This window comes from Hyaena hyaena, unplaced genomic scaffold (genome assembly GCF_003009895.1).
Source record: "Hyaena hyaena isolate Hyena2069 unplaced genomic scaffold, ASM300989v1 scaffold_382, whole genome shotgun sequence".
Taxonomy (NCBI): domain Eukaryota; kingdom Metazoa; phylum Chordata; class Mammalia; order Carnivora; family Hyaenidae; genus Hyaena; species Hyaena hyaena.
Window position 1 is genome coordinate 1,015,305 of NW_024081015.1, and position 112,782 is coordinate 1,128,086.

Genomic DNA, 112,782 nt, shown 5'->3' on the forward strand with positions numbered 1-112,782 from the left:
GCCTGGTATCAAGAAACCTGGGCGGATTAATTGTCAGTCAGAAAGGTTCTAGGTAGGCGCACCTGCGGTTGAATGTCCAACTCAGTTTCAGCTCATGTCATGATCTCACAGTTCCTGGGTTCGAGCCCCACGTCAGATTCTGTGCTGACAGTGTGGAACCTGCTTGGTATTGTCTCTCCTTCTCTCTCTCTGCCCCTTCCCTGCTCTGTCTTCCTCTCTCAAAATAAACAAACTTAAAAAAATGGTTCTAGGTAAAGGTAGAATCAGAAAAAAAAGGAAGCAGAGGAATATTTCACCATGCTCACAGTGAAGCTTTATGAATGGAGCAGATTCTGCTGGTTGCCTAATTAACATCTATTCCCCTCCTCTCTTCCTAAAAGCACCAGACTTTAAGGAGGCATCCACCTTCCTCCACAACACCATATGCTTTACTAAACCAGTTATGTTTATCTCACATCCATTGGCAGGGATGGCTCTTGGAACAAAATTATGACTCAATTCAGACTTCATAAATTTTGAAGAAAAGTATCCCAAGGGACTTCTAGAAAATAATTCTCAAAAAGAAAAAAGACCTGTTGGGAGAGATAAGGTAAGTAATTCTTCTTCTGGATGTCACTGTATCTGAATGTGATGCTTGGAATGGCCGTTGCTATCGTGCTATCAGCATAGGGGAAAGCTCAGACAGCTGAAGGGAAGTCAAGACAGAAGCAAAGCTGGAGCCGTGTGGTCCTGGGGTACAGACCCTGCCTGAACTTTTCTTATTATTTAAGCTGGCTGAGTTGGGGTTTCCTGATATAAAACATAGTACCCTAAATGACTTAATGCCTGTCTCACAATGATATACCTTTTTGATGGCGGTAATACTGGGCCCATCTGAAAGATGCTGAAAAAAAGTGAAATATTTTTATTCTTTGGATTTTCTTTTTATAATTGCTGTGCACCCCACTCCTCAGCATTTTTGTTAGTTTATTTTTGTTTGGGTTTAAATTCCAGTCTTACCCCTGATGTTACAGGCATTTATAATTTTAATGTTGTCAAACTTATTACTTGTTCCCTTTGAGGGTTTGTGATTTTATATCTTCTTTAAGAAGTCTTTCCCTTCCTGGATCAGGAAGACCTTTGTGATCTCCTTGAAGGCTTTCCTCCAATCACCTTGTGTTCCATGTGAATGGCGCCCCCTGGCGCACAAAGTGCATGGCATCTCTTCCTTAAGTTGTGCAAAGCAGTTCTTTAGGATCATTAGGGTAGGTCCCTATCTATATTCTCTTCTGAAAGTTGTCAACTTTTGCTCTTCTTAATTAAACCTTTAATCAATCTATAATTTATTTTTGTATCTTATATGGAACTGGGAACCAATTTTATTTGGTCCCATGGCCACTGCTGGGTTAGTCTATCCTTTCTTTCACTGACTTGTAGTCACTTCTGTATGGTGTCCATATATGTTTGTGTCTATCTCCGAACTCCCTATTTGTACTCTGTCTTTACCACCAATCCCTCACAGACTTAGTTACTATACATTTATAATAATTCTTGGTATCTAGTAGAGTAAAACTTCCTTCTTGTTCTTCTACTTCAAAATTGTCTTGACTGTTGTTAATCCTTTATTCTTGAAATAAAGAATTTTTTAAAATGTTTTTATTTTTTATTTATCTTTGAGAGAGAGAGAGAGAGGGACACAGCAGGAGCAGGGGAGGGACAGAGAGAGAGAGAGAGAGAGACAGAATCTGAAGCAGGCTCCTGGCTCTGAGCTGTCAGCACAGAGTCCCAACACAGGGCTCAAACTTGTGAACTGAGCCATGAGATCATGACCTGAGCCAAAGTCACATGCTTAACTGATTGAGCCACCCCGGAGCCCCTATTCTTGAATTTTAATATAACCTTATTAAAATACTTGAGAAACTGTGGGATTTTGATTGGAATTATACTGAATTTATTGATTAATATCTGCAAAATTGATATCTTTATAATACTGAGTCTTCCCATACATGAATACTTTATTTAATGCCTATCAATAAAGTTTTATCATTTTTTTCACAAAAGTTTGTACATTTTTGTTAAATCTGTGCTTAGGTATATATTTCATGTAAACATTTTTTATTACTATTATGAATGGGTTTTTAAATTTTTATTTATTTTTAATGTTTATTTAGTTTTCAGAGAGTGAGAGAGAGAAAGAGAGCTAGCAGAGAAGGGGCAGAGAGAGAGAGAGAGAGAGAGAGAGAGAGAGACAGAGGATCCAAAGAGGGTTCTGTGCTGACAGCAGAGAGCCTGTTACGGGGTTCAAATTCACGAACCATGAGATCATTACTTGAGCCAAATCAGACCAACTTAACCGACTGAGTCACCCAGGCACCCCATGAATGGGTTTTTTAAAATTACAGCTTCAAACTCCAGATATATACCTGAAGTTTTTTATTGGTCCTAAAGCTTGTCTGTTGGTTTTCTATGTAATCATATAGTCTATAATAATACTTTTTAATTTCTGTAAAAATTCTTTTACATATTCTTTTTTGCTGCTAACGCTAGAACTTCTAGCATACTGGTTGAGGAAAAATAGTGATAGAGCGCATACTTTAAATAAATATTTTATTATTAAGCATAATGCGATTTACTCTGTGCTTTTGGTAAATATATTTTATTAGGTTGAAGAAGTTTCTTTCTCTACTTAGATTAAGTATTTGTTGTTATTGTTTTGTGAAGGGATATTGATTTATATCATTGATTTTTCTGTATCTAATCAAATGGATCAAATGGTTTCCCTTATTTGTTCTACCATGATGAATTACATTAAAAGACCTTTTTACTGTAAAATTATGCTTGCATTCCTGAGATAAATTCAATTAAAAATAAGGGGGTGGGGAAGAAGGGAAAATGGGTGATGGGCATTGAGGCGGGCACTTGTTAGAATGAGTAGTGGGTGTTGTTTATAAGCGACGAATCACAGGAATCTACCCCCAAAACCAAGAGCACACTGTATACACTGTATGTTAGCCAATTTAACAATAAATTATGTTTAAAAAATAATAAATGTATACATATATGCATGTACATGTTCATGTATGTGTAACTGGCTTTCTAAATTTTGGTTTTGTTTAATATTTTTATTTTTGAAAACTTAAGTGAGGCTGAGCTTTCATTTGCTGTTTTGTTTGGTTTTATTATTCAGGTTGGTTTTATTATTCAGGTTATCCTAGCTCGGAGAAGCTATTTGTCTCCTTTGTTTCTCTCTCTGGAATAATTTGCATATAATTTATGCATAATAATTGCATATTGGAATTATCTGTTTCTTAATTTTTTTGATAGAATTCACCTGTAAAATCATTTGGGCCTGATTGTTTATTTGTATGGTGGATTCAATTTCATTAATTGTCATAAATCTACTCATTGAATCACTTCTGGTAAATTATATTTTTCCAGGAAACTGCCACTTATCTTTTCTTAATTCATTGGCATAAGTTGCTCATAATATTCTTTTATTAAAAAATTAAAGGGGCGGGGCGCCTGGGTGGCTTAGTCGGTTAAGCGTCCGACTTTCGCTTCATGATCTCGCGGTTCGTGGGTTCGAGCCCCGCGTCGGGCTCTGTGCTGACTGCCAGCTCAGAGCCTGGAGCCAATTTCAGAGTCTGTATCTCCCTCTCTCTCTGACCCTCCCCTGCTCACGCTGTCTCTCTCTCTCCTAGAAATAAATAAAAAAATATTTAAAAAATAAAAATAAAAAATTAAAGGGGCACCTGGGTGGCTCAGTCAGTTAAGCGACCGACTTCAGCTTAGGTCATGATCTCACGGTTCATGGGTTTGAGCCCTGCGTCAGGCTCTGTGCTGATAGCTAGCTCAGAGCCTGGAACCTGCTTCAGATTCTGTATTTCCCTCTCTCTCTAACCCTCCCCTGCTCACGCTGTCTCTCTCTCAGAAATAAATAAAAGATTAAAAAAAATATTTTTAAAAAGAAAAAATTAAAAACATTTTTTAAATTTTAATTTCCTTTCTTCTTTCTTTCTTTCTTTCTTTCTTTCTTTCTTTCTTTCTTTTTTTACTGTTTTATTTATCTTTGAGAGACAGAGAGATAAAGCATGAGTCGGGGAGGTACAGAGTGAGAGGGAGACAGAATCCGAAGCAGGCTCCAGGCTCTGAGCTGTCAGCACAGAGCCTGATATGGGACTTGAACTCATGAACCGTAAGATCATGGCCTGAGCCAAAGTCAGATGCTCAACTGACTGAGCCGTCCAGGTGCCCCAATACTCTTTTATTTTTAAAATCACTGCTGTATCTGCTGTGTTCTTTTTTTTATCTCTCATTCCTAATATTGATTTTTTCTTTTTCCTTAATCTAATATGTCCAAAGACTTAAGTGTTACTTAAGAACCAGATTTTGGTGTATGGATGCTCTCTTTTTTCTTTTCTTTGTTGATTTCTATATTTCTCCCTTCAAATTTCCCTAGGTTTACTCTGTTGTTCCTTTATTAAGTTCTTGATTAGATATTGAGCTACTCATTTTCTAATCTTTTCTAATATAAACATTTAAGCTTACATTTTTTTCCTTAAGGTACTGTGAAAAGTTTAACCCACAAATTTTGATATACATTTCCAAGATAATTCCCTTTTAAATATTTTCCACTTTCTATTTATGCCTATCAACTTCCTTTTGCCCCTCGTGACCCATGTACTTCCTCCTTTCTCTACCCTGCTCTCTGGCACACAGGCTGCCTGTATAGACATGAGTGGGCTGGTGTGCCCTCTTGTCTTCTTGTTGGGTTCTGCCAGTGGGGACTCTCATCTCTACAGGAGATGAGAGAGGGGGAGCGCAAGGTCAGGATATTTATTTCCTTGGTCTCTTCTCCGAAATTGCCTCAGGCTGGTTACAACACTTGATAGATCACTTCTTCATAAAAGGTGGCCTACTCTCCAAATGTGATTCTCTGTCCTTTGGGATTCTAGGAAGTCTTCTCTCATCCCATTGGACCCAGAGGTTGTGACTAGTCTGCTGTTGCAAGTTGCAGATCCTCCACTGTGCCTTGATTCCTGCATATCCCACCCACACCTTTAACATTTGTTCCTTTATAAATCATTTGAACGACATCTGTTATCTGTTGGTACCCTGGATGGTACACCATTTTTATTTCGTCTTTGGTTCACGAGTTATTTATAAGTTTGCTTTTAAACTTTCTAAGTATATGAGTTTAAGTTATTCTTTTTTTAAAAATATTTTTATTTATTTTTGAGAGAGAGATAGAGACAGCATGAGCAGGGGAGGGTCAGAGAGAGAGGGAGACACAGAATCCGAAGCAGGCTCCAGGCTCTGAGCTAGCTGTCATCACAGAGCCCGATGCGGGGCTCGAACCCACAAACTGTGAGATCATGACCTGAGCTGAAGTCTGACGCTTAATCGACTGAGCCACCCAGGTGCCCCTAAGTTATGCTTTTAAAACTACTTTTTTTTTAAGTTTATTCATTTAAGCGATCTCTACACCCAATGCGGGCAACCCTGAGATCAGGAGCCACATGCTCTACTGACTGAGCAAGCCAGGTGCCCCTTTTAAAACTAATTTCTAGTTTAACTGATATGTATTTATTTATTTATTTATTATTTTTAATTGGTATGTATTTAGAGGACATGTTCTATATTATGATGGTTCTTTGACATTTGTTGAGACTTACATGTTGTCAATTTTTATTTTGTGCAACATATATTTGAATAGAATAGTATTTTCTATAGCTTTACTACGCTTGCCTGAGAGAAAGGGGTTGTATAATTGCATATTTGCCAAATTTCTTCTTTAAACATTAACTTTTTTTATATGCCCTTGAGATCATGTTATTGGGTGCATACAGATTTAGAATTATTTTATCTCTCTGGTTGTGATTTTTTTTTGCTTTTTTTTTTTGTCATTATGTACTGGTCCTCTTTATCTCTAATGATACATTTTGCTTTGAAATCTACTCCAGCTTTCATTTCCTTGATACTGCTTCTGATTGTCTTTTTTACTTTTCCCTTCAACATTTATCCTTATGTTTTAGGTATGCCTTGTGTCAACAGTTGGATTTTTAGAAGCTATCTAATATAATTATCTGGTTTAAAAATATATTTTTTTGTAATGTTTATTTTTGAGAGAGACAGACAGAGTAAGAGCGGGGGAGGGACAGAAAGTGGGGGAGGGGCAGAAAGCGAGGGAGACACAGAATCCAAAGTAGGCTCCAGGCTCTGAGCTCTCAGCACAGAGCCAAATGCAGGGCTCTAACCCATGAACCATGAGGTCATAACCTGAGCCAAAGTCAGATGCTTAACTGACTGGGCCATCCAGACTCCTGTAATTATCTGTTTTTTTAAACAAAAGAAATATTGCCATTTAAAATCAAAGTATAGCACATTTGTCTAGGATTCAAGAGATTTGGATTCTAGGCTCCACCCTACCATTTTATAACCTTGAACAACTCAAACTCTGAATCTCAGGAGGGTTATGATAAAAGCCAAGTGTTGAATCAGATTATTTTGACTGTACCTTCTAGTTCATTTACTCTGTCATTTCAATAAATTACAGTAACATGTTACAAATTGTTTTGAGACAGGAAGTCTTAAAACCAGACCTAAAATTAAAAACAAATCCTAGTGTAATTTGGTGAAATAATTAAAATAAACTGATGTTTAGCTTAGTGATATTTACTCTTTGTCATCTAAAATTTTAATTTTTCGTTATTTAATAAATAGTATTTTTGCAGTTTCTTCTCTGAGGATAGCCCATTTTTTAAAACATATTTTCCATGATTTGAGGAATGTAGTTAAATATATTTTCTTATGATTCTAAAGATCTTTCATATTTGTTAATAATTCAAAGTATCTTTTTAAATATAGTTTATTTATTTTGAGAGAGCCCGAGTGAAGGAGGGACAGAGTGAGAGGGAGAGAGAGAATCCCAAGCAGACTCCAAGCTCAGTGCAGAGCCCGACCTGGGGCTCAATTACACAATAACGGTGAGGTCATTACCTGAGCCAAAATCAAGATTTAGATGCTTAACCATTTAACTAACTGAGCCACCCAGGTTCCCTGAAACAGGCTTTTCAAAGTTGTATTATTAATCTCCTGCCTCATTTTCTTTTATTTTTTAATCTCTACAAAATTTTCTAGAGTTGTGGAAAGCATAATCTTTACCCTTTTTCACCAGATTAACCTAAAAATCACATCACTATATCTGAATTCTAAGACCTTGGAAATAAATCTACAGATCTTATTGTGCCTCTCCACTATCAGCACAGACTCTGACTCGGGGCTCGATCTCATGAACCAGGAGATAATGTCCTGAGACAAAATCAGGAGTCAGGTGGTTAACTGGCTGAGCCACCCAGGCACTTCAGGAGTCTGTTTTTTGATATCACATCAGTCATATCTTTAGTCATATCAGTCATATCTTCCTGAAGCTATAACCTGATAGTTATCTTAATTTGACTTATTTCTTTTTTAAATGTTTATTTATTTGGGGGCACCTGGGTGGCTCAGTTGGTTAAACATACGAGTTCAGCTCAGGTCATGATCTCACAGGGTTAGTGTATTCAAGCCCCACATCAGGCTCTGTGCTAGCAGCTCAGAGTCTGGAACCTGCTTTGGATTCTGTGTGTCTCTCTCTCTGTCCCTCCCCTCTCTGTCTCCCTCTCAAAAATAAACATTAAAAATTTTATTTTATTTTATTTTCCTATGTCGATGTGGGTGGGAGGTTAGAACCTAAAAATAAGTCTCCTTAATTTTATTCTCATAAATAAAGGGTGGGATAATCAGAGCTGCGTGCACCCATATAATTATTTGAAAAATATAAGTAATATACTGTTATCTTTGTTTGAAAACAAAGGATAAAAAGCCCTCAAAGTCTCCTATTGCCATCCCCTCTATATTGCTCCCTTCTCCAGGGGTAACCAGTAACGTTTTGTGTACAACTTTACAGCGCCCTTTCCAGTGCCTTTTCTGTACATATAGTGTATATATATGCATACGTTTTCTTTTTACACAAATGACACCTCCTCGTTTTATAGGCCAGGAAACAGTGAGATCTTGAGGGGAGACATAGGTTGGCGAATTTATTGAAGGAAAGTGGACTGGACAATCATTTATTTAAATCTATATGTTCAGTGCTTTATTGGCACGAAGGGTTCTGGGATTTTACGTCTGTTGGATGGATCGTAGCACCAGTTTAGCTAAACAGTTTAAAGGTTGGAGAGTAGGTGCGAGAAAGTCGCTTCAGGGCGATGAGGTAGGATTTGTATTTTGATAGGAGCTACAAGAAACCTAGCAGTGGGCTGTAGAGCTGCAAAAAAAGGAAAAACTGTCAACGGCCGTTGGGTCTGTCAATAAACCTCGTGAAACTGAAAAGGGAAGAGCCTACTACCTGCCGAGCCCGAAGTTTATTTCTGAAACCAGAAACATATATAGCATATGTGACACCGGCCTTAGAGCTTGGAAAGGAAAGCACCAGAGGTTGCAAGGAAGGATGCAGCCGGCAGGCAGCAACCGGGCAGCCAACCGGGAGAGCAGAGAGCGCTCCCGGACCGGCCTGGAAATGCGCCTGCGCTGACCCCCTCAGGGGGGCGGGGCGGGAGGGGCGGAGTTTGGGGGCGGTCAATGAGCCTGCGCAAACCGCGCGGCGAGGTGGGGGAGGGCGGTCCGTGTGTGTCTGTGTTGTTGTTCGGCGGCAGCGGCGGCGGCGGTAAGATGGCTGCCCACGGGGGCTCCGCGGCGTCCTCGGCGCTGAAGGGGTTAATTCAGCAGTTCACCGCCATCACCGGTAAGAGACGCGGTTACCGGAAGGTGGAGAGTGGGGTCTGGAGCGGACGCCCGTTCCGCCCTGGGCTTCCCCTTACCTTCATGCATTTCTCCCTCGGGCTTTACCCATAGCTCCCGTCCTCCCTTCTGAGGAAGAAGCGACGACGGCGTCGGGTCTCCGGGTTCAGGCGGGAGACAGCCCCCCCCCCCCGCGTACCCCATGCCTCGTTCTCCGTCTCCTTGCAGTGTGGAGGGAGACACCCCCACCCGCCCTGGTACCCCTCTTGTCAGCTAAGACCCGGGGAATGGGCAGATCCCATCCGCCCCCGCCGGTCCGGGGACCTGGGGGCGGGAGAGGTGGGGGGCCGCACCCGGGCCACCGCCCTCCTCCTTCTTCATCATCTTCTCTTCTCTGTGCAGCCCTGGGGTGCAGTGCATCTTCTCACCTCCTTTTTCCATTCTTCTTTGGTCAGGTCATTCTCCCTTAGTCCCTGGCCTGCCCTTCCCCTTTCTGGGCCCCTCAGAGCCATCGCCGTGGCCCTGGCGTGCTCGGGCCCTCCCGCCTTAACGGCGAGGCTGGTGGGTTCGGGAGCGCCTTTACGGATCCTGGGGGATAGGCCGCTAGAAAGAGGGGTGCTGAGAAGTACCTTCAAGACAGGGGTTTTAAGAAAAGAATGAGGGGGAGTCCCCCCAACCTTAAGAGGGAAGGCATGGAGGAATCCTGGGTGGCGTTTCCCACCTCCCCATAATAAAATCATAAAGACTGGGACGATGGCGCCGGATCCTCCTGCCGATAAAATAGGGATGGCGGCAGAAACTTATTTGAGAGAAAGTCAGTTTCTGGGTGTCAGTATCCCCCAAACCCTCGGTTATTCTTTTCCTTTGGACCCCTGCGAAGGGCACACGCAGATCCTCTTACCGCCTGGAGAAAAGGCCCTAAGCCATTCTGTGAATTCTCTATGCCTTGTTTCTCTCTGATGGTGCTGAACTTTTTTTGCATGAGTTATTAGAGGGCGGAGCAAATGATGAAGTTCTCTGTGGAGTGATTTGAGAGAAGAGTACTCCATGTGCCTGAGTGTAATTTTGCCGTTCTAGTTTGTCATTTTGGAAGAGGGTTAGAATGTTAGTTCCCTCCCTGAGCAGGTCTATACTTTATCTGGTTATTTGTTGGGTGCAGAGAATGTTTCTACTGTTAATGTACCTAGAGTTTGACGTATAAGATCTGGTTAAGTACAATATTATATTGTTCTAACCAGACAGGTTGTATGCAAGTTGCCGTTTTACAGTTTAAAGCTAGTTTTATCTTTTGCTCTGCAATGACAACTAGACGCTTCATGCATTATCTAGCTGGTGGGCATGAAACGTTACATCAAAATTGGCAAAGTAAGATTTGTAATAAAATTGGGATGAGGAATGGAATGATCATCTTTTCTTAATGTTTTAAAACTTTTGTGATTGGACTGTTAAAGATGTAATACATTTCGCAATGTCTAAGCATATCACAGTTATTGGGAAAATTAGAAAATTATTGTGTATATAAGTTAATGTTGCAGCATTATGTTTTCATAGAAAAATCTTCATAGTGAGTCAGATATGGAGGTGATTATTATTAATCTTTAGATTTTTATAGAGTTGATTTAAGATCCCACCTATTAAATGTCAGGTTTTTTATGCTAATTATCACCACTTCAGGAACTCACTGTTTTTATACCAACAACCACCCACTGGGGAACTCAGAACCTCACACTATTTCTTCTAATGGAACTTTTTTGTTAGATATGGACAGAACCCAAAGTGTGGTGAGATAAAATGGCTCACTTACTTTAAATCTGTTTGTCTGTTTGCTAGCCTACATGGCTTATTTCTTGGTCACAGGCCTTTCTATTCCTGAATTATGTTGTGGAGATTCTTAGTAAACAATGGTATCTGGAAATCTGCAAAAGAGAAAATACCTTAGATTGTTCTTGATGTATTATGAATTTCTATTAATAATTTTAGGGATTTTTTTTAATAAGAGTGATTAACTTAGAAACACATGATTGACCCCTTTAGTCTTTTTCACATTTTTATTTTATTTTATTTTGTTTTGTTTTATTTTATTTTATTATTATTTTTTAGTGAGCTCTACCCATAATCTGAGATCAAGCATTGCATGCTCTACCGACTGAACCAGCCATGTGCCCTCTTTTTGATATATTTTAAAAAGACAGTTTCAGGTTCTGTTCATATATATTTTAAATTGTAGTATTTATGATAAGAGGGTATTTGATATTTATTCATTGCTGAATGAATTAAACTGACCTTAAGATCTTATGCTCTGATTTCAGAAATATATTACTTACCTGGAAGCTCAACATTCTGGTTAAAATAATGCATTTTCAAAAATGTGAGCCTTACCTTTTCTGTGGCATTTAGAAATAGAACAGAAGGGGCTCCTGGGTGGCTCAGTTGGTTGAACACCTGACTTTGGTTCGGGTCATGATCTTGTGGTTCAGAGTTCGAGGCCCTGCATTGGGCTCCTCTGCTGTCAGCATGGAGCCTGCTTCGGATCCTCTCTACTCTTCTCTCTCTGCCCCTCCCTTACTGTGCTCGCTCTCTCATTCTCAAAAATAAAATAAACATTAAAAAATAAAAAAAAAGAAATAGGACAGAACTGAAAGAATTTTAAGTCTTATTTCTTACTAAGAAGAACAAATGTTTATGAGTATGAAGTAATGACTGATTTTTTTTTTTTCTCGAGTATAGTTGAGATATAATAGCATCGGGTGTAATGACTCTGGTTTTTATTTTTTTATTAAAACTTTTTTTAAATGTTTTATTTACTTCTGAGAGAGAGAGAGAGAGAGACAGCGTGAGTAGGGGAGGGTCAGAGAGGGAGACACAGAATCCGAAGCAGGCTCCAGGCTCTGAGCTAGCTGCCAGCACAGAGCCTAACGTGGGGCTCGAACCCATGAACCATGAGTTCATGACCTGAGCCGAAGTCCGATGCTTAACCGACTGAGCCACCCAGACGCCCCTATTTATTTTTAAATAGGTTCCATGACCAACGTGGGGCTTGAGTTCATGACCTTGAGATTAAGGGTCAAATGCTTTACCAACTGAGCCTGCCAAGCACTCTGACTCTGATTTTTTTTTTTTTAATTATTTTAAAAAATCACATACACAGGGTACCTGAGTGGCTTAGTCAGGTAAATGTCCGATTTCAGCTCAGGTCGAGCCCCATGTTGGACTCTGTGCTGACAGTGTGGGGCCTGGATCCTGCTTTGGATTCTGTGTCTTCCTCTTTTTCTGCCCCTCCCCTGCTAGTGCTCTGTCTGTCTGTCTCTTTCTCTCTCTCAAAAACACAATAAAAAAATTCAAAAACACACACAAAAAATCACAACACGAAATGAATTATTTTTAAACATTTATTTATTTTTGAGAGAGAGAGTGAGACAGAGCACAAGTAGAGGAGCGGCAGAGAGAGAGTGGGGACACAGAATCTGAAGTAGGCTCTAGGCTCTGAGCTGTCCGCACAGAGCCTGATGCAGGTCTCGAACTCATGGACTGCAAGATCATGACCTGATCTGAAGTCAAGATGCTTAACCAGCTGAGTCACCCAGGTGCCCCCATGAAATGATTGTTTTTGTTTTGTTTTTTACATTTATTTTTGAGAGACAGAGTGAGACAGTGCAAGCGGAGGAGGGGCAGAGAGAGAAGGAGACACAGAATCTGAAGCAGGCTCCAGGCTCTGAGCAAATGTTCAGCATAAAGCCCGATGCGGGGCTTGAACGCACGAACCAGGAGATCATGACCTGAGCCGAAGTCAGACGCCCAACGGACTGAGCCACCCGGGCGTCCCGAAATGATTTTGAAAGAAGTTAAAGCTAATCTCTCAGAGCAGCAATATTATTTATTTTACATATTATATTCCAAATCTTGTTTGTATACTTTTATTTTTACTTTTTCTTAATTTTATATTGTGGACCATAGTATACATAATTTAGAATTCTAAGATTTTCAGTTAACATTACATCATAAACATATTTTCTGTGATCAAACTCTGATAACCGAGTAGCCGAGGGAAGTGATAGTCTTTGAAAATAATCACATTGGGAAACTATATGCCTTTACCATTGATAATGTTGGAATCATTTGAAGCTGCATAGAAAACCAGTTCTGTTACTTTATAGTCCACTACATTTTGCAGTACTACTTAGTTTGATCTCTTTTGATATTCATCATACTTGGGTTTGAATGGCTGCTGACTGCTTTCAAAAGTCATATAAGTTCTTAAAACATGAAAGAATGTGCTGCTAGATCTGAAGGTAATTCTAAAAGAACAATAAAAGAAATTAAGTAATTTCTATACCCAACATGCCCCCCACCCCACATGCCCTCCAAAAGAACAACTTCTAAAAATGTTTTGAATTTGGGTGCCTGGCTGGCCTAGTCAGAAGAGTACGTGACTCTTGATCTTAGTATCATGAGTTCAAGCCCTATGTTGGGTGTAGAGATTACTTAAATGAATAAATAAAAACTTCGTTTTAAAAAGAACTAAAATTTAAATAAATATTTAAAAACTGTTTTGAACCATGGCAGTATCCCATTAACACCAACTTGGGCTAACATTCAGGTACAAATAGACAAAATGCACAGATGTAATCAGAATACTTTCTTTAGATGAAAGATATGTAGATGCTATAGAATTGGCGAAAAAATAAGCAGGCAAAAGAAGGTAAGGACAAATTGTGAGGGAATAGAAAGTGGAGCCTGTTGTTAAGAATTCCATAAAGTTTTGTGCATAGTAGGCATTCACATACTTAATGAAATTTATAGACTTTTATTTTTTTTATTTTAGAGAGAGAGAGTGCATGTGGAGGGAGAAGGGGAGAGAGAGAGAGAGAGAGAGAGAGAGAATCTTAAGCAGGTTCCATGCTCAGCACAAAGCCTGACAGGGGTAAGGGGGAGGGGGTGCTTTGGGAAGAGGGGGGTTGATAGCGCTCTGTCCCACAACTCTGAGATCATGACCCGAGCTGAAATCAAGAGTTGGATGCTCAACCAGCTGAGCCACCCTTGTGCCCCATTTAATGAAACTGTAGACTCTCTGTTATAGAAGAGACCTTAGTTTAATCTCTCTAAAATTGTTGAATGAATGCATATTAGTTATAGGAATTAGAAACTGATGTGTGTAATATTTGGCTTTGTGGCTACTTTCTGGACATACTCTTTTGTACTATTTATTTCTCTTTGATTAGTATAAAATGGTTAGTATAAAATTTTCCAGACATTTTCTCTGTCAGGAAAAATGGTTTTAAGTGTTCTAGATATCAAGAGGCAACTCTTGAAAATTTAAGAACTATTTGAGAAGGTGGTTATGTTTGAGCAGAATTTAGAGAGGTAATAAATTTTGAGTTGTGAATGGAATCTTACTAATAAATTTAATATTGATAGATTGCTGTGTGCCAGGCATGGTTCAGATCCAGGGGATGCTACTGTGAGCAAGACAAGGTGTCTGTGCTCAAAAAGCATAAAAGTTAATGAGAATATAGACACAAATAGGTGTTATAGTACAGTGGGAGAACCGTAGGGAGCTATTATGGGAGCACAGAAGATGGAGGTAAAGAAAGGCTTCCCGGAAGAAATAATTTTTTAGCTAAACCTAGATGAGAGATGTTTCTGGCAGGAGGAAAATGTGCAAAGGCCTGAAGGAGGGAGGGACAGATATATACACATACAGAGACAAGAAAGGAGAGACAGTAGGTTGAGGGAATTGATGATAATTCTAAATGAATAGGGCATATAGCTAGTGGGAGATGCAGTAAATTGAGCTGAAGAGATAAGAGGGTGGGTGCCAGATTAGGAAAGGCCTATAACCCATATTAAGAAATCTTGGCTGGGGGTGCCTGGGTGGATCAGTCGGTTAAGCGGCCGACTTCAGCTCAGGTCATGATCTCACAGTACATGGGTTCGAGCCCCGCATTGGGCTCTGTGCTGACAGCTAGCTGAGAGCCTGGAGCCTGCTTTGGATTCTGTGTCTCCCTCTCTCTCTGACCCTCCCCCGCTCACACTCTCTCTCAAAAAACTAAATAAACATTAAAAAATTAAAAAAAAATTTTGGCTGTATTCCAACTGTAGTGGGGAGTCCATGATAATTTAAGAGGAGTTTTCTAAAAACCAGATTAGGTTTCTAGAAAGAGCTACTTGCCTGTAGTGGAGAAGGAGTAGGCATAGAGATCAGTAGAAGACTGTTGCATTAATCTAAGAAAGACACTGGTGTCTTGAAATAATGTTGTGGCACAGAAGTGGAAGATAAGGGAAGAAAGGTAAAAAGTCACAGGAATCAGAATGAAGCTTAGGATTCTGCTTCAGACATCTAGCTATATAAAGGTGCTATTTGTGAAGGTTATGGGATAGTAGGAGAGATTTGGGGAGAAGATGATTAGTTCAGTTTTAGATAGACTTCTAAGAGCTGTTCAATAAGCAAGTGAGTATTGGTCTAGAAAGAGGAGTGACATCTGAGGAGTCATAGTAGATGGCAGTTGAAGCTGTAAGAGTAGAGAGCTTCTTTTTTTTTTTTTTTAATTTTTTTAATGTTTTATTTATTTCTGAGAGAGAGAGGGAGAGAGAGAGAGAAACAGCGTAGCAGGGGAGGGTCAGAGAGGGAGACACAGAATCTGAAACAGGCTCCAGGCTCTGAGCTAGCTGTCAGCACAGAGCCCGACATGGGGCTCGAACCCACGAACTGCGAGATCATGACCTGAGCCGAAGCCGGACGCTTAACTGACTGAGCCACCCAGGTGCCCCAAAAGTAGAGAGCTTCTTGCAGGGGAGAGTATACTGTGAAAAAACAATAGGCTCAAGGACATAAAGTTGAAGGAGCACTAACATCTGACACACTGCAAAGAAAAAAGTACAGAGAAGACTCCAAAGCAACCAAAGGTATGGAAGGAAAACTAGGAGAATGTGATGGTACTTCCAACATTAGGAGTATAGCAGTAACTCATATTATGTAGGCATTTGAGGAAACCAGGAATCATTTAACATTCATAGTTCTATTGTTGTGTTGTTGTTGTTTTGATTGGGGCTGGAAGATACATTAAAAGCCATGTTGACCCATTTCTGAGTTAATCAAATAAAAGTAAAGTGACTTGGGTTATATATGTCTAGGTCAGGGCTCCTCAAACTTATTTGGAGGAAAGGACCTTTTTTTAAAAAAAAATTTCCAGTCTTTGTGGACCAGTACTTCTACAAAACACAATAAAAATTGCTTCAAAAATGAAATAAAAATAAAAACACATACAAAATATAAGCTCAGATTCTTTTTAAAATTTAGGTGCAATTTCATGCAGTACAGTCTGCCTTTTTTAGTGTATAATTATAAGTTTTGATAAGTATGTACAATTCTGTAACCACAGTGAAGATGCAAAACTATTCTGTCATCCTCAGAAAATTTATTTTGCTCCTGTGTAGTCAACCCCTCCCCCCACCTGTAGCCTAATCTTTTTGTCTATTGTTTTTCTTTTCTAGAATGTCACATAAATGGAATCACAGTATGTATATGTAGCCTTTTGAGTCTGGCTTCTTTTCCCTCAGCATACTGCATTTGAAAAATTCATTCATATTATGGTATGAATAGTTCCTGCCTTTTTATTGGTGAATAGTATACCATTGAATGGATATACTACAATTTGTTTATCTGTACATTAAGTAAATGGGTAATTGTGTCGTTTCCAGTTTGGGAGATTATAAATAAAGCCACTAAAAACATTAGTGTACAATGTGTGAATGTAAGTTTTTGTTTCTCTTGGATAAATACCTAGAGTGGGATTATTGGATTATGTGATAGGTGTATAACTTTAAGAAATTGCCAAACTGTTTTCTAAGGTCATGATTACAGTTTTGCATTCCCATTAGTAATGTATGAGAGTTCAGCTACCCATTTGGTATTTTTAATTTTTTTTAGTCATTTTAATAGGTGTATAATGGTATATAGTATTGTGGTTTTAATTTTAATTTCCCTAGTGACAATGATACTGGGCATTTTTTTCATATAATAATTTGCCATCCATAAACCTTTCAAGCCTGAACTTTTTTTTTAAGTTTTTTTTTTTTAATGTTTTATTTATTTCTCAGAGAGAGAGAGAGAGAGACTGCGAGCAGGGGAGGGTCAGAGAGAGAGGGAGACACAGAATCCGAAACAGGCTCCAGGCTCTGAGCTGGCAGTCAGCACAGAGCCCGACATGGGGCTCGAACCCATGAACCGTGAGACCATGACCTGAGTCGAAGTCAGACGCTCAACTGACTGAGCCACCCAGGCGCCCCTCAAGCCTGAACTTTTAATTCCACAGACATAAAATTGCTCTATCAAATTGTCATAAAAGTTTCTAAATGCTTGCACTGGAATTTCTGTTTTAATCTTGTCATGGACTAGAGATAGCTGGTCTGAGGACCAAACTTTGAGTAGCACTGGTCTTAGATAATGGTGGAAAAGGGAAATCTGGTGTCTTTACTCCTAGGCCCATGAATTTTTCATCATATCACTACTACTCACCTCACTTTAGTTTCCTTTTTGTTGGTCCAACAAAACTTATCTTTGTTTATTTGTCCCCTAACTTAATCATTTCATTACGGTTTTTGGGTATAACATTTTTTGTTTGTTTGTTTTCTATTCCAGAATGTTTAAAAACTTCAGGATGGGATACTGATGAGGCCAAGTTACACCTTATTTTTTTCAACTATCACTTATTCCTGCTAATGGAATAAGTGGACAGTCTAACTTATTTTGTTGTCATTTCTTGGGGAAATGTAGACCCTGAAAGGAGTCTCTTTGTGTCTCTGTCATTTCTGTTCTCTGTCCTTCTGGGATAAAAAGGGCTCTATAGAGGGATTCTTTTCTTTCTTTTTATCAGTCTGTCTCTGTAACTGTTATGCTTTGATTCCTTGATAATAGTGGAGGGACTCATTTTTTTGGCACTGGAAAGTAATGTTGAGTATAGGCGTAAGGGACCACTATAGTTCGGAGAATCTCTTGACTCTTTCAGCTCTAATGGAGATATGGACTGCATTACAGGTTTTGGGCTGTTTCCCACACCACATCATTAATGGAGAGAATGTGAACTAAGAGGCTGCAGCAAAGAAATGGGCACTGGTAAATTGTGTATCACAGACTGGGTTAAATAATATACTTTGGTGCCATTAGCAAGCGTAAAACAGATGGCAGGAAGAAAAGGTAGGGGTAAATTAAAAAGAGTGAGAAAGAGTAAAGTGAGGCTCTTGCCATAGATTATAGATTGAATTTTTGTGTTCCCCTGCATCCCAACATTTCATATATTGATATCCTAAACCCTCAGTGTGATAGTATCAGGATGTGGGGGCCTTTGGAAAGTGATTAGGTCCTGAGGACGGAGCTGTCATGAGTAGGACTAGTATCCTTAAAAAAAGAGACCCCAGGAGGGGCGCCCGGGTGGCTCAGTTGGTGAAACGTCTGACTTTGGCACAAGTAATCATCTCACATATCATGGGTTTGAACTTCTGTGTTGGGCTCTGTGCTGACAGCTCAAAGCCTGGAGCCTGCTTCAGATTCTGTGTCTCCCTCTCCCTCTGTTCCTCCCCCCTTGTGATCTGTCTCTCTTTCTCAAAATAAACATTAAAAGAGAGAGAGAGAGAGAGAGACCCTAGGAAGCCTTCTTGCCCCTACTGTGAGAACACAGTAAGGAGACAGCAGTTTTTGTTTTTTGATTTTATGTATATATTTTCTAAAAATTTATTTTAAATATTTATTTTGAGAGAGCGAGAGTGCCAGTGTGCAAGGTGGGCAGAGAGAGGGAGAGAGAGAAGCCCAACCAGGCTGTGTGCCATCAGTGCAGAGCCTGATACAGGGCTCAATTCCACAAACTGAGATCATGAGCCAAGGCAAAATGAAGAGTCAGACGCTTAACTACCTAAGCCACTCAGTTGCCTCCATTCTTAAAAAAATTTTTTTAAGTTATCTTAACACCCATTATGGAGCTCAAACTCACAACCCTAAGATCAAGAGTCACATGCTCTACTAACTGAGCCAGTCGGGCACCTTAAGATAGCTGTCTTTGAACCAGGAAGCGGGCCTGTACCACACACCAAATCTTCTGGGCCTTCATCTTGGACTTCCCAGCCTCCAGAACTGTGAGACATAAATGTTTTTTGTGATTAATGTTGTGTATGATAGATTAAGCTATCCTGTTGCTACCTATAATACTGAGACTTCAAAATAAGCCTATTTAAACAAGTATTCAGATCATTTAAATCTGCAGACTTGTGGGGTGCCTGGGTGGCTCAGTCAGTTAAATGTCTGACTTTTGATTTCAGCTCAGGTCATGATCTCGTGGTTTGTGAGGTTGAGCTGGGTGTTGGGCTCTGTGCTGACAGCAGGCAGTCTGCTTGGGATTCTCTCTCTCTCTCTCTCTCTCTCTCTCTCTCTCTGTCTCAAAATAAATAAACTTATGAAAAATTAATCTGCAAATGTGTGTTATTAGTTTCCTCTCCCTTTAAAAAAGGTATGCTTTTATTCTGAATGTAATAAGGTTCAAATTTTTTATAGCTGACACATCAAAAATAGTTATTATCTCTGGTAAAACTGGCAACTTGTTAAACTTGTTGATCACTGTTCTTTTCCCCTATGTATCATTTAGTCCTCCATACTTTTCCTCTGCCTTCTCAGTTAACTTTTACTTCTTCATATTCTTCTGTTTAATTCAGTGGGAGTGTTACTGGCATTTTGGCTGGGGCAGTTTTTTATTGTATAGGATTGTTCCATCTGTGGCAGAAGATTTAGCGCTTGTATTTGTTTCCAATGACTGCTATAACAAATTACCACAAACTGCATGGCTTAACACACATTTATTCTCTTACAGTTCTGGAGGTGGTTAAGTCTGAAATGAAGATGTGAGCAGTCTTTGGGGAAGAGGAGGCATTTTTCAATGTGCTATAACATCCCTGGCTTCTCTCCACTAAATGCCAGTAGTGCTCACCCAGCCCCCAGTCCTGAAACACCAAAAATGGTCTCTCACATTACTAAATGCCTCTACTACTTCCCAACAAAAAGAACTACTGGAACCTGTAATTATCTCTCTGTTGTCTTCTGTTTCTAAAATGATACACTAAATGATACAAGTGATACACTAAGAATGATTATACAAGCTAGATGACTCAGATAATTTGGCTTTATTTAAGAAAGTGAATGGTGTACTTTGTTTCATTGGTCCTTCTCTTATATGCCTTCTTCAGTCTTGCAAGGATTTAGCATGTATTTACTTTAAAAAAATAAATATTCATAGATAGAGGCCCCTCTTTTTTTTTTTTTAAACACTCTTACAGGTCACTATCTTGACAAGCTCCAGTGATGCAGGTTATCCTGTCAGATTGTTAACAGAGATATGATAGGGCCATCTCTGGGATATGCTATCTGTAGCTTAGATTCTAACATCAAATGATTAAGTAAGGATTATAAGTAGGATGGCAAGTCTAGACCTCCAATGTTGGAACCATCTGCCCCCAAAATATCACAGTTATATTTCCTTTATTGGGGGTTCATTTTTGTGTCTTAAAGTCATTCCTTTTAAGAATGACTTTAAAGAATTCCCTTTAGAATCCCTTTTAATAAAGTTTAATAAACCTATGGACCTGGGAGATTTTGGAATACTTACCTATACTTTTATTAAGTTTTTTAGTACCTCTGCATCAGCTCCTGATGCTTCTCAGTCATACTGGAATACTGCTCATTAGTTATAAATTTCTTTAAAGCAGATCTCTTTTAGTATTGTTTCATTTTTTATAACATTCACTTTTTTCTAGAGTGATAGTTCTTACTTTACTCCTGCTTTAAAAAAATGAGTGTTTGACATGAGTGAAGTACATGTTCATACATCAAATGAGTGAGGGAAAGAAAGCTGTGAAATGTCTTACTCTGCCTGCCTGTTTGCCAGTAAGGAGCTGTGCTAAGTTCTTTAATGTGAATTTTCTTTCTTTTTTTTTTTTTTTTAATGTTTTTATTTATTTTTTGAGAGAGAAAGAGAGCATAAGCAGAGGAGGGACAGAGAAAGAGGAGGACAGAGGATCTGAAGCAGGCTCTGCGCTGACGGGCTGACAGCAGCAAGTCCACATGGGGCTCAAACTCATGAACCATGAGATCATGACCTGAGCTAAAGTCAAATGTTCAACTGACTGAGCCACCCAGGTGCCCTACCATGAATTTTCTTAATCTACACAAGCATTTCATGAAATTGATAATATCCCCCATTTTATAACCAAGGAAACAGAGCTAGAGAAATTAGTAACTAGATCAAAGTCACATAACTAATGAGTGAAAGAACTAGAAGTCAAACTCAGGTTTATCTGAATAGTAGCTAGGCTCTTAATATCTATACTATACTCCCTAGCCTGAGAACTGAAGGGAACATGAAAAATGTTATTCTCAGGGTACCTGGGCGACTTGGTTGGGTGTCCAACTCTTGATTTTGGCTAAGGTCATGATCTTGTGGTTTGTGGGATCAAGCCCCACATCGGGCTCCATGCTGGCAGCACAGAGCCTGCTTAGGATTCTCTCTCTCTCTCTCTCTCTCTCTCTCTGTCCTCTTTTTCTGTCCTTTCCCTGTATGCATGTATGTGCATGTGTGTTCTCTCTCTCTCTCTCAAGATAAAAAAAAAAAAAAAAAAGTTGTCTTCTTATGATGTATAGGATTGGCCAGAGGAAAAATTTTCATAACTGTTTGGTATCTCTGTCCCCAGGTACCCAGTATCCTTTTCATGCTTTAAGGTACTTCCCACCTCTATGTAGCACTTTAGGTAGGCCTTTCTTAGCTCTCCTCCAAAAGGTACCTGGGATGCTAAAGCTACTTATATCTCTTTTTTTCCTGACCCAGCTTCCTAAATCTCATATCTTAACCTTCATCTCTTGGTGAGTTTTAAGGAGACGCAATATGATTGAATTAATTCACATTGTGAAATAACTGATACATTCTTAATTGTTCAGTAAATGTTTATCATTTTCAAAAGCATGTTTGTTGACCTAAATTAATCTCTTAGGTGGTTAGGCAGCATAATAAAGTAAAAAATAAAATTTAGGCGGTTATGAAAAGACTTTTAGGATACACAGACCATATTGTTGACAAGCTAGCTTCTTTGAGGATTGGCTTTACAAGTTCCCAGTTTTAATAGCATCTTTTATTTTACTTCAGAGCCCACAAATTCCCCATAGGGTTCCCATGTCATTGGCATTAGAGTTCTGATAGCTGGAGGGTGGTGGAGAGGATGACAACTATTTGTATGCAGTGGTCATTTTTAAGTTGAATTTCCATATGAACACATTTCAGAAGGGGTGAAAGCAGCTAGCATTGATTGGTATTATGGCAGAGGAAGTTTCACTCCCCCACCAGCAGTTCTTTGTGCTTTTCATGGTACTTTAGTGCGATGTGAGCACCTAGAAAGACAAGAGCCAAAAATGATATGAACTCAGCCATTTAGTTCTCTGAAAAGGAAAAGGTTAGTAGATAATGTAACAGTTCATGCATCTCTTTGCTAGAATAAGCAGCCAGAAGAGTCTACCTATTGGAACCTTTTAACTTTCAGAAATTGCTATGTAGGTAAGTAAATTAAAACGGAGTACAATAGACATTGAACTTACAGATTAGCATTTAAGAAGCATAATACAACACACTATATAACTGGACATAATAGAAGAATATTAGGAAGACACTAAAACAGAGCCTTATGTTTTATAAGAAATAATATGGAAGCATATGAGTCTTGAAATTGTTCATCAGATTGTGCTGGGTTTGCCCTGAGATTAGCTAACGTAAGGTTGGCTATTGGGATATTTGAATTCTTCCTTCCCCTCAAAAAGTTGCATTTGTTTGTGTTTTGCAATTTCACTTTTTAAAAGTGTGTTTATTAATGGTGAGAAAGTAAATTTGTACATACTAGAACTGGATAATTGGGAATTTAGGGGGAGATAACTGGTATGAGAAAAGTGAGAACTGGGTAAGTTCAGTGAGTTTTTAAAGTTTGCAAGATAGGAAAGCTACCAGAGACAAGGATAGAGATTGAGACTGAATGGAAAAGTGTATATTTATTCTTGTATCTACTTCTGGGTGAGAAGGGGAGAGTTGGGTCTAAAGCTTATCAGAAAGGTGGTTATTTGGTGTGTTGTTAAGAAAAATGAAGGGACTGATTTGATGATAGCACTATCCACGTTATGCAAAGAAAAGTACCACCAAGGACTCTGCCTAGATAGCATATACCTGTGTGGCTGGAGAGAATAGTATAGGGTGAGATGAGAGCAGAGGGGTATCATTTGAGAGCAGTAAATAAGGGTCAAATCTTTTTTTTTTTTAAGTTTATTTATTTTGAGAGAGAGAATATCAGGAGGGGAGGGGCATTGAGACAGGGAGAAGAGAATCCCAAGCAGGCTCCACATTGTCAGTGCAGACCCTGACACAGGGCTCAAAGTCATGAACTATGAGATCATGACCTGAGCCAAAACCAAGAGTCAGATACTTAACAGACTGAGCACCCAGGCACTCCAAAAGGGCCAGATCTTAATGGCAGTTTGAGAGAGATGAAAACTTCCATTCAGCAATGTAGAACTGTTGATAGAGGAAGACAAATAAATTTACATTATTTTGCAGTGTAGAAATGTATCGAAGGGAGAATGACCAAGAGCAGAGAGATGCACTAGTTCACATAAGAGGTGAAAGATTATAGCAATGGACATAGAGTGAACAGAATAGTCAGGAGTGGTATCAATTAGATGGAAACTGTAGGGATGTTTGGTTGACTGATGGGATGTTTGCAGTTGAAGGAGAGAGAAGGGTTGGAAATTTCTTAAGTTTGAATAATATATGAAGCCTTTTTAAAGAAAAAAGCCTCCCTGCTTCTGTATAACTAAAATGACCATATATATATACCCAAATATATGGCAAACCCCAAGTGAAAGGCTGTTCTCTATTTGTCCAATTTCAAGAGAGGTTTGTTGCTAATATAACTATGTAAATTTCTGGAGCTAAGTGAAATGAGATTTTTTTTTGTAATCTTTTTACTGATTTAACATTAAATCATAATATTATGTATTCACGGTTTCTTCACTTGTGTTTCGTGAAATTTTTTTTTTTTTCAAATCTTACTGGTTTTTTTTTTTTTTTTTCCCAGTAAACTCTACCCCCAACCTGGGGCTTGAACTTACGACCCCGAGATCAAGAGTCACATGCTCTACCTACTGAGCCAGCCACGAACCCTTTATGAAATAATTTTGTTCAGTGTTTTTCACTGGCATCTTAGATCTATGTCTTTGTAAGCTGTCTGACAAAGTTGTATCTACTCTATCATGTGACAGATTTTTGGAGCATGTGATTTTCACTTTACATTGTTTGAGGTTGACCAGTTTTAAAATTTGCAGGTAGGGGCGCCTGGGTGGCTCAGTCGGCTAAGCATCCGACTTTGGCTCATGATCTCACGGTTCGTCGGTTCGAGCCCTCCATTGGGCTCTGTGCTGACAGCTAGCTCAGAACCTGGAGCCTGCTTCGGATTCTGTATCTCCCTCTCTCTCTGACTCTCCCCTGCTCACGCTGTGTCTCTCTCAGAAATAGATAAAACATTAAAAAAATTTTTTTTAAATTTTTGCATGTAATGCTCTCACTGGAAATTTAATCTTAAGAACATGTATCTTATGTACCCATTTGCTGTTTGTGATTTGCACAGTGTAACCATATTGCTTAATAAATGAAAGTTAAAGCATAAACATATGCACACAGTATAAAATTCAAAGGGTAGGGAAGCACTGTTTTGACTGAAAGAAGCCTGACCTTTCTTTCTCTGGTGTATTAACTGGTGAGCTGAAGTACTGTGAGATGGCTCTGAGTCAATTTATTAGATATTGATCATATGGAAGCAAACACAGTGCTAGGTGCTGGGGATACCAAGAGAGAAGTCAGTCCCTGTGTTCAAGAAGCCTCTACACTTTCTCAGGAGCCAGAAAGTAAACCAACATTGACTGCTGAGTAGGATATTCAGGTACACAATAGAAGAGTGTCATAGAGATGGGAGTGGGGAAGTAGTGTAGAGAATGCTTAGCACACAAATAGGCAAATTAACACTTAGCGTGATTCTTGAACATGGATGAACTAAATGAAAGAGAAATGAGGGTAAGGACATTTCAAGCATGTAATTCTGTATGACTGTACTGAATTGTGTAGGATAGGGAAGAGGAGAGGCAACACCAGAGAGATGAGCTGAGGTTTGATCAGAAAGACTTTCCAGATCATGAGGGCTTTGTAATTTATACTGTATACTGTAGTGTCAGAGAGCCATTAAAGAGTTTTAAATCAGGGTGTGTGTATGAGGTGGTGAGGGTGGGAGGAGGGAAAAGGAGAGGAAGAATAAGAATTAGACTTATATTTTGGAGCATAAGCTTAGCAGCAATGAGGAAGACAGAATGATGATCAATTAGGAGTCTATTATAGTAAACCAGGTAAGAAGTATTATGTGCTTGATTTAAAGCCTTAGAGATAATAGTGGAGAAGAGAAAACAAATGAAAGATAATAAGAAGTAGAGTCAGTACTTCTTTTTCGGGGCAGTAGGGGTAAACTAGAGAGAGATTATGAATAACCCTCTTGCTGAGAAAAATCCTAAATGAAATGAGTATTTAAAATTTTTTTTTTCAAAATACATCATTGGGTTGGTGAGAGAGTAAGGAATCCTCTGAGGCTAAGAGTGAAATGAAATTGGGAATGAAGGTGTTAGCTAGATTTAAAGCAAGCCTTCACCCTAGTGGAATCTGTCCAAATTGACTGGCTTTAAACTTCTCTTTTGATAGCCTCTTAGGCTGCAGGAAATGGGAAACGAAGCCTGTGACCTTCCTAAGGAAAGGAGTCTGAAAGGAGACCCTTCCCTTCAATGAAGTTGAGACTTTGTTTCAACCTTGGCAGTTGGAGAATGGCAAGAGACATTGTTACTGAGAATTTATAACAAGGGTCTTTTTATAGGGTCACATTTTCCATGTGGTCTTACCCAACTTAAGAATGTATCCAGGGGCACCTGGGTGGCTCAGTCAGTTAAGCACCTGACTTCAGTTCAGGTCAGGTTCTCGCTGTTTGTGGGTTCAAGCCCTGCGTCAGGCTCTGCACTGACAGCTCAGAACCTGAAGCCTGCGTCTGTTTCTGTGTCTCCCTCTCTCTCTGCACCCCCCCCCCAACTCGTGCTCTCTCACTCTCAAAAATAATAAACATTAACCAAAAATAAAAAGAAGGTATTTAAAGCGGTCTTTGGTAATGCCTACAGGTGCCTTAAAAAACCTATCAAATCATAGAATTCCCTTTCAACCCAGCAATTGCACTATTGCACTAGTAGGAATTTATCCAAAGGATTCAGGAATGCTGATTCAAAGGGGCAGTGCACCCCAATGTTTTTGGCAGCACTATCAACAATAGCCAAATTATGGAAAGAGCCCAAATGTCCATCAACTGATGAGTGGATAAAGAAAATGTGGTGTATATATATATATATATATATACACACACACACACACACACGACGTAATAATACTCAGCGAAGAATGCCATTTGCAGCAACAGGGATGGAAATTGGAGGGTATTATACTAAGTGAAATAAGTCACTCAGAGAAAGATACATGATTTCACTCACATGTGGAATTTGAGAAACTTAACAGATGACCTTAGAGGAAGGGAAAGAAAAATTAGATACAGAGAGGGAGACAAACCTTAAGAGACTCATACATACAGAGAACAAACTGAGGGTTAATGGGGGTGGGGAAAATGGGTGATAGGCATTGAGGAGGGTACTTGTTGGGATGAGCACTGGGTGTTGTATATAAGTGATGAATCACAGGAATCTACTGAAGCCAAGACTACACTGTATGTTGGCTAACTTGACAACAAAACAAAACAACAAAAAAACCCACTACTAAATCACATCTTCTTAGGAGGAATTTACCTTCAACCACTGCTTTAAAAATCTACAGAATTAAAATCCAAGGCATAAGAGATCACAGGGGAAAAAAACCCCACAGAATACACAAAAACCATGGCATAAGACAAGAGCCACAAGAAACAAACAAGAGCTAGCCAGAACGAGATGATGTCCCCTACAGACTGCAGAAAGTTGTTTGGTTTTTTTTTGTTTTGTTTTGATTTTGTTTTTTTAGTAATTCCAATTACTTTGATCAACATGTTTGAAGAAGTAAAAAGATTGAAATACGAATACGAAGGGTCTCTGAAACGGCCAGGTGTATTAGGAAAGAAACAAAAACAGAACTTCTAATTATAAAAAATTAACTGAAATTAAAAATCCAGTGAACAGATTAAAAAAAAAACAGACTGGCACAGCATAGAGTGAAGAGTTCTAGTATATATCTGATTGGAGTTTCAGAAAGAAATAAGGGTGAATGGAAGAGTATGATCATTGTTAAATAGAAGTAGCTGAGAATTTTTAGAATTGATAAAAGATAACGTTCCTTACATGGTAGAAGTGCAGTGAATCCCAAGGAGAAAAATAAAAGCAGCCATGACAGACTAGAATGAAACTTCAGAAGACCAAAGACAGATAAAAAATTTAAAAGCCAACTAGAGAGGAACAACTGATTGCTATAAAAATGGTTTTCTCTGGTCCAGCAACTGATTTCCCAGCAGCAACAACAGAAGCTGGAGGACATTGGAATGCTGTCTTTACTGAGAGAAAAAAGCTGTCAGCCTGAAAATAGAATATCCAAATAAAACTGTCGTTTAGGAATGACAGCAAAATAAAGACATTTTCAGACTCAACACACATATACACACCCCCTAGAAGGAAATTATAAGGGACATGATTCTGGTAGAAGGAAAGTCATCCCAGATGGAAAACCTGAGATGCCTTTTCTTTTTCAATGTTTGTTTATTATGAGAGAGAGAGAGAACACGGGAGAGGCAGAGAGAGATGGAGAGGGAGAATCCTAAGCAGGCAACATGCTGTCAGCCCAGAGCACGGCCCAGGGCTTGATCTCCTGAACCTCGAGGTCATGACCTGAGCCGAAATCAAAAGTCAGATGCTTAACCAACTGAGACACCTTACCATCCCCTGAGATGCTAATTTAATGGTCACGAAATGTTCCAGCAAATAAATTCTACAATTTAGACTCTAGTATATTGGATAGTTCTGTTGCCAATTTTTCAATATGAACCGAAACAATACTAGACATGTATATGGTCATGTTTGTGCATGTAGTAGTTGATGTGGAATAAATAAAAGAGTAAGTACATTTTTGACTAGAAAACCCAAATTACTGGGTCTAAAAGGAGGGAGTACTTTTTGGTACATCTTGTAAAATTGTTTTTGTAAAGGACTTTTCCAATTTATATTGCATTTAAGAAACTATGCTGGCTTTACCAATGAATAAATGTGTGATAGGGCCAGTTTTAAATAATGAAGATTGACATTTTTTACCACATTTTGACTTGATTATATTACTGACAAAAATGTCCCATCTCACTTCTTTCCATTGTTATTAAAAAATGCTTTTTTTTTTAACGGAAACAAATGCTAACTGACTAAAATGCATTCTAACAAATATTTCTCATTTTCTAGAATGTACTCTTTCATTTTGCTTTCTTTTTTTTTTCAGTTTAAAAAACAAATATGTGGTTGGTCCATTTAAAGACATGCTTTATTTAGTTTGGCTTTATTATGAAGGAAGACCACTATTTTAATGCTGTTAGTTTCTTTTCTAGCTTTGTATATTTACTAATTAGCCAATATTATAAAAGTAAATAAACAGGGTGTTTTTGTTTTTGTTTTTTTATTAATTAAGTTATTCATCCTAAACAGAAAAAGTACTATTAGTTTGCTTGGGAATTCTGTATTCTAACATGAACTAAATATAAGAAGATGTCTTTTTTTTTTTTTTAACTTTTTCCCTTTTTGCTGTTTCAGGTGCAAGTGAAAGTGTAGGGAAACATATGCTCGAAGCCTGCAACAATAATCTGGAGATGGCAGTCACTATGTTTTTGGATGGTGGAGGAATTGCTGAAGAGCCCAGTACCAGTTCAGCAAGTGTCTCCACAGTGAGACCACACACAGAGTATGAATTTATTATTTATTGTTAGGAGCTACCCCTTGCCTAAATTGAGCAGTTGCCTTTTTATCAGTTAGGCTAATTCTTTGGTTTTGAAAAAATTAAAAGGTGAAAGCATCTGAAAAAGTGTCATGTGAAAATTTTTATACTTATATACCTTAAATTCTCTAGAGCACAGTCATGTCTATTATTTAATCTTCAAAAGAACCCAATAGGGTGACATTATTATCCACATATCTACATTTTACAGATGAGAAAGCAGAGGCATAGCCAATTTCCTTAACTACACAGTAATTACTTAGATATGGATGGAAATAGCCCACTAAAGCTCAGATTTTTTCAATTCTAGATTTACTTACATTGTCCCAGGAGAGTTTTGAGTTGCCATGAAATATTTTTGAAAAATGATTATAGTCCTTTATACCTTAAAGATAGTTACATGTAGTTAATCATTAGAAGCACCTTTAGCATATAGAACTGTACTCTGTAGAGACTGATAATTAATGGTGAACAGATTTGGATGTTTTTTGCCCTTTACATTTGATACCAATGAGCATTTGAAATGAATACCTTATAGGCAAAATTCCCAGTCTTCGGAAAATATTAGAGATGAATGCTACTCAAGGAAAACCATTGATTTTTGGAAACAAAATTATGCAGATTGTTAAATAAGAGTTTAATACTTAGAGCTCTTTATAACTCTCAGTGTTACAACAAGAGACACCAGACAAGCAGAATGCTCTATTTAAGGGAATAGACTAAAGGCATGGATGGATATTATTTCTAAATTGGAGATAGATTTAAGAAGCCAGATAACATTCAAGACAGAGTTGCCTCTGGCTCTAGATTCTGGAGTAATAATTATTTCCACATGAATAGTGAACTTTAGGGATATTATTAATACTTCATAAAGTTTTTTCCTGGCAATGTTGGCTGTGTATTTCAGATGTTGATATCACATTCTCTCCCAACATAGCTCAGATTTTTCATGAAAATCAATATGAAAACATGATTTAGTTTACAGAAACTTGAGTAACAGATATTCCAAGCTCATTTGGGAGAATATAACTGTTCTCACTGTACAAAGCATGTTTTCTTAATTGTGTTTAAAAGTAGTTTGATATGGGGCGCCTGGTTGGCTCAGTCAATAGAGCATTCAGCTCTTGGTCTCAGGGCAATCGTTCAAGCCTCACATTGGGCATGGAGCCTTACCTAAAACATACATACATACATACATACATACGTACATTAATTAATTAATTAAAAATAAAACTAGTTTTGGGGCACCTGGGTGGCTTAGTCGGTTGGGCGTCCGACTTTCGCTTGGGTCATGATCTCGCTGTTCGTGGGTTCGAGCCCCGCGTCGGGCTCTGTGTTGACTGCCAGCTCAGAGCCTGGAGCCTGTTTCGGAGTCTGTGGCTCTCTCTCTCTCTGACCCTCCCCTGCTCATGCTGTCTCTCTCTCTCCTAGAAATAAATAAAAAAAAAATTAAAAAAAAATAAAAATAAAACTAATTTTGATAGATGAATGCTTTTTCCTATTAATTACATTATAATTTGACTTAGATTATTTATATTGCTAATTGATTAAGACTTGATAATGGCTCCTAATTTCTAAACTATAATTTTCACTCTATACAGTTTACCTTTTTCTATTCCATTCTTTCATTTTGTTAGGTAGCTAACAATCTTGGGACGTATACACTTAAACATGTAGTAACCGAGTTTTCCTGTATAGGGACTACTAGTTAATCCATCCCCTATTTGATGTATTTCATCAGATTAAGGTTTGTTTTCTGAGTAATTAAACTGTCTTAGATTGAGATAATTTTATATATGCTGTAAAATGAGGTATAGCAATCATGGAAAGATTTATTTAGGTAGAAGAGGTCCTCTAAATTCTTAATTTTCTTAAGATAATAGACTAATTCTCTTTGAAAGAGGACTAACAGAGCTTCCTCTTCCTCTTATAGATGCATTGTCTATTCCTTCAGATTATTTAAATTTTGTGTGTGAGCAGTGACTGATGTACTTAACATAATTTTGAATTGCCCTTTATCCTTCATCATTTGGCTTGTTGTATTTGTCCAGCTTATTCTTTTTGTTGTTGTTGTTGGATGTTTTTGTTGACAAATGATTTCATAAAGTATGTTTTAGAGTTCCAGCTCTTTGATATCAAAAGCAGGGCCTTAAGCTCAGTTATTACTATTGGAAACACCTGAATGAAAAACATTATAAACAGGACAGTAATAAATTTGGAACTCACTCTTCTTTTCTGTGAACATAATAAATAGAGATTAATATTTGAGTTTAAACTATAAAATAGTTAAACATATATAAAAGAGTATACACCATTTTTACAGTATTTCTAAGTGAGTATTTTTTACTGGAAGAGATGGATTATTAGTAAACTCTTTGGAGATAAACTTTGAAGAGTTTATAGGCCTTTAGAAGATGAATAATTACTTTCTCTGTTCTCTATATATGACGTCCATTTAATAAATAATCCAAGATAATACCTATATTAACCATCTTCATAACATAAAATTCACTGTTTATTTAAGCTTATTTTAATATATCTGCGATTTAATGATACATTGTTTGATGTAATAGTAATGTAATACTGCTTTTATTATGCCTATATTTTTCCATTAGCTTTTTTTTTTTTTAATGTTTGTTTTGAGAGCACGTATGCTCAGGTGGGCAGGGGGGGAAAGGGCAGAGAAAGATGTAGAGAGAGAATCCCAAGCAGGCTCCGTACTGTCAGCACAGAGCCCAATGTGGGCTTGATGTCGTGAACCATGATATCATTACCTGAGCTGAAATTAAGAGTTGGATGCTTAAGGGGCTCTGGGGTGGCTCAGTCGGTTAAGCATCCGACTTCAGCTCAGGTCATGATCTCACAGTTCGTGGGTTCCAGCCCCGTGTTGGGCTCTGTGCTGACAGCTAGCTCAGAGCTTAGAGCCTGTTTCAGATTCTGTATCTCCCTCTCTCTCTGACCCTCCCCTGCTCATGCTTCTCTCTCTTTCAGAAATAAATAAAACATTTAAAAAATTTAAATTAAACAAAAAAGAGTTGGATGCTTAACTGACTGAGCCAACCAGGTGCTCCTCCATTAATTCTTTGTCTGATTTTCTGTTTTGTTTTTGGTAAGCTCCCTTTTTTCTTCTGAAAAGAATCTAGGATAAAAATCTTAAGAGAAAAGGGGCAATTTTTTTTCTTTTTCTGTTCTCTTTTTTTTAATTTAATTTTTAAAACTTATTTATTATTTATTTTTGAGAGAGAGAGAGCATAACTGAGGGAAGGGGCAGAGAGAGAGGGAAGGAGAGAATCCTAGGTAGGCTCCACTCTGCCAGCACAGAACCAGTGCAGGGCTCGAACTCACAAATTGTGAGATCATGACCTGAGCTGAAATCAAGAGTCAGACGCTTAACTGACTGAGCCACCAAGAAGACACCCTTGTTCTCTTTTTTTAAGAAATCATTTGAGCCATCTGTGCCAGGTACTTTATTCTAGTTGACCTCCATATGGGAACCATCTACAGTCATTTAACACCATGGTTCCTAAAAGTCACTAAGTTTGATGTTCGTGTTAGTTGTTAATTTGAATGTATTCACAATATTTATAGAGAGAACATGTAGCAGAAAACAGTTTTCCTTTTGATATTTTCCTACTTCTTTTGATAGAGAAGAAGTTCGTGCCCCAATTCCTCAAAAACAGGAAATATTGGTGGAGCCAGAACCTTTGTTTGGTGGTAAGTTCACCTTTTTTCCTTAGTTTTGTTGGACTCTGTTGTTATCTTTAGAGATTTAATGAAGCTATCAAACAATGTGAAGTTTTGCTCAGAGATTATTACTTCAAGTTTAGAGTCAATTCTTACATAATTCTGTACTCCCTTCAGGAAAATTGCAGATTTGGTTCTTTCCAAGGAGAAAACCAGATTAAAAAGTTGATATTTGCTGTAGAAGGCCAAACAGTGGAAAATTAGCAAAAAGAACTACTACCTTATAATGGAAACAAATCTATCATTTAAAGACTGATTATTTTTTGTTTTTGGGGGGACTTACTTGACTGCCGTATCTTTAGTGTCTTGATATGCCTTATCTTCACTCATTCTTAATTTCCAGAAGTGCTATTCCTGTTTTGAGCAAAGGAGAAAGTAATACCTAATCCATGCAAAAAATTGTGATATCAGTCTGGGTGAATAGAGAGACTATAGAAAATGGGACATTTAATTAGATTTAAAGAAAATTTATAGTTTTAGTTTAATAAGCACTGACCTTTTGCAAGCTATTTTAGGCATTAATAGGTGTATTAAAAAATGGTAACAAAGTTATAATCTGGGCAGGCAAAGTCATAGAAATGTATATTGTACACACTGAGAACAGTGATGCAGAGAAATAAGCCTATAAAAAGTTTTGTAGGTAAACTAGAATAAAGGAGAAGAAATAAATGATAAGAAAAGGATGAACAACATGATATAAACCTTTATGTTTTGATTTGAAAAAACACCTTAGTTGGAGTTTTTTTAAAGCAACTTTGACTTGGCAGCTTTGGAGTTTACTATAGTAAGAGATAACAGAATATACTGTCTAGATTCAGAAATAAAGATGGGAGGAAGAAAACTGTAAGAACTGAATATTGAAGTATAATATGGGCTTTCTGGACTTTGATTCAGCCAGTCATTGTGCTGTTAATATACAGAAGTAATAAAATATTGTTCATGATTTTTTTTCATATGAATGTTATGAATGGATTTTGGAATTGAGGGGTGATGCCCTTGGAAGCTTTATCTTTTCTTTATTGCAAAGAATAAGGCAGGATTTCTCAGTGGTGTCGAGTACAGGAAATAAATTCTGTGCTGTTTTACTGTTGTAAAGAGGCCAAAGAGTTCCTATTTGAAATCCTTTCCTTTGACCTCAGGTTTGATATATAGCAAAGAGGGAGATGAGAATGACTATATAGTTACAAAGTCAGTCCTAACTTGCATATTAGATCTTATTATAACTTGATAAAGGTCTTTGGAATACCATTTTCTTCTTAGGACAGTTTTGATGTAAAGTGTGGTCTGGGTGTGAATAACTTCATAAGTTATTTGCCTTTTTTACATTATTGACATTTGGACTGATGGTTCAAAAGCAATAATGAATCAAACTGCTGCATCTTAATTGAAACAGGGCAGTGGCACCAAACTATAAAGTCTTCACTGCTATACACTCACAATAAAAAAAAAAGCCCATTTTATTTAATAATGTTCTTGATGAAGTAGGATAAATTAATTTCATTCAATCTTGACCCTTGAGTACACATTTTTAAACTATTCTCTTTTATGAAATAAGGTATGCATGAAGCACTTCTGCATACTGAAGCACTGTGGTCACTTTAAGGATAGGCACTTGTACAGTTGTTTGAGTTGTGAGCTAAACTAGTTGCTTTTGTTATGGAACATTATTTTCACTTGAAAAATTCCTGACAAACTATGGTTATTTAGACTTAGGCGTTTGGCAGACATTTTCTTGAATATGAACAAAGGCCTATTACTGCTTTAAGACAAACAACTGACATTATTTGTTACCAGTTATTTAAAAAAAAGTTTCAGGCAGAAATTAGAATTTTAGCAAGTTGATATCCACAATTATGAGCTTGATAAGCTTCCCAATACTTAAAGCCTTTCTGATAAGATTAGTGGTGGCGTTAACAGATGGCGATTTCTAAATTATCATTGTATAGTGAAGTGCTTGGTGTTTGGAATGTTTGCAGGGAAACAAGTGTTTTGTTTTTCTTTTTTTGTTTGGTGCAAAAAGGGTGGTTTTATTAAAACACAGGGACAGGACCCATGGGCAGAAAGAGCTATGACAAATATATTCAAATGACCAGTGTACCATATTACAAAAATTATGCATAGGTAAAAGATCTATTCAGACAGTAAGATGGATTGCACATATAAATAAATATGTATGTATATATGTGTGTGTGTGTGTATTAGTTATCTGTTGATGTATAACAAATTGCTCCAAAATTTAGCTTCCTGAAATAACAAACCTTTGTTATCTCATAGTTTCTATGGTCCAGGAATCCAAGAGTGGCTTAGCTGGGTATCTTTGGTTAGACTTTTCTCACAAGGGTATAATCAAAGTGTCAGCCAGAGCTATAATCATCTCAAAACTTGAATAGAGGAGGATCTCCTAAGCTTACTCATGTGGCTGTTGGTTGGCTGGAGACATCAGATCCTTACCACAGAGCAAATGAGAGAGCAATAGAAGGCAGCCCCGTATGGAAACCACTATCTTTTTGTAATCTAATCTTAGAAGTGATATCCCATCATATCACCTCTGCCACATTCTGCAGGGCATTGATCCTGTCCATGTTTAAGATATTCACACACAGGTTATAAATATCGAAGACTAGGATAATTGGAAGCCATCCTAGAGACTGCCCAGCACATAGACCAGTGGATTTTAATGGAACAAAATCAGTGCCATTTTACACTGATTATAACACACAAATTATAACATGATAAGGAGAAAGTTTTAGTGTCAGGATCGAAGATTAAATGAGCTACAACATTCCCTTAAGCCAAAGTCTAATCCAGAGCAAGGCCCTAATTCTCTACACTTCTATGAAGGCTGAGAGGTGAGAAAGGTATAGAAGAAAAATACGAAGCTAGCAGAGGTTGGTTCATAAGGTTTAAGGGAAGAAGCCATCTCCATAACATAAAAATGCAAAATGAAACAGCAAGTGCTGATATCGAAGCTATAGCAGGGTATCCAGAAGATCTAGTTTGGATAATTAACGGAGGTGGCTACACTAAGCAGCAAGTTTTCAGTGTTGACAAAACAGCCTTCTATTGGAAGAAGATGCTATGTAGGACTTCCATATGTAGAGAGGAGAAGTCAGTGCTTCAGATCTTCAAAGGAGAGGCTGGCTCTGTTGTTCAGGGCTAATGCCGCTGGTGACTTGAAGTTGAAGCCAGTGCTCATTTACCATTCTGAAAATCCTAAGGCCCTTAAGCATTATGCTAAATCTGCTCTTCGTGAGCTCTGTAATTGGAAAAACAATGCCTGGATGACAGTGCATCTGTTTACAATGTGGTATATCAAATATTTAAGCCCACTGTTGAGACCTGCTCAGAAAAAAAGATTTCTTTTCAAAATATGACTGCTCGGTGACAACACACCTGGTCAGTCTAAGAGCTCTGATGGTAACGTCCAACAAGATTAATGTTGTCATCTTGCTTGCTAACACAACATCTGTTCTGCAGCCCCTGGATTAAGGAGTAATTTTACTTTCAAGTCTTATTATTTAAAAACTCTATATATCTTATAAGGCTGTAGACAGTGATTCTTCTGATCGATCTGGGCAATGTACATTGAAAACCTTATAGAAAGGATTTACCATTCATTCTAGATGCCACTAAGAACATTCATGATTCATAGAAAGTGGTCAAAATAACATTAACAAGAATTTGGAAGCATTTGATTCTAACCCCTCATGGTTGGTTTGGGACTTCAAGACTCCAGTGGAGGAAGTAACTGCAGATGCAGTAGAAATAGCAAGAGAACTAGAATTAGAAGTAGAGCCTGCAGATATATGTTGCAATCTCATGATAAAACTTGAATGGATGAAGAGTTGCTTCTTAGGGATAAGCAAAGAAAATGGTTTCTTGAGATGGAAGCTACTCCTGGTAAAGATACTATGAAGATTGTTGAGATGATAACAAAAGATTTAGAGTATTACATAAACTTAGTTGATAAAGTAGTGGCAGGGTTTGAGAGGGTCAGCTCCAGTTCTTAAAAAAGTATTAATTGGGGTGCCTAGGTGGTTCAGTTGGTTAAGCCTCCAACTCAGGTCATGATATCATGGATCTCAGAGCCTGGAGCCTGTTTCAAATTCTGTGTCTCCCACTCTCTGACCCTCCCCTGCTCACGCTGTCTCTCTCTCTCTCTCAGAAATAAATAAAACATTTTAAAAAATTAAAAAAAAATTTTTAAGTATTAATTAATTTTTTAAAATAATCCTTGCACCCAATGTGGGGCTCAAACTCATGACCGTGAGATCAAGAGTTGTATACACTACTGACTGAGCCAGGCGCCCCTTTATTCACTCCCAATTTTGAAAGAAGTTCCTCTCAAATGCTGTCAGACAACATTGTATGCTGCAGAAAAATCATTTGTCAAAATGAGCCAATTTATGCAGGAAACTTTATTATCTTAAGAAGTTGTCACAGCTACCCCAACTTCAGCAACCACTGCGGTCACTCAGCAGCCATCAACATAGAGGCAAGACCCCCCACCAGCAAAATAAAAATTACAACTTGATGAAAGTTCCAACAATGATTAGCATTTTTTAGCAGTAAGTTATTTTTTTAAATTGTATTTTAGAGATAGCACGAGTGGGGTATAGGGGGAAGAGAACGAGAGAATCCTAAGCAGGCTCCATGCCTAGTGCAGAGCTTGATGCCTACATCAAGATCTAGATCCCATGGCCCTGGGATCATGACCTGAGCTGAAATCAAGAGTTGAACACCCAACTGATTGAACCACCCAGGTGCCGCAGCAAGAAACGTTTTTTAAATTAATGTGTACATTTTAAGAAACATAGTGCTATTGCACATGTAATGGACTATACAGTATACAGTTGTCCCTTGAACAACTCAAGGGTTAGGGGAGCAGACTCCCAAGCAGTTGAAAATCTGCATATAACTTTGACTCTCCCCAAATTTAATAGCCTGTAGTTGGCTAGAAGCCTTACCAATAACATAAACAGTTGATTAACACATATTTTGTATGTTATATATATCATATCCTGTATTCTTAACAGAAAAGTAAGCTGGAGAAAAAATGTTATAAATTGTAAGAGAAGAACTGTATTGTATTTGTTGAAATATCTGCATATAAGTAGAGCCTTGTAGTTCAAATCTGTATTATTCAGTGGTCTACTTTAGTGTAAACATAACTTTTATATGTACTGGGAAGTCAAAAATTTATTTGACTCATTTTAATGCGATATTTCCTTTATTGTAGTAGTCTGAAACCGAACTTAACATTATCTCTGAGGCTAGAGGTATGTTGTGTATGGACTGAAGAGAGGTTCTTTGGTCCGTTTTATGGGGTTTTTTTTTTAAGAGAGAGAATGAGCAGGGGAGAGGAGAGAAGGGGGAGGAGAGAGAGAGAATCTTAACTAGGCACCATGCTCAGTGCAGAGCCCAATGCAGGGCTCAATCTCATAACAGTGAGAGCATGACCTCAGCCTAAACCAAGAGTCAGACACTTAACTGATTGAGCCACCCAGGCACCCCTTTTATTATTTTTTTTCTGAAGAGAGATTCTAGGTTAGACTTGGCATAAATGAGGAGGAAACAAATGGGAGCAGATAATGAGCCCAAGCAATAAAAGAGGTCGGGTCCAAGGCTAGCAAAAGAGGAAGTAGGAGACATCAGGTTCCTAATAGAGAAGGGCTAAAGTGGGAAGAGAGTGGGTATGTGTGTGTGAAATAAAGTAGAATATTGAGTGGCCTGCCTTTGGCAGCTTTAAAAGTAGAAGAAAACTATCTTTTATATGCTACTTCCACAATCATAATATGCTCTTTTTAGGCAGCCATTCTATGCCTTATCCTCTCATACCCTTACTTTCTTAATTGTTATGGTTAAAAAGTGTCTGATAATGAGTTTTAAGAAGGCATTATTTGAGAAGCCATATTATTCTTGCCAGAAGCATACATTTGAAATAGGAACTCTTGATTAAAAATAGTTCCAAGAGAAGTAACATTCCCTGCTGCTTGAAGGGAGGAGAAAATGCTACACTACTCAAATTATAAAATTTTCAATTAAAAAACATTCAATATAAGTAAAATTCAATACAGAACTGAAACATGGAAGTTTCTTTCTCTTTTTCTTAATCAAATCTCTTTTCCTAGAGATAATATTGTGATTCTTTAATATAAATACACAAAGTACATAAATTATATATAGACAGATAGTACTTTAAACAAAAACAAGTTTTTTCGGGGCGCCTGGGTGGCTTAGTCGGTTAAGCGTCCGACTTTCGCTTAGGTCATGACCTCGCGGTTCGTGGGTTCGAGCCCCGCCTCGGGCTCTGTGCTGACTGCCAGCTCGGAGCCTGGAGCCTGTTTCAGTCTGTGACTCCCTCTCTCTCTGACCCTCCCCTGCTCATGCTGTCTCTCTCTCTCTCCTAGAAANAGTCTGTGACTCCCTCTCTCTCTGACCCTCCCCTGCTCATGCTGTCTCTCTCTCTCTCCTAGAAATAAATAAAACATTAAAAAATTAAAACAACAACAACAACAACAAAAACAAGTTTTTAAAATATATGGTTCTGCATTTTGCTTTTTATTCCGTTGTTCTTAGAAAGAATTATATAATGACATACACAGACTTTTGGGAAAGATGCTTTGACATGGGGTGGAGGACTTTTATACTTTGTATCTAATCTTACTGGCCAGTTTATCATTTATTAACATGAAGCATTGTTCTGTTTACATGCTGGCCAGGCATGCCATAAGCCAATTTAATAATTATTACCCATATTTTAAGAATTGTTAAGTATCCTTGTTTATTAAAATATATTTAAGTGATCTGGCAAATGATCTGAACAAATACATATAGGAAGATAACGTTTTTATTATTGCTTTCTAAACTTCATCTATAAAATACTTAAGGATTGGGTAATAGGCACTATACTGAGTATCAGAAGCCCTTGGTTCTGTTCACTTTTCTCTCATGAAACCATTGTGTAATTGGAAAAAGATTTTTTTCCAAATTTAAAAATGTTTTTGGTGTTTATAATTCTACCTGTGTATCCACTCACAAAGAATATATAATATTATGGTTTAGAAGCTAGGTGCTTACTCAGGTGTCACTCCAAAGCATAATCCGATTCCTTAGGCTAACCTAAATTTGATATTTGCAGTATGTATGTAGCTTCATCACCAGGGGGAGTCATCCTCAAATTCTTCTTTCTTCCTGTCTTTTATGTAAGTTTGGTTAAGTCTTGTAACTGGGCCTTAATTTTCTTATTTGAAAAACAAAATGGGCTGAAGATGGTTGAGTTTTTGTATATGAATGACTTAAAGGTTTTTAAATATTTTATTTTTTGAAGAGGGCACCTTTACAAATCAATGAGTGTTTTAAAACATACAGATAAGGAAGCTTTTAGAGTTGTTTCAAAATTAAGATTTAAATTTCTGTATCAATTCTATTTTTTTTTCCCCTAAAGCACCTAAAAGACGACGGCCTGCACGTTCAATATTTGATGGTTTTCGAGATTTTCAAACTGAAACTAGTAGGTATCTTGGGCCAGTTTATTATTTCTCTCTTCCTTCTCTTCTTCTCTTCCCTCACTCTCCCACGTAGAAAACCACAAGTTGGTAAAGCACCATACACTCTGTTACATGTCAACACCCTTGTTTGTTTTATATAGGTTTTTTTTTTTTTTTTTAAGGAAAAGAAGATTAAGGAGTCACCTTATTCTATTTATTTTTAAAATTATTTTAAAGGGGCGCCTGGGTGGCTTACTTGGTTAAGCATCCGGCTTTCGCTTAGGTCATGATTTCGCAGTTCGTGGGTTCGGGCCCCGCGTCGGGCTCTATGCTGACTGCCAGCTCAGAGCCTGGAGCCTGTTTCAGTCTGTGACTCCCTCTCTCTCTGACCCTCCCCTGCTCACGCTGTCTCTCTCTCTCTCTCCTAGAAATAAATAAAAAACATTTAAAAAAAATAAAATTATTTTAGAGAGAGAGTGCATGTGAGTTGGGGATAGAGGCAGAGAGAGAGAGAAAGAAAGAAAGAATCTCAATCAGCCTCCATGCTTAGCACAGACCCCAAAGTGGACCTTGATCCCATGACCCCTGGATCATGACCTGAGCTGAAATCAAGAGCTGGACACTCAACTGACTAAGCCACCCAGGCACCTCACAAATCACCTTAAATTAAAAACAAATTTTATTTCATATTATTATTATTATTATTATTTTAGAGAGAGTGCGTGAGCGACAGAGAAGGAGAGAGTCCCAGGCATGTGCTGTGCCTGAGCACAGAGCCAGACTTGAGGCTCAATTTCATGACCATGAGACCTGAGCCGAAATGAAGAGTTGGATGCTCAGCTGACTAAACCACCCAGGCACCTCAGGAATCACCTTATTTTATTTTATATTATTTTATTTCATTTCAATTCTATTTATTACATTTATTTTTTTCTTTATTTTGAGAGAAAGAGAGCAAGTAGGGGAGGGTCAGAGAGAGCAGGAGACAGAATTCTAAGTAGACTGTGCTGGCAGCACAAAGCCCAACACAGGGCTTGAACTCATGAACTGTGAGAACATGACCTGAGCTGAAATCAGGAGTTGGATGCCCAACTGATTGAGCCACCCAGGCACCCTTGAATCACCTTATTTTAAAAGGAAATTATGAATTCAGTCTGTGATTGTTACTAACTTCTCCTTGAGCTGAATTGTTCCATATGCTAACCTAACTAGTGATAGAATAATAAGACTGATGGAGAAATATAAGAAATCTGGTAATTTACAAAGTTAATCAGCTTTTGTAAAATTTTTTTTTAATGTTTTATTTATTTCTAGGAGAGAGAGAGAGACAGCGTGAGCAGGGGAGGGTCAGAGAGAGAGGAAGTCACAGACTGAAACAGGCTCCAGGCTCTGAGCTGGCCGTCAGCACAGAGCCCGACGCGGGGCTCGAACCCACGAACCGCGAGATCATGACCTACGCGAAAGTCGGACGCTTAACTGACTAAGCCACCCAGGCGCCCCAACCAAGTTAATCAGCTTTTGAATGAGCACTTAAATGTTGACTATAATAAAAGAAAAATATGGTTTCCCATAAGGTCTTGATGTCTCACCTCACCTCCTCACCTCATAATGGATAGTACCAGGTAGACAAGAAATAAGAAGTGTTGGCAATGATGTAGAGAATAGGGAACCCTTGTGCACTGTTGATAGGATTGCAGATTGGTGCAGCATATGGAAATGAATATGGAGGTTCTCAAAAAATTAAAAAGAGCAATACCATATGACTCAATAATTACAATTCTTGGTATTTGTCCTCAGAAAACAAGAAATTTGTGCCCCTGTGTTTATTGCAACATTATTTTCGGTAGCCAAGATATGGAAGCAACCTAAGTGCCCATCAGTAGATGAATGGATAGAAAAGATATGGAATAACACAATGGAATATCATTCAATCACAAAAAAGAATGAAACCAGGGCGCCTGGGTGGCTTAGTTGTTTGGGAGTCCGACCTTGGCTCAGGTCATGATCTCAAGGTTTGTGCTGACAGCTCAGAGCCTGGAGCCTGCTTCAGATTCTCTCCCTCTTTCTCTGCCCCTCCCCCACTCATGCTCTCTCTCTCTCTCTCTCTCTCTCTCTCCTTCAGAAATAAACATTAAAAGAAAAAATGAAACCTTACCATTCATAGCAACATGTTTGGACCTTGAGGATATTATGCTAAGTGAAATAAGTCAAAGAAAGAGGAATACCGTATGATTTCACTTACATGTGGAATCTAAAAAAACATGAACCAACAAGCAAAAAGAGACTCCTCTGTGCAGGGAATAAATTGGTAGTTGCCAAAAGGCAGTGAAAGGATAGGTGAAATAGATGAAGAGGATTAAGAGGTTCAACCTTCTAGTTATAAGGGGAGCCTAGGTGGCTTAGTCGGTTAAGCATCTGACTTGATTTCGGCTCAGGTCATAATCGCAGGATGGTGAGATCAAGCCCCATGTCAAGCTGTGCTGGGTGTGGAGTCTACTTAAGATTCTCCATCTCCGTCTGATCCTCCCTCCCCCCCAACACACCACTTGCATTCATGCATGTGGGTCTTTCCTCTTTCTCTCTCTTTCTCAAAAAAAGAGAAAAAGTTATGGTATGAAAACTACAACATTGGGAATATAGTCAGTTAATACTGTAATAATTTGGTGACAAAGGTAACTACATTGACAGTGATAAGCATTTTGTAATGTATATTAATTGTTGAATCACTATATTATACACCTTAAAAGTAAAAGAATATTGTGTCACCTATATTTTAACTTAAAACAGTAATTGAATAATTGGCAAAAAAAAAAGATCCTGATAGCTGTCAGTTTAAAGGAACAACCATAATAAAAATGGATTATTGTAGTGTATTGAAAAACAGAACAGGAAAAACCCACACCACCCAAAGCAGCCACTATTAACATTTTGGCTACAGTTGTTTAGAATAGGTTTATATCTTTCTGTGGAGTATGTCAGAATTATATTCTTGGCTTTATTCTTTTAGAGGATTTAGTACTGAGTCAGCAATGGAATCTTAAAGAAAAGGAAAATTGTTTAGAGAATATATGGAAAACTGTTTGACCATGCTTGATTTTGTAGTTGATTTATAATGAGCTCACTGAAGCACAGATAGGTCTTGTAACTTTGGAGAGAGTTGAAGGAGAACCCAGACTAACTCCAGCCATCCAGGGAAGCCTGTGTACTTCTAGGAGAAGGTGACAACAGTGTGGTGGTGTTCTCTTACTGCCAGAATCTTTAAAGATTGGGAATGTAGCTAGAAACCGCAGATACATTAGGATCACTGAACTTCATAAATGGAGATGGAGTTTTCCCTCTGCTAAAGTTGGTTTAGAATTTGAAAAGGAAATATTTTCATTTGGTGACTCTATTATAATTTTCAGCTTTTATTGTTCATTACATTTGGATTGAGAACATCACTAAGTCTTAAGACTCCGTCCCCACTTTGCTTTGTTTTTGTTTTTGTTTTTGTTTTGTTTCAGAATCAGCATTAGATATTTGCATTTGGGGTCAGCCATGTTGTTAGTAATTCTTGCAATTAATGCATGTTTTTTTAATTTCTAGATTCATGACTTTTATTTTCTGGCTAACTGAAAGTTCCTTATCATCCTGTGTTGCAGTTCGGCAAGAACAGGAATTAAGAAATGGAGGAGCAATAGATAAGAAACTAACTACCCTTGCAGATCTATTCCGGCCACCCATTGATTTGATGCATAAAGGCAGCTTTGAAACAGTAAGTTGTTGGAAATTTTAAGCCTTAGGTATGAATCCTTTTGCATTTTCAATGCCATTTTTTTCTTTCTAAGAACAGAAGTTTCCAGCATATAGAGAATTGGCATCTTAATAAGTATGACACAAGTATGAGATACTAAAAGGGTTACATTGATTTATATTTCTGCCAGCAGTATATGAGATGATTTGATAAAATCCTTATTACCCTTGTGTGGTATCACTTTAGAATCTGCCATTTTGGTAGCTTTTGGGAAAAAAAAAATCTTAATTTTTTTTGGTTTGTATGTATATTTGATTACTACTGAGACTAGTGTGCCTGTGTTTATTGGCCATTTGTGAATTATAGGTATCTTTTGCCCATATTTCTATGGGGATCTTATTGTATTTTAAAAGAGTATCTCTGTAGTTGTAGAATATATTCTCCTTCAGTTCTTGGTTTTAATTTGGCTAAAGCCAAAGAAAACCTTTCCAAAGCAAGCTTATTTGATTGCCTGCTAAATTATAAGCTTAATGAGGGCAGGGACAACATGTTTCTTTTTATTTTGGTAATCATTGGAAACCAGTTTATGGTATTTTATAGAAACATAATATTTGTTAAACAAATGAGCTTAGTTAGGATTTTATTTATTTGTTTGTTTATTTATTTTAGTCAAATATTCAGTAGCTTTTATTTTTTAATTTTTTAATAGTTTATTGTCAAGTTGGCTTCAGTATAACACCCAGTGCTCATCCCCACAAGTGCCCTTCTCCATGCCCATCATCCCCCGTCCCCTCCACCCCACCCCCAAGTTAGGATTTTAAATATCCTTCTCTTGAAGTGTTCAGACGGCTCCTTGTGTGTGTTGATTAGCATGTTAATGCTGTTTTGAATCAGAATAGCATTTCCATAGATGTAAATCGCTTAAATTTTAGGTAAGTCTTATCTGTTAGGATAAAGTGGGCCAAACAGTAATCACAAAAATGAAGTTTGTAGCTACATATTTGGAAGTGAGTTATGATTGATTTTTTTTTTTTTTTTTTACAAATAGTTTATTGTCAAGTTGGTTTCCATATAACACCCAGTGCTCATCCCCAAAAGTGCCCTCCTCCATGCCCATCTCCCCCCTCTCCCCCCACACCCATCAGTCCTCATTTTCTTCTCAGCATTCAAGAGTCTCTCATAGTTTGCCTCTCTCCCTCTCCCCCACTATTTCCCCGCTTCTTCTCCCGCATGGTCCTCTGTTAAGTTCCTCCTAATCCTCCTATACGTGCAAACATATGATACTTGTCCTTCTCTGCCTGACTTACTTCACTCAGCATAACACCCTCAAGGTCCAATGATTGATTTTTTTAAAAGATTTTGTACTTTGACATATTCCAATAGTAGCCTAAATGAAATACTGAGGATTAAACATTTAACTGTAAGCCTGATCTTCAGTTTTAATTTTCTGAATTGTAAAACCTCAAAGTGTTTGGCGGCAAGTAACAGAAAATCCAAATGGTGGTGATTTGACCAACAAGCATTTCTTTTTGTCATGTAAGTTAGACTAGAATTGAGGGAGTTTTTGGTGTTCATTAGTCAGCTCAAAGATGTTTTCTTTCATTGCCTGGTGATCTTAATATGGTAGCTGCCTATCCTCTCTACTGTTCTGGTGATAATTCAGCCATTGAGAGAGAATAGCAGCAATATGAACAACAAAAAGGATCAGAGTTTGTTTTGCCATGTTTCCCATTTTTGATAGCTTCTGAGTTGCTCAGGGCTGAATGAAATACTCTGAGCTTGATTTCATTTGATCACTTTGGGCTCATAAAAGCAGTTACTTTGCTGTTGGTTCGTTGAGGGAAAATGTGAATCTTTTTCATCTTGTCCTCTAAGTTTGATTCACTTTAAGTTATATGACCTGATTATTCACAGGAAAATATCTTTTATTTACTGATAATACTAATCTTTATTGTTTACAAGTCTTTATGACATAAACACTCCCACAAAAGGTAGGCATTTAATTATGGCTAGTGATAAATTCATTAGTTTATAAAAATTAGGGAGGTAATATGCAAAAGTCACTGAAGATTAAGGAGATGAAATGTTAAAAAGTTAGAGGGACACTCTGGCAGCTCAGGCAGAAGCCATAGGTTTGGGCACCATTTTAGATCTAGATTTGAGCTAGAGTTTTACAGGTTTAAAACTGGGCTTTCTTAGTGTAACTAGAGGTGGAGTATGTTCAAGTGTTCTGGTTCATGCTAACCAAATGAGAGACTGACTGATTCACTTGTTCACACAGTAACTACTTATCTTACAGTTATACCTTCTGTTATAAGGTCTTGTTGTAGGTAATGGGGATTATATTTGTTGGGTTAAAGATTTGACGACATATGAGAAAGACTAGGAAGAAAAACAGCTTAAACAAGGTACAAGTCCAGATTGTTAGTGGTTCTGCTGTATGAAGTTATTAGGAGTGGAATTTTTTTCTGTATTTCACTGTTGTTCCCTAGGTCTTGCTTGCTTCTGTTCATAGGATTCAAGATGTCTCACCACCTTGTTTGCTTTCCAACCAATAATGAAGGGGGGAGGGGCACACTTTTCTCTTTAAAGGCACAACCTAAAAGTTGTACATATCACTTCTGTTCACATCCTATTAAGCAGAACTCAACAACATAGCCACACCTAGCTGCAGAGGACACTAGGAAATCCAAATGCTTAGCAAAAATTGGATGGAGGTTCTGTTGGAGGGAGAAGGGGGAAATGGGTATTTGGTACCCATAAGCAGTTTCTGCCATAGGAAGATAGTGATAAACAAATTTATAGAAAGTTCTTGCCATCAAAGAGTTTATAATCTAGGGGGAGAAACAGACTATAAACAAATAAAAAACAAATACTATATAATCTATATTTAGTGTATATATATTTTATATGTATATTTGATATGTATATATAGAAAGAGAGAGGCAGAAGGGGAGGGAAAGAGGAAGAAAAATTTCAGGTTATAGTAGTTGCTGAGAGAAAGAAAAATAGAATAAGGGAAGGAGGGAGGGCTATTTTTTTTTTTTAATGTTATTTTTGAGAGTGCAAGAGAGGGGCAGGGAGAGAGGATCCCAGCAGGCTCAGCACTGTCAGTGCCTGAGTGGCTCAGTTGGTTAAGTGTCCAACTCCTGATTTCGGCTTAGGCCCTGATCCGACAATTCGTGGGATCAAGCCCTGCATCGGGCTCTGTGTTGACCATGCAGAGCCTGCTTGGGATTCTCTCTCTCTCTCTCTCTCTCTCTCTCTCAAAATAAATAAATAAACTTTTTTTTTTAAAGGTACAAGTGTTCTTAATGGAAATTAAAAGCAAGGTTAATTTCACATACATGTTTCACATATATGTCTATAATTGTGATAGGACAGAACTGTGATAGAACAGAACTTTTAGATAGTAAGATCAGGGAAGATTATGAAAGGATGAGATTTGATAGAAACCTGAACAGAGTGAAGGGCTATGAATCGTAGGAAAGGTACTGATAGTGGAAAAACTTAGGCCTGTTTCTGATACAGCCAAGAAAACCAGTGTAGCTAGAGCTAAGTGAGCATAGCACTTAGGATGAATGATCTGACCTGGGCAACGAAACATTTCTTAGGTTTTCTTATTTCTCCACTAGCCCATGAGTTCCATGAACACAGGGACTTTGTTTTATTTACTGTTCCACAGTGGCTGGGAGAGTTTCTGGCACATGGTTGGCCCTCATTAAATCTTTGTTAATGATTGAATGGCATAATCTGGAGTACATTGTATAGAAAGAGTCAGAACAATTTCCCTGATATTCCTTATTTTAATAAAAAATGCATATTTGTTAAAGTTGCCATTCAGTTACACATGCACCTAGTCCTAATTACTAAGAGGAATTTAAAAAGTACTTGCTAGAAATGTGGACAAAAATAATTAACATTTCCATAAAAAGGTACTGTGTATATTTTAACATTTCCTTCTTAGCATTCATTTTTTATATATATATCATTTATTATTGAAACAAATTATTTTTCCTCTATATCCTTATTTTTCATACTTTCCTGATCTGTCTGGGACTGAGAGAGAGAGGTTAGTCTTTACTGTTTCCCCCTTGTCTTGATAAATCCCATCACATACCTCTCTGTTTGGTATAACCATATTTACCTTGCATCTCCCTGTAATGGCTTTTAAATATTGACTCAACAGCCTAACAGATTCCAAGAGAGAAGATTCATCATTGTCCCATGGTCCACTTATACCTCTAGCCCTTGACTCATATAATTTGTATACTAAGTGAGATTGTGTTAAGACTCTCTTATAGTTAGTCCAGACATTGTTGCTTTGCATGAAGTTTGTATCTTCTGTGGCTCCTTTCTTATAGCAGTAGTTTCTTAATAGATCTTCAGGTGTTTTGCTGTTATAAGGTTTTGCCCCAATGTAAGCTTCATGAAGGCAAGGGTTTTGTGTTTTGGTAACTGCTATAACCCAGCATCCATAACTGTACCTGAAACATAATAAATACTCAAATACTTGATGAATGAATGAATCTGATCAATGAAAGCATAAATGTGAATAAATGAATTTTTAAAAAAAACAAATCAAATGACTCTGCATCATTTTTAAACTCTGAACTTTTTAAAATTTATTTTTGAGGGGACGCCTGGGTGGCTCAGTCAGTTAAGTGTGGCTCAGGTCATGATCTCACGGTTCACAAGTTCGAACCCCACATCCGACTCTGTGCTGACAGGCTGACAGCAGCCTGGAGCCTGCTTCGGATTCTGTGTCTCCCTCTCTCTCTCTGTTCCTTCCCTTCTCTCTCTCTGTCTCAAAAAGAAAGAAAGATTTAAAAAATAAAATAAAACTTATTTTGACAGAGAGAGAGCACACAAGCTGAGGAGGGGCAGAGAGAGACAGAGGATCCAAAGCGGGTCTCTGCACTTAAAGCAGAGAGCTGACGTGGGCTCAAACCCATGAACCGTGCTGTCATGACCAGACCTGAGATCCGACGCTTAAATGTCTGGCCACCTGGGCTCCCCTGGACTTGTATTATTTTTTATTTTATACATTTTTTTCCTTGTCAAGTGTTAAAGTTGAGGCAGATGTAAATTTACCCTGTGTGTTAATTTTTTCTTTATTCTCAAATAGTTTTTTTCCATTAAGGGTATAATTACTTATTATTTATTAAATCTGTATGCATGCTATAGGTGAGAAAGTAAGTAGGGCACTACTGCCTCCTAGAAGCAAGGAGTTATTATATTTGTATGCTTTAAAATAAGTCTATGGCCAGTTAAATACAGCTTCCTGGATCAAATACATTGATACTTCTTTTTAGAACTTGGGTTTTCACTTATAGATTCAGTAGTGAATATTAAAAAATGATTTTCTCTGGAGGATTCATATAAAAAAATAGGATAACAGTATTTTCAAGACGTGTAAATCTTAAAACAGAAGGTATTCTTAGTTTTGCATTCTGTGATACTTCTAAGATATTATATGCTTTCTAATTGTTATTCATCTGAGTTAACTGATTCTTAAGATTTTCCCATGTCAAATTGATTAGGAAGAGAATATTATTCTAGGACAAAACTATTCAAAACTATGGCTTTCATTTCAGTACTTGTGCAGAGGTTTGAGGTAGCATTTGCTCATTTGCTTTTCTGCCATTCTTTTCCTGTTCATCAACATATCTTAGGTCTTTGTGGTGATGAGGAACTGTGAGGCAAAAAGTACTCACTCATAATTGATATTTGTACTATACACTGGGGAGTCTTGGAGATCATTCTGAAATAGTCTGTGATCCTGTGATCTCTTTTTTTTTGAAATCCGCTCTTCAGAATAATAACCCCAAGGGAAGAAACCCTCAGCAGCTTTTACTGAAATGTTTAGGGTAATTCTATAAAATAGCAATAGATGCTTACAGCTTACATTTGTTTAAAAGGAGAGAGATTTGTGGATAGGGATTGGAAGAGATAATATGATAGAATTACATGACTTGTCAACCTTGTTTGTGGAATCTTTTTTAGGTAAAGATGTTTAAATGTACAAAAGAAATCTAGCCATTAGAACAATAACACTGTAGAAATGAAAAGCAGTTCATTTAAATTTGAAAAAATGGACTTATAATTCTATACATGTGCTCAAATTAATGTGTAGATACTGAAAACTCTAGATGTCATATTTGAGAAAAAATTTAGTATTTATATGAAGACAGCTTCTGAATTCTAATACATATCAGTTACCAAGTAGAAAATGTTTCTAACAAATGTTGTATAACTTTACTCTTACAGGCCAAAGAATGTGGCCAGATGCAAAATAAGTGGCTAATGATAAACATTCAAAATGTACAAGACTTTGCATGCCAGTGCCTCAACCGTGATGTATGGAGCAATGAAGCTGTAAAGAATATTATCCGGGAACATTTCATTTTCTGGCAGGTAAGGAGAGTGAATCAAAATTTTTGTAGTATTTTACTTTTGTAGTATGAGATGTTGGGGAAGAGGCATTAGGTAATAAAATGGGGGGAAAATTAACAGTTAAGTTTTGATATATGAAAAAGTAAAACCACCCATAGTGGCTGAAATGGAAAGGACAAGTGAAAATAAGGTCAGCAATGAAGAACTTCTAAGGGAAGGAGGAAAAAGAACCAAGCCGTGTAAGCCATGGAATATTCATATCTCAGAAGAGTTGATATATTTTGATAGAATGTATAACTATAGTATTCAGTAAAAATACAATGTGAGCTACATAATTTTTCTAGTAGCCACATTTAAAAAGGTCAAAAGAAATAAGTGGAATTAATTTAAATATATATTTAAAATTACTTTCTCTCATGAAATTAATATTAAAATATGAAGGGGTTTTGTTTGGTTCTTGGTGTTAAATCTTTAAGATCTGGTGTGTATTTTATACTTAACCAGTATTGGACTAGCCACATTTCAAGTACTTCAATGCCCCATGTTCTAGAGGCTACTGTAATTGACAGTACAAATATAGAAGTTCTTGGAGTAATGGAAAAACTTTTGACTAAGGCCTGGATTTCAGCTTGAGCTTGATATGCCCATTTGTGTGTCCTTACACTTTTCACTTAGGGTCTTCCTGGTTCTAGTTTCTTTTTATATAAATTACCAAGCTAATCTTGCTCTGGTTTTTTATTTTATGAAAAGTAAATTGAAAATAAAAACTTCTGAATGAACTTAATTCTTTTCCCAATGCAAGATACTGACTTGCCTGTTTTCATGTGTTAAAGGCCCCTAAATTCAATATTATTTTTCTGAATGGTTACCTTTTTATTCAGCACCTGTTGATTATCTCTTTGCCTAGCATTATGCCCAGACAGTTGAACCATATAATATATACATTGTGACTTAATAAGATTGTGTATTTTTGAAAGTCAGGAATGACCTAGATGGATAGATAACTAGAACAGGAAGGGCAGTACCTCTTCTGAACTGGGAAGAGAGAAAGAACAGAGTGATATGTTTCTAAAAGTTTCCAGAGGCATTGAGGGCCGGAAGTTGAAGGAATTCACATCAGATGACTTTCATTTTCTAAGATACGAGTAAAAATCTAACATATACCAAAGGTGTGTTGGATAATTAATTACTGTTGGTATATTTAACAAAGATATAGTTGACACTTTTTTGTAATATCAATGACTTAACAGGTTTATCACGACAGTGAAGAAGGTCAGAGATACATACAGTTTTACAAGCTAGGGGATTTTCCTTATGTTTCTATCTTGGATCCACGGACAGGTAAGATTTATGTCAGCTTAACAGCCTTTAACTTATTTATCTTTCACTTATCTAAATAATTGACCTTTAATATTTGACTTGGATCTAGTTTCAGAATTATTTGTGTTTTTAAAAAATATTTATTGAGGCGCCTGGGTAGCTCAGTCAGTTGAGCGTCCTGCTTTGGCTCAGGTCATGATCTCACAGTTCGTGGGTTCAAGCCCCACATCGGGCTCTGTGCTAACAACTAGCTCAGATCCTGGAGCCTGCTTCAGATTCTGCATCTCCCTCTCTCTGACCCTCCTCTGCTCACACTGTCTCTCTCTCTCTAAAAAATAAATAAAATGTTAAAATTAAAAAAATTTTTTTTCATTTATTTTGAGAGAGAGAGAGAGCATGAGCAGGGGAAGGGCAGAGAGAGAGAAAGAATCCCAAGCAGGCTCTGCACTATCAGTGCACTATCAGACGCAGGGCTGGATCACTAGACCATGAGATCATGACCTGAGCTGAAATCAAGTGTTGGATGCTTAACCGACTGAGCCACCCAGGCATCCCTAGAATTATTTGTAATAGTTTAGATGAAGGGTTTTTGTTCATGTCCTTGAGATATATTTAAATATCTGTGAAGTGTATATTTAGGAGTTTGTTTCTGATAACTTTGGGAGATGGTAGTATTTTTATATTTTTGTACAGTTTGGTCCTTTGAAAGAATAACTGTTTTTCTTTCTTGTCATTTTATAAGGAATCTCCTTAGGTTTTCTATCATTAAAATATTCAGATTGTTCAATGGCTAGTTGTAATCCCATCAGAGAAGCAGAGGGTAGAGTTAATTTTATTATTGAATTTCATACAGATAATGCTTTGTCTGAATCTCTTCTTAAATGGTAGTTAATGATATCAGCGGTAAAGTAGCTGCTCTGTCATGATAGCCAGGAATCTCTTCGGTTGATTATAATTAATGTATCCTCTCGTTTATGAACATACTATGTAAGGGGTGGGGGCTGTGTTCCCAGTAAATTTTAATTATGCATATGCCAAAAGAAATATTTAATGAGAATATTTGTAAAGTGTATTGATTTTATTATATATCCTGGTTTTTAATTTTTAGGTCAGAAGCTAGTAGAGTGGCACCAGTTAGATGTATCTTCTTTCTTGGACCAAGTGACAGGATTTCTGGGTGAACATGGGCAACTGGATGGACTTTCTAGCAGTCCCCCCAAAAAATGTGCCCGTTCAGTAAGTATGACTGAGGAGTGGTGATGGACAATTAAGTGTAATTGCATATAAATATCTTGTGTAAAATGTTTGAGTAAAGATAATAATATAAGTATTGGACAGTTAAGTTTGTGGCTGCACATCTTAGACACTCTCCTTATATTTTGATAATTTCCCACATAAGTGTTCTATCTTCTCAGTGAGATTATAAGATTCATATTCACAGTCTCCTTAGCAGTTAGGGTAAGGGCATGTGACTGGACCTGGATTTAGAAGTAAACAATGTGAATGTGTACCAATAGGCAGGAAGACTGATATGGCAAGCCCAGTGACAGAGGAATCCACTTCTTCAGGGGCAACGTGTCATGCCTTTTGTATCTAAGTTTAAACAGCAGTGGAAATGGTATTTTTCCTAGACAGCTTTCATGGTGTAGCTGGACATTAGTACTGGTTATATAGCTTTGGGGCCTGGCTCCCTGGCCCACCCAGAGATTATTTCTGTACTTCATTTCTATAATATGCTGTTATGAGGGAGACCTGTTTGATAATTGAAATCAAGATTAATGATGAGTAAGAGACGTTCAAAGATACGGGAGTCTCATTTGGTAGTAGGAGCTATTTGGGTTTGGTGGCAGAATAAAATTAGTTTTAGAGGATATGACTTTATTTGTCTATATCATGCAGTTATGAAACCGTTCTTTAAGTTTATTACCTAGAGTAAAGTACCCACAGGCACAGCATGGTATGGGTGCTTGCCAAGAGGTGGTGTAGAATTCTTTTTTTCCCCTTAGAGTTTTATTGAGGTAGATACAGTAGTACAAAACTAAAACATTGTTTCAACTTTTTTTGTTTGTTTTTTTCATTATTCAGAGAAGTTTTGCTTAGGTAGAATTCTTTTTTAAGGCAAATGAAACCCAGAGAGTCTTAATAATTGCCCTAAGAGAGTTTCTTATCTTTTGCAGTCATACCTAAGGCTGATATTTTCAAAAACCAGAGCCTGAGCTTATGAGTTGCTGAATTACAACAACATGAATTAACAATTTCACCAGGTCTCTTATCAAAAGTAAGGCGTTTAGTGGGAAAGAATGGGACCATTATATTGGACGAATACACAGATATGGTTTGGGTGACCAGCACCTCAGACCCCACTTTTGGCACCAAATTCTCTGAATGTTACAAATATTGATCAACTGTGTACAAAAAAACAGAAACAAAAACAAAAAAACCCAAAAAACCACCAGCAGATAATGACTTAAACAAGGAAGATACTACTTTGCTCAAAAAGAAGTTGAGGCAGACAGTCTAGAATGTGACTCCTGTGGATGTCATCAAGAAACCAGATTCCTCCTTTTCCTCCCACCCAACCCCCATCCTTAGTATTGGCTTTTGTTCTTATGGTCACAGTATAGAACGTCTGCTCCCAAGTATATCCAAGCATGGACAAGGAAGATGGGGGTAGTGCCTCTATACAAAATTAAACAGCTACAGATAAGACTTCTGCTTATTTTAGCTGGTCGTATTTTCTAGCACAAATGCAATTGAGGTTCTGTTAAGGAAGCAAAGAAGACTGGATGTGAGATAGGAAACTAGTAGTGTCTGTTATAGTGCCATTCTTTAAAATCAAGCTACATGGTACAGAATGTTGTTATCTACAGTCCATCTAAGCCATTGCATGTCATCTGGGCATATCTGTTTGCTTTTATGTGTGTGGTAAGTTAGCCTTAGGTTTATTTTATTTTTAAAAAGTTATAGCTATTTAAAAAAAAAAGATTTTAGGGGCGCCTGGGTAGCTCAGTCAGTTAAGCGTCCAACTTCAGCTTAGTTCATGATCTCACAGTTCATGGGCTCGAGCCCTGTGTCGGGCTCTGTGCTGAGAGCTAGCTCAGAGCCTGGAGCCTGTTTCGGATTCTGTATCTCCCTCTCTGACCATCCCCTGCTCACGCTGTCTCTGCTTCTCTCTCAAAAATAAATAAAACATTAAAAAAATAAAATAAATTTAAAGAAAGATTTTATTCTTAAGTAATCTCTACACCAAACCTGGGGCTCAAAGTTACAACCCTGAGATCAAGAGTCACATGCTCTACCAATTGAGCCAGCCAGGTGTAAAAAAAGTTACAGCTTAAAAAAAATTTTTTTTAATGTTTTTATTTATTTTTGAGGGAGAGAGACAGAGCATTAGCGGAGGAGGGGCAGAGAGCGAGGGAGACAGAATCTGAAGCAGGCTCCGGGTTCTGAGCTGTCAGCACAGAGGCCAATGTGGGGCTTGAATTCATGAACGTGAGAACATAACCTGAGTCAAAGTTGGATGCTCAACTGACTGAGCCATCCAGGTGCCCCAGCTTTTTTTTTTTTTTTTTTTAAGTTTATTTTTATTAGAGAGAGGAAGAGTGTGAGCGGGAGAGGGGCAAAGAGAGAGGAGGACTGAGGTATGAAGTGGGCTCTGTGTTGACAGTGGTGAGCCTGGTGTGGGGCTTGAACCCGTCAACTATGAGATCATGACCTGAGCCACCCAGGTGCCCCATAAAAAAAGTTAACAGCTTTATTGAAGTGCAGTTAATGTGCAATATTTAAAATGTATAATTTGCATATTTAAAAATGTATAATTTGCAGTTTTTGATATGAGCACCTTTTCAGATGCTTTTATGCTAGCTATTCAGATCTCTGGCTCATGTTTTTTATTGGGTTATATGTGTCTTAGTGGGTTGCAGGAATTCCTTAGGTAAGCGTTTGTTGGGTATGTGGTTTCTTACAGTCTGTTGCTTACTTACTCATTTCATTATAGTGTTTTGAAGAGCAAATTTAAAAAAAAATTTTTTTTAATTTTTATTTTTGAGAGAGAGAAAGAGAGAGTGCGTGCAAGCGAGTGGAGGAGGGGCAGAGAGAGGGAGACACAAAAACTGAAGCAGGCTCCAGGCACTGAGCTGTCAGCACAGAGCCCGACGTGGGTCTTGAACCCATGAACTGCAACATCATGACCTGAGCCATAGTCAGATGCTTAACCGACTGAGCCACCCAGGTGCCCCTTGAAGAGCAAATTTTAAATTTTTCATGAAATCCAGTTTATCAACTTTTATACTTTGTGCTTTTTGTCTCTTTATCTAAGAAATCTTAGCCTAACCCAAGATTTTATCCCATTTTTAAAAATATTTTAGCTCTTAAGTTAGTGATCCATTTTGAATGAAGTTTTGTATATGATGTCAGGATAGGGTTGAGTTGGGGCTTTTTGTCTGTCTGCATATGGCTGTACACTTGTTCCAGCACCATTTGTTGAAAACATTATCCTTTCTCCATTGAATGGCCCTTTGTACCTTTGTCAAAAAATGATAATATATGTGGGTTTATGGACTCTTATTCCAGTGATTGAGATGTCTGTCTTTATACCAACATTTGCCGTCTTAGTGATACTATAGCTTTGTAAGTCTCAAAATTGCATGGTTAGTTGTTTGGTTATTTCAGACCCTTTGTGTTAATTTTTTGAGGAACCTCCATACTGTTCCAGAGTGGGGTGCACCAGTTTGCATTCCCACCAATAGTGTAAAAGTGTTCCCCTTTCTCTGCATCCTCGCCAACATCTGTTGTTTCCTGAGTTGTTAATTTTCGCCACTCTGACGGGTATGAGGTCGTACCTCATTGTGATTTTGATTTACATTTCCCTGATGATGAGAGATGTTGAGCATCTTTTCATGTGTCTGTTAGCCATCTAGATGTCTTCTTTGGAAAAGTTTCGATTCATGTCTTCTGCCCATTTCTTTACTGGATTATTTGTTTTTTGGGTGTTGAGTTTGTTATGTTCTTTATAGATTTTGAATACTAACCCTTTATTCAGTATGTCATTTGCAAATATCTTCTCCCATTCCATCGGTTGCCTTTTAGCAAGGGAAGCTGCTGGGAATTTGATTGGATTTGCATTGGCTTTATGGATCATTTTGGAGAGAATTGACCTCTTGACAATATTGAGTATTCAGATCCATGAACATGTATCTCTATTTAAGTCTTAAATTTCTCTCAACAATATTTTACAGTTTTTGTATATTGACCTTGTAGCCTGAAGCCTTGCTAAATTTACTTACTAGTTCTAGTAGCTTTTCTGTAGATCCCTTAGAATTTTCTATATAGATGGTCGTGTTGCCAGCAAATAAAGACTTATTTTACTTTCTCTTTCCAATCTCGATGCCTTTTCTTTTTCTTAGCTAGACATCCGTACCTTGCTTCTGATGATGGGGTGAATGTATTCACTTTTTCACCATTAACTTTGAGGTTAGCTGTATGTTTGTAATGAATACAGTTGATTTGCTAAAATTCTGTCAAGAATTCTTGGGACTGTATGTTCATAAGGAATATTGGTTTGTAGTTTCTTTGTCATTTGTTTTGTTTTCCTTGTAATGTCTTCTTTTGGTTTTGGTATTAGGTTAATGCTGGCCTTACAGTGAATTGGGAAGTGTTTTTTCTGCTTCTGTTTTCAGGAAGAATTTGTGTAAAACTGATAATTTCTTCCTTAGTGTTTGATGACATTCACCAGTAAAGCTGCCTGGGTCCAGAGCTTTCTTTGTGGGAAGTTTTAAACTACAGATTCAGTTTATTAATAGATGTAGGACTACTCAAGTATCTACTTCGTCTTTAATGAACTTATTTTTAGTAGGTTTTGTCTTTCTAGGGCTTTGTCCATTTTACTTGAGGGTTTGAATATATTGACATAAAATTGTCCATTATATTTCCTTGTTATTCCCTTTAATGACTGTAGTCTGTGGTGACTGTTATTCATCCTTAACAATCCTGTTAATCCTGTTATTGGTAATTTGTAGCTTCTTTTTCCTGACCATCTGGTTAGAGGCTTATCAGTTTCGTCGGTTTTAAACAACGTGCTTTTGGTTTTAATGATTTTTCTTTTGTTTTCTGGGTTGTTGATTTCTGTCCTTTCTCTTTCCTTCTCTGCAGTTTCAATTTAATTTCATTTTCTTTTTCTGTGTGGGTACTTTTTTTAATTTAAGATGGAAACTTAGTCATTAATTTCAGACTTTTCTATGACATGTGTTGAGTTCTGTAATTTCTCTGTAAGTGCTTCTTTAGCTCCATATCAATTTTTTAGCTGGATGTGTTTTCTTTTATAGACATGATTAGGATTCTGTAAGTAAGGAAACAGAATGGATATTGGATAGGAAGTCACTAGGGCATGCCAAGTAGACAGGCTTTAAAATCAAACTGGCCTGTTGTGCAAAGTCATTATTATGAACCTACAATCCCCTTAAAAGGCATTGCAGGTCACATACTTGCCCTTTTTTGGTGGTAGATTGCCTTAAATTTATTTAACATTTTTTCCTTAATTTCTTTGCTATATGATACAAAAGCCAAAATGAGGTTCCTTTAGTTTTTTGTTAGTGACCCCATATATTTTTTACCTTTTTATTTTGGAAAATTTTAAGCATATTCATAAGTAGGATTTATTGAGCCTGTATGTATCCATTTACTAATTTCAGTAATTCTTGCATGTGGCCAGTCTTGTTTCATTTCTAGTCCATCCTATTCACATTATTTTGAAACAAATCTCAGAGTTCATTGTTTATTCATTAATGCTTTGGCATGTATCTTTAAAAGATAAAGGCTCTATTCTTTTTGAAACACAATCACAATACCAGTAACACATTGTTAGAAACTTAACAGCAATTCCTTAATATCATGAGATGTCTACTGTTCAACTTAAAAAATTTACAAAATTTTCATACCTTATAATTTTTTTTTTTTAATGATTTGAGTTAGAGTCTAAGTAAGTTCCATTCAGACAACCCGTATTTTGTGACTCAATCTGTTTAGTGATATTTGTGACAGAACTTTTACAAAACTAGGGGGAAACTGTTGAAATTTGCATTTCTCATGATCACAGTGAAAACCATTATAAATGAGCTTGGGAAAATATCGTTGTTTTTCCCTATTTATTATATGTTGTTTTATTTTGGTTCAAATGTTACAGATCTGTTAGTTTTTTTTTTTTTACAAAATGATGATTACTGAGTTATTGTTATCCTCTCTTTGTCAAAGCAGTGCTAGTTGAAGAATATAGTAATGAGCAAGGTAGACATCCTTTTCTGTATTGAATATTTTTAAAAAAAATTTTTTTTAATGTTTATTTTTGAGAGAGAGACAGAGCATGAGCAGGGGAGGGGCAGAGAGAGGAGACAGAATCTGAAGCAGGCTCCAGGCTCTGAGCTGTCAGCACAGAGCCTGATGCAGGGCTCACACTCACGAACTGTGAGATTATGACCTAGGCTGAAGTCAGACACTTAACCAACTGAGCCACCCAGGTGCCCCATGTATTGAATATTTCAAAAACTAGTGTTTTGGCCTTATATTTAAAACCTTAATTCTTGTATTTTTCTGGGCCAGGAATAAATCCTTTTCTTGATTTTATTAATTTTGTTTGTTTGTTTTTTATTTTTTTTATTTTTTTTGACATTTATAAGTTTTATTATTAAATAGGACAAATCATCCCACCTTATTCTTTTTTTTTTAGAATATGAATGGTAATTTATTTATTTATTTTTTTATTTTTTTACAAATAGTTTATTGTCAAATTAGTTTCCACATAACACTCAGTGCTCATCCCCACAAGTGTCCTCCTCCATGCCCATCCCTCCTCCCCCCCACATCCATCAGTCCTCAGTTTTTGTCAGCATTCAAGATTGATTTTATTAATTTTGATGTGAACAAAACTTGTGCTTGCAACACCATTGTGCCAGGTTGTGGGACAGTTTTTATTTTTGTTTTTAAAATATACATTCCCAATCTGGAAATAGGCCAACAGAAATTTATCAACCTGAAACACAAAGAGAAAAAAATGAAAAAGAAAAGAAAAACAGAATAAAACATTTAAGAACTGTAGGACACTAACAAAAGTTACAATATAGCTGAATGTGATGGGGTCCACCTTAGACTTTCAAGCAATAGAATGTTTTGCAATAGAATAAAATTTTGATGACTTTAAGAAAAATATATACATTCCCTCTTGACTATGTAAGACAGAGTTGTTGCACTTAAATAGCTTAAAATTTAGTAAAGAGAAATATTCAGAAAATAATATTGGCAAGCTGTTACATTTCTTGTGTTCTGTTTGACTTTATCTATTGTTGGGTTTAACTGTTTTCTTTTTCTTTCCACCCATGTTTTATGACTGCAACTTGCAGGAGAGCCTTATAGATGCAAGTGAAGACAGCCAGCTAGAAGCTGCCATCAGAGCCTCCTTGCAAGAGACACACTTTGATTCAACACAGACAAAACAGGATAGCCGTTCAGATGAAGAATCTGAATCTGAACTTTTTTCTGGCAGTGAGGAGTTCATATCCGTTTGTGGCTCTGATGAAGAAGAGGAGATAGAGAATCTTGCTAAGTCCAGAAAATCTCCCCATAAAGATTTGGGGCATAGAAAAGAGGAGAATAGAAGGCCGCTGACTGAGACCCCAGCCAGAACTGAGCCAGGAACAGCCACAAACCACCAAGGATTGCCAGCTGTGGATTCAGAAATACTGGAGATGTCACCGGAAAAATCAGATGGAATAGTGGAGGGCATAGATGTAAATGGTGAGTTACGTTCTAGACCTGCTTTACTTAAAACTTGAATGATACTGAAGAGATTTGTATATTTGTTTAAATTAATCTTCTGTCTTAAGCTGTTGTGTATATATATATTTTTAAACCCTTCCTTTAGGACCAAAAGCACAGCTGATGTTGCGGTATCCAGATGGAAAAAGGGAACAGATCACTCTTCCAGAGCAAGCTAAACTGCTAGTAAGTACATCTAATTGGAAGTGTTTACTTGAAGCAGAGAAACTAATTGATTGGCATAATTGGCTTTATGAGTCTTTGAAATAGATGGTATTTAGTCTGGCCTCTAACTGGAAACTTAAGTGTGGTGAATCTTTTTTTTTTTTAATGTTTTATTTATTTCTAGGAGAGAGAGAGAGAGAGATAGTGTGAGCAGGGGAGGGTCAGAGAGAGAGGGAGTCACAGACTGAAACAGGCTCCAGGCTCTGAGCTGACAGTCAGCACAGAGCCCAACGCGGGGCTCGAACCCACGAACCGCGAGGTCATGACCTAAGCGAAAGTCGGACGCTTAACCGACTAAGCCACCCAGGTGCCCCGTAGTGTGGTGAATCTTAATTCTAATACTTTATTTCCTTCTTAAATTATCTTAGGCAAGTTACATAGGGTCTCTCCAGTCAAGGATTTTCTATTCCATGACTGCATAGGATAGAAACCCAACTGAAATTATTACCTGGAAAAAGGGTGTGGGGTGGTTATTTTGAACATTATAGTGGGACTCTTAGGTTTCCCAGTAGCTGAAACTGCAAAGGGGTTAAGAACCAAGATTGTTTTTCTGTGTGTCTCTCATGGGGCTTGTTTTCTTTCCCTCTTGTGATTTTCTGCTTCACACCATTCTCTCTCTCTATACTGGTGGTTTTTATTTACCTCTCAGCTTATACATGGCTCATCATAGTGATGCTGAGGGCCTTTTCCTCTGAAGTGCACAGCTAATAGGTCTTTCCTCTGTGTTGTCTAACCCCTGGAAAAGAGAATAGGTCTGACTGACTTAGCCTACCCTGAGTGAATCCGCCTTAGGTCAGGTGTCCATACCTAGCTGCTTGCTGCAGTGGGAGATAGTTAATTTGATTCTTCAAGACTCTGAGTACAAGTAGGCTGTGGCCGCTGGTGTTGATACCCAGAACTATCACTCTGGTCTAACATTTGGAAGGGAATGGGAGATGAGATGGTGGACAGAGCAAGTATAGATCAGTTTTTTGAGAAGTTTGGTTGTGAAGCTAGTGGGAGAATGGGCAATAATCAGAGGGAGAAAAATGATTGAAGGAAGGACTGAACATGTTGAAATCTGATAAGAAGCATATGTAGAGAAGGAGATGTTGAAGATACTTACAAAAGGGAATATTCTATAGTGGCACGGTTTCTAAAAAGGCAAGAAGGGATTCAGTGCACAGGAGGCAAGATTGTCTGTAGGTAGACTGAAGGGCATATCTTCTCTGATAAAAAGAAGGAAAGAAATTGATAAAATGTTTAAAAAGAGGACCGCAATTTTACAAATAGAAATTGGGTTTATTGGGGAAGCAAACATTATCCTGTATATTTTAGTATCTCTTAATGGCCCTAAATTATTGGATACAGGTTTAATATTTCCCCATCTAAAGAGTTATATAGGCCCTTCCATAGGGGCAATCTTTGGTTATGTGAAAGAATAACTTAATCTTCAAATGTCTCATCTGATAGGATAAAAATGAATATAGGATATTTAATTCCTTAATATATTCTTTCTTTTTATTTCCATCTAACAGCTTTGTCTCTCTTGTTTTTCATAGGCTTTGGTGAAGCACGTCCAGTCTAAAGGATATCCAAATGAACGTTTTGAACTTCTCACCAACTTCCCTCGAAGGAAACTCTCTCATCTGGACTATGACATTACATTACAAGAGGCAGGCCTTTGTCCTCAAGAGACTGTCTTTGTACAGGAAAGAAATTAACATCATGGCCTGACCTCTCTCAGCTTACCCCTTTTTTCCCTTTTCCTGTGAGATACCATGTCATTAAGTATGCGTTTTGGCTCATAGGACCATAGAGCCAAAATTGGGCAAGCAAGTCACCTGCCTTCTCTTTTATTTCTTGCTCTCTCCTATATTCAGTCTCTTCCCCTACTCTACCCCCTTTTCACTCCTCTTCTGTTTTCTTCTTTTGCCTATTATTCTTTCTTTCTTACCTAATCTGGTGACCAAATGGAAGTGTAAGAATTAGACCTCCTAGTACTGGCAGCAGGAAATGTGTGTTCCAATAAGTGGTCTCTTGCATGGCACTTTTTTGGGATCAAGTGATAATGTTACTCCTCGGGCTCCTTTAGTAAAGGAATGGCTAGATTCAGAATAAAAACAACCTCCTTTTTTTGTAAGCCCCATTTTGGATAGGGAAAAGAAATTCTATAGCACTTTGTTGTTCCTGTAAGAAATATCACATAACAAAATATCCAGGCTTTTGTTTACATGGAAAAAGCATCTCTTATAATTATTGTTCATTATATTTAAGTTTTTTTCAAAAGATTCCCATGTTCCCACTTAAAATTATTTCCATGATATGTGTTATTGGCAGATTGAGTGTTAAATGTAGGGTGAATGGCATGGAGTGGCTTTCAATATCCTAACCTGAAACAGCTTTCTTCATTATTACTTTATAAACTGTATTGATCCTGCTAGTCCTGGAACGAACGTTTAGTGAGGCAGTTTTGGTGACTAGGATAGGAAGGTGCTTGCTGTTTTTGACAGTACGGCATATTAGTTCCTTTGACCCTTCCATTATTTGGGTCCACAAGTGATCTATAGGAAGGCAGCTGTTCAATTAATCATGCAGTACAGTGGCTTGTGGTTGTAACCACTATGGTTATTGATTGTCCTATGTGCTTTAAGGCATACTTATGTATGTCCCGGGGGGTGGGGGGGAGAAAAAGATGCAGCTGAGAGTTGCTGACCATGTTCCTACGGTTAGAAAGAATGATTCATTTTTTTACCCCTGGTTGGAACAATTTCTAAAAGGCTCTGGTGACTGAATGAGCTTAATTCCTCTACTGTTTTCTTGCAAAAGTTATCAAAACTGAAAGCCTCTCTAAGGCGAAGACCTTTAAATTCAGTTTATAAGACAATATTTAGTAAGGGAGGTGAAGAAGGTTACCGGTAATCTTCAGATGTTGTGGGATTCTTCTGCCAACAAAAGCCACATTCAGACTTAGTTGGTGAAAGCTTTTTTCAGTATTATTTAGAAGAGACCATCTTGAATCTATGTAATACTGTCTGACTTATCACCTTCACCATATGCTCAATTCTTACTTTGAGCTTTAAATAGAGTCCTCTGAAGGGGTAGTAGTGATTCTGGTGGCAAAATCAGAACTTTAACTTGTTCTATAGAATGGACCTATTTTGTCAATTGGGGATTTGAATTGATTGATTCTTCTACTTGAGGAACATACATTGTTATTGCTCAGAGACCTTTAGTTTCCATCTATTTTAAGATCATTCTCTTGGCAAGTTGGGGATTAAGAAAAAGATGCTTATTGTGTTGCTAGTACACAATTAGAGAATATGGTTTCTAATGGTTGGATTTTGAGGGACCCTTCCTAAAGAATGAGTTATGTATCTCCTCAAGGAAATCATGGAAAATTCTGTTTATTCTTCAGTGAGTCCTTTTGAATTAATGTTCTTACATTTTTTTCTAAGTCTGTGTAAGTGCTTATGTATAAGTATATAATTGTATAAATATTTATAAATATATTTATATAATTACAATTTCATTTATATCTTGAGTCAAAGTTCTCTCTTTAGATTGGTGACTGAGTAATACCATTTTGGTGTTTTTCTCTTAGGCTCTCGAGGCTAACTAGCAGCTTCTCATTTATTGAGGAAACATGGTTTTCATGTTAATTCCTCAATTGTATCTCTGAACTTGGATAATATACTTGCTATCTGAGGAATAGAGCTATATACTAGCAAAGGTGCAGTAGAAGGTTAGAAAACTATTGGTAGTAGACAAAGTCAGAAATTAAAAATTCAGGGAGGCACAGGGTAAGAACTGAGGGTATGCCCAGCTTTGGTGCTGTGTTGGCACCCATCTCCACTCTCAGCAAAGTCACAGCTCAAGTCCAAATCTGTCAAAAATGTGAAGTCAAGAATTTTCCCTGTGGGACTCTGTTTCATTCTTTTACTTACTAACTTCTCTTTATAAAATGTATCTCAAGATCCTGAGACATGTTCATTAATGATAGGTTGTAGTTCTTTTTGATGAGGTCAGCCGTGGCATATCCATTTATGACAAACCAAAGTGACTTTTTCAATTTGGATAACTGTGAGATGACCGAGTATATATAAAGTGATTTTAAGTAAGCATATCAAAGACTTAGGGCATGAGATACTGATCCAACTTAGATACAGTGGCGTTTTTAGAGTCCAAGATGTAGAGGATTTTATTTTATTTTGAGGCAGAAGTGTAATTATCCTGGGCTTGATACAGAAGCCCATGGGGGAGGGATTATGTATTGTACATGGGAAGAGTAAGTAAAAGAGAAGTACTGCTTCGCTCATGAACTCCATTCACTAAAGGAGAATGCTTCCTCCATTTTGTCTTCTTTCCTCTGCAAATTCCTTTGTTCTTTGGAGGAAAGATTTTATTGAATAGATTAAATGAGGCTAGTAAGACTAGTAAGATTAGTTAAAAATAGTCGTTCCTTACAGGTATTGGAAACAGCTCAAAAGAAAAGATGGGGAGAAAAAGAACAAGGTAGACTTTGAGAAGGACGAGAAACAAATATGGGGAAATTGAATGAGAGCTAGTGGGGGAAAAAGTGACAGGAAACATCTTTAGAATTTGATTTAGAAAGGAACCAGAGAAGAGAAAGAACAGAGGGAAGAACGGGGAACTAATTTTGAGTAACTAGCATGTGCTCGGTACTTTATGTGCATTTTCTCCTTTAGTCTTCCTAAGAACTCTACAAAAATACACACTTTACCAATTTTGTAGACAGGAAGAAAGTGAAGTCCATGGAACCTGTTCAAGATGTCACAGCTAGTAATTGGCAAAACCAAAATAGGCATCCAGGGTCCAGGCGTTTTTTACTCCCTTGCTGTAGTCTCCTACAACAGGGGAATCCACTAACCCAAAAGGTTATCTTCCTGTGTTTGGCTCTGTAAATGATCATTTCGTTTTGTTTCCTTTTAAAGCTTGTGGGATTTGCACTATGCCTATAAATTCTTACTTACGCCACTGTTTTTGAGGGACTGATTATTGCTTTTTAAAAATGCACTGATAAAAATGTGAAAGGAAAATATTTGGCATAATTTGCCAAGAATAAATGGAAAGATAAAAAATAATTTTATCTTTTTTAAACATTTTTTTGAAAAGATACAATTTTCTTTGTCCCGTCCATACCAGATTATTGAACTCTCTATGTGTATATTTTTAAATCTTCTATAAAATTGTACTTCCTTGACTCTAGAAGTCAACAAGTATTTATTGAGTCCTTAAGGTTGAAAATGTCTTGAAGTCTAATATCTGGTTTCTTCCTGTTTTATCCAGTTGGAAAGATACACTACACATGAGATAATTGAAGAACATGTAAATGTTTACCTTTCTGGGGCTGAACTATAATTACAATAAAAGTTTAGAAAAGGGAAAGACTTGGGTAGGCTTTCATTTAGGAAAGTCCACAAGAAACTAAAACTAAAAAGTGGCCAACACTGTAGCTCAAAGTTTTTGACTCTCCTGTATTCTTTTGTTCTACCTTTTGTAACTACTAGATTTAGGGGCACAATGTTTATCAGTGGTGTACACCCAGCATCCAAGTAGGGAAGGATTATTGATCTTAGGACTAAAGATTTTAGCTAGCAAGGATCTCACTTGGACACTTAGGAAAATACCAGAGGGAGCCGCTAACAACTGGAAAATGAAGGGAAGATTTAATTTCTCTACCCGGGTACAAATGAAATGCATAAAGGGGCACTATAGATAGTCATGAGTACACTTAGGTAACAGCTCTGCTACTAATAGAGAATTGGACTGGATTAATAGTTCTGTTTTTTCCACATTAAAGGACACATTAAAGTTTGGCAGCAGTGGGGAATCATGTGGTTACATATTAATAACATTAAGACCATAGCTGGAGAAAATGTGCATATGAAATTACAGGCCCTTTGCAAAAACTCTAGGAGCCCACAGACTGTAGACCACCGAATTAGACTATCTCTGAAGTCCTTTCTACTCTAAAATTTTATGCTTCTAGTTTCTCTTTATTATATATTATCCCTAGGCTAATTAAAAGTTTACTTGTTAATCAGTTCTTTTGCTTTTTTTCTGTGTCCAGGTTTCATTTGCCCAGTAACTTCATCTAACCCCACTGTGTGACTAAAATCTCCAAAAAGGAGAGTATCATAGTTCTAGATCTAGTTCATCTAGATCACCTAAATGATTCATCAATTTTAAAAACTTCATGCTGTGTTTAAAATCAGTGTTGAGTATGACTAAAATGTAATTAGTGAGAACCAAGTATTTCACTGACACCAGAATCAAATTTTATTTTACCTGTGTGCTTAAAGCACTTTATTGGATGAACAAATGTTAGGAAATTGATTTGACTGAGTTGTAAAATTTATACTTGGTTTTAGCAGAAACAACTTTTTCAAGATCTAATTAGACCAACTTTTAAAAATATTTCTTATCCCACAAGAGTGTATCTCCATTATGTCGTTCATATTCTCTCTCTCTCTCTCAATCTGGCCCTCTTTCACTTAACTACTCAATAGTAAATAATGGGTCGCAGGTTGCTGAATAAGTGATGGCTTGTGTAAAACTAAATGAGATAGGAAGAACCATCCCTACTGATGAACATGGCATTTTTCCAATAATACAAGCCTTGATGAAAAGGCTACTTAAAGACAGCTGTGTCCTATGATTATTCAACTTCATTGATTTGCCTTGCATAGCATATCAATTATCGTCTTGCCTTGACACTTAGTATTGCATTGTACACAGTTTAGAGTAGTGGCAAGAATGTTCTTTAGTACAGAAAATAACCAACAGAGAATACCAAGGCACCACTATCTTGATTTCTCTTGTTACGTAGAAATTTGGTATTTCAGTGCTGGTTATTTTGGTCTTTGACTCAACCTGTGTGTCAATTCTGCTAAAGAGTTTAGAATCAAGACTATTTTTAATAGAGATTATGATGACTTTGATTGTTTTCCCATGAAGTGATCTTGTGATTAAATTATTGGATGTTACACGAAGGCCGTTAATTAGAAAATCTTTTGATCCTACTTTCTCTTTTACTTTTCCATTCTCTAGTCTCAATTTTTTGGACATCCATTCACTGAAAATTAGTCATGACTTTTAATGAAATTAGCTATGCTTAAGAAGTTCCATTTCCAAGTTTGAATATGTAACATTTTAAATTTTCTTTCATAAATTTAATATATAAGGGAAGAATTTGAAACAAATGGTTTTATAGCTCATTTTCTCTCTGTACCTAAGAATTCTCTTATTCCGTATATAGAATGGCTAGCTCCATGATACCCATTCCCCCTTCTTTGTCCTACAGAATGCTTTGTACTGCTTAGAATCTCAGTCATTCTTATAAACATGATAATTTTTGGTTCAAGCTTTTATTTGCTATATGATTTCAGAGGTGAGCAGTCCAATATGAACTACGTCAATAAAACAATTTAGCATTTCTGAAAAGCATTTTCAAGAGATAACCAGATTTACTTGGATTAGAGATACAAATCCAATGGTAGCATTTTGCCTGAACAATCCCACATTAATCTCTTAATATGGGAAGTTGCCTTCTTGTACTTAATTCTGTGGCAACAAACAGCAAGTTTTTATTGTCTGGTATTTCCTATATACAGACCAAAATGCCCTAAGATTTTATCTTACAGGGTCACTTGAGTCTTCTATTAGGAAGAATAGTCAGACTACGCTGGACTGAACATAAAAATTTTATCTGCATCAACACAAGTTATTAATCTAATTGGGCTGCCATGAATCATTCATTTATTAGATGTAAATAGATAAAATGGGAGACATTTCAAATCATTGGATAAATTCTGACCTGGAATTGAATTCTTCTCTTAAAATCTTTTATTTGCTTTTTTCATAGACTCAGTATGAGCATCTTAACTAATAAGGGAGAGATTCTCGATCTGGAACTGTTTCCTGCCATTCTGCTTTTTTTCCCTTTTGTCAAGCTTGCTAGCTTTAGAAGAGTACGTGTTACCAGGTTCTATTTCAAGTTACTGACTTTGGAATGCTGATGCTCAACTGGGTATCTGAATGTTTTCAAAAAAATGGTTTTATAGTATGCTTTTCTTGGAGCTTCTGTGTTCTTAATGGAAAATATCAATAAATTATGTGATTCGAAATATAAATAGGTTTTTTTACCCTAATCATGTTCTTAACAATAACTTTTTGATGATCTATTGCCCTGTAAATTAAACCTCACATGAAGTTACTGTTGCCACCAGAAAATCCCCTTTTACCTGCTGCTAATTAGAATGAAAGTAGTATGTGATCTCCACTTTTTAGTCAATGAGTGTAGCAAGCTTGTAGTAGGGGCTGCTTTTCTTATCCATTTTGGGACTTGGGCCTTGTTACTTTCTTATGTTTATCCCTTCAGTGTTGGAAAGGCTGTTTAAAACTCTTGCTGGGAAACAAGACGGTAAAGCTATGATATAATCCTCTAGTCTTAGATATAGAGAAATGAGTACCAGTTGATGCTAACATGATACTTAGACTTTGAGGGGCTTTCATCCAAGCTTTGGCATGGATCTTTTATACACAATTTTTTCACTCCTTTAAAAATCTTTTCTAGAATGGGTTTCTTTTTGATTGTTAACAACTTCTAAGCATCTGGTGTCTTTTTTTTTTTAACCCTTTAAGAAAAGTCCTTTTTCAAGTAGGTATTGATTGTTCCATGAATACTCTCAGGAGTGTTTGTAGGCTCTGTGCATGCTTTGTATGAGTTCAGTTTGAACAATGCGTTTTAAACATTTTTCACATCATTTCCCAAACCTCACTTCCCATCTTATTCAGAGAGGTTAATCAAGGAATGAAATTTGTTTGGGGAATAGGGATGGGGGTGGGTTGGGGACTTGAGTGAGGTCAGCTTGGGGTGTTTGCTTTAAAGTGTTTCTCAAGCAGTTCCTAACAGTATTTAGAGATTCCCTGGGAATCCTTATTCTGGACAAAGTGGTGGTCTTAGTGAGATTTGCATTTTTAATGCAGGACAGGCTCTAAATTTAATCTGTAGTGTAACTTTGTTATTGAATCCAAGAAGATCATGGACAGAGACAGTGCTCCGATTTTAGCATTTCTGGCAAGTGCTCCCTAAAAGGCACATAGAGTACTCAGTTTTCTGGGTTTTTAATCCCATGGTGCTAGGAGATATTTGTTCCTGCAGCTCTTCTCAAAAGTGGGAAGAAGGGTTTGGGACCAGTGAGCAAGGGGCACCTGGATCATCCACTAAACTTTTTTGTTCACGACGCCCTAGAGACCCTCCTGTATATCTAAGCAAGTGATAATTAAGATGCTAGGGAAAGCCTTAAATTTGAAGACACATGGAGGTGGTAGAAAATCTAAACTTGGAGGAGGAGAAAAACATGCCATTAGATAAAGCGGAGCTGTGACTGCTGGCTAAGACTCCATGGAACTTCCACTTGCTCTAAAACCAGGGAAATCTTAGATAACTGGGTGTGGTATATCTATAGATACACATAGTCTATAGGTAATTAATTTCTCAAATGGGGGTCTTTCAGTTGGTGATCCTCTGGTTTTGGCTGTACCAAATTGTGAATATTGCTGTGTTGTACCCAGTTGCTTTATATCGGTACTGCAACTTGAATGGGGGGGAGGGGGTTTGGGGTGGGAGCGGGAGGGGAGTGGGACGATCAGTCTTTTGAAGACATCAGCTCACTGTGCTGAGAGAGGGACCAAACTCAAGGAAACCTCTGATCTATAAATTCAACTGCTGCATTTTTTATAAATACATGTAAATGTCCTGTTGTAATATTTGATCTTGGAAATAAAATCAAAAACTTTTCAGTATTAGTTTTTTGTTACTGTTTTTATGAGAAAAGACTGTAGATATTACTTTAATATCATCCGGGTTACAAAAGCTTGCCCTCATATTATCATGTTTAGCACACAGTATTTATTGACAAAGGTTGGTTCATAGTTGCATTGTCAAGGATAATGTTTGCTAGCTTCTCTGATGTTAGTAGTATGTTGAACATTTATGGTAAGTACCGTATAAATGTTGGTCAAATTGTCGTGAAATCATTGGGTGAGCTAGCTTTTTAGGAAAGTAAGATCCTATAACTCAGTATTTGGGCAATTCAAGCATGTAGTCTTTGAGACCAGAAATAATGACTAAGGACTCAGTTTAAACAAGTAAAGGAAAAAAGAATTTCTAAATTATTGGGAGAAAAGCCAGGATACATGATTGTATTGTGTCATAGAAATTGAAGTCACTACCTAGCTCACAGTAACCCCAGGAACCAGTTTGTGCTATTTCCCTTGCTCTTAAGGAACTATTCCTCATCCCCATGCTTCAGCAACCTACCCTGAGGGGACTTGCCATCTTCTTTCCAAGACTGGGTCTCCCTGGCCACATGGGTCAGCCAAGGGTTGGACATAAATATTAAACTGGATTGAGAGGGAATGTCTCCCATTCCTCCAGGCACAGAATACTTCTCCTTAACTAGCCTGACTGTGTGTCAAATAATAGAAATGTGGGGATGAACACAAGGCACAGCCCTGTCCTCAAGGAACTTACTTTCAGTTAATACAGACAAACTGAAAAATTGATTCAAGTACTGTGAAAAATAGAAAAGCCGTTAGAGAATTCTGCTTTAAATAAGCTGTTGGGGAGTTAACATTTAGGCTGAGACCTGAACGATGCAGAGAAGGTGGCCATGCCCAGAGTAGGAGGGAAACCTCCAAGCAGAACGACCACTGCAAGAGCGGGGGAGCAGGAAGGTTTCTGATGTACTTGAGGTATCAAGAAAAGGCAAATGCGTCTGGCATGTAGTGAGCAAAGGGAGTGGCCTAAAATGAGCGAGGTCATACAAGGCCTTAGTAGGCCCTGGTAAGGAGCTCAGATCATGTCCCAAGTGTAACGAGAAGACATTGTTATGTGGGCAGTGACTTGGAAGAGAGCCAGAAGAGAGACTGTCGCAGTGATCAAACTGCAAAATAGAGGTCACCTGGACCAGAGAGTGAGTGTGAACTGAGAAGCAGCGTATAGAAGTAGAAATGGAAAGACTTCCTGTCGGATTAGATGTGGAGGAATGACGGAAAGCGGGAGAAAGAAATCAAGAATGACAAGAGTTTCTGGCAGGACGCGGTGTCGTTACTCCTACCTACGGATGCAGGAAGACATGATCAGGCAGGTTTGGTGGGGGATCATTTTGGACGTGTTCACTGTGATTCTTCCAAGGGTAGGAGTACTACAGGAAGTGGACCTGTGAGCATGAAGCTTGGAGGAGAGGTGGACTGGAATTAGAGATCTGAAAAATCAGCATTACAGAGTTTAGTCCCATGAGAAAGAATGAGGTTGTCTAGGGAGAAAGTTAAAGCAGAGGGTCCAGAATCCAGGTCTGGAGATCACCCAACAGCAAGAGGCCCAGTCAAGGAGATGCAGCCAGTGAGAGAGGAGAAACACCAGAGTGAGGCCAAGGGAAACAAGAACAAGAATTTCAGAAAGGATGTAGAGGCCAACTAGGTCTAATTCTATCCTGGGGTCAAGTAAAAAGGACAATAAAGGGTTAGATGCAAAAAGTCACTGAGGAGACCAAGAAACAATCTCTGATGTTGGAAATAGAAGCCTAATTGGAGTGGATTGACGTTTGTAATATTTGTACACTAATGAAATAAAAAGAAAAACAATACTTCCTCTTCAGTGGACTGGTATGAATGGCAATTCTTTCAACATCTTGTATCTTCCTTTTTTTCTCCCTCCAATTAAGGGAATGTGCTCTCCTGTTTAGTCAGCTGTCAGTTGAGGTTGGAGCCCACCCACAAGGAAGCTGACAGTCTGTCATTCTTATTTGGGGAAGACTGGCCTGATGGTCATCATCTTTTCCCCTCCCTTCTGCCAGTGAATTCCATGTTCTCAGCTTCCTCTATTCCTTGCTCAGATTCCACCTCCAGAGCCCCTGGTAACCCTCAGAATGAAACATCTGTTTGTCTTGTTCTCCTAAGCCTTTCAGTCTTGGTTTACAGCATTAGGCAAATTATTTTACCACCCAAGCCCCATTCTTATCGTGTGCCTCTCCTAGACTCCCGGTTGTTTCTCCCTAGAAATGTCACCACTAAAGTGATAACTAGCAGTTGTGTCTCCAGTGGAGCCAAATTCTAAGATTATTAACACATCTGTAAAAAGATAACGCTTTAGTTCTTTTGTGGCAGTGCCCACACCTCTGTTACCATAGAGGCTTACTATAGGGACGTGAAGAATTTGAACTAAAGCTGGCCTTACTAAGTAGAACTGTATATTGCAAGTATGTGGTTTCTAAAAGAAGCATCTTATTTGTAAGGCTAATCATTGAATTAATTGTCACACATTTACCGTAAGGAGCACAGACCTATAGCTGCTATCATAAGCCCCTAAGAGGTTTGGTACTTTAAGGGATTAAAGCCAAGTTCTACTGCTTCCCTTTGCTCCACAAGCACTATTTTAATGATACCCATATGAGAGTGTCAGCTGTTAGATAAGCCATTGAGTTGGGAACAGAGACACCTTCTAAAAATCTGAGTGATTATCTGGCAGTCAGCCATCAGATCACTCTAATTGCCTAAGTATCAGATTTCCAACAGATACTGCATATAGAATCTTTTGCTAAGCTGAGATCCAAGAAGAGCAGGAGGGGAATAACTCATTCTAGACATCTCACATTTTATTTAATTTTCAAAATAAACTTACAAGGTAGGCATCATCTTATAAATGAAAAACTTAGGCCCAGACTATTACTGGGGCTCTGTAAACTACCCAAGAAATACTAGTTAGGTATTTGTGGCAGGAATTGAGACCCAGGTCCCTTAGGTACCAAAGCACCACGGTACTGCCTCTAAGAAGAAATACCTTAAGATAGTTGGAATCTGGGTTGGTGATGGGATGGGGGGAAGCTCAAGCATCGATGTGTGCAACTGTGTAGAGCTTACAGTCAGATAACAGGGTCATTTCCCCAACCTCATTCACTGTTAACCCTGAGCAAGTCAAATTCCTCTGCGCTAGAATCTCTTCACCTGCATAATAAAACTAACCTAACATGTATTTTACTTGCTGTAAGTCTGTTGTAAAGATCTAATGAGATAGTTTGTAAATGTGTTTTGTAAGGTGAATAAACGTTTCTTCTTATTATAAAGCTTTGTGAGTCCTCAGCCTACTATCTTTTATCAAAATTCAGTTCTCTGGAAAGACATAAGGATTCATTTAGGCTCTAAATGATTCCCTTTTTCAGTGAAAATGAAAACCAGATTCTATTTAATGAACTTTTCAATAGTTATTTACCAGCTTTTGCTCCACGCACATGTACATCTGCATACATAGAAAGCTGCTCGTGTGTAGTTTAAAAAAGATTTAAGAGCCAGTTATAATTATCCCTTCTCATATACATGCATCAGTGGTTTTCTCAGTATTATTTGTTTTCATCATTAGAGGTAAAATCTCTATGCACAGAGACTATGTGTGTTACTTCATCTGGTGGATAAATTAGTTCATTCACCAAGTGACTCTTGATCTCCTACCATATTCTAAGCTCTATGGTAGGTTCTGGGTCTACAGAACAGAGTAAGATACAGCCTCTGCCTTCAGGGATCTCACAGTTGTGGGAGAAGAGGCATATAAACAGCACAGATAAACTGAATGCAGTTGGAAGTGGGCAACAAAAAAGTAGTGACTGTAAAGGAAAGAAGTGATAAATGGGACTTAATTAAAATCAAGAACTTCTCTTCATCAAAAGATATCATTAGAAAGCAGAAAGGCAAACCACAGATGAGAGAACATTCATAATACAAACATCTGACAAAGGTGTCATGTCTGAAATTATAAAGAACTCACACAAACCAGTAAGAAAGAACCAATAAAAACTGAACATAGGACTTGAGCAGGCACTTCTCAAAAAAGGAACTCCAAACAGCCGGGTAAGTATATAAGAAGGTGCTTGCTTACTCATCAAAAAAATTCAAATTAAAACCACAATGAGAAACTACTAAACCATTGGAATGCCTAAAGTTAAAAATGTTGGTGAGAATGGGAAGTAACTGGAACTCTCACACACTGTTGCTTGGAGTGTAAATTGGTAGGCCCACTTTGGGTTTCTGATAATTACCAGGGAATTAAATATCCACCTACCCTATGACCCACCAATCCCACTCCTAGGTATATTCCCTAGAAAAATTAATACATTGGTATTCCAAAAGACATGCAGAAGAATATTTATAGTGGCTTTATCTAAAATAGGTGAAAATTGGAAATAATCTAAATGTCCATCAAGTAGAATAAATTGTAATATAATACCATGTAATGGAATAATTAAAAAGAATGAATTATATGACAGATGAATCTTATGTATACAATATTGTGTGAAGAAAACCAGACACAAAGAACTACACACTATATGATTCAATTTATATGAAATTCAAAGATAGCCAAAAGCTAATTGGTGATAAAAGCCAAAATAAATACACTGGGGATAGAGATAATGACTGATGAGAGGGAACATACTAGAACCTTCTAGGGATTTGGAGATGTCCTGTATCTTGATCTGTAATGACCCAGTTACCCTGGGTACACATATGCAGATTCATTAAGTTTTATAATTAAGACTTGTGGGAGCTCCTGGCTGGCTCAGTTGGTAGAGCATGTGACTCTTGATCTCAGGGCTCTAAGTTTGAACCCCACGTTGTGTGTAGAGATTATTTTTAAAAGATCTTAAGCTTTGTGTGTTTTACTATGTGTATATAATACCTAAATTTTAAAAAAATAATAAAGTGCAATGAGAACATAGAGAAAGAAGTGCCTAACTCTGAGTGAAGAAATCAGAGAAGACTTCCCTGGGGATGATTGAACTGAATCTTGAATAGGAGCTTGTCAGAGGGGGTCAGAGATGCCTCAGGCAGAGAGCACCACAGAAAGCTCAGCACTCTGGTGTGACTGCTACAAGATGATGGTGGCCTGGGGCTTGAACAAAAAGCGTTAGGAGGCTAGTAAAGGAACCATGCAACATATCTGGTTAGCTAAGAGGCAAAAAGTAAAGAGGGTGATAAGGAAAAAATGGTGGCTGCTCTGTCCAGTGCTGGTTTTCCAAAGGGCCCCAATACTGCAATGAGTGAAACAGATAAAGGCTGCTAGTATGTGAAACGGTGTTGCTGCTAGAAAGAAGGGAGGGTAAGGTATTTCTCATGGGTTCTTGTCTGACTCATTGAGACACTTGAGCTCACGAGGCCATGGCTCCTGGTTCCTTCCTTACAGTCACATGAAAATGAGCAGAGGGTGGGTCATCAGGAGAGGGCTCTCCAAGAAGAGAAGAGCTCCTTCAATGGAGGCCTGTGGGCAGTGGTGTGGGGGCACACGGACGCTCACACGCTCACTTGCCTGGGTGACCTCTACATATATATAGAGCCTCCCTGCCCTCCTGGAGGGTTTTGAAATGGGAGCTTCCAGCTGGCGCTGCAGGGGTCGCAATGCCAGCTGGGGCTGCAGGAGCACAGGCCTACGCTGAAGACAGCCTTTCTCCAGCTTCTTTCTCTCCCATCCTGATTCTTGCCACTGGATGCGGGTAAGCAGAGATGAAAGGGCTCAGTTAAGGGCGCAAACTTCCAACTCAAATGAGCCCTGGCTCTGCCATGGAGCAGCTGTGTGGCTTCAGGCATTTCATGTCACTTCTCTTTGCCTCAGCCTGTCAACTTTGGGCTTCGACACATACTTAGAAGAATGCTTTTCCTTGCAAACTTTGCCTGCCTAATGCCTCGTTGTCAGTGAAGTTTTAGCTTGGCCATCACTTCCTCCAGAAGGTGTTACCTTGCTTCTGCAGGACAAGATTAGGCAATCCCTGGTGAGCTTCCATTACACCTTTGGTTGGACACCTCTGCTCAGCACCTGCTTAGTGCCCTGTCATTGTCCCCATTAGGCTTTAAGCTCCTCAGGGGAAGAGACTGTCTCTGATTCGCCATCGTATCTCCAGCTCCTAGCATGGTGACTGCCAGAAAGCAGTCACTTACACTTAGTAAATATTGACTGATGAAAAAAATGAAAGAAAAGACTGTCGACGTGATGAGTGAGGTAGAGAGATACACAGAGAATATGCAGTCTCTTTCTCCATATGACTTACCTGGTCACTTCTATTGTTCCCTAGACAACTGGCCAGTGATTTGTTTACCCAGCTAGGATCTCAGGTTAGAACAGAGCCTGCCCTAAAGCCTGGTTTTACGGTTTCACCTTATGAACCTGCTTATCTCTTCAGAGATCAAATCAGCCAAACTCTTTGCTCTTTTCCTGGCTCACAGTTGTGGAAGTGTTTCCCAGAATGTTGTGATTTCTTGGAGAACAGAGTCAGGGAGAAGGAGTGAAAGTCAAACTAACCTGAATTAGTTGGAGTAGCCCAGCAAATGCTTTTTTAGAAGATTAGTGGACAGCCAGGATTCTCTGAATTCCACTCATCCCAAAGGCCATGCTCAAATTCTTAATTTTCCTTCTGCATGTTTATTTATTTTTTTTTAGTTTCCCTTATTAAACTGCTGATAGAAAAATTTCCACAGAACAGATTGTCTGGTGGGTTTATTTTGGTTATCTATGCCTAGACAGGCCTTACTCATAGGTGGAATGATTCAAAGGTGGTCAAGGCGTTCCTGAACAAAAGCTCCACCTAGCCTGTGGTCTATGGCGCATGCTTGAAAGTCCAACCACACACTGGTACTTACTTGGGCCCCTGACAAGACGTCAATCATCTGGGAGGGGGTGCAGGTTAAAGTTATTTGCTGACACCCTTGAGGGGTTAATTCGTGCCAACAAAGAGACACACTGAGAGCCCGGCACTCAGTGACTTAACAGTCTGGGAGGGAGGCTGCCCAGACATGCACTTACATCCTGAAGGTTGGCAGGCAGATGGTGGAGAGAACAGTTTTCCTGCAGGTGCCCTGTCTCCCGACAGCAGGGCCAGCTCATCACCCTAAGGGCCCGAGGATGCAGCGGCCAGTACTTCAGGAACAGAAGCCTGTAGCGGGACAGTTGGAAGAGGGCAGTGGGAAGGAAACACAGCATCCCTCCTGATCCCTGGTCCCCACCTCCAGCATCCTTGTACCCCTGGGGTTAAGGTCACTGTTTCTCCATATCCTACCCCTAATGCCCCCTCCCTGGAGGCCTCAACTTGCTTTCATCCAGGGGCAAGGTCTTTTATTCACGTTAAGAAAAATGGCTTAAGGAGCAAATACCCTGTGGCCGGAGCACACTGTGAAGACAACTCTCTCCGGAGAAAACACTAGCCCCAGCGGCAGGAAGTCTTCCCTTGGGAAGAGTTGCAGGAGGCAAGCTTGCGCTCTGAGACTAGGGGAAGCAAAGGTCACTAGGGGCTGCAGGGGGTTGGGGAATGATGGGAGGGGCACAGGAGCATAACCTCCAACCCAAGGGTCTGCTCAGTGCTCTATCTGGCACCCATCTCTTTACCATAAGCTGCAGTCAGACAAATCCAAAACGCTGGACCAATCAGGTTTTGTTTTTAAAAATTGAACTTGTAAGTTGCAAAACTGTTTTTGTGTGTGTGTGTTTATTTTTGAGAGAGAGACAGAGTATAAGTGAGGGAGAGGCAGAGAGAGAGAGGGAGACATAGAAGCTGAGGCAGCCTCCAGGCTGTCAGTGCAGAGCTGGGCTTGAACCTACAAATCAGGAGATTTGGACGCGTAAGTTGGACGCTTAACTGACTGAACCACCCAGGTGCCCCACAAAACTGTTTTTAAAAAGGTATGATAGGGGCGCCTGGGTGGCTCAGCTGGTTAAGCGCCTGACTCTTGGTTTCAGCTCAGGTCATGATGTCATGGTTTGTGAGTTCAAGCCCCACATTGGGCTCTGTGCTAACAGTGCAGAGCCTGCTTGGGATTCTCTCTCCCCTCTGTCTCTGCCCGTACCCTGCACGTGTGCACTCTCTTTCTCAAAGTAAACAAACTTAAAAAAAATTTTTTAAAGGATGATGAAGTAAAAATTTAGGATAGTCCTTCCTAGGAAGAAATCCAGGAAAATGGTAGGATCAATAGGCACATTGGACTTCAATAATATTAGCGGTAGTGACCTTTTTTTTTATAAGCTGGTTGTATTTATATGGGTTTTGTTTAATTTTTCCATACAATTTATAAGTATAAATATATACATTGTGTTTAATGTTTTTTACTCTGAAATATTTCATTATATATGTATGTGTATGTATGTGTGTAAAAGAGAGAAGAGGGTATCTGATTCACACATATTTTCTGATTATGTGCAAAATAATGTGCTAGGAGGGGAGTGTCAAGAGCCTTAAGGTGAGATGGACTCAGCTAAATCACAAAGCAGCAACAGACAACTTCTTCCGGATGTCAAAGCACTGATTTTTTTCAGGTCCGTATTGATTTGAGTCTACCAAATATCAGTAGCCGTATTCTAATTCACATTTAGAAAAACAACAAGTTCATGTAGCAGTGAAAATGTAAGAAGGAGCAATGGCTATAAGTAAAGGCATGGAGGTGGCATTTTTCACCTTATCTAGTTGAGATATATAATTTTTCAAGTTCACTGATACATAGTTAAAACATAATAACCTCCCGTTTTATTGCCCGGTAGAGGTACTCAATTGCATGGATATACCACAATTTATTTATTCACTTATTGATGAACATTTGAGTTATTTCTCATTTTTAGTTGATTTTTTTATTATGGTAACACATATATGTCATAATATTTGTTATTTTAAACATTTTAAAGTGCACAATGCAGTGGCATCTATTGCATTCAAAATATTGTATAACCATTACCACTATCTATTTCTAAAGTTCTTTCATCACTCCAAACAGAAACTCTGTAACCATTAAATAATAAGTCCCCATTTCTCCATTCTCAGTCCCTGGTAACTGCTAATCTACTTCTGTCTCTCTGAATTTGCCCACTCTGGATATTTCATATAAGTGAAATAATACAGTATTTGTCCTTCAGTGTCTGGCTTCTTTCACTTAGCATAATGTTTTCAAGTTTCATCCGTGTTGTAGCTTCAGAACTTCTTTCCTTTTCATGGCTCTATAATATACCACTGTTCGCATATGTCACATTTTGTTTATCCATTTATCTGTTAGTGGACACTTAAGTTGTTTCCATTTTTCTATCTTGTAGTTATTGTGAATAAAGCTTCTATGGAGATTCAAGTCCTAATCTTTGTGTGGATGTGTGCTTTCATTTCTTATGGATAAATATGTAGAAGTGGAATTAGTTGATCATTTGGTAAGTAAATGTTTAACTTTATAAGAAACTGCCAAGCTAATTTACAAAGTGGTCTGGGGGCGCCTGGGTGGCTGAGTCAGTTAAGCGTTCAACTCTTGATTTTGGCTCAAGTCATGATGTCATGGTTCTGAATTTGAGCCCTGCATCAGGAGGGAGCCTGTCAGCGCAGAGCCTGTTTGGGTCCCCTTCTATCTCTGCCCTTCCCCGACTTGTGCGTTTTCTCTCATAGTAAATAAGCTTTTTAAAAAAAAAAAAAAAAACACATACACAAAGTGGTTTGTACCATTTGCATTCTTACCAGCTACCTATGAATGTTCCAGTTGTTCCACATCCCCACCAACGCTTGGCATAGTCCAGCTTTTTAATTGAAACAATTCTGCTGGGAGTGTAGGAGGATCTCATTTTAGTTTTAATTTGTGTTTCCTTATGTTAATGATGTTGAGCATCTTTCCATATTCTTAGCTGTCATCCAAATACCTTCTTCTGTGAGGTGAAATGAAGTATCTGTTTAAATCTTTGCCATTTTCTAAATCAATTTGTCTTATTATTATAGAGATTCAAGAGGTCTTCATATAGTCTAGTTACAGTGTGTTATCAGATGTGTATGTATTCACATTCACATACATATTTACAAAATTTATGCTGTGAATATTTTCTGCCGTCTGTGGTTTGCTTCTTCATTTTCCTCATGATTGAGGAGTAGTTTAATTTATCATTTTTATCGGCTGTACTTTTTGTGTTTTATCTAATAAATCTTTTCTAACTCAAGATCCCAATATTTTCTCCTTTGTTTTCTTCTAAAATTTTAGTAAGTTTAGACCTATGGTTCATTTCTAACTAATTATTGAATATATTTTGCAGTAATAGTCATCATATATTATATTATATTATATTATATTATATTATATTATATTATATTATATATGCACATAGATTGTTACGGCACTCTTTGAGACTGTTTCCCACTGAAATAATATCTTTTTAAAAAATCATGTGCTCATATCTGTGTATGTCTATATCTAAATTCTTTAGTTTGTTCTAGTGGTCTGTATGTCTTTATACGCCAGCACTTTATTTTCTGTCCTTTACTATAACTTTATAATGTCTTGAAATCACATGGTGTAAGTCCTCCAACTTTGTTCTTTTTCAAAATTATTATGGCTAATCTAAGACCTTGGCATTTCCATATAAATGGAGATTCCATATAAATATTAGATTCAGTTTGTTAATTTCTACAAAATGCTGCTAGAATTTTGGCTGAGATTGTATTGAATATACACATCAATTTTAAAAAATTTTAATATTTATTATTTATTTTTGAGAGAGAGAGAGAGCATGAGCAGGGGAGGGGCAGAGAGAGAGGGAGACACAGAATCCAAAGCAAGCTCCAGGTACTAAGCTGTCAGCACAGAGCCCACCCATGGGGCTTGAACCAGGAACTGTGAGATTATGAACCAAAGTTGAATGCTTAACAGATTGAGCCACCCAAGTGCCTCTACTAAACATCAATTTAGAGAAAATTGACATGTTAATGATAGTAAGTCTTTTAATCCTTGGATGTGGTATATTTATTTAGGCCTTAAAATTTTCTCAGGAATATTTTGTTCTTTTTAGTGTACAGGTCTTGCACATATTTTGTTAAATGTATCCATAAGTATTTTCTATTTTATGATATTTATTTTTAATTTTTTAAAGTTATTTATTTTTGAGAGAGAGACAAGAGACAGAGAGACTGGGTGGAGGAGGGGCAGAGAGAGAGGGAGTGAGAGATTCCCAAGCAGGCTCTGCACTGTCAGCATGAACTCACAAACTGTGAGATCATGACCTGAGCCAAAATCACGAGTTGGATGCTTAACTGACTGAGCCACCCCCATTTTATTCTATTTAAATGATACTGTTTAATTTTTTCAATTTGTCATTGCTTGTATATAGAAATCAACAGAATCTTGTATATTAATTTTTTCAATTAAAAAAGTTTTAATGTTTATTTATTTTTGAGAGAGAGCATGCAAGTAGGAAAGGGGCAGAGAGAGAGTGGGACAGAGGATCCAAAGCAGGCTCTGTGCTGACAGCAGAGAGCCCGATGTGGGGCTCGAACTCACAAACCGTGAGATTATGACCTGAGCCAATCTCAGATGCTTAACAGACTGAGCCACCCAGGTGCCCTTGTATGTTAATTTCTTATCCTGTGACTTGCTAAACTTACTTCTTAGTTCCAGTAACTTTTTGATAGATTCTTTTGGATTTTCTACATAGATAATCATGTTATCTTACTTCTTTCTTTCCTATCCATTTTCTTTCCCTATCCATTCTTTCCAGTCCAGGGAGGTGGCAGGGGAGTAATGTTGTATTTCTATATACAAGTAATGACAAATTGCTTCTTTTTATTTTCTTATTGCACTGGATAGAACTTCCTGCACAATAATGAATGGAAGTGGTAAGAGTAGACATCTTTAAAATGGCATTTTTTAAAGAGAGAGGATGACACCTTTAAACAGTTCTGTCCCAAATAGAAATAATCACTGGCTGTAACAGAGGTACAGCAAAATATGAGGGGATGAGGAGTGTGTGTATGTGAGTTGAGGTTGGCAGAAAATGGAGCAATTAAATCCTATCCATTGGGGAATATTTATAAAAGGCAGCGTTTTAAAGCAAGTTCCTCGGGCTCTTCTTGATCTGACCCTGGGAGGTTATAGTATCTGTAGTCTGTCTCCGCCCCCACCCCCCTTGCTATGAGCGTTCTCCTTCCTGATGCTCCCAGCAGCAGAGCCACCATGACCTTCCATCCATTGGTTCCAGGATGCTGTCCTCTCCTGATGTGATGGCATGCTCACGGACCTGCTCTCGCATCCTGGGGTTGAGCCTTGGGACTACTGCCCTGTTTGCTGCTGGAGCCAACACAGTGCTCCTCTTTCCTAACTGGGATGTGACCTACCTGTTAAGAGGCCTCATTGGCAGGCATGCCATGCTGGGCTCTGGGCTCTGGGGAGGAGGCCTCATGGTAAGTGTTCAGAGTTCCCCAGGCGTGAGCTTCCCAGACACCCCTTGGGATGGAGCAGAGAGGTGGCAGGGGAGTAATGTTTTGGTTCCTTGCAAGAATGCTTAATCTCAGGGGTGCCCGGCTATCTCAGTGGGTAGGGCATGTGCCATCTTGATCTCAGGGTGAGTTCGAGCCCCGTATTGGGTGATTTACTTAAAAATAAAATCTTTTTTTTTTTAATGTTTATTTATTTCCGAGAGAGAGAGAGACAGCGTGAGCAGGGGAGGGTCAGAGAGAAAGGAAGACACAGAATCTGAAGGAGTCTCCAGGTTCTGAGGTAGCTGTCAGCACAGAGCCTGACGCGGGACTCGAACTCACAAGCCATGAGATCATGACCTGAGCCAAAGTCGGATGCTTAACTGACTGAGCCACCCAGGCGCCCCTTAAAAATAAAATCTTAAAGAAAAGAATGCTTGATCTAGCAAGCTGGTCTTAGGTGTATATCAATTCCAAGGAATAGAAGACTCTAGGAAGACTTGTCAGGTCTTGTTGCTGAACTTTGGCTTGGGACTAGCAGGGTAGGGGTACACGCTGCCATCCAGACAAGCAGATCCGGCTAGTGATCCAACTGGGTCCTGATAGTCAAAGCCAAACCCTCTGGGATAGATAGGATAATCAAGCCCATGTGAGGTGCCCAACCAGTCTATTTCAACAGCCACAGGTGGCAGCTAGAAATGTCAGTTACCCAATCTCTTTTTACCATTCTTCTCTCCTCTCCCAGGTACTAACTGCAGCTACCCTCATTTCCTTGATGGGCTGGAGATATGGCTGCTTCCGTGAGAGAGGGCCCTGCCAAAGTGTAAGCACCAGATTCTACTCTTCTATCACCTAGAATGTCTCTACATTCTGTCACCCTACAGGCAGAGTGGTAAAGAAGGAATATCAGTCTTGGGGCTTGAAGTCAGGTCCTGACTGTACCCTTTAATAATCCTAAGCTATCAGGCAACTTCCTTAACCTTTCTGAGCCTCAGGTCCTCATCTGTAAAATGGGAGTGAACATGATCAAGTCAACAGAGTAGGTGCTTTAATGAGCCAGAAATGTCTATAAACATGTAGGAACTTTTACTACTATTTTTTGCCTATTGAACAATATGCACATGATTTAAGTGCACTGTAATCATGTGTCTTTTTTTAAAATTTTTAATGTTTTATTTATTTCTGAGAGAGAGAGAGACAGCATGGGCAGTGGAGGGTCAGAGAGAGAGAGGGAGACACAGAATCCGAAACAGGCCTCCAGGCTCTGAGCTAGCTGTCAGCACAGAGCCCGATGCGGGGCTCGAACCCATGAACTGTGAGATCATGACCTGAGCCAAAGACGGATGCTCAACCGACTGAGCCACACAGGCGCCCCTAATCATGGGTCTTTGATAGAAAATTTCCTGACTATTTTGTTTAATTTTTCTTAGAGTTGGAAAGTTTTCCAGAAATCATCTAATGACTAGATTCTAGTCTAACCCCTCCACTTTATAGATAATGAAACCAAGGCCAAGAATAAATCTGCACTTATTAATTACAGTGGCATTTCTGAAAAATCTCAGTACATATATAGTATAAGATATATTGCTCAATCTGTCTCAGACACATGAATTTGTGGCCACCTTACAGTAACTCTACAGCCAGTTTTGATATCTGCAGCCCACATATTGGGAATCCCTCTGATTCAGAATTATATGTTAAAGAATTAAATATAAACACCCACACATTTCATTCAGAATCCATTCTCAGTCTTCCCTGGTTTTCCCCTAGGCGAGTGAGTAGTTTTCAGACTTGAGCAGGCATCAGAATCCCTGAAGAGTTTGTTAAAACAGACTGCTGGGCACCACCCCCAGATTTTCTGATTCAGAGATGGGTGTGAAGTGGGAAATTGTGCATTTCTAACAAGTTTTCAGGTGATGTGATGCTGCCAGGACAGGGATCACATTTTGAGAACCACTGTCCTAGGCTCCCATCACTAGTGCACCTTGAATCTTTGGAGTCAAAACTCTAAGTTACTGTGCACCTTTCCCTGGCCCCTCCCAAGCTCCAAACCAGCTTGACGTAAAATAACTCCATGATTCTGTATAAAAGCTACACACACATGTATATATATATGTATGTTTTACATATATGTTTTATTTAAAATTTTAAAATATGTATTCTCTGCAAGGGAGAAAATGACCTAGTATCTTGAGAAAGAAGCCAATTTAAAAGCTAGAATCCTGCCAAGGAAATTAACTCATTGTTATCTTTTGGGAGAGAAGTGAGTGGTACAAAGACTAGAAAGGCACAGTGACAGAACCAGAGTCACTTCAGAGTTGACTGTCATTTCTCTCTGTCTCTGTCTCCCTCCCTCCTACCTTTGCTACCCTCCTACCCTCTCTCCTCCCTTGCTTCCTTGCATGCTTGATTTGAGAAAGAGAGGAATCGGGGATGGGAGTGTGGAACTTTTGAGAACACAGCTTTCCCTTATAAGAGTCAGAAGTGGGCATGCAATGACGATCAAACCCTTCAGCCCAGAGGCTGAATGGCTGCAGTCTGAGTGTAAAAGCTTTTAATGCCAGCCTGCTGAGAAGCTCTGGAGAGCCTGCTGGGTCAGGGAGACCTGCTGGGTCAGGTCCATGTGCCACTGCTTTCCTCTTCTCAGTGCTTTCTCTCCTTCCTCTTCCCCCCCCCTCCCACTTCCTAGCTCTACCACTGACCCTTCATCAGTCGCCTTGCCTTGGTTATGCTTTAAAAGAGGTGCCAGGGGCAGAATTACCCCCATGTGATATGATGGAGAAAAGCCTGAGCACCAGAAAAGTTAGACTTGTCCACATCACCATCTCTTGGTCATGACCCTATCTCACCTTGAGGCTTCTTCTCTCCCTCTACAGATGCTCACTGCTCTGCTATCCAGTGGCCTGGCTTTTCTAGGAGCCTTGATTTGCTTTATCACTTCCGGGTCAGCCCTGAAAGATGGCCCTTTTTGCATGTTTGATGCCTCATCCTTCAATCAGACGCAAGCTTGGAAATATGGTTACCCATTCAAAGACTTGCATAACAGGTAAATGGATGGAGTCTTCACAGACACAAAGAAAGATGACAGAAAGACACACAGATGGACTACAAACTCCTCACACATTCTAGCATCTTCTTTGTCTGGGAAGATGCTCAAAATTTTGCAGATGTAGCAACAATAGTTACCCTCAAAAGTCTAGGCCTATGACCTTGGCTGGGGGAGGCACCAGGTTTCTACTGAGTTTGCTTATTGGGTTTTTATTTCTTTTTCCTCAACCCCTCCCTGGTCTCCTTATTTTTTGGGATAGGAATTATTTGTATGACCACTCACTCTGGAACTCTGTCTGCCTGGAGCCTTCTAAAGCTGTCATCTGGCACATGTCCTTCTTCTCCATCCTTCTGTGCATCAGCCTCCTCCAGATTCTCCTGGTGGTCATTCATTTCATCAACAGCTTCCTGGGCCTTTTCTGCAGCCTCTGTGAGAAGTGATAGGTAATATTCTTTCATGCGAGAGAGTTTTCTTCAGAAGCTGCCTTTAATTCCTTCTGTAAGAAGTACCTATGGATTGTAACAAGCTTCTCTTTTAGGTATTCCTGTAACAATAATGATTCATTGCACATGGGCTGAATGACATTGATGGATTTTTAATCACATTGTAAACTGCAAGTCATTATTATTACCTAGGAACTTATGGTTCATAAAATATCTTCCAGCACGGTCTCATTTCAGCCTCTCAACAACCCTAAAAACTGGTCACAGTTCACAGATATAGAAGTTGAAGTTCCTAGAACATAATGGACTTGATGCCTAAAAGCACTCAACTGGGTTCAGGTAAAGTTAATACTTGAGCTCTTTTCTTTTAAATTTGGGTTCACCAGACACTTCTCCAAAGAGGACATCCAGATGGCCAACAAACACATGAAACGATGCTCAGCATCCCTCCTCATCAGGGAAATACAAATCAAAACCACACTGAGATACCACCTCACACCAGTCAGAGTGGCTAAAATGAGCAAATCAGAGAACTCGAGATGCTGGCGAGGATGTGGAGAAACGGGCACCCTCCTACACTGTTGGTGGGAATGTAAACTGGTACAGCCCCTCTGGAAAACAGTGTGGAGGTTCCTCAGGAAACTAACAATAGAACTCCCCTATGACCCAGCAATAGCACTGCTAGGAATTTACCCAAGGGATACAGAAATGCTGAGGCATAGGAGCACATGTACCCCAATGTTCATAGCAGCACTCTCCACAATAGCTAAAACATGGAAAGAGCCTAAGTGTCCATCAACAGATGAATGGATCAAGAAGATGTGGTTTATCTATACCATGGAATACTACATGGCAATGAGAAACAATGAAATCTGGCCATGTGTAGCAACATGGATGGACCTTGAGGGTGTTATGCTGAGCGAAATAAGTCAGGCAGAGAAGGACAAATATCATATGTTTGCACGTATAGGAGGATTAGGAGGAACTTGACGGAGGAACAAGGGGGAGAAGAAGGGCGGAAATGGTGGGGGAAAGGGAGAGAGGCAAACCATGAGAGACTCTTGAATGCTGACAAAAACTGAGGACTGATGGATGTGGGGGGGAAGGGGGATGGGCATGGAGGAGGGCACTTTGGGGATGAGCACTGAGTGTTATGTGGAAACTAATTTGACAATAAACTATTTGTAAAAAATAAATAAATAAATAAATAAATAAATAAATAAATTTGGGCTCACCAATTGTTATGGACTGAACTGTGTGTCCCCAAAATTTGTAGGTTGAAGCCCTCACCCCCAATGTGACTTATTTGTAGATAGAGCTTTTAAGAATCTAATTAAAGTTTAATGAGGTCATAAAGGTAGGACCCTAATCCAGTAGGACTTGCATCTTTTTTTTTACTGTTTATTTATTTTTGAAAGAGGGAGAAGATGAAGTGCAAGTGGGTGAAAGGTAGAGAGAGAGGGAGACACAGAATCCGAAACAGGCTCCAGGCTCTGAGTGGTCAGCACAGAGTCCGATGTGGGGCTCAAACCGACGAACTGTGAGATCACGACCTGAGTTGAAGTCAGACGCTTAACCAACTGAGCCACAGGCACCTAGGACTGGCATCTTTATAAGAAGAGGATGAGATACCAAGTCTCTCTCTCCACACAAGCACAGAAGAAAAGTCCATATGAAGACATAGCCTGAAAGTGGCCATCTGCAAGCCAATGAGAGAGGCCTCAATAGAAACCAACCTTGTTGGTACCTTAAGGTTGGACTTCCAGCCTCCAGAAAATAAATGTCTGTTGTTTGAGCCATTCAGTCTGTAGTGTTTTATTATGGCAGCCTGAGCTGATTAATGTACCAGTGTTCTTTTTATTCATGTTCAGTGCAGTTCAGTAAGTGGTATACATTGAGTATCCACTGTGTGGCTGGCTCTGCTGTGCATGCAGTGGATCCAAAGATGACTGAGACATGGTCCTTGACCTTGGACCCTGCTTTGTCTTTGAAGAGCTCATGGTCAGGTTAAGGGAACATCCCACAACAATTTAAATTCATATGGTAAGGGCCATGGTAGAGGTCAACAGGACACAAAGAGAGCTCAGAGGAACAGTGAACCTCCAAGGAGAGGGTCTGTGAGAGATGAAGGAAGGCTTCCATTGTGTCTGAGCTGATTCTTGGAACAGTTAGCCCAGGAAGAGAGAAAGGGATTCTCTAACAGAGGAAACAGCTCACTCCAAGGCATGGAGGGGAGACACAGGATGGAGCATGCAGAGAACCGAGGAGTCATGGCTGTTTCTCATGTGGAACAAGGAAAGCAGAGGACCCCCCCTCTCTCCCATCTCAGGATCATGGTCAGGAGGTGGTGCCGGATGGTGAGAAGAGTCAGGAGTGGGATACAGGAGATCTGATGGGAAAGTCTGATGGCCAGGAAACAAGAAGAAGCAGGCAGAAGAAACCTGGGAAGACGATGGGTACTAGCAAGAGAAGAGGTGGTGGACAGGTCCAGGGAATAAGTTTGAGAACACCAGGCTCTTGGAGCCACTGAGTGGACAAAGCCAGGGAGGGAGTATGTGGGTCCAGGTGCTGCTGTATCCCCTCCACAGTCCCCTGGCCCCAGCTCTGTCCCAGTACTGTCCCAGGTCAGGGAGGAGCCACTGAAGCACCAGATGCCTCCAGAATACAGGAATTCTTCTGTTACCAAGGAGTAGGGGGAAGGGGAAAGGAGAGGAAACCAGGGGAGGGGAGGGGGAAGGAAGAAGAGGGAGCTCTGCATTCATTCTACCATGGGCCCCACAGCCCTCCACACCTGGCCGTTGGCTGTGCTCTGTGGCATTCCACAGCACACCTGCATTGCCTTCCTTCTCCCTACATCCCAGGACTATCTCACACACAGAATGGGCTTTCACCCTGGTTTTTCCTCCTCAAATGAAAGCTACATCTGGCTCCCAGCTTGGCTTCCAACTAGGTTTTGGGCAGGAGGTCCTATGTTAATCAGTACATCAGGACAGTGTTAACATTTTGTTAAGAATGTTTGTCTGTCCCTTGCCTTGTGAATGCCTTCTTGAATATCATCCTAGAATGAAGAGGAGGTTGCCTTGTTCATGATCCTGTTCGGAGTAAAGTAGGCCCATCTTGGGAATAGGTTGGCTTCAGCTTTCTGTTAGAGCAACTGGCATTCTATGAAGTAACAAATAGTTTAGCCCATTGCTCCCCTGTTCATTCTTTAGGGCATGGCCTGGGTTTTATTCACTTTTGTATCTCCAGCCCATAGCACACATGGAATAATAAAATATTTATTGAATTACACACCTAATCTTCTGTTTTTTTTTTTTTAAGTTGGACTGGAGTAGGTAGGGTAAGAGAAATATAGCTGAAGAAATCATAAAAGGGGAGGAAAGGTCAGTGTATTAGGAGTATGATTTCTTTCTCTTTTTTTTTTTTTAATTAATGTGTATTTATTATTTTGAGAGAGAGAGAGAGCCCAAGCCGGGGAGAGACAGATAGAGGGAAACACAATCTGATCTTGGCTCTTGAGTGTCAGCAGAGTCCCATGGGGGGCTCAAACCCATGAACTGCGAGATCATAATCTTTTCTTAGTTTTTGAAGCTGGTAGAGGCCAAGATACTACAATCTTCTAAAACAGGACCAGAAACTGGTGCTCTTAAGTGGGGCATACACCTTAATGTCTGCTCCTTTCTGAATTTTGCACAGGGAGTAACCCTGTGAGTGAGGCTGGGGGAACTGTGAGTTGGCAGTTAAGGATTAGAGCAGGGCACTGCAATTTTTTTTTGTAAAGGGACAGATAAAAGTTTATAGACTTTAAGGGCCATATGGTTTCCGTTGCAACTGCTCATTTCTACCAATACAGCGCAAAAGCGGCCACGCATGTACGAGGTGCGAGAGCATAGCTACGTTACAACAGGACTTTACGGATACTGGTATTTTAAATTCACGTGTAGTTTTCACGTGTCATGAAACAGTCTTTTGATTTTTCTTCGATCATTTAAAAATATAAAACCGTTCACAATTCGTGCAAAACGAAATGAAGGCTGGACTTGCCCACAGGCCACACACAGTGAGGCCTTTTTAAAGTCAGAGCCCTGCCGCTCAATAGACTTAAATCCTTGGACCTCTACGGGCCTCAGGTTCCCTGCCAATTTCCTAAACTTGTAGCGCGGTTCATAAAAGCTGACGAGCTTCGAAACGCTTTGTGATCCCCACAGGGCTCAAACAGCCCTGCGCCAAACGTAGGGTCACCCTAGCTCGGCCAGTTTCTGCCCCGCAGCGGGTGCACAGTGCGCAGGCGTAGCGGAGGGCCGCCAGACCCGCCGAGAAGGGAGGGCCTCCCTCACCGGAGCTCGCTGCCGCGTCACGTCAGGGCCAAGGGCGGCGCTGTTGCCCTGGAGACGGTTTCGCAGCCCCGCGCCGCAACCAGCCAGGCCTTCATCTCGACACACTGGGCCAAGAAGCCCTAGCCATGACCGGGACGACTGCTGCGTCCTTCTCTATAGGCACGGCCGATGGGTTGCTTGAGACGGAGAAGAACGCAGGGGAGCCCGAGAATACCTATATTTTGCGGCCCATTTTCCAGCAAAGGCGGGTAACGGACGGGTGTGGTGGGGGCGACCTGCGAGACAGTTAGGTCGGGCAGGTTGACCTCGCCCGGAAGCCTCGGCGTCGGTAAAGCGCGCCGGGAGCGGCGGAGCGGGCGGGGCGGGGCTGGAGCGGGCGGGGCGGGGCTGGTACCAGGAAGGTGTTGGGTTGGAGTCCATAGATGAGGCGGCAGGGAGGGAGGGGCTGGTTTGGAGGGGCATAGGCAGGATGGGGAGGAGACGGGCTGGGAGGGTGGGAAGCTATTTTTCTTGAGCTTTCAGCTGCTACAGGCATCTCAAGACCCATCCTGCGGTTGCAATGTTAGGGCGCTGGGAGCGCCTAAGGCTAGCGCAGTGGGAATGGTTGGCTCTAGAAGACCGGGGACGTGGGCTGAGGAAAAGAGATGAATGGAATAGAGAGAAGAGCAGTAAAGAAGCGCCTTGCGTAGAATGCCATTCAGCCACACGCATACTGTGTGCCTACGTGTGTCAGAATACGCCTACTCCTTTGCAGGGTTTGGGATTTGTATGTATATAAAGACTTACCCAGGTAGTATTTGGATGTTCTAGGCCCACCACTGCGATACTTTCCCAGAGTTAAAGTACACAGTCCAGTGCAGGGGACAGTCCGCTGGGGCTGTAGTCTCCATCACTTACTTAATTTTCACAAGATAAAAAAATATATGAATTAAAAAAAAAAAGCCCTTCTGTTGCTTGCAGCCAGATTGCTGAATCAAATGCTTGGCAAATACTGGAAGCCAGGAACTTAGGTTATAATGTGATAAAATTTCATGCAGCATTTTTCGGCTGGGTGAATGGACATATTAAAAAGTATGTCCAGTTATCTTGGTAAAAGTTTCTAAATGCATAGATTGCCGTTTGCCTGCATTTCTGTTGTAAGACAGAACAAAAGCAGAACAAGATTAACAAATATATATCGTGTGGGAATAATCCTATGAGATTATTTGTGACTTGTTTCAACAAAACTTTTAACATTTCACTGAGAATGAAAAAGGCTTAAGGAGAAGAACCAGATATGGTATGTTTATTAATAGGAAGACCCCTTTTTGAACAGATCAAATCCTGGAAAATTTGTTGGTGATTCTAAAGTTCATCTATGAGAATAACTAGGCGAGAGAGCAGAGAAAATACTGTTAAAAATAAGGGGCGACTAATACTACCAAATATTATATCACATTAGAAGCTCAAAACCTGAAACATTCTGGTTACTTGGCACATAATAGACAAATCAACGGGTAGAATATATAGCCCAGAAAATGAACCTAGAGTTTCTATGATAAATACAACAAAAATGCTAATGATATTGTTAGGGTGGTGAAATTAGGGGTGTTTTTTCTGTTTTCATTTATTCAATAATCCATTCCTTCAAAAAGTATTTATTTTCTACTGTGCGCTGGGTGCCATTCTGAGAAACGGGGATATAACAGTAAACAAAGCAGATAGAAGTCCTCATGGAGCTTAAGTTCTAGCTGGGTAGAAGGACAACAAACAAAACAAACACAGAAGTGAACTGTGTAGTGTATGAGATAGTAATCAGTACTGGGAAGTGAGATACAAAATGAAGTAATAGGAGGGCAATTTGAAGTTTTAGAGAAGGTGGCTAGGGAAAGTGACTTTTGAAAAAAGACTTGAAAGAAGTGAGGGAGGTAGCTATGCATATAGAATGAGACTTGAACTTCAGGTAGAGGTTAACAGCAAGTGCAGAAGCACTGAGGTTGGTATGCCTGGTGTGATCAACATAGGGAAGGCCAGTGTGGCCTGAGTGGAGAGAACTAGTGGGAAAGGTAGCAGAAAACAAGGTCAGAGAATTTGGTAGGGTATGGGACTGTGTAAATCATAGTTAGGATGCTGCTTTTACTCTGAGAGAGGTGGGAAATATTTGGGGGGTATTTTGAATAGAGGAGGCCATGATCTGACATATTTTAACAGGACCAGTCTAGTTGCTGTGTTGAGAACAGGATCTGGGAGCAAAGGCAGAGACAGAGAGACTTGTTAGGAGCCATTGTAATCCAGGCAAGAGGGAAGGGTAGCCTGGACCAAGCTGGCAGCAGTGGATGGTGAGAATGATTGAATTTCAGATTATTCTGAAGGTAGAACTGCTTCAGATTTGCTTATGATTTAAGCAAGATTTGCTTATGAATCAGGATATGTTTTGTGAGAGAGAAAGGCGGCAAGACTGGCATCAAGGTTTTTGGCCTGAGCAAATCAAAGAATGGAGTTACCATTTACTGATACAATTCTAGGGAGGGGAGAAGGTGAGAAGCTTAATGTTGGGGGCACCTGGGTGGCTCAGTTGGTTGATGTCCTCCTTCGGCTCAGGTCATGATTTCACAGTTCATGAGTTCGAGCTCCATATTGGGCCCTTTGCTGACAGCTCAGAGCCTGGAGCCTGCTTCGGATTCTGTATCTCCTTCTCTCTCTGTTCCTCCCCGGCTCATGCTCTGTCTCTGTCTCTCTCAAAAATGAATAAACATTAAAATAATTTTTTAAAAAGCTGGATGTTAGATGTATCAAATTTGAGTTGTCTATTAGACATCCAGATGGACTCTATGTTAGAATATGTGGTCTGAAGGGGCGCCTGGGTGGCTTAGTCGGTTAAGCATCCGACTTTCGCTTAGGTCATGATCTCGCGGTTCGTGGGTTCGAGCCCCGCATCGGGCTCTGTGCTGACTGCCAGCTCAGAGCCTGGAGCCTGTTTCAGAGTCTGTGTCTCCCTCTCTCTCTGACCCTCCCCTGCTCACGCTGTCTCTCTCTCTTTCCTAGAAATAAATAAAAAATAAATAAATTAAAAAAAAAAAAAAGAATACATGGTCTGAAGTTCAGGGGAAAGGTCCAGGCTTGAGGCATAAATCAGGAATAGGACTTGTTTTCTTAATTTGTTTATATCACTTTTATAATAAAACATATGAAACTGAAAGATTAAGTTGTTCTAGTGACTAAGAGCTGGAGGCAGTTGGACTATGAAGGTACACTGGAGTTTTGGAGTTACCAACTAGATGTTTCAAACTGTTTCATTTAGGTTCAGACCCTCTGTGGTTAAAGACTGTATCCATGCTGTGCTTAAGGAGGAACTGGCAAATGCTGAATACTCTCCAGAAGAAATGCCTCAGCTCACAAAGCATTTATCAGAAACCATTAAAGATAAATTAAAAGGTAATCGTGGTGATAATTGGAAATGGTATGTTCCCTTCAAACATTCAATTTTACCTGTTTCCTTCCTGATCTTTAAACAAGAGACATAAGCTGTGCATTCTTTTAAACACAAATTTCTTTTCAGTGTCTAGTCTTCTCAATTATTTCGTAGCTTTTACTCATGTGGGTTTTTGCAGATAGTGGAAAAGTATAAAGATGTGAAATAAAACATTGTATGCAAGCACTATCTGAGAAATTCCAGTATGGGAAAGACCAGAAGTTACAAGGGCTCCTTTCTCCTGTCATTCTTGATTGTTTTTCTCACCAACATATCAATTCCTTAGCCAGGCATTCATACCCTCACAGTCTGACCTTGGCCCATCTCTCAGAGTCTTTAGCTAGTTGCCCTACTCACCTCTCCACTCCTGCTAAGCTTTACATATACACATCTTGTGCTTTTTCTCCCTGTTCTTTCGGTCTCTGTCTCTTTTTTTGTTAATAATACACCATCTGAAAAGTTCTTTCTGTCTACCTTTTTAAAAATGTAACATTTTTTGGAGGGAAGAAAATATCTATTTAACAGTAATATATTTTCATTGTACTAACCTAGACAATCTAGAAAAATACATATAAGAGTTTTTTAAATTATATAAAATTCCATTACCCAAAGGTAGTTACTATTTATTTTTTTTTTAATTTTTTTAATGTTTTATTTATTTCTAGGAGAGAGAGAGACAGTGTGAGCAGGGGAGGGTCTGAGAGAGAGGGAGTCACAGACTCTGAAACAGGCTCCAGGTTCTGAGCTGGCAGTGAGCACAGAGCCTGATGCGGGGCTCGAACCCACGAACTGCGAGATCATGACCTAAGTGAAAGTCGGATGCTTAACCGACTAAGCCACCCAGGCGCCCCTGGTAGTTACTATTTAATATTTTGGTGTATTTTCTTCTTTTTCTTAATTTGTTTCAGTTTTTAGAAATGAAAAAAGTATATAAAAGTGCAAAGAAGAAAATAGCAATTCTGTGAATTTCTATCACCCAGGATTAACTACTGTTTGTATATTAGCATTTTTGTTTTCACTTTTTAAAAACAGTTTTATTTATTTATTTTAAGAGAGAGAGGGAGAGTGAGTGAGCATGTGTGCATGAGTTGGGGAGGGGCAGAGAGAGAGGGAGACAGAATCCCAAGCAGGCCCTGTGCTAACAGCACAGAGCCTGACTCAGGGCTTGAACCCATGACTGTGAGATCATGACCTGAGCCGAAGTTGGACACCTAACCAACTGAGCCACCCAGGCACGCTGTTTTTGTCTTTTAAACAGTGTGTTTGTTTCTTTCTTTTTTTTTCTTTTTTATTTTTTAAATGTTTTATTTTTATTCCTAGGAGAGAGAGAGAGAGAGCGTGAGCAGGAAAGGGTCAGAGAGAGAGGGAGTCACAGACTGAAACAGGCTCCAGGCTCCGAGCTGGCAGCCAGCACAGAGCCCGACGCGGGGCTCGAACCCACGAACCGCGAGTACATGACCCAAGCGAAAGTCGGACGCTTAACTGACCAAGCCACCCAGGCGCCCCTAAAACAGTGTGTTTGTTTCTTTCTTGTTATTCTTTTGTTTTTGTTGCTGCATCATTGCATATTGCCAGTTGGCTTCTTTCCATTTTACTCTGATGTGGTATGGTTTTCAGATCTTTTCATTTGGTCTTTTCATAATTGCTCTGATATAGTGTGGGTGATTTCTTTTGTACTCTCCCACTATACCTGAGATTATTTTATTTTTCCCTCAGAACTATGACTTAAGGGCTGTATATATAATATTCTAGCTGCATGGGTATCAGAAAAGGAGGAAGAGAAATGGGTAAATAGGAAGCTCCATGGAACTGTGTGCAGTGCTTTGGGCTCTGTCTCCTGAGATTTTGTTAAGTATCCTGAATTAGGCTCCATGTTTCACATGGGAGGAGACCTGTGGTCTTCAGATTGTTTGCCTAATTTACTTTATAACTCTGGAGACTTTTACTTTCATCAAGAGTTGCCTCTGTTTCAACTTTGCCCATTTCCTTTCCTTTTTTTTTTTTTTTTTTTTTTTTTTTTTCTTTTTTTTTTTTTTTTTTTTTTTTTTTTTTTTTTTTTTGTTCCAGCAGTTTCCACTAGTCTTTGGTTAGAAAAGGGGAGGAGATAAAGATGCCCATTCAGGTTTCTTCTCTCCAGATTTGATGTTAGTGAGAATTTTCAGGATTTTGCTGCTTTAGCAGTATGGTTTCTGGGGAAGTAGCAGAGTTGTGCTAGACCACACCATTATACTTCAGAATCTTAAACTTTTTCAACTTTATTTTTATATTTTATTTTATTTTATTTTCTCCCTTACTGAACTGCTTATGGTTTTCTAAATATCCCATACTCTATGCCTTTGCTCATGCTATAAAATGAAGAGACCTTGTCTGCCTGGTAAATTCCCACTTGTCTTTCAAAACTCAGCTCGTGTATCTTATCCTCCAAGAAGTCTTTTCTGGTCATCCTTTACCCACTGTCCAAACAAAGGAAGGAGCTGCCAGCCCTGTGTCCCTAAAAGACATGCCACTATTGTAATTATTAATACATTGCATTTTCATTTTATTCTTCATGTTTGCCTTCCCAGCTACTGTGAGTTTTTTAAGGCAAGAAGAGTGACTTAGAGTAGGAGACAAACGGAGGAAGCTGCCATCTCTTGAGAAACTAGTGTGTATCAGTACTGTTCTAGATGCTTTATATATTGTGAAAATTAATAAAGCAAAACCTCACTAAAATGGAGTTGGGAGGCCAGAAGGGGGAACTCTAATACCATACCGTTCCTTATCAGCCCCACAGGAAGAAGCCTATACTTTACTACCCCAGCAGGAGAAAGAAAGATTTTCTGCTTGCCCAGCAACAGACCAGCCAATGAGAGACTGTCAAAATTCAGGCAATGAAAAGCCACTACACTTCTAACTCCCAGTTTACTCCAATGAACTTTTTGGTTATAACAGCCTTCCCAGTGTCCTTTCCTCTACAAAAGAACTGACTTCTTTGTTCTCTGAATTTGCAAATGGTTTTGCTATAGCTTTCATGTCCTGAATTGCAATTCTCTGCCCTTCCTGAATAAACTCATTTTTTTTTTTTTTTTTTTTGCTGGTAAAATAACTTGACAGTTTTATTTTTAAGGTCATCGTACTATATCTTATCTCATCTCACCTCACAGTGTCCCCAGGGTAGGTAGTAATATTTTTCATTTAACAGATGAGGAAGATGAAGCCAAGAAGATAAATAACTTGTCTAAGTTTACACATTAGGTAAGCTGACTTACACACCAGGTAAAATTTGTCCTCTAGTCTCTCTGACTCCCAAGCTTATCAACCTACTCAGTCAGTGCTTGTAGACTGAATGCCTGTGTCCATTTCTAGTCAAATATACCTTCATATTTATCACTTTTACACTTTTACTTATACTTTTATCACTTTTACTTAGAGATAACATTCTTATTTTTCTTTCTAGAAATGGGATTTGACCGATATAAATTGGTGGTGCAAGTAGTGATTGGAGAACAAAGAGGTGAAGGAGTATTGTGAGTAGTTGCTTTTTCTCTCTTGTTTTTATTCTTAAATGTTTCTTATTAGGTATTCACCCTCCTGACAATTCAGAAAGATGGTGTCTTTGTAAGAGTGAGAGGAAAAGACAGCATAACAAAATGGAGCTGTTAACCAAAAAGATCTGGGTACTGAACAGTGAGGTTGACAAGTCTGAGTGAGCTCGACAACTCTGAGTGAGCTCTGTGAGGTAACTCACTTTTTGTTGTATCCATAGGGCTTATGTATACATGCTCCTAAAGAGAGAATGGGAATATTATATATGTCTCTTCCTAAATTCCTCTGTGTCTTGTTTTTGTTCCTATCATTCTCCTAAATTAATTTCTTTAAAGTTGTCTGAGACCTCTTAATTAGCATATCTGGTAACCCTTTCTTACCTCTTATTCTTGGCCTGGGCTTCTATTTCTTAAAATTCACTTTGCTTGTGTGTGTGTGTGTGTGTGTGTGTTTGTTTGTTTTTGTTTGGTTTTGGTCCTGATGTTACTTATCTAACTTGTTTCTTTTCTTTTCTGTTTTTCTGACTATTGTCTTTCCTTCCCTGGTTCCTTTCTCCCCTCATTGCCAGCTGTGAGCTTTCTTCAAGGCTCAGTTCTTGTTCTTGGGCTCTTCTCAATGCTTTTTCAATGAACTCATTCATTCTCATGACCTCAAACTGTCGTTCATGTATTGGTGAGTTCAAAATATGTATTTCCTGTCTTTTCCTCTGCCCAAGTGTTCATCTCATGTTCCCTTTGCAAACAGTGCTTAGTATAGTATTTTATAAGAAATTATCAAGATATTTGTTAAAGGAATTTTAAAAATATCTTGGAGATATTATAAGTGAGAATTTTTACTACAGAATGTTGGATTTGGAAGGGACTTGGATATTTTCTAGTGTCTACTTCCCTTCATTTATAGATGACACTTATGAAGGTCACTGTACTTTGCCCAAAATTATTCATCTGGCTGGTGTCAGATGAACTAATAGAGCCTAGTCTACTGACTCTTGGTGCTGTACTCTTCACCATGGTGTCCTTTTACCATTGGGTCAAAAGGCTTCAGGAGAATTTCTCACCTCAGAGACATAAAGAAATACTTTAAAACTTTATCACTCCCCCATTCAACATGATCAAATATAGTTGTAAATTTTTTCTCCCTTCTTCTTCTTCAGTCCACCTGCCATTTAAATTTCTCTGTCTTTCACAGTATTACCAAGGTTCTGTTGACTCTGGCTTAAAACCTCAGAGTCCTCTTTTGTCTGGTTTAGCTGTTACTCTCTCCCACTGTATGCACTGTAAGCTGGATGCCAGGGTTACTTAGCAGCCCCTTGTCAGCATTTCCAGACTGATCTCTCTCCTCTATGTTTCATTTTGCATACTAGAACAGTCTTTCAGAAGTACACCTCATTTTCTTTCCATGAACTCTTTAGAGTTTATTTTAAACCCTGTCAGGTATAAACTCCTTAAACTGGTTGTGATCACTTTGTTAAATGTGATAAGGTCAAATTCTACAGCATAGCATTCAAGCCTTCCCCCCTTCTTTTTAAAAACTTTTATCATCTAAAATTTCAAACATATGCAAAAGTACAGGGACTTAGGAACTCCCATTTTTCTGTTACTCAGCTTCAAAGTTTATCAGCTCATACAGATACTGTTTTATTTATCCCTCTGCTTACTCTCCTGTCCCACCAGATTATTTTGAAGCAAATTCCAGTTATCATACCATTCATTTGTAAATACAACAGTATACAATATCTCTAAAATTTAAGGACCCTTTTTATTTTATTTATTTTTTAAAAAATGTTTATTTATTTATTTATTTTGAGAGAGAGTGGGAGGGGCAGAGAGAGGGGGAGAGAGAGAATCCCAACCAGGCTCTGCACTGTCAGCACAAAGCCCAATACAGGGCTCGAATCCATGAACTGTGAGATCTTGACTTGAGCTGAAATGAAGAGTTGGATGCTTAACCTGCAGAGCCACCCAGGTGCCCCAAGGACCCTTTTATCATAATAAAATATCATATCTAAAATATTGTTGATCCTGAATATTATAAAATATTCAGTTAGCATTCAAATATCCCCAGTTGTCTCATATATAGTTGACTCTTGTGCACTGTGTAGGGGTTAGGGGTCCCAACCCCTGCACAATCAAAAATAACTTTTTGTATATGCATACAACTTTGACTCCCCCAATGCTTAACTACTAATAATAGCCTACTGTTGATTGGAAACCTTACTGATAACATAAGCAGTTGATTAACACGTTTTATATAGGTATTTTATACTGCATTCTTACAATAACATAAGCTAGAGAAAAGAAAATGTTACTAAGAAAATCATAAGGGAGAGAAAATACATTTACAGTACTGTACTGTATTTACTGAAAAAACATCTACACATAAGTGGACCTGTGCAGTTCAACCCAGGTGATTCAGGGGTCACTGTATACGTGTATGAATATGTATTTAAGTGTATGTATTTATATTTTTTTTTACAATTTGTTTGGATCAGGATCCAGATAAAGTTCACACATTGTATTTAGTTGATACATCTCTCTCTTTTTTTTAATGTTTAGTTTTGAGAGAGAGAAAGAGAGGGAGACAGAGTGTGAGCAGGGGAGGGCAGAGAGAGAGGGAGACATAGAATCCAAAGCAGGCTCCAGGCTCTGAGCTGTCAGCACAGAGCCTGACATGGGGCTTAAACTCATGGACTGCAAGATCATGACCGGAACCGAAGTCAGAAGCTTAACTGATTGAGCCACCCAAGCTCCCCAAAACCTACCAATTTTGAATAAATACATCATCCAATGAATTCGGACACAAAGTTTGCTTGAAATATTTCTTTGGGGGAGAAGACACCACACTTCTGCTCAATTAGGAGAAACATTTTTACAGCCTTGAGGTCTTTTATTTTATTTTTTTTACATTTATCATGCCATGAATTCCAGCAGCTCAGGCCTCTTTGCATTGGTTCTCACAAAGTGTACTTCCTTGGGTGGAGCAGGCTGGCCCTTCAGTTGAACCTAAGTACCTTTCTCCTTGGCTTCTTTCTTTTTCTGATCATTTTCCTTCACATGCTTCAGGAAGCTATCTCAGCTCTTTGAGTGCTTAATATGCTCAATACGTACATGAATTCTCTTAGCAAGAATCTTGCCCTTGTTTGTTTACAACAATGCCAGCAGCATGCTGGGTAACACTGTAGACTCTTCCAGGTTTGCCATAGTAACATTTGTGGGCCATTGCCTTGATGTCCACAATATCACCTTTCTTATAAATTCACATGTATGTTGCCAAAGGAACAACTCCATGTTTTCTAAAAGGCCTAGAGAACATATGGTGAGTCCCTCTCCTCTTTCCCTTTGTGTTGGTCATTTTGCAGATTAGTGGAAGATGGCGGTTCCAGCCAAAAGGAGTTGATACATCTCTTAAGTTTCTTTTATTTATTTATTTTTTAAAAGTTGCCTTCTTTTTTTTTTCTTATGTTTTTATTTATTTCTGAGAGAGAGACAGCGTGAGCAGGGGAGGGGCAGAGAGAGAGGGAGACACAGAATCTGAAACAGGCTCCAGACTCCCGAGCTGGCTGTCAGCACAGAGCCTGATGCGGGGTTTGAACCCACAAACCGTGGGATCATGACCTGAGCTGAAGTTGGATGCTTAACCAACTGAGCCACCCAGGCGCCCCTCTTAAGTTTCTTTTAATCTATCATTTTTACTCCCTCTTTTATCTTATTTTCTCTTTTTTTACCTTGCCGTTTAATTCTTAAAGAAATTGGGTTGTTTATCCTGGAGAGTTTCTTACATTCTGGCATTTAATAATTGCATCTTATTACTTATTTATTTCAGGATTTTTATACTTTGGATTATAATCTAGTACTACTTTATTTACTACTCAGTGTTACAGCTTGGGCCATTGGCAGCTCTTTCAGTTGACTCCTGTGTCCTTTGACATACTCTACTATTACGGGGTTTCTTGAGCACTTACTCACTGGCAGTGTAAGATGTTCATCTTATTCATTCTCTGCTCCAGCTCTAGAACTAGCCACTCCTCCAAGGAGCTCTGGTTCATTTTATGGAGAATAGCATTAGAAACTAACATCTGGGGGACGCCTGGGTGGCTTAGTCGGTTAAGCATCCGACTTTCGCTTAGGTCATGATCTCGCGGTTCGTGGGTTCGAGCCCCGCGTCGGGCTCTGTGCTGACTGCCAGCTCAGAGCCTGGAGCCTGTTTCAGTCTGTGACTGCCTCTCTCTCTGACCCTCCCCTGCTCACGTTGCCTCTCTCTCTCTCTCCTAGAAATAAATAAAACATTAAAAAAATTAAAAAAAAAAAAAGAAACTAACATCTGGGTGCTAGGTGTGGCCATTAAGCTATTAAGTATTGCTTCTGCTCTGTTTGCTCTCTATTGTCCTTTTTGGACTCCAATTACCTGTATATAGAGGGAGATGCTCTTTTTACTGGATTCCACGTCTTTTTTAAAAAAATTTTTAATGTCTTTATTTTATTTTGAGGGACAGAGACAGAGAGCAAGCGGAGGAGGGGCAGAGAGAGAGGGAGACACAGAATCTGAAGCAGGCTCCAGGCTCTGAGCTGTCAGCACAGAGCCCGAAATGGGGCTCGAACCCATGGACTGTGAGGTCATGACCTGAGCTTAAGTCGGATGCTTAATCAACTGAGCCACCCAGGTGCCCCTCCACATATCTTTTATGCTCTTCTCTGAGTTTTTGTGTTTTCTTTCTTTACTTCCTTTTGGATATTTTTCTTTTCTTTTCTTTTCTTTTTTTTTTTTTGTTTTTGTTTTTTCAGAGACTGAAAGAGGGGAGAGAGAGAGAGAGAGAGAGAGAGAGAGAGAGAGAATCCCAAGTAGGCTCTTGGCTGTCAGATGAGGGGCTAGATCTCACGACTATAAGATCATGACCTGAACAGAAATCAAGAGTCAGATGTTTAACCAACTGAGCCACCCAGGCGCCCCTCTTTTTCTTTAAAAAAATTTTTTTTCAATGTTTATTTATTTTTGAGAGAGACAGAGTGTGAGCAGGGGAGGGGCAGAGAGAGAGGGGGAGGCACAGAATCTGAAGCAGGCTCCAGGCTCTGAGCTGTCAGCATAGAGCCTGATGTGGGGCTTGAACCCACAAACCGTGAGATCATGACCTGAGCTGAAGTCTGACGCTTAACAGACTGAACCGCCCAAATGCCCCTGACTGAATTCTTAATATCAGTTATCATATTTTTCAGGTCTAGAATATCCATGTAATTCTTTTTTATAGATTCCAATTCTCTAGTGAAATTATTATTTTTTTAAAACCACACAAGCATTATTTGCACAATCTGTGAAAGAGATTTCTGAATCTGCCCCAAGGGCAGAAGGGGCCTTTCTTTCACTCATATTACTAAAATGTAAATTAACATAATTGCTGATCAACTTACACAGTGTTGGCAAATAATTCTTAGCCCTTATTTCAGTTATTGTGATCATCGATCATTGTGGGGAAAAAACCTTTTCCTAAGACACTCAGCTGCAAAGGGCAGGGGTGTTGAAACCTCTCTCAGTGATACTAAACCACTCTGGAAAATATGCCTTCAGGCTCCTTCCCATCACCCAAGGCAGCAGCAGATCCTTCCTGTCACCACATGTCTGTGCAGAGCCTGACACAGGGCTTGACCACATGAACTGTGAGCCGAAATTAAGGGTCAGACACTTAACCAACTGAGCGCCCCAAGTGTCCAACTCTTGCTTTCGGCTCAGGTCATGATCTCCCGGTCATGAGATCAAGCTCTGCATTAGGCCCTATGCTGGGTTTGGAGCCTGCTTAAGAGTCTCTCTCTCTCTTTCCCTCTGCCTCTCCCCACCTTGAAAACTAAGTAAATAAACACTAAAAAAAAATATTTTGTTCATAAGTAGCTAGATCTGCAAGTGCTTGAACTACACCTGGCACTTAATTAAATTGACAATGAATGCTGGTACTTTAAGCCACATCCCTGGAAGGCATCTGCGATTTGATTAATCTACAGTGTTTTCATGTTCCTCCTTGCACTGTGTTGCTTTCACTGATGTCCGGGTCACAGCTCTGCCAGCCGGTAGTAGCATGCATGCTTCAGCACCTCCTGGAGCCACTAGAAGTGGTCAGTGAGGCCAGTGAAAATTATTTTTTTATCCAGTTCTTCATCCTTCCTCTCTCCTCCCTTTTTACATTTTGGTCATAGCAATTATTTTAAAGTCATCATCTGCTTACTCTAGTATCTGGATTATGTGTGATTCTATTTCCATTGATTTTTTTTTTTTTTTTGTCTTGGTAATCCTTCATGTGGCTCTGTTAGCATGCCTAGTTTAAATCTTGGGCATTGTGTCAAAAAATTATAGAACCTCTAGATAATATTATTTTCTTCTAGAGAGGGTTTACTCTTTTCTTTTCCATTCAGGCAGACTGTGGACTGCTTACCTTAATCCAGTCAGGTACTAGGCAGAGTTGAGGTTGGGTTGCAGTTTTGATGAGGCTCCCTCTACCTTCAGTTCACCCTTCTTTCTTAAAGAAGGCCTCCAGACGGGACCCTACCCCCACAAGGACTTGTGTGACTACATTGAACCCACCTGGATAATCCAGGATACTCTCTCCATCTCAAGATCCTTAGTAATGTATCTGTAAAACCCTCCCCTGTCCCCATATAATGTAATGTATTCATGGGTTTTGGACATTAGGACATAGATATATTTGGTGAGAGGGCTGTTATTTTGCCCACTACACTTGGCTTTCAGTTTCAAAATGTAGCACATGTCTTGAGGGGAAAACCTACCATGTGACAGACTCAGTTCTACTCCACTTTTTCACAGTGATCTTGGTTCCTCAAGTCTCCGATTTTATCTCCTTTGCTGCCAATAGTCCTGCTGGTTTCTTTTTCGCTCAGTAATTGGTTCTCTAGCTGGGCAAACCCTGGGTTCTTAGCTTCTAGTCCTGTACCTGGACTTGGCAAATACCCCAGGGAGAAGAATTCTGAGGCAGGATATCCGCTTACCTCCTTGCAGTTCACCTCTCTGGAATTTTGTCTCCCCTGGTCTTATTTGCTTCAGCTGCATTCTGATTCACTTAATACAGCCTTGCTAACTGATCTTGGTGAAAACATTGGCCTCTGCAGACTATTCCATCCTGCTGCTTCTTAGTTCTTTTGACACAAATACTTCTTTTTCAGTAAAGCTTTTTTTCTTTTTTGGTGTGGCCCAGAAGTCCCAGGTTTGTCTTACACATTTCTAGTCCTGGCCCTAGAATTGACCATTTCTCTGAGAAGTCCTGGTTCCTTTTATTGGTAAATTATATATAAACCACATTTTAAAGGCAAGGCTTGTGTTTTATGCGTTTTTGTATCATTTGTACCTAGCACTTTGCTTCATATGTAATAGACCCTCAACAAATGTTTGTTAAGTAAATGTTTATATTCCTGCCTTCAAGTGTCTCTTTTTGGCTTTTTTTCCTGTCTAAATTCTCTAAACTTCTGTAGCACTTCTACAAATTTAGTACAAATGTGCAAATTAGATTTGGACTAGACAGACTTTACAATACTTTTGAATCCGAATAACTGATAAATTAGCATCAGCTGTACATTATCTTATTCTTTTTATGTGTGTTAATTTTTTTCACCTAATTAAATTGGGAATTATTTGAGGATCGACATAGATTTTTCTCTTTTTGGACATATGGTAGCTGCTAAGGAAATACTTGTTGGTGATGAATTAAGTAGGTTAACTTATTTCACATTGTTACTGTTGTAATTTGGAAATAGATGGAACTTTTTTTATTTAAGAATGTATGAGAGGCACCTAGATAGCTCAGTCAATTAGGTGTCTGACTCTTGATTTTGGCTCAGTCCATGATCTCAAAGTTGGTGAGATGGAGAGCCCTGTGTTGGGCTCTGCACTGAGAGCATGGAGCCTGCTTGGGATTCTCTTTGTCCTCTCTCTCTGCCCCACCCACTGCTTGTGCTGGTGCACCGTCTCTCCCTCTCTCTCTCTCTCTCTCAAAATAAATAAATGAACATTAAATACAAAAAAGAATGTGTGAAATATTAGGATGGGACACTCTTCTATGCAAAACCTTAAAGAAGCACTTTAAAAAATGAACCAATATTAATAAGGTGTACGTGTTATCTTTCTCTATAACTTGAAGCTGAGCTGCCTAGGTTCAAAGCCAGACTTTATAATTTACTGTTTGACCATGGGCAATTTTACTTAATTTCTCTGATACTCAGTTTCCATATTTACTCAATGAGTATAATAATGGTACCTACTTAACAGGATTAAATGAGTTAATACATGTAAAGCACTTACTTAGACTAGTGGCTGGCACAAAGTAAGTGCTCAATAAATGGTAATGATGATTCATATATATTTAATAAAAATGTAAAACATTTGTTTAGTTTTTTGACTTTATATTGTGAACATATTTTTATTTTTTGTAAAGTTTGTAAACATTTTTGTAAAAGTTCTTTGTAAAATATCTCTTTAATGGCAACTGGCAGCATAGAATTTCATTGCCATGAAATACCATAATTTCATCTACCATTTAACTACTGTGCATTTGTTTTCATTATTTATTTATTTTTCAAAAATTTATGTTTTAAACTAATCTCTACATGTAACATGGGGCTCAAACCCACAACCCCAAGAGTAGGAGTCATATGCTCTACTGACTGAGCCAGCCAGACACCCCATAAGTTGTTTCCATTTTTAAAAAAATGTTTATTTGAGAGAGAGAGAGAGAGACCGTGCATGAGTGCCAGAGAGGGGCAGAGGGGAAGAGAGAGAGAATCCCAACCAGGCTCATGCTCAGCACAGAGCCTGACATGGGGCTAGATCTCAGGAACTGTGAGATCATGACCTGACCCAAAATCAAGAGTTAGATGCTTAATTGACTGAGCTACCCAGGCACTCCTGTTTCCATTTTTTAATTGGCTTTTATTTTGCCTAACATTCTTTCTTACTCAAGATTTGGGGAGAGGAGAATGGCCAATCTGAGAATTCAGAGGTAGCATAGCAATTCTGTAGAGACAATACTGGGTGTAGAAGAGGTTAGAAGATTGAGTTCTAGTTCAGAGTTTGTCCTTTTCTTTTCTTTTCTTTTCTTTTCTTTTCTTTTCTTTTCTTTTCTTTTCTTTTCTGGAACTCTACAAAATGATCAGGTTGGATCAAATAATCTATTGGGTCCTTTCCAGACCTACTTTTTAATATTATTGTGCAGAATTGAGGTCATTTCAGTCATAATTCTTAGGTATTAATTTTCTCTTAAAGTTACACAAAAATATCTTGGCTGAAGTAATCTATAACAGAGCTTCCCATCCAGAACACCAAGGACTTCAAAGTAGTGATCCCTTCAGCTGTCAGGTAGCCAGTCAGAGTCTGAGGCTGTTAGAGCCCCTGGGCTGTCAGTCCCATGGCTATGATTCCAGTCCCTCCTCGTTTATCCAGTATGTTCTGCTGTATACAAACAGGATTTTCTGTGTGCCAACCTGTGAAAAGGTTGTTTGGAAGCACTGATCTATAAGAGTGTATCAAGGAAAACTTTTACTCATTGCAAATATATGCAGTTCAGATCCTCGTTACGTTGTTTATAATTCTTCATTCTTTGACTTTTCAGCATGGCTGCTCGCTGTTTCTGGGATGCTGACACTGACAACTATATTCATGATGTTTTCATGAATGTAAGTCCATTTGGAAGCCTATTTGTCCTTTCCAAGGACATGTGGATATTCCAAATCTAATAATTATTAAGATATGAGGACAATTTAGTTTTAGATGTTTGTCTTAGACTCCTGGATGGGATGATTTTACTGTTCCTTTACTGTATCACTAAAGCAGAAGAAACCTAATGTGCTACTAACAGGCCAAGAGATTTGTAGGTGTGCAGATGACGTAACTCTTCACAAGTGTGGTTTTGAGAGTATCAGATTGCTTATTCAGTGCTAACAGACATATAGCACCTGGCTAACTACGAATTTGGGTGGCAGGGATTCCATGAGCAAAAGTGAGTTTTGTTCAGTAATAAAATTAATTAAAGATATTTCTCAAAGCTAAGCAAAAATAAAGAGAATTTTAAAAAAAGAGGTTTCATTTAAACACTGGTATGTTATTGGCTGAATGTTTTATATATTTTAATCATATGTTGTTCTATGACACTTCCTTCCAGAAATGATCCTTTTCTCTATCCATATGCTCCTAGGTTGTGAATTAGTAGGATCAGAATGAAAGTATAGTAGAGTAGGTGCACCTGGCTGGCTCAGTTGGTGGAGCATGCGACTTTTGATCTTGGGGTTGTGAGTTCGAGCCCCACGTTGAGTGTATATATTACTGAAATTAATAAAACTTAAATTTTTTTTTAAAGTATAGTAGAATAGAACAGAAACTGGGTTGAGTGAATTAAGAAAAGGGTTCCATTTCCAGCTCTGTAACTTTCTAATTGAATGACATTAGGTAAGTCATTGGACTTTTCTCTGATTGTATCAATAACATTAGGAAGCTGTACTAGATTTTCCCAAAGACGGGCTGTGGCTGCCTAAAAATAATTTGGGGAACTAGCTTAAAATTTGTTTTAATGTTTGGGGCGCCTGGGTGGCTTNAAACAATCCCTAAATTTGTATGGAACCAGAAAGGACCCTGAATAGCCAAAACAATCCTGTGAAAGAAGAACAAGCCTGGAGGCAACACATTTCCTGACCTCAAAATGCATTCTAAAGCTACAGTTTTCAAAACTGTATGGTACCAGCATAAAAAATGGACATATAGAGGGGCGCCTGGGTGGCTTAGTCGGTTAAGCGTCCGACTTTTGCTTAGGTCATGATCTCCCCGTAGTGGGTTCAAGCCCCGCGTTGGGCTCTGTGCTGACTGCCAGCTCAGAGCCTGGAGCCTATTTCAGAGTCTGTATCTCCCTCTCTCTCTGACCCTCCCCTGCTCACACTGTCTCTCTCTCTGTCTCCTAGAAATAAATTTAAAAAAAATTGTTTTTAATGTTTATTTATTTTTGAGAGTGACAGACAGCTAATGGGGAAGAGGCAGAGAGAGACAGGGGCACAAAGGATCCCAAGTAGGATCTGCATTGATAGCAGACAGCCTGATGCAGGGCTCAAACTCACAAACCATGAGATCATGATCTCAGCCGAAGCTGGACACTCAATCCACTGAGCCACCCAGGCATCCCTGGGGAACTAGTTTAAAATACAGATGGCTGCATCTGTATTTTACAAAAGGCCTTCAAGGAAGGGAAGCCAGGCCCTGTGTCAGGCAATACAAGAAGCTTAGTTTTTGTCCTTAAAGGGGTCCTTTTATGAAAAACAAAACAAAACACTTTTAAATCCCATTAAAAATAAAATATCTTTGTGTTTTGAACAAAGAAATTTTCAGTAGTTAATTGATTTTGCTTTGTTCTGAAGCCTAGGATATTCTTTCAGCCCATAAGCCCCTTGTTTTTTGCCCTTTAAATTCCTGATGTTTGGGTATTTTGTAAGTGTATTTTTTTAAGCATGTGTGGCTAAATGAAAATAAAGCAGGGACTGTGAAAAAAAATAAAGTACAGATGCCAACACCCTACTCAAGTAGATTCTGATCCGGTAAGTCAGGCGTTGAGTCAATGAATCTGAATTTTTTAAAGTTTCCCACATGATTATGCTTACTGCCAGGTTTGGAAGCTGCTCGTGTTGATGAACTTAGATACTTTTTAGCTCTAAAATTCTGTGTTCCTACCAGTTTCATTTTATGCTCAACTCCCCTTGGGGTCAAGGTATGAACAGTAGTACTATGTAAATCTACAGTTATCTGCTCTTTAGAGGAAGGGTCAAGCTAAAGTGATGATTTTTCCTGCCGTTTGTGGTTAAGAATGCATATTTCCCTAGTCTTTATACAACACATTCATTCAACACATATTCTGAGCTCCTATTCTGTGCCAGCCCTGTACTGGAGGTGCTAGGGATAAAATGATGAATAAGACAGGCATGGCTTCTGCTTATAGAGAGCTGATAAACCAGTGGGGGGCGGGGGGAGGTGGCGGAGAGAGGGCCAGACAATACATTAACAAATATTTCACTTGAAACTTTAGTTTTCAGTTACTACTTAATAAAGATGATCAGGATCTGCTTTTAGAGTACAAGATTGGTGGGAGAGATGTCTACACAGCCTTTTTAAAAATAAAAATAAATAAAATTAATTTTTCAGAGCCTGGTTTAGGTGGCTAACTTAGTCTGCCATATATTTAGTCCATTTTGTTGAGTCAAGTATATATTTAGATCTCATTTTCAGAGCTTATTTTGTTTATTTGGGAGAAGATCCCAGGAAGCACTGGTAGAGGATGAGGACATGAGAGAGGGGAGAAAAAAGTATACATTATTGTGACTATAATGGCTGTGGATAACCAGGCTGGGTCTCAGGAGAACTCTGGGCAGCACTGTAGAACAGTGGCCCAAGTGGAATCCGCAGGCCAGTGCCAGTCCTTGTACTGTTTCCAGGTCCTTCCTGAAACAAGTACATAAATAGAGTATAAGAGTTCAGAAGCTCTTCCAGAAATTTGACAAAGCAATTTATATCGATTCAATCTGATAATAAAACGTTTAGGCTGTATTTTTATTTTATATGTTTCTTTTTTCATTGCATTTCCGTGCTTATTTTTATTGTATTTTACAAAAGTATCAGTCCATAAAGGCCTGAAAAATTAAAACAAAAATTTTCTCACCACAGATAGCATCGTTGTAGAACACACCTCACAGTTATTCCACCCAAGGAGGCAGGGAACTGGGCTAACCAAAGAATTTTCCTTTGGTTAGTAATTAGGTACTTGAGTTTAGATTGTTTTTCTGCCGGTAGTACCAGGCTGGATTTGTTGGGCAGGAGTTGCTGAGGCAGGTGGATCTCCTGTAATAATTACCTAAAAGCTGTTTTAACAAGTTTGATTGGGATTTGGAAAACTTTTTGTGATTCCAAGTTAAAAGATGGATAAATGAATTTTATCCATTAAGAAAACACACCCGGAAACCATTTGCCTTATCCAGAATTTATGACAAGGTGCTGTTATTTTTTTTTTAATGATTTATTTATTTCTGAGAGAGAGAGAGACAGCATGTGCAGGGGAGCGTCAGAGAGAGGGAGATACAGAATCTGAAACAGGCTCTAGGCTCTGAGCTGGCTGTCAGCACAGAGCCCGATGTAGGGCTCGAACCCACAAACCATGAGATCACAACCTGAGCCGAAGTAGGACGCTTAACCGACTGAGCCACCCAGGCGCCCCTATAAGGTGCTATTATTTTTATCTGTGATTTTATACGCATTTACTTCAAGAAATTCAATGTATTTCATACATTGTTATTTCTGTGATAAATCAGGAAAAATGGGAATACTTATTTTATGAATATGAATTACATAAAGTTCATTAGTTTGCATTTTACTTCTACCTTCAGAAAATCTAATTCTTTACCCATCCTACCCTTTGAGCCAACAATTTTGTAGCTACCCTGAGGCAAGCAACTGTATGGCTATAATCTGGAAACCCTTTGTCTATTGAAGAGGAAAAAAATCTTCACACCTGAAAATTGGCCGATATCTGAGATGATGTTAATTTCAATTGCCTATCTTCCCCTTAGCCCTTCATTAGTACTAATGTTCTGGATTTGTGTGTTTTCTGTTTTGCTTGCTTTTTAGGACAGTTTATTCTGTGTTGTAGCAGCATTAGGCTGTTTCTACTATTGAATCTTTGAAAAGTTGGATAAAGATATCACCATGAAGAAATATGAACTTTTTTATACTGTTAAATATCTCAACAAAATAAAGATAATTTGGCAGTTTGGCAACTGAGTATATTGAGTTTTAGGCCTTACACTTTAGTGTTTTATTTTTATTGTAATATGTTCTTACTGTATTTGCAATGTGGGGAGAACCCATATTTCAAGTGTTCAAACATAACCAATTGTAAATATTTGGGTATATTTTCTAACAGTGTTTTTTTTTTTGGGAGGGTTTAAAAAAATCATATATACAATTTTGCACCCTGATTTTTCACTTCGCCTATTGTCATGTGCAGTGTTCATGTCATTTTATTTGCATTATGATTTTCATAAGCATAATTTAATAGCTGCAGTTACTCCATTAGGTTATACATTGGTTATTTTTGCCATTTCCTTAGTAAGGGACTGATTATTTATAATTTTTTACCATTATAAATAATATTGAAATGAATTTATTTGTGCATCGTTTTTTAAAAATACATTTTGTATATTGTCTTTATCTCTCATCCAGTATTGTTGCTTAGCAATTGCGACTCTACACCTTACACAGCTTACTAGGTTAAACACACATTCATTTTCTCCAGGATTTGCCCATAGTATCACGAACGCTGTCCAAATTGTGTATGAAATTAGCCCTTTAAGACTCTGACATTATTACTACCCACATCCCCACTGTCTTTGTAGTGATGTTCCCCTTGTAATTACTTTTTTTTTAATGTTTATTTATGTTTGAAAGAGAGTGTTGAGTGCGGGAGGGGCAGAGAGAGAGGGGGACAGAGGACCCAGAGCGGCTCCCTGCTGACAGCAGGCAGCTCCACCCCGGACTCAACTCAGGAACTAGGAGATCCTGACCTGGGCCATGCAAGGTTGGGCGCTGAATGGACTAAACCACCCAGGAGCCCCTCCGTTGTGGTTCCTGATATCTTCTCCAGCCAGCAGTCCGTCCTTACGTGGAGCACCTTACCCTGTAGGCCACGTTCAAATAACTCTTTGAAATCATAAAGGGAAAGGGTAACAGTAAATCCTGTTTCTCCCTGGAGGCTCCTCAGCACAGGCCTAAGTGTATCTACCCATTTCTCGGCCACTTTCAAGTCAAGCATGTAGACAAAAACTAATAAATACATCAACAAGTTCTTTTCTATTCTTCTCCCATGACACTGGGTATTTGCTTGCCTTACATCTATGGAATCAAAAGGGACCCCTCCAAAGGTTCATTCTAGCAAAGGAAAACTTCTCTTCACCAGGTACCCTGCTACATGTGATTTCCTACCAGCTGGCCTCCCTTGAACACGCTCCTGCGCAGCTAGCCCTTGGTGGATTCCTACTGATCATTTGTCGGGCGAGCCAACCTGGGTCAGAAATAAGAGGAGGAAACCCGGCTTTGGGACCAGCTACAGGTTACCACAGGACTTGACTGCCGGACACGAATCCTCCCTACACGAC

At 38.8% G+C, this 112,782-nt stretch overlaps 3 protein-coding genes and 1 pseudogene across 6 annotated transcripts; 3 read left to right on the plus strand and 1 right to left on the minus strand.

The window, feature by feature from the left end:
• Nucleotides 1-8,657: 8,657 nt before the first annotated feature.
• Nucleotides 8,658-69,909, plus strand: UBXN7 (UBX domain protein 7). 4 transcript variants are annotated; one of them, XM_039250840.1, is made up of 12 exons: nucleotides 8,747-8,764; nucleotides 19,614-19,818; nucleotides 28,676-28,823; nucleotides 32,503-32,570; nucleotides 40,048-40,113; nucleotides 43,732-43,844; nucleotides 50,094-50,240; nucleotides 51,470-51,560; nucleotides 52,648-52,775; nucleotides 59,930-60,323; nucleotides 60,451-60,530; nucleotides 62,111-69,909. In XM_039250840.1, the coding sequence occupies exons 2-12, from the start codon at nucleotides 19,680-19,682 to the stop codon at nucleotides 62,270-62,272; spliced, it is 1,536 nt and encodes a 511-aa protein (XP_039106771.1). In that variant the 5' UTR covers nucleotides 8,747-8,764; nucleotides 19,614-19,679; the 3' UTR covers nucleotides 62,273-69,909. The 4 variants fall into 4 exon arrangements, with proteins under 4 accessions (XP_039106772.1, XP_039106773.1, XP_039106771.1 ...); XM_039250839.1 differs by lacking the exon at nucleotides 8,747-8,764 and adding an exon at nucleotides 16,246-16,350; XM_039250841.1 differs by lacking the exon at nucleotides 19,614-19,818 and having other exon boundaries at nucleotides 8,658-8,764.
• A 6,149-nt stretch (nucleotides 69,910-76,058) lies between these two features.
• On the plus strand, nucleotides 76,059-86,329 carry TM4SF19 (transmembrane 4 L six family member 19). The gene is made up of 6 exons (XM_039250900.1): nucleotides 76,059-76,114; nucleotides 79,687-79,794; nucleotides 82,594-82,795; nucleotides 83,556-83,633; nucleotides 85,687-85,856; nucleotides 86,119-86,329. Exons 3-6 carry the CDS (start codon nucleotides 82,595-82,597, stop codon nucleotides 86,297-86,299), a joined length of 630 nt encoding a protein of 209 aa, XP_039106831.1. The 5' UTR covers nucleotides 76,059-76,114; nucleotides 79,687-79,794; nucleotide 82,594; the 3' UTR covers nucleotides 86,300-86,329.
• Nucleotides 86,330-90,614: 4,285 nt separating this feature from the next.
• Nucleotides 90,615-111,409, plus strand: DYNLT2B (dynein light chain Tctex-type 2B). The gene is made up of 5 exons (XM_039250845.1): nucleotides 90,615-90,883; nucleotides 93,920-94,053; nucleotides 97,527-97,596; nucleotides 107,214-107,277; nucleotides 111,257-111,409. The coding sequence occupies exons 1-5, from the start codon at nucleotides 90,765-90,767 to the stop codon at nucleotides 111,302-111,304; spliced, it is 435 nt and encodes a 144-aa protein (XP_039106776.1). The 5' UTR covers nucleotides 90,615-90,764; the 3' UTR covers nucleotides 111,305-111,409.
• Nucleotides 100,525-100,983, minus strand: LOC120244389 (annotated as a pseudogene).
• Nucleotides 111,410-112,782: the final 1,373 nt, after the last annotated feature.

Bases quoted from the DNA above. Each gene is read 5' to 3' on its own strand.
- TM4SF19 (XM_039250900.1), top strand. From the start codon at position 82,595: ATGCTGTCCTCTCCTGATGTGATGGCATGCTCACGGACCTGCTCTCGC. The intron at 82,796-83,555 runs GTAAGTGTTCAG...CTCCTCTCCCAG, and splicing joins TCTGGGGAGGAGGCCTCATG to GTACTAACTGCAGCTACCCT. The intron at 85,857-86,118 runs GTAAATGGATGG...TTTTTGGGATAG, and splicing joins TTCAAAGACTTGCATAACAG to GAATTATTTGTATGACCACT.
- UBXN7 (XM_039250840.1), top strand. From the start codon at position 19,680: ATGTGCTATAACATCCCTGGCTTCTCTCCACTAAATGCCAGTAGTGCT. The intron at 43,845-50,093 runs GTAAGTTGTTGG...TTACTCTTACAG, and splicing joins ATAAAGGCAGCTTTGAAACA to GCCAAAGAATGTGGCCAGAT. The intron at 60,324-60,450 runs GTGAGTTACGTT...CCCTTCCTTTAG, and splicing joins GGAGGGCATAGATGTAAATG to GACCAAAAGCACAGCTGATG.
- DYNLT2B (XM_039250845.1), top strand. From the start codon at position 90,765: ATGACCGGGACGACTGCTGCGTCCTTCTCTATAGGCACGGCCGATGGG. The intron at 90,884-93,919 runs GCGGGTAACGGA...TGTTTCATTTAG, and splicing joins CGGCCCATTTTCCAGCAAAG to GTTCAGACCCTCTGTGGTTA. The intron at 97,597-107,213 runs GTGAGTAGTTGC...TTGACTTTTCAG, and splicing joins CAAAGAGGTGAAGGAGTATT to CATGGCTGCTCGCTGTTTCT.